This window comes from Halichoerus grypus, chromosome 8, assembly GCF_964656455.1.
Source record: "Halichoerus grypus chromosome 8, mHalGry1.hap1.1, whole genome shotgun sequence".
NCBI classification, from domain to species: domain Eukaryota; kingdom Metazoa; phylum Chordata; class Mammalia; order Carnivora; family Phocidae; genus Halichoerus; species Halichoerus grypus.
In genome coordinates, this window is record NC_135719.1 from 21,038,722 (window position 1) to 21,182,900 (window position 144,179).

The window sequence follows — 144,179 nt, forward strand, 5'->3', positions numbered from 1 at the left end:
AAATTCACTTTCTTTCACTTTCCTAGCTTTCTGCTAGGCATCCTGGATTTGCTTAATGCCTTTTACTGTTCCATGATGGTTTTCCTTTCCAAATAGTAGTTATATGGCACACTCTGGCAACTGGTAAGAAACTGGGATAAGGAAAAGCAATAAACATTGCCTTTAGCTTGTAATTTGAATGCATCTCTTATCTTACGTGAGACCTCTTCAAAGTACATGAGAAATATTACGTAAATCTTAGAAGACATTGAAAATTGTACAGTTGTCCCCACTAACCCTCACAATGAAAAATGTCGCTGAGTGACATCCAGTTGCACTGAACCATGAGAAGAGGCGAGTGGCATCCCCTAAGGAGAGCACAGAAATCCTCTGATCTCAGGTTTTGACATCCTTGTTCCAGGCCATTCACCAGAGTACTACAGGTGCTTTATGGGGAATTTAAGAACATGATCTAGGAGGTCAGGAAGAAAGTCTGTCCAGGCAGGATCATATCACAGTTTTCCATCAGACTCCTTGCCACTTTTAATTATCTCTTGAAAGGGAGATTTCTTAATTCCCTTTAAGGAGAAATCCAAGGCCGGGATCATTAATTCACTGTCTGAAATCCTAAGGAAGAGCCGAAGCACCAACATTAACCTATCGCCTATATGCTGAACTCGAGGAGTAGCAGTAAGTTTACCCGAAGTTCACAGCACTCCAGTGCTATGACCAACTGGTATATTTCCCTACTTGATTATAAAAATCACTCAGTTTGGGTGGGAGGAAGAGGAGGAAGAGAAAAAGAGAGAAGCTTTCCTATATTAAAAACTGGCAATTATCTGTGGACTGCATTGGATTTTTGAAACTTTTACTGTGATGTCAAACAGCAATATGTGTGATTTGCATTGCTTTTGCATATAAGATCAATATCCAAGAGACTCTGGGGCCAGCCCCATGTTACCAGCTAGAATATAATATGCTCTAGAGAGCCAAATCACATCTTGGGGATTCTTCTTTGCCAGGGATACATTGAAATTCTTGAGGAAGTCAGGGGAGTAAAAGAAGAGTAAGGTGTTGCACAAACAAGAATCATGCATTCAGTGACCCTCCCAGTATAGACTATGACAGTTCTTAATAACAGAGTAACTGTGGCTATAGTTGGATGAAAACTAAGCAGATTGTTTTATAGGACATACAGATGTAGAGTAATACCAAAAGAATACTAAACCTAATGTACAACTAACTTATCGACATCCCTTGGCCATTACTTATGGGAATCGCAACTGTTTAAAAAAGAAAAAAAAAGCAGTTTCTTTTGGTGCTGTTGGAAATTATTTGCATGCTACAATTTAATCAAGTCCTGCCCTGGTCCTTTGTGGCCAGGCAATCAATGGGTTAAGTTAGATCACTAACGTGTGTTCCCTGACCCTGGAATGCTTCATCAAATGTACTCATTACTGATTGAGCAAGAGAATGAATAGTTGTGAGTTTCAGCTTAAGCGCTGATGGGATTGTGTGTAAGCCCTAATGTGGTCGAGGTATTTAAATTTTGATTTTTGTAATGGGCTCTGACATGTTTCATTTCCTCCGAGGGAACACTCGAGACCTCTGAAAGTAAATGTTGCTAAAAAGTCATCAAGGCAGAATATTAAAATGCCATCAAATGAAAATTTCACTAATGCAATCCGGCTAGAGCTCCAGGTACTGGAGCGAGAAGGGGAGTGTCAAAGGTCCCGGTTCTTTTAGCGAAACATGATTTGTTCCTCTTCACTGACTGTTTCTCCAAATAAATTATTTAAAGTCTTATTTCTTCTTTCTCCTGGGCCTCTTAAAGTTCAGCTGTACTGAGAGGTGGCAGAAGAAGCAGTAGAAGGAGTCGGCACAGACAGAAATCCAGGAAATGGTTGCATGGTGAGCATCTTCACCTGTGCACCCAGTTCCCTCCATTCCAGGTGTGTGGTCAGACGAGAGGGTAAGAATCCTCAATGATCGCCTTAGGGCTGAAACTGCCCTTATAAAACATACTCAAAATTTTAATAGCAAGGTGTTCGGCGTATATGAGATCATCAAAGAATGTTCATTTAGTGATGTGTGGAGAACATTAGTTTGGGAGAAGACACTAATTGTTTCCTCAATAGTTTTATGCAAACATCTCTGCCATTTTTTTGGTAATACCTGAGTTTCAGGTAAATTTTATATTTATGGATTTGTGGCAGAGGGAAATCTAAATTAAACTCTCTGAATCTCTTCTACCCAAATGGCGTTTAGTAAGAAATGACTGGCCTTAGGAGATCATTCATTCTTCTAGATTTAATTGGCAGTTCTTTTCTTTTTTTTTTTTTAATGGTGAAAATATTTCTATTTAGATTTAGCCAGCTGAACTCAGTTTAGATGATGCCAATTTTGTTGGCAACATCCAAAGCATCATAGTCAGAAGCCAGTCAAACATATGCCTTCTTCTCTCCAACAGGCCTGATCAAGGTGTTAACCTTGGCCACATCAATGTCGTAGAGCCTCTTCACAGCCTGTTTCGTCTGGTGCTTGTTGGCCTTGACATCCACAATGAACACAAGTGTGTTTTTGTCTTCTATTTTCTTCATGGCTGATGCAGTAGTCGGTGGGGGAACTTGATGATGGCAGAGTGGTCAAGCTTATTTCTCCTGGGGGCGCTCTTTCGACAATATTTGGGCTGCCTTTGGAGACGCAGTGTCTTAGATTGTCAGAATGTAGGTGACATGCAGATCTTCTTTTGTTTTTTGTGACTGTGGACACTGCTTTCTTGGCCTTCAAAACTTTGCTTTGGTTTTGGCTTTGGGAGGGGCGGGGGCTTCCTTCTTAGCCTTCAGCACCATCTTCGTGAAAGGGGTAATTGGCAGTATTTTCTTAATGAGGATTGTGTTAAACAATATATATTTTTCCTTGATTGTTTATTTTCTGATATATATTTTTTCATTCTGAGGTAACTACTTGTATTGGATATTTCCAATTTCATTTCCAATTCTGGAAATGAAAAAACATGGATTTCCCTAAACTTTATTTATGACAGAGATTTCCCCAAGTCTAAGAGATTCTATTCACTTTTTCTGGGGCTAATGTTCCCATGGAACCTGTAATTTCCCCATTTCTCCTGCTGGCTGGTGGGATTTGTGCGAACCAAAATCTGGTCTTCTATTAACTCAGCTTGACACCTTCAGTTCTGTCCGTCTAACCCATAAGGACAAATAAATTACTTTATTGAACCTGTTGTGTGAAATAACAGGTTGCCTTTGAGAATCAAATTTCTACTGTGTATTGGTGAAACAGTATAATTTAAGTCTCCAGAATCAGAACTTCGGCATCCCCTAAGGTTAGAATCTTGAATTGGGTTTTCCAGTCTTGTTGGAAAATGGGGCTTTAAACAATTTGTGTTATACACCAAAAGGTGGTATATTTTCATGGTTAAGAATATGATCTCTGGTCTCAGATTGTCTGGGTTTATTTCTCAGTTCATCTGTTTGTAACTGTGGGGCCCTGAGCATGCTGGAGCATCTCTAAATGTCATGTCCTATAAAACAGTAACAGTGGCATTTACCTCATTGGCTTGTAGTGAGAATTAAATGAGATACATATAGAATGCTTAGCACAGTAGTAGATAGATAGAAAACCAGTTAATAAATGTTAACTCCTTTAGAGTTCATTTTATAATATCTGAAGACAAAATGCCATAAATACAATTCCACATTTCTGAAAAGTTCTTTTTTTAAAATTCCAAGTAAAGGGGCACCTGGGTGGCTCAGTCGGTTAAGTGGCTGCCTTTGGCTCAGATCATGATCCCAGGGTCCTGGGTTTGAGCCCTACATTGGGCTCCCTGCTCAGCAGAGAGCCTCCTTCTCTCTCTCCCTCTGCCTGCCGCTCTACCTACTTGTGCTCTCTTTCTCTCTGTCAAATAAATAAATAAAATCTTAAAAAAAAATTAAAAAAAATTCCAAGTAAAGACCTCAACTAAGTTTTTTGTAATCCTAGTGCAATAGCTTTCACTGGAGAAAAGAAAGTGTTTACTGGGGAGATCTCCAGACATAAGTAGTCCATTTATAGTCACTTCAGATGCACCTGGAAAAGGCAGAAGAATTGACAAGGCATCGGGGTTAATATTTTTGAGATGTCACATTGCCAACGAGCTTCTGTACCTAAGGCAGAGCTCTTCTGATATGCGCCCCTCACTGTGTTTTTAGATAAGAGAAATTTATCTCTGAGATAATTGCTCAAGCAACTAAGGCATACAAATGACCTGTCATGGAATAGCCAGGCTATAGAATTTTCCACCTAACTTTTGAGAAAACTTCAATTCAGAGTAATTAACCAAATATGATATGATTTTTTTTAAAATATGTTTTATTTATTTATTTGACAGAGAGAGACACAGTGAGAGAGGGAATAGAAGCAGGGGGAGAGGGAGAAGCAGGCTTCCTGCCTAGCAGGGAGCCCGATGTGGGGCTCGATCCCAGGACCCTGGGATCACGACCTGAGCCGAAGGCAGACGCCTAACGACTGAGCCACCCAGGTGCCCCCAAATATGATATGATTTTAAGAATCTTTGAGAAATTCTAAGATAGTATCACGGTACGGAATCTACATATTTGCTACTTTAAAAATGGCTTTAACATAAAGCTGCCTACTTGCCCATTATTTTTAAAGACAAACATTTATTTAATTATATGTGGCCAAATAATTGTGTTAACTAGAAATCATTTCAATGAACACTTATCAAACACCTACCATGTTCAAACAACATTGCGTCATCAAAGCTCAGGAAGATTTCTACTTTGTGTCTTATCGTATATGCCTGGGAATAATTTGTGGAACTTCCCTTCAAATGACCTCACATGTCCACTCCTCAATTATTCTGACTGGTCTTTGCCCCCTAATGAGGATTTGTTACCTGTATAGACCAGTTTAGCACATGAGAGATAAATTTATTGCTAACAACATCTTGATTATCAGAAAGCATGAAAACCCACATAGCTTTTTTTTCCTGTATGGCATCGAGGGAGCATTTTCATTTTTTAAGTAAGATTCAAAATGGAAGGGAAACAAGAGAATTGAAGCAGTGGATATGAATTTTCCAGAACCTTCTGATATATAGAAACAGAACATAAAATAGTATATGCTATCTCACTAGTCAGCTACTCAAAGTTCTTGAGGGCTCATTAAATGAGGTGCCCTGTAAGAAAAGGAATTGAGGACTGGTATCTCTAAATTAGTTACTTTCAAAAAACCAGATGTTTTTCAGGTAGGATGGGATCCTGAGTCTTGGTATTAACACACCTAAAGAAAATCTGTCATTGAGGATGTTGGTAGCCTCAAAAGTCAAGAGAAAAAGTAAGTTAGAGAAGCAATCTTTGGGTTCTGCAATCTCAGCAGGGTAGAAGAGAGGGTACCCAGGTTCTTGAAACTAAGTGTCAATAGAGAGGCATGAGAATATCAAATTGTGTGACACCAGCCATTACAATCAAATAGCTAACTCCTCTAGTTTTAATCCCATGATCTCCAGGCAATAACCCTCCGATTAAAGCTTCGTATGTAAATCTGTTCACTGAGAGAGAATATTCTAATTCTATTTGATAGTTACAAGTCTTTATGGGAATTAACAAATTGACTTTCTGATTTTATCCATTAGTCTATTATGCATTTGTTTACCATAACTCAGTACCCTGGAGTCCAGTCACTCCTCAGCCTACTAAGAAATTTGAATTGTCACTCTATAAAGCTGATAAGTAAAGTTGAAGTGGGTAGCCACATTAAAATACTGTAACTGATTCTAACCCAACCACTGTCTCTCTGAACCAAGCAATGAAGTGATTTCTATGCTACACTTCATTTGTAGTATACAGTATCAGCATTGCCAATTAGACAACATCTAATAGCAATGCCCACTAATTATTAATTCCAATTAGTATATAAATAGATAAAGAATAAACTTTGGCCTTATTAGTTATATCATCATTATTATTTTTATTGAGCATGGAGTTGTGGGTAGTTAAATTTTACATATATATATATATATAGAGAGAGAGAGAGAGAGAGATTTGAAGCAATGAATCAAATAACCTAAGAATTCATTTTAGTGTCCTGATACTCTGGCTCTTACTAAGAACTAAAGGGAACTCTTTGCAGAACAGTATTTTCCAAAAACGCATCTCAGATGGATATAAAACAAGTTAGAATTTTTCTCTAGGATGGTAGTTTTTCTTGTTGGGTTTAGCAGATTATTTTTCTTCCAATTTTATGATAACTGACTCCTCACCTCTAAGATAAAACTTTCAGGAAAAGATGGAATAAATGAAACCAAACCTTTAGCTTGTGAGAAATCATATATCCTGTGACATGGAAATTTTGCTGTGCTGATTGTCTATAACTATTTAGGATCTCATCACATTTCTCAGGGCAAAAGAAAGTATACTGAATAAAATGCATTTGTTTGATTAAATATCAAAATGTATAGGCATCTAATACACTTTTCTGGGTAGCAAGAAGTATAGTCCTGAGTCAGCAGTGGTTGGCTAAATGAAATTGCCAAGGAGAAAAATCTTTCTGATTAGCAGGAAATAGAAACTGTGTAGTAGCAGGTGATCCTCAGTGGCTCACACGTTTGGTTTAGATAATCCCTCCCAAGTTCAAAATCTTATCTGAATTGCTTCAGTTAGGGGTCTGGTGTGGGGAATTTTGTATGGTTTTCTATATTTCCTTATTCTGAGAAAAAAATACTAGAGCAGCACTTCTTGTTATATTCTAGTATTTCCAATCTATTAGAACCCAGGCATGCAGAATTTAGTGTATCAGCTACACTTAATATTTGTTTCAGATTCTTATTCACATTGAGCTTAACTGGGGATTCAGATTATGTCAGACAAAATCTTTCCCCCAAACCAACTAATTTTTTCATAAATTCATGTCTTCCTTTTTTCCCTAATAGACAACCAATCTTTTAACCTCTTATCAAATATTTTAATGGATTTGATAAATTTCATAGCATGTTTATCTATTTTTAATAAGTTACTTATATATTTTAATTTTTTTTTGGAAACTTGCTTATTGCAATATATTTTTCAAAGCTTATATGTTGTATTTCCATTAATGGTAGAGTTAAGTTGTGAACTTGAAGCAAAAGATCTATGCAAAAATTATGTCAGCCATTAATCTGATATTTGTTAAATGTACTTCAATGATACTAAGTATAGAAACATTAATGATTAGTGATATTGACATTTTTCTACATTTCAGGAGCCTATCAATCTACTACTGCTTTCTTTTCCACCATTTTATTACTGTTTTCCCCCACTTTTTTAATCTCACAGGGGTGCTCTCCCAAACACACATGTATGGTCCACAAGTACTACTTACTTCCTAGATTCTCAATTCACGGATAATCTAATTATTTGTAGGTATTTTTCAACATTAGGGACAGTTTTGTTAGTTTTCATCTGATTCTTTTGAAAATTTTCTAAAGACAGGTTTGATGGAGTATAACCTACATATAGCTAAATTCCTGCTCTCCAGGTGTACAGCTCAATGAACTTTGAAAAACAATACAGTCATGTAAGCACTAAAACAATCAAAATAGAGACCCCATCCATCATTCCAAAAAGTACTCTTACAGCTCATTGTAGCCAATGCCTTCCTTCTACCCCGAGTTCCTGGCAACCACTAATCTGATTTCTGATCCTAGAGACTTTCCTTTAATGGAATGCCATGTAGATGGAATATCACAGTCATGTAGCCTTAGTAGAATGCTCTGGAGACATCCATATTTTTGTATTCCTTTTAATTGTTGAGTTCATCATGTAGATGTGTCCCAATTTATTAAACTATTTCTAAGCTTATGGATATTTGGGATGTTTACAGTTAGAGGTATTATGAATAAGCTGTCATGAACATCCACGTGCAAATCTTTGCATGGACATGTATTTTCATTGCTCTGGTAACTACTGAAAAGTGAGATTGTTGGGTCTCTGATAGGTGCACATTTAACTTTATGCCAAACTGCCAAACTATTTTTCAAAGTGAATATATCACATTGCATCCCACCTAGTCATAGATGAGAATTCCAGATTTTCTGCATCCTTGTTGGCACTTGTTATTGTCAGTTTTTTTTTAAGTTATTTTCTTAAGTATGTAGAAGTATCATAAATGATTTTGATTTATATTTTCCTAATGACTAATGATATTGAGAATCTGTCCATGTGTTTATTTGCCACTCACTTGGTGGAGTTTGAACTAATCTTTTTCCACTTAAAATTTTTTCTTATTATTGAGTTGTGAAACTTTCTATCTCTATCTCTATCTATCTCTATCTATCTATAATCTATCTAACCTATCTACCTATCTAATCTATCAATCTATCATCTATGTCTGTCTATCATCTATTTCCTTTATCTGCTTTACCTTCAGGGACACCAACATATTTTTTTCAAGGTTAAGACTGAAGAAAGATAGCCTGATAGCCCTGGTATGGAGAAGTGGGGGTCATGATTATGAAATACACAAAGAACCTCCAGGGAAAGACTATGCCAAAGCCTTATCTCAGCTGGGGAAAGGAGTTCCTTCCATGCCAGTCCCCTCTTCATTATACAGATTAAGAAATTGAGGATCAGAGAACATAACACAGTTTGGAAGTTCATACTTATAATTCAAAAATGCATATAAATCTATAGTTAAGATAGTGGTTATTATTACTGCTGTATTTTTAATAACTACAAAGCTGTTTAGTGGCTATATTCTATGTGTCCCTGCAGTAGTCAGAAGATCATACAGTTGTCCACATTACCACATTACCACTAGGAATATGTAATTTAGTTAATTTCACAAAACCCAACATGGAGAAAAGCAATTATTGATCAAACAAAACATAATCATTTTGATTCAGCTCAATTCAATAAGGGTGGGAATTAATATCCCTTTTTTGGAGTTAGTTACTTCTGGTTTTCGCAAAAGAATAGTAAATATTTCTCTCTCCTGGCTAACAGAAATATTACCAGTATTTTGTTCTGCTCTATGATTTTTCACTGGTTCATACCCATTCGTGTGAATCTGGACAAAGCTACATTGTTTTATATATTTTACCAAATTAATCTTTCCCAAAGATAAAATAAATAAAAATAAAAGAAAGCTTAATTCCTATTGCAATCTAAAAACCAAAGTTTCAGATAAATCTTATTTTTATAATCAAGTAGATACAATATTGGGATTGATCCACATTGTCTACCTCAATTGAGATTAATTTCTTTTGACTTTGAGATATACAGATTCTCTTGCCAATGTTCGTTCATTTAGTATTGTAATTTTCCATTTCATCACTTCAAAATAGGTATCATGATTACTTAGAATGCAGGCGTTATTATTATTATTATTATTATTATTATTTGGTGATGGTTTGAACTCTAATTCTGAGGTCCATGATGTTTAGGTAATGCTCTGAAACCAATGGGGATAGAAGTCACCATATTTACAAGCTTTATGCTGTCAGAGAAAGAGGGGAAGGGAATGGGAAAATTTTATAATATTTTATCACAGGATTAGAAAAAAAAGAAATCTAATATTAAATATTTAAAGATAATTAAGTTGTACAATGAAAAGAGTTTGGCCATTCAATGATTTATGCTTATTATTGGTTCATTTTTTTTATTGTGAAAAACTTCACTGATACACAATAACTTGTATAAGAATATAAAAACTATAATGAATAAAAGAAAAATTTGTGTATTTCCCAGCCAACTCAAGAAATGGACCATTTTCAAGATCTTTGATGATCTTTTATTTTTCCTATGCCCTCCTCTAATTATTCTCCTCCCTCTTTCTGTCCCTCTCTCTTCATCTTTGTCTCTCTCTTTCCTCCCCGCATTGCCTTATATTCTCAATCCCCTGCCAAGGAGGTTTTATAAATACCATGTTTATCATTCCTTTGCTTTTTAAAAATTTCTATTTTATTTTTATAATAGTTACATTTATTTATAAATGATATATAATGAACTGTACATATTTAAAATATACAATTTGATAAGTTTTGACATATACATGGATATATATGTCTGTGTAACTATACACACACACAAAAACCTATCACCACAGTCAATAAAATAAACATATCCATCGCACTTCAAATTTCCTCTGTACCTTTGCAATACTTCCCTCTTTCTTCTACCCTCACTCCCACAAAACAACTGATCTGCTTTTTGTTGTTTTAGACTTGGTTGCATTTTCTAGAATTTTATATAAATGGAATGATTTGGTATGTACTCTTATTTTTGTTTTGTTTTGTTTTGTTTTGTCTCTTTCAACACAATAATTATTTTGAGATTCATCTGTGTTTTGTGTACCTGACTTTTTATTTCTAAGTAGCATTGCATTGTATGGATAGGACACATTTTGTTTATCTTTGATGAACTATGTATTGTTTCTCATTTTTTATTTATAAATATTATAAATAAAAATGCTATGAATATTTGGGTACAAGACTTGGAAATTTTTAAAAAAAATTTATTTTTATTTATTTCGGAAAGAGTGTGTGCACAGGAGTGGGGGGAGGGGCAGATGGAAAGGGAGAGGCAGAGAATCTCAAGCAGTCTCCTCACAGAGTGCTGAGTGCAGAGCACTAGGAGGGGCTCTATCTCACAACCTTGGGATCATAACCTGAGTCGAAACCCAGAGTCGGATGCTTAACCAACTGAGCAACCCAGGTGCCCCAAGTCTTGGAATACTTTTATGGTATGTTTGATTTCACTGGGGCAAATATCTAGGAATAGAATTGGTAGGTAATATGATAAGAAACTGCTAATCATTTGAGAGGTGATTGCACTTGTATACATCCCCATCATTAGTGTATGAGAGTTGCAATTATTCCAAAGGCTAAACATACCTTGAAATGGTATGTTTTTACATTTTAGGTGTTCTAAATAGGTGTGTAGAGATATTTCATTGGGACTTCAATTTGTATTTTCTAAAGACTAATGATTTGAGAATCTGTTAATGTGCTTATTTGCTATCCATCTATCTTCATTGGTGAAGTGTCTATTTTGTCTATTATTTATTACACTTTTTTAAATTGAATTTTGAAGACTTAAAAAATATATTCTGGATACAAGTAATTTTTCAGATATTATAAATATTTTCTCCCAGTTTGTGATTCTTTTAGCACTGCCTTTCAAAGATCAGACATTCTTAATTTTTATAAACTCTACCCTATCAATTTTGGTTTTTATGGATTATACTTTCTGTGTTGTATCTAAGAAATCTTTGCATAACCTAAGATTACAACAAATCCCTCTCTATTTTCTTCTATCAGTTTTATAGTTTTAGAATTTAGATTTGGATCAATGAGCAATTTTAACTTAAGTTTTGATCAGCTTTTTTCTTCATATGAATATCCAATTTTTATTTATTTATTTATTTTTAAATTTATCTTTAATTTTTTTTTAAGATTTTATTTAAATTTTTGACAGAGAGAGTGAGAGAGCACAAGCAGGAGGAGCAGTAGAAGGAGAGGGAGAAGCAGGCTCCACGCGGAGCAGAAAGCCTGATGTGAGGCTTGATCCCAGCACCCTGGGATCATGACCTGAGCCAAAGGCAGATGCTTAACATCTGAGCCTCCCAGGTGCCTCCAATCTTTAAACAATTAAAAAAAAAAAAAACAAACCCAATTATTCTTTTACCACTGAATTTTCTTACACTTTTATCAAAAATCAATTGACCATAAATGTGTGGGCAAATTTCTAGATCCTCTTTCTTGTTCCACTTATTTAAACGTCTATATTTGTGCTAGTACCACACTATCTTGATCGACATAAAAAAATAAATCTTAAAGTCAAGAAGCGTAGCTCCTCCAACTTTGTTCTTTTTCAAAGTTTTGTCTATTTTCGATCCATTTTATTTTCATATGAATTTACAATTAATTTATCAGTGACTATGAAAAAAAAAAGACTTCTAAGATTTTAATTGGGTTTGGGTTGAATCTATAGATCACTTTGTGAAGAATTTGTATCTTGAGTCTTCCAATTCATGAATGTGGTATATCTCTCCAGTTATTTAAATCTTAAATTTCTCTCAACAATGTCTTTGGCTTTCATTGTTTGAGTTTTATCCATCTTTTGTTAGATGTATTCTTGAGTATTTAATTTTTTATGTTAGTGTAAAAAAACTGTTGTTTTAATTCCAATTTTGGATTGTTTGTTACTAACATACAGAAATGCATTAGACTTTTGTATTTCCATCTTCTATCTACCAACTTGATAATCTAACTTATTAGTTCTAGTTGCTTTTCTGAAGCTGCAGTGGATTTTCTAAGTAGGCTATCATGCCATCTACAAATAAAACTAATTGTGCTTTTTTTCTTTACATTCTTATAGTTTTATTTCTTTTTCTGTTTGACATTCTGACTAGATTTTCCAGTACGATGTAGAATAGAAATGATGAGAGCAAATATACATATAATGTGGGAAATATTCTGTTGTTTAACATTTAATATGAGATATTAACTGTAGATTTTTCGTAAGTATCTTTCACCAGCTTAAAAAAGATCCTTTCTTTCCAAGTTTGTTGACAGTTTTCTTAATTGGACTGGAAAGAGAATTACCTCTTTTACTGTTTTCTCTTGAAGAATCATCCATTGGTTTCCTTGATATTCTCTATTTTTTTTTTCTGTTTTCTCTTTCTTTGATTTCCACTCGAAACTCTATTATTTCCTTTCTTAGGCTTATGTTCATTTAAATTTACTCTTCATTTTCCAGTCTCTTAAGGTAGATAAAGAAGCCATTCATTTTGAGAACTTTCTTCTTTTTTAATGTATGTATTTAGTTCTATAAAAATCCTTTGAGTACTGCTGTTGATACATCTTACAAATGATTTGTTATGTTCATGTTTTTATACAGCTTAAATTCTTATTTCCCTTTTGATTTCTTCCTTGAGTGATTTGCTTTTTATAAATGTGCTATTTAGTTTAATAATACTTGGATATAATAGTCTGTTTATCAGTTCTCTTTATGAGCATTTAGATTGTTCCCAGTATATTGCTATGAAGTAACGTTATTAAAACTGTTCTTACATACAGTTCATGGTGTATACATTTAAGACCTCCTGGGATATGTTGGTTCTTAAAAAATATATGTGTATAATTATATATATATATACCCAAACAATGTCTATTGTTCTACATTCTTATCAACATATTCCAAGTATAACAATCTTTTTGGCATAAAAATGGTTTAAATTTTATTTCTTTCTCTGATAATTAACACAATTGAACAGCTATTTACATGTTTATTCTCCTTCCATATATTATTTACTTTTACTGTTCGCTAAAAAACATAGATTGCCTCTTTCCTTTTCTTCTTCTTCTACCTCTTCTACCTCTTCCTCTTTCTTTCTCTTCTACCTCTTCTTACTCTTCCTCCTTCTTTTTATAAGTCTTATGCTACTTTATATTCTTTTAGGGCACTAAGGCTATGTCATTTATACGTGTTGCAAATATTGTCTCTTAGTTTGTGGCTTGTTCTCCTCTCGGTTTCTTTTAGTTTAACCTTTGTTTTAGTTAGTCCTTTAAAAAATTAATGTTTAACATTCTTATATAATGAAATGTATCAATAATTTTTTATCATTAGTGCTTTTTGTGTGTTGTTTAAAAATTCTTTTTTGGGAGTGTGTGACTGGCTCAGTTGATCAAGTGTCTGACTCTGGATTTTGGCTCAGGGTCATTAGATTGAGTGACACGTGGGATGTGTAACCTGCTTAAGATTCTCTCTCTCCCTCTCCCTCTGCCCTTCCCCCATCTGCTTGCACATGTGCATGCTCTCTCTCTCTCTCTCAAAAAAAAAAATTATTTTCTTTCCCCAAAGTCATAAAGATATTTTCTTATATTGTCTTCTAGATTTAGGGTTAATAGTCAACAAAGTCCTCTTGGAGAAAACATTCAATCAGAGACCTGGATAAAGTAAAGTAAGAGTCATGTGAAAATGATTTTTTTAAATATGAAACAGCAAGTGTAAAGGCTTAGAGATCCTATGGAGGGGAGAAGTTGGGATGTCCCAGGGACAGATATAAACCCAGTGTGGCTGGAGCCCAGGGAAAAGGGTGAACATGATAGCAAATGAGGATCTTGTTGACCATAGCACACAGCTTGACTCTTGTTTTGATTATAGCAGGAGTTTTGCACAAATCAATGACATTATGTGAATTTTCTCTCATAAAAAGTACCATTCCAGCTGTTGAATTGTGATTAGTGGGGGACCAATTAGGTGGCTTTTGCAATAATTCAGTCAAGAGATAATAATGGCTTGGACCAGGACAGAGTAGTGGAGGTAGGGACTATAACTGGATTGGAGATGAATCTTGAAACTAGAGCTTCCAGAATTTGTTTATTAGTTAGATATGGGTGTGAAGGAAAGAAATGACTCAGTGATGACTTCTGAGTTTTTGGCCTGAGTTATGGCAGGACATTTCCTGAAGGCATAGAGCAGTTTTAGGGTGGTAAAGAGCATGACTTTTGTAGCAGTGGAATACCTGAGTTAGAAAGAGAGTGCATTCAGTAGATTTACAGTGTGTCCAGTGGTGCTGCTGTGTCCACTGGATATTTAGGAATACTCAACTCAGTAATGAAAATAAAAGTATCTGGAGATCCACAAATAATAATACAACCAGCAGTCTTAGAATTGTAAACGGTACTTGACTTTTTTACCTACTAAATTTAATAGAGTTAAAAAGTACATTCAGTTGAGGTTAAGAAATTTAAAATATATTCAACAACAACATGTGGGAGTATAGCTTTCTGAAATTGCTTTAGTTGTCACATATCCAAAGCCTTAAAAACATACATGCCTAAAAACATGCTTATTTTATATACAGACAGTTATCCTAAGAAAATAATTATGGAGAAGCGCAAATACTTACTTGCAGGATAAATGTGAAGAACACTTTCATAGCAAAACAAAAGGAGATATATATATATATATATATATATATATATATATATATATATATATAAATATATATATAATGGAATACTATATGATAATGAAAAATGATACCATAGATTTAGTATTTCCAGTTCTTAAACTCCAGGCACATGGAAGGATTATATTACCTGATTTTTTTACTAATTGGATAGGCCTGTGTAATCAGTTCTGTCTAGTGAATGCTGAGGGGCAGTGATGTATTTCATTTCTGGAATAGAAATTTAATTGTAAATGTAAGTCCCTATAGTGCTCTATTTTCCATCTGGTACAACAATTGAATGGCTACAATGAGCTTTCTCTCTCAGAATAATCATGTAGCATGAGCCAGAAGTGAAGCTTTGTTGTTGCATGTTCTTATTTTGATTCTTGTTGCTGCTACACATAATCCAGCTTAATTTGGTAGGTACATGTATCTATTGATATGGAAAAGTGTTCATGGTATATTTCTCCATTGAAGAACATTTTAGAAAAAAAAGGCACAGTATGATCTTATTTCTGCACGCCTGTATATGTGTGTGTGCGTGCATGCGTGTGTGTGTGTGTGTATAAGAGTTTGGAAGTATTAAAAGTAGCTGGAATGGACGAAATTGTGCTTTATTTCTATCTTTTTATGCTTATATGTATTGTTTTATGATTTTTTTTATAATGAACTTGCTTTTATAATAAGAAAACATACATTTCTGAACGAATACACCAAATATATCCATCAGACAAGTTTTTGCACAGCAAACCACAGCAAAAGCAGCCTATATTGGTCATTCGTTGATATCTCTGACTCATATTGTTTCTTTTCATTACAACCCCCTGAAAATGTTTTTGGCAAAAGGAGTGGTATAAATAATCACTGATCCTGGTAATATTTGTGACACAATTTTTGTTGTTGTTGTTTTCTCCCTGAGTAAATATCAGTCACAGACACCTTTTCTTTTTTTTTTTTTTTTAATAATCAAATACAAGTTCCTTTCATCAATCAGCTTCAGCTGACTTGCCCACTTCTTCCACTAGGGCCAGCTTATAAATAAATACCCATAGAGTGACCATGAACTTTTATAGTAGAAAGACCTGTCCCCAGGCAAAAAGGCTAATCTTGGTGGAGTTGTTAACACCCTGTGTGACCCTGAGAGAATCATTTGACCTTTGGGGTGTGTGTGTATGTTCATCAATCCTCTTAAAAAAATAGGATGCATAACCAATGGTTGGCTCAGTTACTAAGCTTGAGCAAGAAAAGTAGTTTATGTTACCATTAGGAAATACAAATGAATAAACTCAAGAAACAGAAAAAATGTGTTTTACCTTAGGAGAAGAATTATTTACAAATGAAATGTTAGTAATTTTGAACATTAACTTTTCCTAGAAATTTTAGAGGTTTTCAGAAAATATAAATGTGACATGAAATAGTTATTTTAAATATAGTCTATTTTTGGGAAATTTGTTCTATTCATATTCAAATACAGAATAAAAACCAAGAGAATCTTTTGATTGTTTTAATTAAATTATTCTCAAAAGACATTTGGTGTTGGACACTGAGGTTTTTGTTCAATTTTTTAATCTGTTTCTAATATTGAGATACCAATGAGAGAGAAATTTATTGCTTAACATTTACAGTGTGTCTGTCTGGCATTTTAGTCTATAAGTATCTTTGCCACAAGCATTTTTGTTGCAATTTTGCCATATAAATAATTAATTATAAAACAATTTTGCTGTAAAAAAATTACATCACATAACAGACTTTCATTAAAAAGGACATAATGAAACAGAAAAAATTAACAACAAAATTTAAAAAGCTTTATTGTGAAATACAAAATATTTGAATACATTCAAAATGTGTGTGGATTCATTGCAGTACCGGGGACAAATAACTGATTTTATTTTGTGTATTGCTCGTATGTACTTGTCTTCAGAGTCTTCTGTTCATAGTGTCATACATTTATTTTTGTTTGTTGATTCATCTCCTCATTTGGCATTACCCTTTTTCTTTTCTCACTAAAATGTTTTCCTTCAGGGGCACCAGGTGGTGCAGTCAGTTAAGTGTCTGACTCTTAGTTTCAGCTCAGGTCCTGATCTCAGGGCCATGAGATGGAGCCCCGTGTTGGGCTCCATGCTCAACATGGAGTCTGCTTAAGACTCTCTCTCCCTCTTCCCTTCTTCCCTGCTCATGTGCACTCTCTCTCTCAAATAAATACAGCTATAAAAAAAATGTCTTCCATTATTTAAGAGCGGTATCACTTTTCAAATACAAAGATTCATATTTGTAACTGAGCTTTTATTGTGTTGTGAAAGCCTTGTACACTGTTGTTTTTTCTTGGCATATTGTTACATGTCCATTGATAAATGTCCCAAGGTTCTATGGGAAATGTGGATTCAACACTCTGTACCACTGTATAGACCATTATAAGGGCTAATATAATATAATATAACGTGATATAAAAATGGGAGTACTGTGCCAATAAGGAAATGGAACCAAAGTGTCAACCAGTTGATGAAACCATCAAACTGTCAAAATAAGCTGTTGTTAGATTGTTGTGGTTGGTTTTTTTTTTAATTTTATATGTCAAAATTGCCTTAAGCCCAATTAGTTATACAGTAAAAATGCTTGCTGCAAAGATGCTCACAGTGAAACTTAGATGGAATCTATAGAGTGATCACTATGTGTCATGGACTGTGCTAGATCCATTCATTTAATAACCTAGCAAATAGTTGCTAGGTTACAGCTACATGTCATCTACTATGCTTTTGCGGGGTTATCCCTGTTCTGAAAACCAATCTGTGTTGTGAAATGGTGATGGTCTTTGCATTGAAGGGATTCCCAATCTAAGTAAGGGGAGGGGACCTGAGAAAAGAAGCCATTAAAATTCAGGGCTAAGGTTGAAGTTTCCTTAGCATGTTGTAAGGAACAGAAGAGGACATCTAAAGGAGTGATAGGCCAGGGATGGCATCAAATTCATTTTCAAGGAAGAAAGATTCCTGATGGGGAATGGAAGAAACACAATGCACACTCAGACAACAGTGGGTTGTTGAAAGTAGGGTGTGTATCCTGGAGGGTGTCAGGTGATCAGACAAGAAAAGGAATCAGACAGATTATGAGGCTCTCTGTTCCTATAAGGCTGAAATATTTGAAAGTCACCCTAGAAGTGGTGAATAGACTTTTGGAAGAATGATTTGAACATGATTCAAATGAATTGATGTGTTTAGAGCATTTTCTCCAGGAAAGGAAAACATGTAAAAGAGAGTAAGATGAGAAACAGGGCTTCACTCTTGCTGTGAGGCAAGTGACCTGTGAGGAGGGTGTGGAGCACAGCCATGATAGACCAGGATTCGGAAGAGGGGGCAAATTCACATCACTTTTAGATTTTGGAACTCTTTAGAGCTGGTGAACAAAGGGAATTTGAGGGAGAGGGAGGAACAGAGTTTCTGTCCTCGATATTCTTGATTCAGGCAGATTATGAATGAAAATGTCAGAAAGTTGAGGAGATGAAAAAACTAATTTGGGTTACTTTAAGTTTGAGACGCATATCATATACTCAAAGAGGCAATGTCTATGAATCTGAGTATGGGATTCTGGGGGTTTTTACTAGATAAACATGTAATTGAGTATGAATACATGCTGGAAATTTCTATAATTTATTTTCCATATTTGGCTGTGCATGATTGTTTGTTTAGGAATGCAGAGGCAAAGCAGAGAGTTATAGGCGACATTCTGCTGCCAATTCTTAATGTTTTGACACTCTGTTTAGGTAGGATAAGCAACAGGTTTGGAGGAGCAAGGTTAAATTCAAATGAACCTTCACCTAAGAGTTGAGTGACCTTGAGGAAATATATTTCTCAGGGATTCAGATTCTGTGTTGATGAAATGCACTCCAATATCATTTCTATAGCTCATCTTTCTTATTTAGAATGAAATCTAAATCAAGAATTTGCTTTAATTCATAACCTACCAATGGTCTTGGATTTCGGGTTAGCAGTTTTGTAATCTGCATATGTAATTCAAAGTTAAAGGGAGAATCAACATTATTATTTCTTCTTTTTTAATTATCATTTTTTTGTTATGTTATGTTAATCCCCATACATTACATCATTAGTTTTGGATGTAGTGTTCCATGATTCATTGTTTGCGTATAACACCCAGTGCTCCATGCAGAAGGTGCCCTCTTTAATACCCATCACCAGACTAACCCATCCCCCCACCCCCCTCCCCTCTAGAACTCTCAGTTTGTTTCTCAGAGTCCATAGTCTCTCATGGTTCGTCTGCCCTCTGATTTCCCCCCCTTCATTTTTCCCTTCCTGCTATCTTCTTCTTTTTTTCTTTTTTTAACATATAATATATTATTTGTTTCAGAGGTACAGGTCTGTGATTCAACAGTCTTACACAATTCACAGCGCTCACCATAGCACATACCCTCCCCGATGTCTATCACCCAGCACCCCATCCCTCCCATCTTCCACCACTCCAGCAACCCTCAGTTTGTTTCCTGAGATTAAGAATTCCTCATATCAGTGAGGTCATATGATACATGTCTTTCTCTGATTGACTTATTTCGCTCAGCATAATACCCTCCAGTTCCATCCATGTTGTTGCAAATGGCAAGATTTTATTCCTTTTGATGGCTGCATAATATTCCATTGTATATATATACCACTTCTTCTTTATCCATTCATCTGTTGATGGACATCTTGGCTCTTTCCATAGTTTGGCTATTGTGGACATTGCTGCTATAAACATCGGGGTGCACGTACCCTTTCGGATCCCTACATTTGTATCTTTGGGGTAAATACCCAGTAGTGCAATTGCTGGGTCGTACGGTAGCTCTACATTCAACTTTTTGAGGAACCTCCATACTGTTTTCCAGAGTGGTTGCACAGCTTGCATTCCCACCAACAGTGTAGGAGGGTTCCCCTTTCTCCGCATCCCTGCCAACATCTGTCGTTTCCTGACTTGTTAATTTTAGCCATTTTGACTGGTGTGAGGTGGTATCTCATTGAGGTTTTGATTTGGACTTCCCTGATGCCTAGCAATGTTGAGCACTTTTTCATGTGTCTGTTGGCCATTTGGATGTCTTCTTTGGAAAAATGTCTGTTCATGTCTTCTGCCCATTTCTTGATTGGATTCTTTGTTCTTTGGGTATTGAGTTTGATAAGTTCTTTATAGATTTTGGATACTAGCCCTTTATCTGATATGTCATTTGCAAATATCTTCTCCCATTCTGTCGGTTGTCTTTTGGTTTTGTTGACTGTTTCTTTGCTGTGCAAAAGCTTCTTATCTTGATGAAGTCCCCATAGTTCATTTTTGCCCTTGCTTCCCTTGCCTTTGGTGATGTTTCTAGGAAGAAGTTGCTGTGGCTGAGGTCGAAGAGGTTGCTGCCTGTGTTCTCCTTTAGGATTTTGATGGACTCCTGTCTCACATTTAGGTCTTTCAACCAGTTTGAGTCTATTTTTGTGTGTGGTGTAAGGAAATGGTCCAGTTTCATTCTTCTGCATGTGGCTGTCCAATTTTCCCAACACCATTTGTTGAAGAGACTGTCTTTTTTAAAAATTCTTTTATTGTTATGTTAATCACCATACATTACATCATTAGTTTTTGAGGTAGTGTTCCATGATTCATTGTTTGTGCATAACAACCAGTGCTCCATGCAGAACATGCCCTCTTTAATACCCATCACGAGGCTAACCCATCCTCCCACCCCCCTCCCCTCTAGAACCCTCAGTTTGTTTTTCAGAGTCCAATGGAAGAGACTGTCTTTTTTCCATTGGACATTCTTTCCTGCTTTGTCGAAGATTAGTTGGCCATAGAGTTGAGGGTCCATTTCTGGGCTCTCTATTCTGTTCCATTGATCTATGTGACTGTTTTTGTGCCAGTACCATACTGTCTTGATGATGACAGCTTTGTAATAGAGCTGGAAGTCTGGAATTGTGATGCCGCCGGCTTTGCTTTTCTTTTTCAACATTCCTCTGGCTATGCGGGGTCTTTTCTGGTTCCATACAAATTTTAGGATTATTTGTTCCATTTCTTTGAAAAAAGTGGATGGTATTTTGATAGGGATTGCATTGAATGTGTAGATTGCTCTAGGTAGCATTGACATCCTCACAATATTTGTTCTTCCAATCCATGAGCATGGAATGTTTTTCCATTTCTTTGTGTCTTCCTCAATTTCTTTCATGAGTATTTTATAGTTTCCTGAGTACAGATTCTTTGCCTCTTTGGTTAGATTTATTCCTAGGTATCTTATGGTTTTGGGTGCAATTGTAAATGGGATCGACTCCTTAATTTCTCTTTCTTCTGTCTCGTTGTTGGTGTATAGGAATGCCACTGATTTCTGTGCATTGATTTTATATCCTGCCACTTGACTGAATTCCTGTATGAGTTCTAGCAGTTTGGGGGTGGAGTCTTTTGGGTTTTCCACATAAAGTATCATAGTTTGACTTCTTTGCCGATTTGGATGCCTTTGATTTCTTTTTGTTGTCTGATTGCTGTGGCTAGGACTTCTAATACTATGTTGAATAGCAGTGGTGATAGTGGACATCCCTGCCGCGTTCCTGACCTTAGAGGGAAAGCTCTCAGTTTCTCCCCATTGAGAATGATATTTGCTGTGGGTTTTTCATAGATGGCTTTTATGATATTGAGGTATGTACGTTTTATCCCTATACTCTGAAGAGTTTTGATCAAGAAAGGATGCTGTCCTTTGTCAAATGCTTTTTCTGCATCTATTGAGAGGATCATATGGTTCTTGTTCTTTCTTTTATTAATGTATTGTATCACATTGGTTGATTTGTAGTTGTTGAACCAACCCTGCAGCCCAGGGATAAATCCCACTTGGTCGTAGTGAATAATCCTTTTAATGTACTGTTGGATCCTATTGGCTAGTATTTTGGTGAGGATTTTTGCATCCATGTTCATTAAGGATATTTGTCTGTAATTCTCTTTTTTGATGGGGTCTTTGTCTGGATTTGGGATCAAGGTGATGGTGGCCTCATAAAACGAGTTTGGAAGTTTTCCTTCCATTTCTGTTTTTTTGGAACAGTTTCAGAAGAATAGGTATTAATCCTTCTTTAAATGTTTGGTAGATTCCCCTGGGAAGCCATTTGGCCCCGGGCTTTTGTTTGTTTGGAGATTTTTGATGAGTGCTTCAATTTCCTTAGTGGTTATAGGTCTGTTCAGGTTTTCTCTTTCTTCCTGGTTCAGTTTTGGTAGTTGATACATCTCTAGGAATGCATCCATTTCTTCCAGGTTATCTAATTTGCTGGCATAGAGTTGCTCATAATATGTTCTTATAATTGTTTGTATTTCTTTGGTGTTGGTTGTGATCTCTCCTCTTTCATTCATGATTTTGTTGATTTGGGTCATTTCTCTTTTCTTTTTGTTAAGTCTGGCCAGGGGTTTATCAATCTTGTTAATTCTTTCAAAGAACCAGCTCCTAGTTTCGTTGATCTGTTCTACTGTTCTTTTGGTTTCTATTTCATTGATTTCTGCTCTGATCTTTATGATTTCTCTTCTCCTGCAGGGTTTAGGCTTTATTTGCTATTCTTTCTCCAGCTCCCCTAGGTGTAGGGTTAGGTTGTGTATTTGAGACCTTTCTTGTTTCTTGAGAAAGGCTTGTATTGCTATATACTTTCCTCTTAGGACGGCCTTTGCTGCATCTCAAAGATTTTGAACACTTGTGTTTTCATTTTCATTTGTTTCCATGATTTTTTAAAATTCTTCTTTAATTTCCTGGTTGACCCATTCATTCTTTAGTAGGATGCTCTTTAGCTTCCATGTATTTGAGTTCTTTCCAACTTTCCTCTTGTGATTGAGTTTTAGTTTCAAAGCATTGTGATCTGAAAATAGGCAGAGAATGATCCCAATCTTTTGGTACTGGTTGAGACCTGATTTGTGACTTAGGATGTAATCTTTCTGGAGAATGTCCCATGGGCACTAGAGAAAAATGTGTATTCTGTTGCTTTGAGATGGAATGTTCTGAATAGATCTGTGAAGTCGATTTAGTCCAGTGTGTCATTTAAAGTCTTTATTTCCTTGTTGATCTTTTGCTTAGATGATCTGTCCATTTCAGTGAGGGGGGTGTTAAAGTCCCCCACTATTATTGTATCGTTGTCAATGTGTTTCTTTGCTTTTGTTATTAATTGGCTTATATAATTGGCTGCTCCCATGGTCGGGGCATAGGTATTTACAATTGTTAGATCTTGTTGGATAGACCCTTTAAGTAGGATATAGTGTCCTTCCTCATCTCTTATTATAGTCTTTGGTTTGAAATCTAATTTGTCTGATATAAGGATTGCCACCCCAGCTTTCTTTTGGTGTCCATTAGCATGGTAAATGGTTTTCCACCCCCTCACTTTCAATCTGGGGGTGTCTTTGGGTCTAAAATGAGTCTCTTGCAGACAGCATATTGATGGGTCTTGTTTTTTTATCCAATCTGATAGCCTGTGTCTTTTGATTGGGGCATTTAGCCCATTTACATTCAGGGTAATTATTGAAAGATAGGAATTTAGTGCCATTGTATTGCCTGTAAGGTGACTGTTACTGTATATTGTCTGTGTTCCTTTCTGGTCTGTGTTGCTTTTAGGCTCTCTGTTTGCTTAGAGGACCCCTTTTGATATTTCTTGTTGGGCTCGTTTTGTGTTTGCAAATTCCTTTAGTTTTTGTTTGTCTTGGAAGCTTTTTATCTCTCCTTCTATTTTCAATGACAGCCTAGCTGGATATAGTATTCTTGGCTGCATATTTTTCTTATTTAGTGCTCTGAATATATCATGCCAGTCCTTCCTGGCCTGCCAGGTCTCTGTGGATAAATCTTTTGCCAATCTAATGTTTCTACCATTGTAGGTCACAGTTCTCTTGTCCCAAGCTGCTTTCAGGATTTTCTTTTTGTCTCTGAGGCTCATAAGTTTTACTATTAGATGTCGGGGTGTTGACCTATTTTTATTGATTTTGAGAGGGTTTCTCTGTGCCTCCTGGATTTTGATGCCCTTTTCCTTCCCCAAATTAGGGAAGTTCTCTGCTATAATTTGCTCCAATATACCTTCTGCCCCCTCTCTCTTTCTCTTTTTTCTGGGATCCCAATTATTCTAATATTGTTTCGTCTTATGATATCACTTATCTCTTGAATTCTGCCCTCGTGATCCAGTAGTTGTTTATCTCTCTTTTTCTCAGCTTCTTTATTTTCCATCATTTGGTCTTCTATCTCACTGATTCCCTCTTCTGCCTCATTTATCGTAGCAGTTAGGGCCTCCATTTTTGAATGTTCTTCATTAATAGTCTTTTTGATTTTTACTTGGTTAGATTTTAGTTCTTTTATTTCTCCAGAAGGTGTTTCTCTAATATCTTCCATGTTTTTTTCAAGCCCAGCTAGTATCTGTAAAATCATGATTCTGAACTCTAGTTCTGACATCTTACTAATGTCTGTATTGATTAGGTCCCTGGCAGTTGGTACTGCCTCTTGTTCTTTTTTTTTGAGGTGATTTTTTCTGTCTTGTCATTTTGTCCAGAGGAGAATAGATGAATGAGAGAACAAAATGCTAACAGGGTAACAACGACCCCAGAAAAATATACACTAAACAAATCAGGAGAGACCTGAAACCAGGGGAAAAGAAAGGGAAAGAAAGAAAAAAGAAAAAAAAAAGAAAAAAAAGATAAAAACAAACAAACAAACAAACAAGCAAAAAACAGAATATGATCAAATATGATCAGGCTGGTGCATAGATCAGTGCCACACACTAGATTTTGGGCATATTTCGGTCTGTTAGAAGAAAGTGCATCTCAAAATTTCAAAGAAAGAAGAACTTATATATGTACAAAAATAAGGGTAAATACGATGAAGGGATGGACTATGACTGTAAAGGTGAAAATTATAAAAGATTTTATAAAAGGAATTGATAAGAAATTGTTTGAAAAAAGAAAGAAGAGGATTTAAAAATAGAAAAAAATAAAAGGGAGAGAATGTTATCAGGCAAGAGACTAGAACAAAGCCATACACTAGAGATTTAGGGTATTTTTGGTCTGTTAGAAGAAACTGTATCCCAAAATTTTAAAGAGAGAACAACTTATGTATATATACCAAAAATAAGGTTAACTACTATGAAGGGATAGAATATAACTCTAAAAATGAAAAATAAAAAAGATTTTTAAAAAAGGGATTCATAAAATGTTGGTTGAAAAAGGGAAAAAGAAAAATTCCAAAAAAAAAAAAAAAGAAAAAGTAAGTTAAAAAAAAAAAATTAACTTTGAAAGAGTAAAGAATCAGGGGAAAAAAGCCATGAATTCTATGTGCTGCTCCCCAGAGGAGCCGAGAACTCGGGGCCCCCCTCCTCAGTGAGCCCCCAGAGAAAAGCAAGCAGTCACTCCCATCTCCCTGGTCTCCGGCTGCACTCCATGCTCACCGGGCCAGTGACCAAGCATTTCTGTCTCTGGCACACGACCTTGTTTGGAGTCTCCAAACCCAGCAGATTCCTCCGGTGCGCTCCCGCACTGCTCCTCCCAGGGGAGGAAGGGGAGTCTCCCCGGATCTGCCGCTTGTTGGGTCCCTGCTGGAGGAGCAGTGGCCCGACTGTGCCGCGGATCATGGTTTATGGCAACCCCGAGCTGAGAAACCTCGCCTTGGCTCCGTCTCTGCAGCCGGCTTCCCTGCTCCGATACCTGGGAGCTCTGCCACACTCAGGCGCCCCCGGCCTTTCTGTGACCCTGAGGGTCCTGAGACCACACTGTCCCACGAGGGTTCCACCCCCAGCTTAGCCACCGGAGTGACTTCCCTCAGTGGAGCAGACTTCTAAAAGTCCCAATTTTGTGTTCTGTGGCTCTATCACTTGCCAGAAGCGGCTGACGGAGGCCCCTCCTCCGCCGTCTATCCTCCCGAATATCGTCTTGGATTCACTTCTCTGCACATCCTACCTTCCAGAAAGTGGTCACTTTTCTGTTCAGAGAGTTGCTGCTATTCTTTTCTTCGATCTCCTGTTGAGTTCGTAGGTGTTCAGAATGGTTTGATCCCTATCTCACTGAATTCCCGGGACCAGACGAAATTTAGGTCTCCTACTCCTCCGCTATCTTGCTCCTCCCTCCCACCATTATTATTTCTATAGTGAAATCCACTTTATACATTTCACTGTTGAGCCCAGTTGTCTTGTGATTCCAAGTGTCTAGAGTTTATTTACTCAATCTGAATTTGTCTTAATTTTTTTGAATGTCACAAAGATACCCTTGGTGTATTCCATTGTGTAAAACTGAAAAGGCAATCATTCAAGGGAACAAGATCTAGAACCACATCCTGGAGCAGGTGTAGTCCCACAGAATTCCCTTCAATTTAGAGGTCAAAGGGGAACCCTGAATTCACCAGTTAAAGTCATTTATATCAAGTACTGGAACAGTGATCTCCAGGGTCCTTTTTTTATTTATTAAAATATCTTAATATCTTCTTGTTCTTAACCTTTTCTCCTGATTTTTTTCCTTTCTGATCCTACCTATTTGCAAAGTAATGGGAAAATATCACTTTCTCCCCATTCTAACACTTTTTAATTCATCCAGTATTTTATTAAGCTTATACTAGCAGTAAAGCTATCATCTCTGTATATATTCTCATTAACCTATTTATTCAACAAGTATTTATTGAGCACCTTTTAAGTACCAACACACTGTGGTGGCACTGAAGATTTAATGATGATAGAGAATGACATAGCTCAACCCTCCTAAAAAGTCCAAAAGTGTGATTTAAATTGTAATTAACATAGCTGAATGATCAATACTCAGGACAAGGAAGAAAAGCTACAGGTACCATCTGTTCCAAAAACTTCAGGGGAATTTTAGAGAAATCAAATGTAATCTCACATTATATTTGGGATAAGATTTAGAGAATGTTAATTTAAGGTCATAATATACTTTGCAGGCATTTCTTCACTGTCATGATATGACTTCGTTAAAATATTTGTAACAGAATGATAGACAACATGAAGAATTGGCCTTATAAGCTAAGAAATTAAGTAGAAAAAGCATGTAAAGTGGTATGGTATTTCTAGGTATAGAATTTCTGATAGTTTTCATTTTATGAGGATACATCAAATAAAGGGTTTAAGAGTAAGGTTTTAATCCAAATACTGACATAATATTCCAGATGTTTTGAGCAAATACTGAAATCTAGTAAATATTAATAAAATGACAAATGTCTAAATTAAAAAGATTTAGAATCATTCTTATTCAGTCTAATACAATGAAATACAGGCCAATAATATCTTAATAATATATTTTTAACCATTAAAAAAATAGCACTTTGCCATATCTCTAATTTCTGGAGCCAGGGTGGTATTATTTTCATGGGAAGTTAGATAAAAATAAAATCTTTAAGACAAATTAAAGTGGTTAGGTCTGTTAACAGTGAACCATTAGGCAACTTGATTGGTGAAGTAAGAATTTTCTGAATGAGCAAATGACAATGTGCAAACAATCAATTCTAGAACTGGCAAGGCAAGGGAGCTGTACCTCATGGGCTGCTTGGTTCACATTTATTATGGAACGTTCTGAGGAAGCTTGCAGATGTGGTCTTTATTAATTCCAATATTTTATTTTATACCTGAATTTATAATTGGGTCTTAAAATAAAATAAGATACCCTTGTATCACATCTGTTGTTTCAAAAATAAGAAGCACACCCGGATGGTGTCAATGGCCATTTTCAGAAGATGAATCCCTGTAGCATTCAAAAGCTGTTCTGCAGAATTCACAGATTATTTTGCATTTTAATAAAAAGAAATATTAAGAATGTATGTGGAAAACTTCCCAATAACCTGTATTTATTGCTCATAATAAATAAATGAGAAAATATGTTTTATTTCCTAACGTTCTTCTCAATGCCCCATTGAGATGCCCATGTAGATTGAGTTTTTAGAAGGGAGAAGGCAGGGGCACCTGGGTGGCTCAGTTGGTTAAGCATCTGCTTTCAGCTCAGGTCATGATCCCAGGGTCCTGGGATCGAGCCCCGCATTGGGCTCCCAGCTCCTCGGGGAGCCTGCTTCTCCCTCTTCCCCTGCTTGTGTGCTCTCTCTGTGTCAAATAAATAAATGGAATCTTTTAAAAAAAGAGAGAGAAAGAAAGAAGGGAGAAGGCATACAGTCTTCAACAATCAGGCCTGGCCTAGGAGGGGGCATGATGGCAGAGAGGTGACCATTTTGTTCCTAGAGGTGCCCTTTTTAGGTGCTAGTGGTAACAAAGGTAGCAGGAAGTTTCTTAATGAGAATTTCACATCAGATGGACACTGTGTGATTCGTGAGATGTCTAGCAAAATTTAGACAGTATCTTTTTCCAGATGTGCCAATGTGACATTTCATTAAAGCATGAGAAGACAGAGACAAGGATGTTTTCAAGGATATGTTTGATTTTCTTAACGTAAAACAAACAATTTTATAATAATCTTTTTAGGGTCCTCTGAATAGTATTCCAATATTTCTGAGTTGTATATTGAATCGTACACACTTGTGTGCATATAAGTATTTTTGTGCTTATGGCTTATAAACAGTTAATCATGTATATCCATACTATATGTGTGTATTACACATATGCATGTACATACAATCATGCATACATACATGCAATCTATTCAATATCATGGGCGTAAGAATCCCAAATAAAAACACATTCTTGGATTGTGATGTGTCATTTTTTATTTATTTGCAATAACTCAAGTTTGAACCCAAGTTTTTAAAATCAAAAGGCTCAGTACACAAACCCAGTGGATCATGTGCAGGGTACAGGTGGGGGATGTTCTGATCATCCTGACCTGGGAGGATGATTTGTCAGAGACCTCAATTTCAATGGAGCTGAAATCCACCTCAAGCTAGTCCGTAGCCTTCGAAACCCAAAGCCTGTTCCTAAATCACATGTTCCTAAATCACAACTTGAAATTCCCAGGAAAGGATCCCTGTGGATGGATTTGTGCTTTAACGGAGGCAGTTTCTGCCTCTCCCAAGAAATTTAAGGGCTAACAATTTCTTCTTGTTTTTCTTCTTTCACCCACCATAATCCCAGGATAGGCCATTCTAAGGCTGAATGTCTGAACAAACACAGAGGAAGAACATTTGAAGAAATAAAAAATAAGGGTACTAATTCCTGCAGTTTTTCACAGAATTTTAATGTATGTCTGTGAAAAAGTAATAAACGGGCTATAGTCCATTAGGCAAGAACAAATTTCCCCCCATAATTTTATCTTTGTTTAATTGAATATTTAATTAGTATAAATATGAAACTAATTTTTTAATGTGTTCAGTACATTTAGCAGGAAGTGCTGGTGCCGGGCTCCGTCTTGAGAAGCACTTCTACAGATGGGGACAGCCACCGCGCCCTCCTTGTCCTCCTCAGTGTGCTGATAGAAGTGAGTGGGTCATTTGGCATTAGCAAAGGAGTAAGTTAGCATTTGCACTGAGCTGGATCTTGCCAGGCTGTGCATATTGGAAGCTGCAGACAGAGGCTCCTTTCACGTTGATGAATGGGTTTTTTCAAGCGTTCTGCTCCCTAGTTATGAGAAGGGTGACCCGGTCAGGAGACGACTTTATGAAGCTATAAAAAATGTATGTCACTTCGGACTCTCTAATGTCACAGGGAAGGGAAAAAAAAAAAAATCCTGTGCAAAAATGGCACAGTAATAAGGCTGTTTTGTATGCTCGAAATAGCTTTCTGTCTACAGTCATAGGTAGATCTGAAACTGGGGCAGCAGACAGTGTCCACCAAGTACTAGAACTGGGCAAATCAGAAAAAAAAATTTTTTTTGGCTTTGTTTGGCTTTGCTGGCCCTCACAGAAATACTTATGGTGACGACAAGAAGACATTTCTGAATGCAAATCTGGTAGCTCTGTGTCAGAACTGGGGAAGGTGCAAATGTCTTTTTAAAAGGCAGCAAGGTACTCAAGGTGATGAAGACTTTTAAGTATGCAGAAGAGCCAGAAAAGGAGTCACTACAAAGCAAACACATTTTGAAAGGGGTCTTTTCATCTAATATTTTATAAAGTCCTTCTTCTGTATCACAAAGAATTAAAAAAAAAAAAAGAAGAAGGTTTGCCAGGTACATTGGCCCCTCTGCTTTCTGGTGAATACTCTGGAGTTTACAGATAGTGACATGTAGATTTTAACAAAGGCCGTCCCCTGTAGACCCATAATTTAGCATTCACTGAATTCTCTCAATTCTCTCATCAATATGCATATTTCACAGCATCAGGTGCTTTCCTTTTTGATATGTCACACATTTCATAATTCATGTTCAAATATTAATTTACACAAGGTAGGGAACCTCGAAGACCAAGGTCAGAGGTTTTGCCTTTATTAGGGCTTCAATTAGTCACAGGTGAACTTTGGAGCGTCTCCACTGGATTCCTACACTGGCTTTGTCATGGTTGAGTTGTACAACCCTGGAGCATTCCATTTTAAACCCAAGTACCCTTTGTCATTTCTTTTCTGGGGCCTGTAAACCTCTTCCATCAACACACCTGGAATGGGATAAAACATTATGTAAAAAGCTATGAGTGCAATACTCCAGGTATAATGAATATCAAATTCATCCATTGTTTTGAAGAAGGAGGCAGAGAACTGAGGTTTTCACCCATAGAACACTGGTTTGGCATTTCTTTTTCTTTTCTTTTCTTTTTTTTAATATTCTATTTATTTATTTGAGAGAAAGAGTGAGAGAGAGGGAGATTGAGAGAACAAGTGGGCAGAGGAGCAATATGGGACTTGATCCCGGGACCCTGGGATTATGACTTGAGGTGAAGGCAGATGTTTAACCGACTGAGCCCTCCAGGCACCCATGGTTTAGCATTTCTCACCTTTTTTTCATGAAGATGTCTACGCAAATCAGGCTGACTTCCTAGGTCCATTCTGAAGAAAGTTGGCCATGGTTGATTCTCTGTGTACTGGTCACTAGACTTTGTATCATGCAGTCTTTCCAACCTGGCCACAACCGACCAAAAGCCCATGGAAGGTCTTGACCTAAGTTTCCTCTCCAGTACATAGCCTATTTTGTAGAGCCACCAAACCACTCAATCAAGTGTAGACTTTTGAAGGAGTTTGGATGTTAGACACACAGAAAGAGGTGGCAGTAACAAAAACAGACAAGGTGAGGGAGAGACAGGAAGATCAGAACCACAGGAAGGACAGACTACTGACGTGGTTGCTGTGACCTGAAAAGCTGTGCCCTCAGACATGTTCAGGACTCCCCTGAGACCTGACCAGTTGACTTGTCCCAGTTATAAAACCCCATCACCTGGAAAGTCTTGAGCTGATTTCTCTTTGTAGCCTGAAGGAGCCAGCCTAACACAACAGCATCCATTCATTTCAAAAAGAAGCCTCCTCTTACTAAGGAGTATTTTTAAACTTTACATAAAAAGCACCTGAGGAATAAAAGAGAAATAAGTGATTGCCTTTAAAGCATTAGAAAGAACAGGGTGAATACATGCTCACTGGAGGCTTCCAATTGGTTACTTACTTTTATAACCTGGAAAACAAAAATAATTTCACTGAGTTAATTTTTTTACCTAAGTGGTTTGGTTTGTGTGTTTCTTTTCCTTCAGGAAGAACAGAATCGCTTGTCTATTTGGATGAGTCAGTTTGGTGTAAGTAGTCCTTCCTGTTAATATGTGAGGTCAATGATGTGAAATAAAATAGAGGCAGATTCATGAAAAGTGTAATGAGCACAGGACGTAAGAGAGAGAATCAGGGCTGCTCTTAGTCCTGATCTCTGGGTAGTTCTTCACGTTCCCATCATGGAATCTCTACGAAGGACAAGAGGGCAGGGAACATGCTCTGCCCCTGGAATAGGCAAAAAGGGGTGTGCAGACTGTAAAAAATTTTAAAACAATAATAAAACTGACAAAAAGTAGATCTGTTTTTCATTATCACCACCATTTTCTCCTCACCCCCAACCCTTAAAACTCCAGTGCTATCTTGTATACTTGTATAGGTCTTCACAATACAAAATTAAAAAGTTATTGAGTAGAAAACATAAGCCACTTTCCAACATCAAGGGATCAGAAGGCCTGATTTGTCATGACGGCTGGGCACTGAAGACAACTCCAAAGACAGATATTTAATCCTAAGTTTTCATTATTTCTGAGTACCCATGCTCTCCAAGTATTGGAGCCCAGTAGCATAAAACTCATATTTTTTCAAGAAAAATTCCACATCACTTAAGAATTTATTAACAATTTACATAATTGCTTAAGTAATCTGCATAATTGACAGAAAGTTTAATTTGACCCTAGTTCAACTGTAACACTTACGGTTTTAAATTGAAATTGATATAATTCATTTATGAGAGTAATTAAACTATGGTGTCTAACAAATACAACGTATGCTGCCTGAGGCTTCCAAGGCCAGAACATGCTATTAGAATGTTTTATTTAAATGTGTCAAATCTGTTCATCTCTACAGTCACCCATGTTAGACTAGAGCAAATGGCTTATTTGACCTTGAGCGCTGTGCTTCTGAGAGCGGGTGTTCGAAGCACACAGTTCAACTATGTTTCACAAGCTCAAGTGTTTAAAGAAAACCTAAACTTTGCCTAGTTTTTACTTTGAGAATATGAGTATATCTGAGTATGTGACAATCACAAAAGTCAGATTTTCAGAATAACAGGACTGAAAAAAATACCCCCAGAATAATGGATCGTTAGCTTATGACAAGATGGCTAATATTCATGAGTGAGGAAAGTGGGGAATCTGTCCACCCTCCTTGAAATGCATGCTGTTTATATTTAAATACAGAGTTTATTCAACTATCTGAAGGGTAGTCATCCCAAACAGAACATAACTGTGCTGCAAAGAGATACTGCATATATCTAAGGAAGGGCAGAGATTAACTTGGCCAGGAGCTTGTGTCATGCCACATCTCCTCACTTAGACAATTTCAGATCTCATGGCTTTACTTTTTCACTGTCACCTGTGCAGCCTTGGGGACCCACAGGATATGATGAGGGTCAGATACAAGCGACGTGGTTACGTAGACAAAGTCTCTCTTGGGCACAGTCAGGATCCATCCTTTTGCAACCCTCCCATGAGTAATTCCAAAGAAAATCCTGTAATGCATCAACATGCATGACACCAGACTCCAGCTCCCCAGGCACCTCCGTTCTCCCCCTTGGTCAGCTCTTAGGATTTTTTTTTTTTTTCTATTCATTTTTCTCATTGATCTTTGTCTCTCTTGAACAATTTCCCTATTGGTCTCAACTGTCATTTTCTCTCACATTATTTGCTTTCTTCTGAATCCAGAGTCTCTACCTTACCGTTGAGTTTTGCACCACTGAGTTGATAGTAATAGTTATTGTTCAAGTACACTGCAGTGCTGAACACCAGGCCAGGTTATGACACATTTTATCTCATTTCATCGTTATTGTCGTCTTGAGAGTTGTTTTCATTATGCAGATGGCAATATGGTGACTTTAGAGGAGTTAAATGGCATGCCCAAGGTCCCCAAACAGCTTGGTTTGCACCCATGACCCTGTGACCATGTACATACACACCTGGAGAGTTCCACTCTGCTAAATAACCTTTGGGATTATGATATTACCTCCTTTTTAGTTGTTTAATAATAAGAGCAACAACAACACAAAGGAGAGGGAAAACCACATCAAACAAACGTATAGCTTAATAACTTATTATAGGATCTACAGCATTATAATCACCAGCCTAGTCAAGACATAGAACTTTGTCAGCCATACTTGAACCCATTGTGTATATCCACCCTCCATCACAGTTCTCCTCCCACCACTGCATCATCCTGCTAACCGATAATCATCATTTCCTGGCATTTCTTTACAGTTTTATCATCCAAGAGGGCGTATCCCAAGGCTATTGTTTAATCCATTTTAAATTTGATTTATTTTAGTTGATAGGTTCTCTCTGTCCCTTTCCTATTTTTATGGTAAAACTATTAAAGGCTTAGAAAATGTCCCACAGTCTGGATTTTGCAGTTGCATACTTACAGTGCAAGTTTTCTGTTTTTTTGGTTTTGGGTGTTTGGTTTTTTGTTTGTTTGTTTTTTATTTTGTTTTGTGTTTTTACATTCACAAATCCTCTATGTTTCCTGAAATTTGGCAATTGGAAACAGAGGCTTGATGAGACTCAGGTTGATTCCTCTGGCAAGAGTAAAATTGAAACTCTTCTTTCAACAAAAGTGCATAGAGCTTGCTACTCTTTTCGTGAAGTTACCAATCATTGATGCTTCATGCTTAGATTCATTGATTCATTGGAGGGTCAAAAATATGGGAGCTATTCTAATTCTTTTATTTCTTTTTCATGTATTATCTGGAATACATTTATAAAGAGATATTTTTCCTCTTTGGTCATGTAATAGAACTTTTAATATAGAAAGGCATGATGAATACTTGATTCTTTCTCTTTAGTTATGATAATGAATATGGTCCTACCATTCTCTGAAGGTGACCAATTATTTAGTTTTTAATATCAATATGAACTAATTGATTGATTGATTTTTTTTTTAAAGATTTTTTATTTATTTATTTGAGAGAGAGCAAGCACATGAGAGGGGGGAGGGTCAGAGGGAGAAGCAGACTCCCTGCCGAGCAGGGAGCCCGATGCGGGACTCGATCCAGGGACTCCAGGATCATGACCTGAGCCGAAGGCAGTCGCTTAACCAACTGAGCCACCCAGGCGCCCTGAACTAATTGATTTTTTTAAAAGACTTATTTATTTTAGAGAGAGAGAGCATGTGCACACCTGTGAGTGGGGGGAGGAGCAGAGGGAAAGAACCTTAAGCAGACTTCCTGCTGAGTGTGGAGCCCAAAGCTAGGCTTAATTTCATGATCCATGAGGTCATGACTTAAGCTGAAACCAAGATTTGGATGCTTAACTGACTGAGTCACCCAGATGCCCATGAACGAATTTCTTTCTTTTTTTTTTTTTTTTAAGATTTTATTTATTTATTTGAGACAGAGAGAATGAGAGAGAGAGAGCACATGAGAGGAGGGAGGGTCAGAGGGAGAAGCAGGCTCCCCGCCGAGCAGGGAGCCCGATGCGGGACTCGATCCAGGGACTCCAGGATCATGACCTGAGCCGAAGGCAGTTGCTTAACCAACTGAGCCACCCAGGCGCCCCGAATTTATTTCTTAACAAATATTTGATGGGTTTCAAATCATTGTAGTTATTACCCTTACTGATGTTCATATTGTTACATCTTTGGCAATGGAAGGCTTTACAAGTTGACTTCTGAATCCCTTTGACTCAATTCTAATTCTTTGTAATTCTAGTAATTCCAGTGACACAATTCTAGTAATCTTTGCTAGCTTCCTTGCCATTTAGTATAGCAAAATCATTAAGGCATATCTTCTATATTCCCTGCCTTAAATCTAGAATCAGCCATCTCTCCTTTAGTGGGTTTTATGCGCTGAATTGTGTCTTTCCAAAATTTATATGTGGAAGCCCTAAACCCTCAATGTGTCTATATTTGGAAGCATGGCTTTTGGGAATGGAATTAAGGTTAAATGAGATCATAAAGGCAAGGCTCTAATCTGGTAAGACTAGTGCCCTTACCAGAAGAGGTAGAAACACCAGGGACCCCCTGTTCTCTCTTTGTGCATAGAGGAAAATCCATTATGTGGGCACATATGAGGATGGCTATCAGCAAGACAAGAAGAGAGTGCTTACCAGGAACTGAATCTGCTGGCACATTGATCTGGGACTTACAGCTTTGAGAACTATGAGAAAATAAATTTCTGTTGTTTAAACCACCCAGTCTGTAGTATTTTTTTTTGGTGTGTGTGTGTGTGGAAGCCCTAGCTGACTAATATAGTAAGAAAAGGCATTTCAAATTTGATCCTTGCATTAGAGATGATTATTGTTACTGAGATGATCACTGTTTCTATACCTTTTCAGTGGACAGAATTAGGTTGATGATAGATAGATAGATAGATGATAGATAGATAGATTAAAAAAACCTCATTCATTCATATTGATTAATTCCAACTAGAAGTCTGTAGTATAAGATTTTTACTTAACCTAACATCTCTATTGTATGTGTCATCTTTCTTCCACACCAACCTTCCACATCTTCTTCCACATCTAGCTTTCAAGGACACAGGGAATTACAGAATTGGAGTTTCTCATATTTACCCATTTTTCCCACATTATGCACATATTTCTCTCAGAATAATATTACAAACATTACCAACATTCATATGACTTTACATATTAACAAAAGTTAATATTTTTGCATGTGCTCTCCTTATTTCCCTCCAGCTTTTATTTTTTATTGTACTACATCTTTAATATTAAAGCATATACTCATGAAATGGTATACTTTCCATCTTTTGACTCTCATTTAGTCTTGGCTATCAAATATCTATACAATTAATCCACAACCCTGACCCTCTGTCAGTGTCTCTGTGGACATTCTGGATGTTTCAAGCTCATTTGCTTTCTTTCTTCCTTCCTTTCTTCCTTTTTCTTTCTTTCTTTCTTTCTTTCTTTCTTTCTTTCTTTCTTTCTTTCTTTCTTTCTTTCTTTCTTTCTTTCTTTCTTTCAAGATTTATTTATTTATTTGGGAGAGAGAAAGAGCATGAGTGGTGGGGGTGGCGGGCAGAGGGGGAGAGAGAGAGAATAAGCAGGCTCCATGCCCAGCACAGAGCCCTATGTGGGGCTCGATCCCATGACCCTGAGATCATGACCTGACCCAAAATCAGGAGTCATATGCTTAACTGACTGAACCAACCAGGCCCCACTCAAGCTCATTTTCTAGTAAATACATCAGGGAAGTCTCATGGTAACAATATTTCTTGAGCCCTTGCATATGGACAACACTTTACCCATACTCTAATATGTAAAAGTTAATTTTGCTGGAAAAATATTGTGTGGCTCACCTTTTGTTTTCATGTTTTGAGTGTTTAACTCCATTTCCTTATGGAATAAGCATTGCTATAGAAAAAACTGATAGCAATCTAACTTTATTTCCAATGTAAGTGTCTTGCTTTTTCATTCAGATGCTAAAATTTTTTTAAATTCTTTTTTTAAGTCTAATAATTTTACCAAAATATATTGGTGTTGGCCATTCAAGATAAATATCCTCAAGTATATGAAATACTCTTTGAATATCTAGTTTCAATTTTTTTTTTCTCTTCCTTATGTATAATTTTACTTGAATTATAAGTTATGGTATTTGTTCTACCCTATTGCCTTTCTTTCCTTTTTCAGAGCTTCCTATTGCCCATGTGTTTTATCTTCTTTGCCTCTCTCTCAAACCCTTTAATCTCTTTTCATTTTCTTTTTAAACATTTTTTTCTGAGTCATATGACATTCCTATGACAACATTTTTTTTATTTGCTTTTGTGTTTCTTCTAGTTTATGCCTAGTTGAGTTTTCAAATCTAAAATATTTTTTTCATTTATACCTAATATTTTTCTGAATTCTGTCACAGCAATTTTTTAGTTTTTTTTTAACTGATTCCTATTTTTTTTCCATATCTAAGATCATTGAAAATATTTTTGTTTTCCTTTGAGATAGTTGGCTATAAATGGAATCTCTCTTGTGAGCATGTCTTTCTGCTGTGCTTTCATGGTCTCTAGGAATATTATTCTGTTTCTTATTACTCTTTTCCTTGGAACCCTGTGTGGTATTTGAACTACATACTTTTGTGTTATTTATTTTTATGTGAAATTTGTTTTTCTGAGATTCAAAAGGAGACACGGAACCATACTTCTGTTAAGAATGGTTTGGAAAATATATTCCTTACAACTCAACAAAAAAAAACAAACAACCCAATTTAAAAATGAACAAAGGAATTGAAGGGACATTTTTTTTCCCAAAGAAGATATACAAGTGGCCAGCAAGCACATGGGAAGATGTTCAACATCATTAGTCATTAGCAAAATGCAAATCAAACTACAATTCGATACCTCTTCATACTCACTGGGATTGCTAAAAATAGAGAAAAAGTGGTGGCCAGGATGTTAGGAGGTTCCTCAAAAATTTTCTGGTAAAGGTTCTTCATAAGTTTTGCTTTTGCTATCTAGTTGTTCTATATGTTCTATTTGGTATCTAGTTATTCTAGTTGTTCTATTCCTTTTATGAAGGAGTTTGGGGATTTTAAAAACCATGTGTCCTAAGAATAAGTTAAACTCTTTATTCCTAGGATTTAGTAGCATCTTTTCTTCCTAAAGTTTTTCTTACTTCAAGCATTTTCACTGACTGCTGTTTTTCTCCTATTTCAAATATTGGTGTTCACCAACACACATTAAGCATTTGGAAATGTTTAACGTCTGTATCATTCCTTTCTCTCTGTAGATTCTCACATCCACCTGCCTAGTCTCCCTTTTGCTTTCTCACATCCACCTTCTTGTCATACTTGTAATTTTCTGACTGTAACATGTTCTTTAATTACACATGAAAGCATTGAGCCACGACCTTCAGTTTAATACTTTAGTCCTCAAAACGTTTTGAAAAAGAAGTAAAAGTTGGTAGCAAATTGAAATATTGACTTTAAAAAAAAAAAAAGAAAAGAAAGATTGACTTTTGCCTCTAATTCAAAGTTCTGATACTTCTTTCTGGTAACCTTGGGTTCACCACTTAAACTTCGTCTCTAATCTGCAAAATGAAAGGAATTTCCTGTAAGCAAAATCTATATAAATACTTGATGTGATAGAACAGAATTTCCTCTCATTTTCACCTGACTTTAAATTTTAAATCGTTGTTGCTTTAAAACCAGCTGTGCCAGATTTTCTATTGGCAATTTTACACCACTCTTTACCTTCTATACTCTCCCGTGTATTACTGGGGCTGAAAACATGAGAACTACATTTCCCAGAATCTCTGAAAGCAGTTCTGCTTTTAGATTTTGTCATATATATGTCTATATATCTATCTATATCTATATCTATCTATATCTATATCTTTTCAAAGATTTGGAATGAATAAGTGAAACAAATCTAAACAGAAGTCTTTTTTTTTTTTTTTTAAAGATTTTATTTATTTATTTGAGAGAGAGAATGAGATAGAGAGAGCATGAGAGGTGGGAGGGTCAAAGGGAGAAGCAGACTTCCTGCCGAGCAGGGAGCCCGATGCGGGACTCGATCCCGGGACTCCAGGATCATGACCTGAGCCAAAGGCAGTCGCTTAACCAACTGAGCCACCCAGGCGCCCTCTAAGCAGAAGTCTTATGGACTTCTTCCACAGCAGCTGGTAGGTAAGGAAGCAGCAAATGTTAGGAATTGTTGGTGGTTTCTAGAAATTCTCCTACTAATCACCCACTTTAATGCAGCAGGGAGCTAAAATCAGTGGTGACTGTCTCCTATAATTCCCACTAACTAGTAGTCTTAAAATCCAGCAGTTTTCCTTGAAATTTGTTGCCTCAGACTTTCTAATGGGTTTGTAAGTAACTACTTCCATCTATTTAATCCCTTCCTGCTCAGAATACATAGGGCACTTTGTGTTTCCGACAAAACTCTGACTGATTCACTGGGCATGTTGTTTTCCTTCTGCTAGTACATTTCTATGAGCCTGTGTTTTACCAAACAGAACAAGTTCATGAACACTGGAAAATCCACTGAAGCATGCATCCCCCTGCTTGTGTGAATCCCACGGTTGTTATCAGGAATGCCTTAATAGCTACAGTTTCCCCAGTTGGCACTTTTATCAAAGCACTTTCCTATTTAAAAGGGCTTTGAACCTGTAAAACTTTCACTGTGTTAATCTTTACCTTCTCAAATAAATTCTAAGCTTTCTCTAAAATTATCATCAGACCAGCAGACATCCAGTGTTTGAGACAATATTCTCTTCCCACACTTTGAAGATTTTCTTTTTCCATTTTAACAATCCATTATTTATTTATCTTTATTGTCATCAGTTGCACAAATAACACTTTTTATGTGTTTTATGGATGGCTTTGTGTCTGTCAGGATTTCTTTCACTATTTTTCAGTTTCAAATTATGTCCTGAAAGATTTCCACTTAAGAGAAGATGGAATAGATGTACCTTTTTCCTAGTTCTCCCACTAAGTACAGCTAAAAGCCCTGGATATTATGGATGAAACAAAAGTAAGAAGACCCTGAAAAATGAAAGAAAAAGATAGGCTAGAAACCTTAAGACTTAAGGAACAGGACAATGACAAGTCTCCTGAGTTTGCTTTTTGCCTTGCAGTTAAAGAATCCAGCAACCCAGAAATACCAAAAGTCCAGAAAAAAAAAAAAAAAAAAAAAACTCCCCATAAAAGCCTTATCTCTCTCTAGCCAAAGAACCAAAAAAGGGGGCAGCCTAGAAAGATAGAAGAATCATGTAGACAACAACCATTTTACTTTATTTAGCCAAATACCAAAACAATTCTATGACTTCATATTCACCCATGTTAGCAAAGGCCAACTGGGTACTCCTAAGACTCCAACGAGGTGGTCAATGCTCTTGCAGATGGGATGCCGGAGTAGAAGGCGGAATATGGAGCTAGGACTTTCATCCCCATCAATTGGTAATAATGCCTCTTCCCACAGTTTTAGTGAGAATACTTAGGGATCCTGGCACTCTATCCCCATTCAGCAGCAGTGAGGCACCTTTGCCCCTCCCTCCTGTGGTGGTGTTGGAGGAGAGTCAGGATTTTCATAATTATCCAGAGATAACAAGGCTGTCATTACTTTGTGTCAATGGAGACCATGTGGAGAGCCAGACCTCCCAACCCTGCTCAACAGTAACAAAGAATTCTGCCTTAGAATATCAATGGAAGCTGAGAGGTGAATCTAGAATTCTACCTCTGGCTGGCAAGAATAAGATAGTACCTCTGTTTCCCTTGCTGGAACGGTGCCAGAGACAGCCACCTAAAGCAGATGTTTAAGAAAGATCCACTCTCTTATAATGTAATAGAGATGTCAAATTTTTGTGCTATGATGTTAAGGATGACCCTTGCCCCGAGAAAGTTTTGGCTTTTGCCTCTGGCTCCTGGGAGATAGCCTCTAAGCCCTTGGACTGTCCTGCTTTATTAAAGCGTCTTTATTTACATGGAAGCTTTGGATGGTGCAGGATAGTCTACAATAACAATGTGATTTATAATGGGGCCTGGGGCTATGTGGTATCATCTTAATCTCTAAAAGTGATGAAGACTGAGGTCAACCATGTGGGCAGTCAGCATATCTATGTGATCAATACCCAGTGAAAACCTGGACTCTGGAAAGTTTTACAATACTCCATGCATTGTCACTCATGATTGCTTGGAGAAATAAGGACTGTATACACAACTCCACTGGGAAAAGACAATTAGAAGCCTCATGACTTGGGGCGCCTGGGTGGCTCAGTCGATTAAGCATCTGCCTTCAGCTCAGGTCATGATCCCAGGGTCCTGGGATCAAGCCCCACGTCGGGCTCCATGCTCAGCGGAGAGCCTGCTTCTCCCTCTCCCTCTGCCTGCCACTCTGCCTACTTGTGCTCTCTCTATCTCTCTGTCAAATAAATAAATAAAATATTAAAAAAAAAAAAAAAGAAGCCTCATGACTTGTCTCTCCTGGACCCTGCCCCATACACAGTTTCCTGTTAGTGAGTTTAATCTATATCCTTTCTCTATAATAAATATTAACTGTGAGTTGTTGTGAGACCATGAAAATGGTCATTGCTCAGTTCTGTGAATCTCTCTGGTGAACTGTTGAACCTGGGGGTGGTTTGAAGGACCTCCTGAATTTACATATTTGATAATCTCTCATTCTATAAACGAGAAGGTCTCAAACTGAATTAAAAAGAAAAAAAAAAACAAACTGATAGATGCCAACAATGAAATCACAGAGATCCTTGAACTGTCTAACACAGATTTTCAAGTAGTCATAATAAAAATGTTTCAATGAGCAAGTGCACAAACATGCTTGAAACAAATGAAAAAAATTAAAGACCTTCGCAAAGAAATAAGAAGTTCTAATGGACACATAGAAGATATAAAAAAGAACCAAGTCTTGGAAACTTTAGATTTTAAAATTTTAGAACTGAAAAATATAATAACCAACATAAAAAGTTTAGTGGGTAGGCTCAACTGCAGAATATACAGGACAGAGGAAAGAAAGTGAATTAAAAGACAGAACAATAGAAATTACCCTATATGAACAAAAGAAGGAAAATACCAATTTTTAAAAAGATTTATTTATTTATTTTAGAGAGAAAGAGCACGAGCGTGAGTGGGGGAGGGGCAGAGAGAGAATCACAAGCAGACTCCATGCTGAGCATGGAGCCCAACACAAGCCTTGATTTCCAGGCCCTGAGATCATGATCTGAGCCAAAATCAACAGTCAGACCCTTAACCAACTATACCACCCAGGCGCCCCAGAAATGATGAATTAAAAAAAAAAGAAAGAAACAAAATGTCAGGGACCTCTATGTCCATAATAAAATATCAAACATTTGTGTCACTGGCATTTCAGAAGAGGAGGAAAAACAAAGCAAAGCTGAAAAAAAAAAATTGTCAAAGAAATATTGGTTAAAAACTTTCCAGATTTGGCAATATATAAACCTACAGATTCAAGAAATTGAGGGATTAACAAACAGGAGAATGCCAAAAAAAAAAAAAAAAAAAAAAAAAATTCCATGCTAAGACTGATCATAATTAAATTTCTGAAACAAAAGAAAAAATAATCTTGTAGGTAGCAAGAAAAAAAATACCTTATTTATAGGGGAAAAAATTGAGTAATAGTGGATTTCTCATCAGAAATGATAGAAGCCGGAGGAAGAGATGCAGTATTTTTTTAAGCACTGAAAGAAAACAAGAGCAACTTAGAATCATATACCTAAGAAAATTATCCTTTGGTAATGAAGAGGAAATTAAGACATTCTCAGAAAAAAGAAAACTAAGAGAATTTGTTGCCAGCAGAACTATTATTAAAAGAATAGCTACAAACATAAAGGAAACAATAAAAAAGGAACCTTAAAATATTAGGAAGGAAGAAGGAACATAAGAAAGAATATGGGTAAGTTCAATAGGCTTTTATTTTCTATTTGAATTTTCTAAATTATTATTATTATTTTTAAGTAAGTTCTATGCCCAAAGTGAGGCTTGAACTCACCACCCCAAGATCAAGAGCCACATGTTCTACCAACTGAGCCAAGGAGGTGCCCCAGTTTTTTAAATTATTTTCAGCTCCCTAATGTGGTTCTAAGTATATGTGGAGAAGTATTCAAGATAATTATATTATAAATGGGGGAGGATAAAAAAGTCAAGGTAGGTAAGATTTCTTTTTCTAATATATTTTTTAAGATTTATCACTTATTTGGGAGAGAGAGAGAGCACGCACACAAGCATGAGTGGGGAGAGAGACAAAGGGAGAAGACGAAGGAGGAAGAAGGAGAGAAGCAGACACCCTGCTGAGTGTGGAGCCCTGAGACTGTGACCCTAGCCGAAATCAAGAGTTGGTCACTTAACTGACTGAGCTGCCAAGGCACCCTAAGGTAGGGAAGATTTCTATACTTCACTCAAACTGGTAAAATGACTACACAGTACATTTTGATAAGTTATGTACATATAGTATAATACCTAGAGAAAATAGTAAAATCATTGTAAAAGAGACACACTCAAAACACTAAATCAAAATGGAATTATAAATATGTTCAAGTCACCCACCAGAATATAGGAAAAACAAAACAGAAAAAAACAAAGAATGGAAAACAAAAAATAAAATGTCAGAGCTAACCCTAAGATATCAATAATTACATTAGATGTAAGTGGTGCAGTTAAAAGAGATTGGCAAAAAGGATAAAAAAATATGACTCAACTAGATGCTGTCTATAGGAGACTCACATTATATATAACAGTATTGACAGGTTGAAAGGAAAAGGGAGGAAAAAGATATATTAATTACAGTGAAGCAATAGTGGTTATATTAATATAATATAGATTTCAGAACAAAGAAATTTACCAGATACAGAGAAAGACATTATATCATGATAAAAGGATCAATAAAATAAAGAAGATATAACAATCCTAAATGGAAAAGCTATGAAATATATGAAGCAAAAAATGATAGAATTAAAAAGACAAATAGATAAATTCACAGTGATAGTTACAAAATTCAACACCTCTATGTTAACAACTGATGGACTACCTAGACATGAAATCTGTAGTGATACAGAAGTCAGTAACACCATAAACCAAGAGAATCCAAGTAACATTTATCAATCACTCCATGAAACAGCATAGCAGACATACTTTTCAAGTGCCCGCAGAGTATGTAACAAGATAAACCATATCCTTTGCTGTAAACAAGCCTCAACAAATTTAAAAGTACTGAAATCATTTAAGTGTGATGTCATCACACCACAGTGAAATCAAACTAGAAATCAATAAAAGAAAGATAATAGGAAAATCTTCAAATACTTGAAAGCTACTTCTAAATAATGCGTGAATCAAAGAAGTCTCGAATTAAAACTACAATGAACTTGAATGAAAATGAAAACGCCACATATCAAAATCAGTGGGATGCAAATAATGCAGCACCGAGAGGAAAATTATAGCTCTTAATGCATATATTAGAAAACAAGAAAAATCTCAAAGTAATACTCTCATTTCCCACCTAAAGAACTTTAAAAAAGCAGAGCAAAAAAACCCCAAAGGAAACAGAAAGACGAAAGTAATAAATGCATAAGAGCAGAAATCAATGAAACTGAAAACAGAAAAATAACTAAGAAAATCAATGTAATGAAGAACAAGTTTTTTGGGATATGCAATAAAATTGACAAACCTCTAACATGACTGATAATGATGAGAGAAGATGCAAATTTGTGATATTATTAATATCACAAATGAAACAGAGATATCACTACAGATCCTGCAAACAGGAATATTAAGAGATAAAAATAATAAGAATAATAAAAGGGGTGCCTGTGTGGGTCAGTCGGTTAGGTGGTAGCTCTTGATTCCGGCTCAGGTCATGATCTCAGGGTCCTGACATAGAGCCTCACCTCTGGATCCATGCCTACACTCAACGGAGAGTCTGCTTGAGGATTTCTCTCTCTCTCTCCCTCTTCCCCTCCCCCTGCTCATGTGCATTCTAAGTAAGTAAGTAAGCAAATAAATAAATAAATAAATACTATTTAAAAAAAAAAGTAAAATGTAAGCCTATAAAACTTAAAAAAAAAGAAAATATTTGGAATCTAGGTCTTCAGAGAGTTCTTAGACAACATCAAAAGCATGATCCATAAAAGAAAAAAAAATGATAAATTGGATTTAACCAAAATTAAAATCTTTTGTTTTGCAAAACACCCTGTCAAGAGAATGAAAAGATAAGCTTCAGACTAGGAGAAAATATTTACCAACCAACAAATGCTTTGTATCTACAATATATAAAGTATTCTCAAAACTCAAAAGATTAATAATAGCAATCATCATCATCATCATTGTTTAGAAAATGGGAAAAAAAATGTGAAGAGACATTTCACCAAAGAGGTTATATAGAAAACAAATAAGCACATGAAAAAAATATTATTAGTCTTTAAGGAAGTTCAAATGTAAATCATAATGGAATACACTGTATATATGTATACTATACACTATATATACATATGTATATATATGCATATTATATATATATGTCTACATATATCTATATATCTATCTCAGAATGGCTAGATTAACAAAAAGGACAACATTAAATACTGGCAATGATGCAGAGAAATTGGATTACTTATACATTCCTGGTGACCACGTAGAATGCTACAAATGCTTTGGAATACAGTTTGACAGTTTCTTAAACAAATCAAACACGCAATTAATATACAACCCGACAGTTGTAATCCTAAGTATTTATACCAGACATATGAAGACTTACATTCATGATAAACCTGTACACAAATGTTTGTGGCAGCTTTATTTGCAATAGCCAAAAACTGGAAACAACCCAGATTGTTTTTCAATGACTGAATGGTTTAACTGTGGTATATCCATACAGTGGAATATCACAGCAAACACATACAAAGAAGCAAATTATTGATACGTTCAAGAACCTGGATGAATCTCCAGACAATTACACTGAGTAAAAAAATTCCAATCCCCAAAATTTACATAGTATATGATTCCATTCATAAAACATTCTTGAAAGGACAAAATTATAGAAAAGGAGAGCAGATTAGTGGTTGCCAGAAGTTAAGAAGTGAGGAGGAGGCAACTAAGTGTGGCTATAAAAGGAAACATTGGAGATCTTGTGTTGATGGTGATGGAATGTTCTGTATCTTGACTGCATCGATGTTGATACTTTGGTTGTGATATTTTGCAACATGTTACCATTAAAGGAGACTAGGTAAAGGAACCTCCCTGTATTATTTCTTACAACAGCATGTGAATCCACATTTATCTCAAAATAAAAAGCTTAATTAAAAAATTAGAAAGTCCTATTTTTGCTTCCATCATAATAGTATGGTTTTTCTTACCCTCAGGGATATTGCACTTATCACACATGATAAGCTTAGCAATGCTGATAAAATGTTTCAGATCTAAGCACAAATACAATATACATGCTATAAACCAGAGGACACAATGGCTCCAAATAAAATTGTTGATGTTACATGCGAATGGCAGCCAGAGATGGCAAGCCATTGTTTTGCAGTAGAGTTTGATTTATATAACACTTCTGTTTCAGTTTTTAAGGGCCTCTTGGCCTCTTTGGCCCTCTGGTAGAGCAATTTCTTGTTTCCTTGGCAGATCTTTCAAGTCTTAGGTCAGTGTCTTTTTCAATTCTCTTTTCTTTGTTGAACTTTGTTTCTCTGTGGTGTTGTGTTCCCTTTCTTAATTTGTTCTGCTTAGAACATCACCCAACACTCCTAACCACCACTACAACCACCACACACACACACACACACACACACACACACACACTCCAAACTACCAATCCTCCTGTAAGTGACTAACTCTCACTTGTATTTCAGGGCTGAGTATCTACCTTCAGAACATGTCCCCCTTCTCTACCAGAGCAATGTTCCTGATATTGTTTTAACTATTAGTTTAATTGTGTGTCTCTTCTGTTGGATTATAAGCTCTTAGAGGGTAGATTCAATGGTTTTCTCCTCCACTGCTATGTCCCAAATTCCTAAGTCAATGCCTGTCCCTGAAAAGGTAGTCAATGAGAGAGTACCAAGTGGCTTATCAAACTGGAGTACAGACAATAAGGATTGTGTGATGCAATGGTGCTAGAGGTTGAGAGGTGGTCCATGGACAATTTGAAGTTCTCAAGGGAAAAAACAAACAAAATAATTTTGTTCATGTATGTTTTATATTTGAAATGTACACTTTACTGTGATTTTTATAGAAATCATGTTGCCTTATTGATACTGTTCAGTTGCTCCAAGATGATCCATATTATACAAGGACTGAGCTGAGCAGATGATTTTTAGTAATGTTAACTTCACAGGGTATAAGTAATCCCCTCCTGACATTTTTCAGATCATCTGGGGTTTTATTGATTTATTTTTACATTTGGTAGTTCTTAACTTTTGCCATCACTATTATGTGACCTCATACCTTCAACTCACCAAAACAGAGAGGTGGCTAGCACCCCAAGATGTAAAAGCTGTGAGCTGCTACAACCTCAAATGTAAATGTAAATGAAAGCGATGCCCAGGGATCCAGTGTGAGCACAAACTGTGAATCTGTAAGTGCTGTGAGAAGTGAATTTGGTCTGGTGGCCAAAAAGGAGAAGTATAATTAGAGTTATGACAACAAATATCTGAAATTGGATTTTATTGCACAAACTAACCTTTATTAGTCCTTACTGTGTTGGCTAGCATGATATGTAGTCAAAGCATGACAAGAAACAGAGAAACTTAGGGTGGCTCAGTTGGGTAAGCAGCCTGCTCTTGATTTTGGCTCAGGTCATGATCCCAGGGTCCTGAGATCAAGCCCCGTGTCAGGTTCCCCCTGAGCAGGGAGTCAGCTTCAGGATTTTCTCTCTCTCTCTCTCTCTGCTCCTCCCCCTGCTCACACTCACTCACATTCTCTTTCTCTCTCTCTAAAATAAATAAATCTTTTTTTAAAAAAAGAAACATAGGAATTTGTGTGCTCTTGTAAAAAAGAATGTAGTCTTCTTTTTGATAATCCAATTTAGATGTGTATGTTTTCCTTCCCCAAATAAGCACAAAAATAATGCTTTCCAATAAAATTGGAGCAAACTGGGACTGTTGATTGCACAACTTTTACCTTCAACAGCTACTGGTCACACAAAAGATTTGTGGAAATAATCTCAAGTAAAAGAATATTATTGGAGAAAAAGTGTAATATTACCAATTGACTGAATTCTATCAAATCATAGTGTTGTGTGTTAGGTAACGTCAGTTACAATGGGAGAGTGGCAGTTCTAACCCATGAGTGTGCTTGTGGGTCTGACATGAACATCTAACTTACAGGGGACTGATAAGAAAATACTTTATTCTCTTACACTCTCCCCCAATCCCTCATCACCCATCCAAACCCATTCCGTTAGGCATGCTACAACTGACTTTATGAATTGAAAACTATATGGAGTCCTATGATTCTCTGACTTAAAAAAATCTTTGAATCTTTAATATTCAAATAATCTTTGTTGAGGAATTAATACGGCTAATCTAGCTAGTAAAACCACATTTCAGATGTAAGCTTCTCTGTGCCTCAGTTCAAGATAGCTTTGGTAGTCTGAGATAGTCTGAGACTTTTCTAGTGACAGGTACCGGTGTCATTTGGTTTTGTTTTTCTTTTGCCACAGTGGATATTTTGAGCTAACTCTCCCTGGTCTTTGAGAGTGGACAAAGCTGACTCTTGTTTTGGAGACTAGTTTGGATTCCAATATTACCTCCCACTAGACATTAGACTCTACTTCATGATGGAAACAATTCATTTTCACTTAAATAGTCACTTAGGTGTCTGTTAGCTAACCTGAGTTTCAGCCTATGTTGGTTCACTACTTCCTCCAGGTACCTCTGGGAATATTAAAATGCCTCCAGGCTTGCTCTCTGTCCAACCTGGTGCCTCTCTAGTCTATGAGAAATCCTCCTTCATCCTTGTCCTCTCATGAGTGTAAAAGTAGTCAACTCCTAACTTGGACCATTCTTCTCTGCCCAGTAACCACATCCTTTCCCCTTCAGATTGTCTGCTTGATTAATACTCTACATAGGCTTATACTTTTATATCTAATGCACTGTGTCCTGTCTCTTCCCCTAAACTCGGAGAATTACACATCAAACTCTCCAAAGTGATTTCTTTGAAAGCCATCTCACCAGGCTTCAGATAAGGGATAAGCACACCCCAACCTCCTGTCCTTTAGGAAAAGGGGTGAGCAAAAGGCTATAGTATTTTAAGAATTTCTCTAAAGACATTCTCCAATTTTCAACACATTTTGAACACATTTCAACAATTTAGCTGATTTCCTAGACTTGGTTTTATAATCTGGAAGTGGGTGATGGGGGAGGATTGCAAAATCATTTTTTATACATATCTTTTGTAAATTCTAAAAAATTAGACTGACGTCTTTTTTTTTGTTGTTTTGAATGTAGGTTTGGTGGATGCGTTTATGGTAGGGGAGGAGGGGCTCAGCAAAAGCAGTGACACAAACAACCTCATTTTAATACCCTGTTACTGATAGTATATGCATGAAGGAGGGGTGTTTGATAAAATTGTGTTTATCATTGAAAACCTGTGCTCCAGAAGATGTGAGTATTTAATTAATTATTGATCATTTTGCAAGAAGTGAAGATTAGAAAAGTCACATTGGAACTAAAATCACACACCATCTTCTAAGTGTGTAGCAGTAAAGATCCTTTCTATGAGATTAATGCAGTTTGTGTGACAATAGAGAAAAGTTGGTCAACAACAATTTTACTCCAATCTGCATTCAGTGGTAAAACTGCTACAAAAAAAATTCTACTATGATAATATGGAGACTACTACAGGCCTCTTCAACATCTTGAAGGAAGATGTTTCCAATGAGACAAAGAATCTGATTTTCCAAAGAAGAAAATATTATATCTGTAAAAATGAAAAATTTTCGCTTGGTTTTATTAATTGAGAAATTGAAAAATTATGTAAAAAATACTTTTTCATGACATTGATAAAGCCAGAAAAGACTCTTTATATGATATCAAGTAATATGTTCAAGTGAAACATCTTAGTTATTCATTATTTTGAATCCCCCGAACCTAATTATAAGATATTAGTAACATGATTATTAATTTTAAGAAATATATTTTGTTTAACCTAAGATTCGCAGATTATAGTCATCTCAACATATAATCAGTATAAAATAATTACTATCGTTTTTATTGAGGTATGGTTGACACATAGCATACTAGTTTCATGGGTACAGCATAATGAATCAATATTTGTATATATTGCAAATGATCACCATAATAAATCTAGTTAATGTCCGTCAACATACATAGTTACAAAATTTTGTGACTATGATCACTAATTTTGCAAATAAAAATAAAATATAAGAATTACTTCAAGGAACTTGATATCCTTCACTTTGAGAAAAATGAACTGAAGATATATTATGGGGATATTAAAAGATATCCTTCACTTTGAGAAAAATGAACTGAAGATATATTATGGGGATATTAAAGGAAAATATCTTCAAATTCTACAAGATATATGAAGACATATTTTCCAGAGCTGAGTGCAGCCTATTCCAGCTAATGAATATCTCCTATTCCAGCTTTTGAATGTCAGGCAAGATTGAATATGGCATCTGATGGCAAGTTGAAAGGAAGTTAGTGAGAAATATCTTCATAATTTGGGACACATATTAGATCTAAGTATCCAGAATTATCTGATAGAAGCTACCAAACATTTGCTGCCCCTACTGAAAACCTATAACTATGACATAATATTTTCTAATTCAGTAGAAAGAAAGAGAAAGGAAAACAAAATTATTAGCAAACAAGTGATAGTTGAGGCAGCTCTATAGTTTTTCAAGAAAAATCTTTTCCAGAGCTATGAGATGACTCCTCTCTTCCCCTTTCTTTGTTAAATATAAGAATACTATTTTTTTAAAATTGTTCTTGCTAATTAGATCATCATACCATTTATTTTATACAATTGCCTAACATTTGTGATTAGTACCAGATATCTATTATATGACATGAACACCTGTTATACCAATGGTGCTTTTCCAAGTCTTTGTACATCTGCCACTTAGCACTTTGTGTAACATGGAATTGTTACAAAAAGTGTGTCAAATCAATGAGAAGCAGAATGAAAAACTGGTAGGTGCTATGGACTAAATTGTGTCTCCCTCCAATTCATATGACGAAGCCTTAACCCCCAGTGTTACTGTAGTTGGAAATAGGGCTTTTAGGAGGTAATTAAGTTAAATGAAGTAATAAGGGTAGGCCCAAACCCATTCTCTCTCTTTCTTTCTCTCTCCCTCTTTTTCCCTACTCTCCATGTGAAGACACAGAGAGAAGGTAACCATTTACAAGCTGGAAAGAGAGTTCTCAGCAGAAACGAGATGGGCTAGCACATTTATCTTGGACTTCCCAGCCTTCAGAACTGTGAGAAAATAAATTTCTATTGTTTAAACCACCTAATCAATGGTATTTGTTAGAGCAGCCCAAGCTGACAAATGCAGTGGGAATATAAAATGGTGCAGCCACTATGAAGAAACAGTAGGGGAATTCCTCAAAGAATTAAAAATAGAATTACCAGATGATCCAGTAATTCCACTTTTGTGTATATACCACAAAGAATTGGATATAGGGTCCCAAAGAGATATTCATACATCCGTGCTCATAGCAGCATTATTCACAATAGTCAAGAGGTGAAAGTCACCCATCAATGAATAAATGGGTAAAGAAACAAATACTCTATCTAGAGTAGTTGAATTCATAGAAATGGAAAGTAGAATGATGGCTGCCAGAGGCGGAGGGGAAGGGGGATGGGGAGTTGTTTAATAGGTATAGAGTTTCAGTTCTTCAAGATGAAAAAGTTCTGGAGACTGCACAACAGTGTGAACATACCACTTTTTGAACTGTACACTTAAAAATGGTGAAAATGGAAATTTTATGTTATAGGTATTTTACCAAAATCTAAAAAAAAATCTTAAAAAAGATTTTTTGACAAGATTTACTATGCGAATCTGCCATGAGCTTGGTCCTTGACTACACCGAGTTATTTTTCTAATAGTCAGAAACATCAATTGTTGACCACAGTTCCCCATTATTACAAAGGTCCTGTGAGTTTATACATTTATCTACATTGCGATTCCAAATAGTCTAGAATAATGGCTTTGGCTCTCTATATTTTGCTTGTCTAGGAAAATTGTGTTTATTCTTTACCTTGACAGAACTGGGAGTTTGAGAAAGAAAATAATGGAAAGCCTTTCCTCCAGGAAATTAAATGCTGCCTTGTGCATTATTTGTGGGTCTGAGATATTTAGGTTTATAGCGTGGCCATATGTTTTCAATATGTGTACATCAGCAGACACTTTGCTCTTTGTATCCTGTTGTGCCGAAGATTTCAAAGCACTTTATGAATAACAATTTCCTGAGATATAAGCTTCTGGAAGTCACAGTCAGTTTTTCTGAGAAGAGAGCATAAGCTTCATCTTGAAAGGTGCAGGGGAATGTGGAAAACGGACCTTACTCACGTGCAAGGGCAGGATTGGAGAGCATGGTGTGAGGCATCAGGAGGAGAAGAACGCCTCTGTTTGGCCTCTTAAAGTTTATAAAAACAATATAATAATAATGATAATGTTATTTATAACGGCATTTAAAAATGATGAATAAGTATTACCTTCTTTAAATAGATAAATGAGTCGAAGAATGGACAAAGGGCTAAGCACTGAACACTTAGAAGGTGTTGCAGATGATGAAGAAAACGTGGGCACAGAAATGACAAAAACTTAGATCCTGACATTGAAGAAAATCTCATGTGTGTTAGTTTTCTATGGCTGTGTAAAAAAAGAAAAAAAAAATACCATAAAGGTAACAGCTTTTACTGCTACAGTTGATAAACTCAGGTGGAGGTCGACAGAGTCTTCTGCTCAGGGTCTCACAAAGCCACCATCAGCAGTGTCTGCTGGAGCTGCCATTCATATCCAGTCCTGGGGGCCTTGTCCCAGCTCACTGGCTACTGGCAGAATTCATCTCCTGGGGCTGTGGGGCTGAGGTCTTGTGTTTTACTGACTGTTGACCAGGGACAGCTCCCAGCTTCTTGAAGTCACTCTCAAGTCCTTGCTTTGAGAATGTCTCCATTTTCAAAGCCAGGAATGGAATAGAATCTCCATTCCTCCTGTTAAATCGCTGTCACTTCCAGAAAGGCTCCTTTTAAGGTTCAAGTGATTAGGTCAAGCTCAGCAGATGATCTCCTTATTGACTCACTCACAGCAAACTCATTAGTGACCTTGATTATATTCACTAAATCTCTCCTGTTATGTAAGATAACATAATCACAGAAGTGATAGTCTGTCCTCTTCAACCCACACTCAAGGGGAGGCAATAATACAAGGAGTGTACATGATGGGGAAGGAATATTGGGTGTGGTCTTAGATTTATACCAAACATGCACATGTATTCACGGAGAGAGGTACATAATTAAATTATGCATCATTTTAAAATGGTAAGTGATAGGAACTATCTACTTAGGATGCCATAAAGCTCAGAGGAGGGGCTCTTGGCCAAGTCTGAGAATATGAGAAATACTGGAGACTATGAACTGCCTAGAGTCTTGGAAGATATTTACGACTAAGGTGGGCAAAAGAGTTTGAATTGGGCATGGATGAGCTCAGAATAGGTTTCAGAGAGAGAAAGCAGCCGTGGAGCAAGGTGAGAACTGTGGGAAAACACTGCTTCAAAGGGGCAAGCAGGGAAGGAAAATTAGAAGAGCCATCAGAGAGGCACATGGAGAATAAAGAGTAACACAGAAGCCAGAGAGGTAAAAGATCTTAAGAAGGAGTGAGTGATTACATTAGTTTCCTAAGGCTGCTGCAACAAAGTACCACAAACTGGTTGGCTTAAAACAACAAAAATGGAGGTACCTGGGTGGCTCAGTTGTTAAGCGTCTGTCTTCAGCTCAGGTCATGATCCCAGGGTCCTGGGATCGAGCCCTGCATCGGGCTCTCTGCTCAGCAGGAAGCCTGCTTCTCCCTCTCCCACTCCCCCTGCTTGTGTTCCCTCTCTCGCTGTGTCTCTCTCTGTCAAATAAATAAATAAAATCTTTAAAAAAATGTATTCTTTTATAGTTCTGGAGGCTGGAACTCTGAACTTAAGGTGTTAACATGGCCATACTCTCTGTGAAGCTTCTGGAGGGGGAAATCTTAATCTGTCCTTGCTTCTTCTTAGCTTCTGGTAGTTGCTCTAATCCTTGGCATTCCTTGGCTTGTAGATGCATCACTCCATTCTCTACCTTTGCCTTCACATAGTCTTCTCCCTGTGTGTCTATGTCCAAATACCCCTCTTCCAGGAAGGTCATCAGTCATTGGATCAGGACCCACCAAAATCCAGTAAGACCTCATCTTAACTTGATTACATCTGCAAAATATTAGGTCTAACTGACGTCACATTCACAGGTTCTGGGAAGGACTTTAACTTATTGGTGGCAGGGAGCACAGTTCAATCAATAATGTGCAAAGAAGAATAGAGAGTGCAGGAAAGGTAAAAATTGAAAGGTGACCCTTGGCTTTTCCAGGGGAACCTAGGGTGAGCTCTGCTTGAGGGTGAGACTTAAAAGCCAGATTGTAGTGGTTGGTTGGAGGGATGGGTGGTATAAAGATACAGATATGGAAGACAAGGAGAGAGAGAAGGAAATCTATAGGAACCAACCTATGTCTGGGGTCAACTGAGGGGTTGGGAATTTTTAGATAAAAGGGAAGTAAAGTAGAAAGACTACCGTTGGGAACTCTCTGGTAACTGCAATAACCCAATGTTCATGGCTTCAATATTCTTCGTGAATAAGAATTCAAGGCTGAAAAAGAGACAGTTGGTGAGGGTTTGGGCTCTTGAAGAGGGTGGTATTATTTTTAAATATTTGCTCAGAACAACAAGAATGAGCCAACAAATGAGGTTGAAGAGTAGCTGAAGTTGGAAACTACAATGTGTGATGTGTTGCCTATAGACATCAGCAGCCAAGAAGTGCTTGGTGCAAAGATTGTAAATTAAACCAATACTGGCCTTCTGCTGGAAGGCTGGGGCCAGGGTGGGCTACCTAATTTGCAAGACATGGTGCAGAATGAAAATACAGAACCCCATGTTCAGATATCAGGAAAAATGTTTCCCTTTCTTCCACAGTCTCTCTCCTTTCCTGTCATAGTACTTTTCATCGGCTATTTAATGTCATGGTGGTCCCTCTGGCTTCAGGATACCTGTGGGATGAGAGCAGACATTCACGGGCCCTCAGGGCCCCACACCAGGACTTGGGGTGCAGTGAGCATGTGCCAATCTCCAGCCTTCCCCATCTACTATCCAGGACCCACTGGGGAGAAGGGCAGCAGTGGTTGCTGGGCAGCGGTTGGGAAACAGGCAGGTAGGATATACCAGGGAAGTGAAGAGGTAGCTATAGGTGGGGCGCCTGGGTGGCTCAGTTGGTTGAACGACTGCCTTCGGCTCAGGTCATGATCCTGGAGTCCCAGGATCGAGTCCCGCATCGGGCTCCCTGCTCAGCAGGGAGTCCGCTCCTCCCTCTCATGCTCTCTGTCTCTCATTCTCTCTCTCGCAAATAAATACAATCTTAAAAAAAAAAAAAAAAAAAAAAAAAATTAAAAAAAAAAAAAAAGAGGTAGCTATAGGTGGGTCTACACAGGAGCAGAGCCTCCAAACACCTGACACATGCTTTATTGTCCCATTGGACTTCACCCACAAAACACAAATGCAAAGGTTGACTATTGGATTTTCAAGATGGCAAGCTGTAAACCCAAGGGAGATGCCACTTTCTGAGCATGTAGTCTTGTATAGCTGCCCTGGTCCCACATCCAGGAAACTGGCAACAGCTGTGTCAGAAGGCAGAGAGCGTGCAGCAGTGGATAACGTTGGGTCAATGATATTCTGAGGAAGAATATCCGTAGAATTCTAGGTTGAGTGCAGAAAGAAGAGATATGGGAATGTTCTGATGAATGGAGTGAGTGCAGGAATAAGGTATTAGAAGTCTCGGTAAAGATGAAAAATAGCTGGGTGTCTAGAGTAATAAAGAGCTGAAAAGATAGGAAACTGTGATCTAAGATTGAGAAGTGAGAGTCTGACATTTTTGAGGCCATGGTAGAGGAGGATGAAATGTAACAAAAAGCAAAGCATTCTGTTTGTGGCAGTGAAGGTGCCATGAGGACAGTGTTAATATGGAGGCCTGTCTTCTTCCTCCTTCCTTGTTCTCCTCCCAGATCCATCCTTCTCTCACTTCCCGAGATCTCTAGAAAATCAGAGGGAAAATTGAGTCACAGTGTTCTAACTTAATAGCATTACTATTTCTAACGATTTCATAAGGCTCCCAAAATGTACATACACAAATCATCAATTTGTGTGAGTGGAACACGTGAAAACCTCCCCTGGAGCTAAAATATCACAGAACTGCTTTATTTTCTTCTAAAAAGAAACCACAAGTGTGATATCCAAGACACATAAATGCAACAATTTGTTATTTGTGTGACCTTTTTTTGTATCTCTAAAGGCAAAATGGAAATTTAAACATGCATAGTCAATGTAGCCTGTGTATTTAAGAAAACAGAAAAAATGCTTTAAAATATTTACACTGTGTAGTGGAATATCATGTATTCCTATAAACACCTTTTGTCTTGAAAGGGAGATGAGAGCATAAGGCAGTGCTGTTTTCTCCCGTTATGTTTTGTATTACATTTATTTTAGGCATATTTGATTGATATCACATAACAAATGACTCTAACTAGGGATGAGGCCACTGAGAAAAAGTTGTTTCTAAAACGATCCTTTAAGAATGTTTTCTTATTGTCAAGGTTCATAAAATCAGCAAAGTGCTGGAAAGAAGTATCTGAGAAAGAATATGAAATGCAGGGCATATTATTACACAACTATAAGAAAGACATGAATATTAAGGAACTAGAATTTCCTTATAGTTTTTCATTTAAAAAAAATAGTGCCCACTAACAATCCCCAATTGAAATCTACATTTTACAGCACATCTTCACCTGTAGATGAAAATATTTTACATAAAGAAAAGCCAGGAGACCAACTGGAAATCCCAATATATAGAAGCTAAAGGTTGAAGCGAATTTGTTAAAAGAAGTCCTGAGATTTTACTTTTTTCTCAGCAGGTGTAGACTAAAACTGCCATATTGGAAGACCAAGTAACTGATATGGAAGAACACAGAAAAGGTCTGTGAGAATGTTACTTTTCATTGCCATAAACATGTGAGTTGCACCTGGCTGGACTCTCTCCCTTCAACTTCCTGTGAAATACAGTTAGATATTTCAAGTGGACATTTTGATGATAGGAAGAAGAAAGAGGAGAGTAGCAAATGATGACAGAGTTCCTGGGCCATTTGAATGCCATCTGGATTCCTAAGTGTGACCTTGTGCATATGCTTCTCTGATGATTGTAAGAAACCAGTAGAGACCCACCAGCAATCTCTGGTCTAGAAGAGGATCAATTTCACAGCCTCTCCTAATGCCCCGGCTGAATTCTTGGTAAATTTTAATTATCAAATTGTCCTTGGTATTTCAAAATAGATGGAGTCATGCACAACTCAGATTTAGAGAGAGAGAGAGAAAAAAAAGGACCCTGTTTCATGGAGGATTCTCAATGCCAAAGTTTTCTGGATCTCTGTTCTGCTGAATGATAAGGTTCCTGTACAGGAAAAGAAAATCCCATTCAAATTTTATTTTTTTTTAAGATTTATTTATTTATTTGAGAGAGAGAGAAAGAAAGAAAGTGACAAAGGGAGGGAGAGAAAGGGGCAGAGGGAGAGAGAGAATCTCAAGCTGACCCCGAGCTGAGCGGAGCCCGATGCAGGGCTCGATCCCACAACACTGAGATCATGACCTGAGCCAAACCAAGAGTCAGTCACTTAACCGACTAAGCCACCCAGGCGCCCCTCAAATTTTAAATCAAAATGCAATTCATTGTATTTGGGTGATATAAAACTTTCACTCAGGGAAAATGTGCATTTATGTATTTGTATAATTAAGACAGATTTTATTTATTTATTTATTTATTTATTTATTTATTTATTTATTTTTAAGATTTTATTTATTTATTTGACAGAGAGAGACACAGCAAAAGAGGGAACACAAGCAGGGAGAGTGGGAGAGGGAGAAGCAGGCTTCCCGCAGAGCAGGGAGCCCGATGTGGGGCTCGATCCCAGGACCCTGGGATCATAACCTGAGCCTGAGGCAGGCGCTTAACGACTGAGCCACCCAGGCCCCCATAAAACAGATTTTAGAAACAGGTTTAAAAAGGATGTGTCCCAAAGAGCTGGTATCTTCTTAAAAGAAGCACGGGCTTCTGTATCATTTCTGTATCCTTTCAGCTCGCAGCAATATGCTTGCTTCTCACCTAACAGGAGAGGGAAAGATCCATCAAATCGTTGGACATCAGGGATATAAGTGCAAGTGAATTCCTTTCAGCTCATTCTGGTGGCTCCAACCGGGTATTGAATTTGCATCTCGGCACCATTAGATGGCCTGGAGTTCTTAATTACCAAACAAATGGAAACTTGCTGCCCAATGCTGTCAGCTCCTTTGTGTATCATTCTTCACAGGACATGAATGATTAATGGAATTTTCCCAACACAGTCAAAGTTGTTTGCTGATGGAATTAAAGCTGAAATTGGCAAGGTCCTAGTGGGAAGACTTTTGCTATAGTGTCACGAACCTGCCAAGCTCTCCAGATGAAAAATAGGGACAATTAGTGATGGCTCTGAACAGTTCTGGATATTCTTAGGGTTTGATCCTACATGAAAGTCATCTTTATTTGAATGTAGTATTGGGGGAAGATACTGACATCCAGTGTTTTCTGTGGATTATAAACTTCAGTGACAAGGTCTGTGTCCTGAAGTAAGTACTGTGCCCAGGTAAGTAGTAAGGGGGCATCTTTCCAAAGCCTGAGCCAGAGAGCATGGACAAGGTCCAGTTCTGTTCATTTCAGCCCCATCATGCCCCAAGTCCTCACACATTTCTGCTTAAGCTCAAGGCAGGTGGGCAGGGCATCAGGGGATGATGTTATCCTGGAAAGGGATGATTGTTAATGCCTCGCTTTATAAAGAGTTGTGGCTCTGGAGACAGAATCTTCTTAATGATTTAGATCAGGAAACCAAAGGGTTAACTGAAAGCAGTTTAACTAACCAGGCATAATTAACCATCTATTCCAAGGCTTTTCTCTCAAACTCTGCTTTGCCATACAGAGTTACATACTTTTAATTCTGCATCTTGTAATTCCTTGCCAAAATTCTGCAAAACCAGCACTCGGTCTGACCTAACTCTGTTACCCCCCTCGTTCAAGTTATCCATTCCACCCTCCCTACAAAGATCACCGCAGCTCGCTTTTTCTCTGCCAAGAGTAGCTTGCAAACAATCCTCCCTGTTTAATTATTTCCAAAATTGACAGTGACCTCTGTAGCTTGGTGATAAATAGGGAATCAAGAGTCCAACATTCCAGGCACTTGGCTGTGACGATGCAGATGGCATTGATGCCTGAGCATTAGGGCCAGGAATTCGCTTTCTTCATTATCAGAAAGTGGCTTGTGAACTTATGGACATTATTTCTGTGATACTGATCACACCAAATACACCCACAGCCAACATACTTGCACGCTCTTTTGGTGATTAATCAATGCTGTCTTGTTATAATGAAGGCAAGATAGGTTTGGCAAAGGGTGTAACTTCTTAATCCCCACAGAGATGAAAATTTCAGATGTCCCTGTTTTGGGGTTCTACTGAGCATTATTGGCCCTCTGACTTGTAATTTTTAGCTTCCCTCAGCCAAATCAATGTGTAGTGTTATGTTTGGAATCTACAGGTTGGAATTAAATCTGTGTTTATTCTCCTCAACGATGCACAGTTGAAATTGTACCCTTGAAGGTGACTTTTCTCACTAGCTTCTGGAGTGGTTTCTGAATACTGGTTTCTGGTTTCTGAAACTTACGTATGAGCCGTCATGTAAAACGCTGAATCAGTATGGATTCGAGTCTCTGGAGGTAGTCAACTTGCTTAGATTTTCCAAAGAAGAGTTTCTGAGAAAGCAACTGTTGCACATCAGCATGTTTGTAGCACTTAAGCTTGGAAGATAGGACAAGATCATTTGCAAACATAAATAATATATTGGTATCCACATACTAAGGGATTTGGCTTTGCAGTGTTGAGTCTTGGAAAGAAAGTGAAAAAACTCTCAGAAGGTAATAGTTTCTTTGTATGTGGTGACACCAACCAAGCGCCAGGTAAGATTCATCCTTGGTAAATGTTACTGATGCCGGTGTTGGTGTGAACAACAGGATATCAAAGAGCGTTTCGTTAATTTCAATTGGCAATAAGCCCCGCCAAGTATGCCTTCTGTGTTGTTTTCCGTTTGCCTCTTGAAATCAGCTCCAAGTGCATAAAGTAAAGGACACATTTTGATCTTTTGAAGAGCTCACAGTGGAAGTCCTATCGTCTGTGCTTTGCAGGTCTTTCTACCTCTGAGTGAGATGGTGGATTTTCACAGCTTCACCGATTCCACCAAAAGCTCGGGAAGCCATGCAAACAGGCAAATGCAAGATGATTAGCTAAAAAGCCGTGTAGATTAACCTCTTCTCTTAGCATGTGGTTCCAGTTTGGACAAGGATGTGTGATTTCTCTCAGTTTGTTTCCAACACCAGCAGAGATGTATACTCATCTCCCTGGGAGAGCAGAAGGAACAACAGATCGCCAGTGTCTTTAATCACCAGGGGAGTAGTTGTTTTATAATACTCACATCCTTCCTTTGCGTTATTTTGCTATTGGTTTATAACAAACGACTTGAGCAAAACAGGGAGTGAAGCCCACAATGTTTCAGAGAGAAAACACTCTACATTCTTTCGTAACTTAAAATTCAACTGGGTTTTAGTACAGCCTTTAAAAGCTAGCTCCTAGGCATGCCTGGGTGGCTCAGTCGGTTAAGCGTCTGCCTTCAGCTCAGGTCATGATCCTGGGGTCCTGGGATGGAGTCCCACGTTGGGCTTGTTGCTCAGAGGGATCCTGCTTCTCCCTCTGCCCGCTGTTCCCCCTGCTTGTATGCTCTCTTTCTCTGACAAATACATAAAGTCTTTAAAAAAGAAAAATAAAAAAATAAAATAAAATAAAACCTGGCTCCTGACTGAAATGAGGTGAATATACACAACCAGACAGAAATTGGGTAAACAGGAGAAGGCGGTTTCTTTCCTTGGATTTGTAGATTCTAGTGAGTAATAATTTTTAAAGATAAAGGTAAGAATCAGAGAATATCTAACAGAGCACAAAGTGAGGTCCTCAGATAACATGCCTATCCTCCCTTTAAGGTACACGTGATATCAAGGTAAACTAATGTCTAAAGACCTTGATATGGCACATACCAGTCTGGTGACCACCAGAACTGAACAAAGTTCTGTCACTTATTAGCTGTGTGACTTGAGTAAGTTCATTTACCACTTTGGGCTTTGATTTCCTCATTAATGAAATGCAATCAAAATATTTGATATACAACCATGGTAGTAACTCAAAGAGGTAAGCTAAGTAAATGGAAAGCACTGTGCCTGAAACGTAGTAAGCACTCAATCAGTTGGCAATATTATTGCTATTTGGATTGCTGTATCGATCATTATCATTATTATGGGATGAAAATTCTGGTTCTTCAATAATTATTCAATACTGAATGGCCTGAAGGTTTTTGGTGCACAAATAGCTGAGTTGACTTAATACTACAATCGGAAGGTGTGTGTGTGGGTGTGTGAATGAGTGTACGTGCCAAATCTGAGACCAGAGTTCAGCACTCTCCATGGTTCAGTTAACTTGATGATAGAGAGTTGAGGCCTCTAGAATAAAAAGCCAATGGGTTATTGCGCCCAGTGATTCCATAAAACTTAAGAGTCAGAAAGAGAGGGGAATGATCCATTCTTTAAACTTGCCCTCCCTGAGATAATTGCTTACAATTAACTCCTGTTTTACTTTTCTCTTCCTGCCACGACCAAGTTTTTAATAAGATATTCTGTAACTGTGAGTCTTTTGTTTGTTTGCTTGCTTGTTTATTAGCAAACTTAAAAAAATTCATGAGAATATTTACAATAAGAAATCAAGGCTACAGGGGCACCTGGGTGGCTCAGTTGGTTAAATGTCTTATTTTGGCTCAGATCATGATCCCAGGGTCCTGGGATCGAACCTTGCAATGGGTTCCCTGCTCAGCAGGGAGTCTGCTTCTCCCTCTCCCACTCCCCCTGCTTGTGTTCCCTCTCTCACTGTGTCTCTCTCTGTCAAATAAATACATAAAATCTTAAAAAAAAAGAAAAAAGAAAAACAAACATTACTAGGTAAATGAACTTGCTCAAGTGGCAGAGGGAGAAGCAGACTCCCTGCTGAACAGGAAGCCTGATGTGGGGCTCGATCCCAGGACCCCGAGATCATGACCTGAGCCGAAGGCAGATGCTGAACGACTGAGCCACCCAGGCGCCCCAGAGTGAATCGATATATATACCAGAAATATAAACCATAATTTAACTGACTTTGTTTTTATCAAAATGTTTCAATGTTCTAAATTTGGCAAACATTCCACAAATTCTCTTTAGAATCCTGAGAATATTGTGTCTCCTCTCTGAGCTAATTTTACTCATCTTTGAAGCTCTCCAGGCCTCTTGAAATTCTACAGGTGTATGATTGTAACAACATTTACTACCATACAGAATTTATTTGCTGGTATTATGTTCTAAGAAGTAATTGGTTATGACGCTTGTTCACTAGGGCCTATGATGGCAATAATCTTTACTATCATACAAAGGCACTCATGCTTTATTTGTTTCTATTATTATGTTCTATGAAGGGATTGGTCATGACTTCCATTCAGTTAGTGAGCATGAGATTCACCTTTTTGACTCTTCACTTCATCAGAACTTGGGCTGGTGGTTTCCCAAACCCAAATGACATGGACATTTTTCTTTTATTCTTTACAATGAAACTAATCAACAAAAAGTTAATCAGTTCATCAATCAAGGAATTGAGGCTAGTCTCATCTTTCTTTGGCTCCTGTTTCTTGGAGAATTTCATCATGGACCTGAAGAGCTGCTTCTCAGGTTAATTTATCATAGTCAAATTCTGATAAAAAGCACCCAAAACTCCATCTACATGGATATCAGAAAAGAGCCAGGTAGAACATTGGAGGCCTTTGATTTGAACCACCAGTCATTAGGGGACTCCCTTTGGTTAAAGGTTGGGGGCAGGGGGTTGCCTGAGTGGCTCAGTTGGTTAAGCTTCTGCTCCGGCTCAGGTCACGATCCCAGGGTCCTGGGATTGAGTCCTGCATTGGGCTCCCTGCTCAGCGGGGAGTCTGCTTCTCCCTCTCCCACTCCCCTTGCTTGTGTTTCCTCTCTTGCTGTGTCTTTCTCTGTTAAATAAATAAATGCAATCTTTAAAAAAAAAAAGTCAGGGGAAGGATCAAAAGGTGGGGAAAGAAGGAACAGAGGCAGAGAGTACCTTCAATATTACTATTTTGAGATTGTTCTGTGGTTCATCAAAATATCTTTTCAATCTGAGAGCTTTACAATAGCCTTGTGATCCCACTTCCAGAACATTGCCACCTGTGTTAAACATTTAGAAAGTGCATCAGAGATACAACCATGAAAATAAACCAACAGCACATTCAACTAACACCCGCTGTGAACCTGAACATCTCATTCTTTTTGTTGTTGTTGTTTGGTTTCTTTTAGATGAAAAATTGAGAGAAAAGGGAGACAATTGGTTATAAGAAAAACACAAAGAAAGAAAACCCCATCAAAACCAGACTTTCCACCAGGGCAGGTAAGCCTTCCAAAGAAGAATCACCTGCCTGGTGAATAATGCAGAACTGAGCCAATGGTTTCATTCCACCATAACTCTTGACCTGATATTCATTTCCAACTCCCAGTGTTAGGAGTAAAGCACACGCACAACAGCTGTCAAATTCTTGATTCTATTCTCCTAGGAACTGCTTTTTTACCACTCTGGAGATGTAAGACCCCATATCAGTGAGCCACGTGTGTGACTTCTCTGTTAACACTCACTCCTGGGACACAGGGGAGTGAGGCTGAGTGGTTGGAAACTTCCTCTTAGGTACTTAAAAGAGAGACCTACTAATGCACCTCCAGGCAACATAATGCACACATTCTTCAGCAGTGCAAAAATGTGTTTCTTTCCAAATTATGGCAGGCTAGCCCCTGAGAGCCAAGCTCTTGGGAGTGTATCCTAGCTTGGCTCTATTTCTGAAATGTAGCTGCTAAGCCTTCAGGTTGGTTCTGTGCTTTCTAACAACTCATTGTACTGAAGTTCTTTGCAGGCGATGAGTAGATATTCTGTCAGAGGATTTCTCTGCACTCTTTGGAAAGTAGTCAAATGTTTGCTGCTGAAATAATGGGACGAAGACTGTGATAATATTTGGGATGATTAGATTCACTGCTCAAAGGCTTAACACAAAATGCATTGGTACCTAGTTTTCTTGAGCTCTGTATTATTGTGGACTTTAGCTATCTGTGCCTGCCCATGTTTGACCAATCAAAACTTGTATTATAGTAAAAACCAACTTTAGATTAGTACTTAAGAGACCAAAGCTAATAGTGTTTGGCACTAACTATTTGACAATGGGTTAGTCTTCTTCATCTCTGTGTTCAACTGTCTCATCCCATGAGAAGGAAATATTGGGCTGAGTTATTTCAAAGTTCCCTTATAACTCTGAAAATCAATGGTTATCACTGTAATATATGTGCTAATAAAATAAAATAAGTGGACCACATTCACGAACTTCTAATAATAATTAGGCATCTCAGACTCAATTTTTTAAAGATGTATTTATTTTATTTTGAGAGGGGAGGAGGAGCAAAGAGAGAATCTTCAAGCAGACTCCCGGCTGAGCATGGAGTCCCACGCGGGGCTTGATCCCACAACCCATGAGATCATGACCTAAGCTGAAACCAAGAGTTAGTCGCTTAACTGACTGAGCCACCCAGGTACCCCCAGACTGAATTTTTTTAAATTCAAGAACAACACACACACACACACACACACACACACACACACACACACACACACAAAGGAAGGAAGGGAAGGAAGAAAAGAAAGGAAGAAATCTTAGCAGCAGCATCACAGGGGAAGATAAAAGATAAAAGGATGTATACCTATTCCAAATGCTTATAGAGTGGGGCTAAAAGATTAGATTCAGAAAGCAGAGTGCTTAGGTCCACATCTGACCTCAACTACCTACATACTGAGTGTCTTTCATCAAACTGCATGTTTTCCTATGTGCTTCAGTTTTCTCATTTACAAAATGCTAACATGTAGCTACCTCATGGGGATTAGATCATCTGTGTATGTTCAAGACAAAATAATCCACTCTGCAATTTCAAAAAATTATTTTATTTTATTTTAAAGATTTTATTTATTTATTTGTCAGAGAGAGAGAGAGAGAGCACAAGCAGGAAGAGTGGCAGGCAGAGGGAGAAGCAGGCTCCCTGTTGATCAAAGAGTCCAATATGGGACTCAATCCCAGGACCCTGGGATCATGACCTGAGCCAAAAGGCAGATGCTTAACTGACTGAGCCACCCAGGCGTCCCTCAGGAAATATTTTTAGATGAAAAAACAACAAAAAAAAGTATACTCTTTTTTTTCCAAAAGATATTTATTTATTTATTTATTTATTTATTTATTTACTTATTTATTTAAGAGAAAGCACCTGCGAGCAGGGGAAGGGCAAGAGGGAGAGGCAGAGTGAGAGAATCTTGGGCAGACTCCATACTGAGATGGAGCCTGATGCGGGGCTCAATCCCAAGACCCTGAGATTATGACCTAAGCCGAAATCAAGAGTCAGACACTTAACCGACTGAGCCACCCAGATGCCCCCAAAGTATACTCTTAATGCAAGAAATAACAAGAGACATATGTGTTTACTTATTTTTCCAAAGCGAAACATTTGAAGGATAATCAGAAATGAATTAGGAAGGTTCTCAGGAGACAGTGTGTGGGGAGTAGGGTGGAGACAAGATGAATGAGAGAGTTGAGCAATTACATCTTTTTAGGCTTGACTTCCAGTGATGCAAATATTTACATATATAAAGAATGACACCAAGTCAAAGGGAAAAAAATTCTAATATTAGAAAAAATTCTAATAAAGTTTATAATAGAACATGGAGAAAATAATTATTTCAACGAACTTTTGAACACTACTCTGATATACCTTTTGTGCATGTGTGAAATGTCTTCTGGGAGTAGAAAAAACTGCAAACAAATCTTACATTTATACAGAAGGAATATTGCTGCTAGTATTCTTTATTGTAATTTTGAATCTCTTTGTTTTCTATATTGTTGGAGTGAGTGTCAAGAATTTCACTGTAAGGAAAATGTTAGATTTTTTTTTAAATTTAACTAAAAGTCTATAGTGTTAAGTTTGTCTTGGAAATATCAAACCAAACTCACAATTTATATATGATTGTGTTTTTATTTTTATCTATGTATGTATCCATGTGTGTATCTATCTGTCTATCATTGTATCCTAGGAACAAGATATTCCAGTAGCAGGGAAGACATCTAACACTTAGATCTTGGTTTTTAAGTACTACTGCTATCTTTGAATAAAGCGATGAGGGAGAATCCTCTTAGAGAAGTAGCTATTTTCAGATTTTGTTCAGAAAAAGTAAAGGTGAGACTGTATGTAGCACATGGTTATGAAAGAAAATAAGGAAATACGTTAAAAAGACATAAAATCCAGAGTTAAGGAACTCCCACTGTCCAAATTTGGTACATCAAAAAGAAAAATGATGATGATTTTTATACTTTATTATAATATATTAAAAACCTGAGCCCATAGGGGCATTAAAAATGAATAGCAAATATATAAAGGAGAAAGTGTACAGCTCTTCTTTAGATGCTAGCTAATAATGGTAAAAAGAATAATATAACTAGAAGATCACCAATTTGCATCCCCCAATGTTTGCATCCCCCAGTTACTGATATCCCCAAGGATTATCAATGGAGGTTAAAACCATAAAGTGAAAGACTGTTTGAGAATAAGTTATTTACACAATACCAAAGTATTACTGTTGTAGAAGAATAATGGCTTTTCCAAAGATGTCCATGTCCTAATCCCTGCAGTGTGTGAATATGTTAGGTTATATGGCAAAAGGGAATAATGGTTGCAGGTAGAATTAAAGTTGCTATTCCTCTGACTTTACAGTATCGGAATTATGTTGGATTATCTGAATAGTATGAGTTTTATCGTAGGGTCCCTAAAAATAGAACAGGGAGATAGAGAGAAGGTAAGAGAAATGTGATTTGAGAAAGACTTGACCAGCTCTTGCTGGCTATGAAGATGGGGGAGAGGGTGATGAGCCAGGAAATGCAGGTGGCTTCTAGATGATGGAAGATTCAAAAGGAAACAGGTTCTCCCTGGAAACCTCCAGAAAGGAAGCCCTATCCACACACTGATTTTTGTCCAGTGAGATCCGTGTTGGACTTCTAACTACAGAACTGTAAATAATGATTTGTGTTGTTTTCTGGTACTAAGTTTGTGATAAGTTGTTACAGGCACCATAGAAACAAATACAATTATCCTAGGAGTACTTATCAATTATAAAAGGAAAAACATACTGCCTCAATGGATACTTAGCAGTTACTACATTAATAACATTAACAAATGAAACAGCTTCCCCAATAAAAGGACCATTTGACATTATGTGGTTCCTATCTGATGTATAAAGAAATACCCATTACCTATGGAGTGATCTTGCAAAAATGCTTAGCATAAACCTAATCAGTCCTCTGTATCTCATTCCTAACTTAAAAAAAATACAGGGGATAGGAGAAAAAGATAAACAATACCTTGTGAAAGCAATAAAACAAATCTAAAACGAAGCACAATCTATAATCAGCTGGCCTAGAGTCTTTTATAAAGTCAATTTTATTTTTTTTAAGATTTTATTTATTTATTTATTTATTTGGTAACGAGAGAGAGAGAGAGAGAGAGCACAAGCAGGGGGAGCAGCAGAGGGAGAGGGAGAAGCAGGCTCCCCGCTGAGCAGGGAGCCCGATGTGGGGCTGGATCTCAGGACCCTGGGATCATGACCTGAGCGGAAGGCAGATGTTTAGCCGACTGAGCCACCCAAGCACCCGTATAAAGTCAATTTTATTAAAAAAAAGAAATTAAAGAGAAAAAGATCAAAGACAACCTGTGAACTTGAGTGGATCTTCGTTCAAAAAACTACTTATAAAAGACATTTTGGGGGCAATCGGGGAATTCATATATGGATTATATATTAGATGCTAGATAATATAATGAAATTTTATTTATTTATTTTTAAAGATTTTATTTATTTATTTTTGTGAAAGAGAGAGCACAAGCAGGTGGGAGTGGCAGGCAGAGGGAGAAGCAGACTCCCCACTGAGCAGGGAGCCCAATGCAGGACTTGATCCCAAGACCCCAGGATCATGACCTGAGCAGAAAGCAGATGCTTAACCTACTGAGCCACCCAGGCACCCTATAATGAAACTTTAATATTCTTAGATGTCATGATGGCACTGTGGCTATGTATGTTCTTCTTCCTAGAAGGTGCATAGAGAAGTATTTTATAGTAAAGTGTCATTCTATCTGAAATTTACCTTTAAATGATTCATCAAATCACACACATGCAAAAATGAAATATATCAAAATGTTTACAACTGTTTAATTAAGTGATTACTATTTGTATGTTTACTGTGCTATTTCATTAACTTATATTTGACACTATTCAAAACAAATGTGGGGAGAAAATAAGTAAACCATTTCAAGTTATAGAACGTTTTAAATAGACAATTGAACTAGAAGTATCAGAAGGGTCTGAGGAACAAAGATATGATTGTCTAGAGTTTAGGTCGTGTTGCCAGTTAAAGAAATCAGATATTTAAAGTGCTTAGAAGATTTTCAGGTACTCGTGAGTCTTAATAAATCTTAGCTTGTGCTTCCATACCTCACCTGTGGGCCTGTGCTTTGTCAGACTAGCAAGGTTTTCCAAGACATGTGGACAAACAGCACCCAACTAATAGCAGTCAAAATAGTAAAGCAAAGCAATTATGCAAGAAGGTAACAATCAACAAAAGTAAAATATTAATACAAACTTAATAGCAATTAAAACCCAAGGACAACTCAGTAAGACACTAATGATGCACTGATAACAAAGCTTACTTCCTGGAAACTCTGGGAATTCTAACCATCTGCTTGCATACTTAAATGGTAGGGGCTTCACAGCGTTGCGAAGCTTTTTGTAGCAGCCAGACTTCCTGGCACCATACTGGATTAAAGTCTAAGAGGAAACTCCCTTAGCATGCTAATTTTAGTTTATCAATATCACATAGTAGTGGCTCTCCATAACTCATTTAATGGCTACTCACATCCAGTGGGATTTCATGTCATTTGCTTATAAACAGCACACAATAAATTCCAAAATTTTTGGTGAGTTCTTGGACCTTCCAGAAGACTCTAGACTTTATAGCCCCAGCAGCGGACCAAAAACTTCATTTTGAGAACTACTTCTTTAGAGCCCAAACATTGCATCAAAATTCAGGTGACTCTGTGCATCTAAAACATAGAGGAACCTGGATTTGAGTGAGTTATATATGCCACTTAAGGGTCCTCACTCCTCTTTTCTGAAAGGTTCGTTGGGTGAGGCGTTCTTCTTCACTTTTGCTAATTTTCTCTTTTACTCTTTCACATGAATTCTGACACTGAACAGATTGAATGTCATCCAATCAGTGCTAACATGGAAAGCATCAATATCGAGGAATTCATCTGCTTAGAAACAAAGGCCCACCTTTATTTTAACCTTACCTCATGTAGAAGCCAACTGGACGTAACTGGTTATCAACTCCTTTGAGTTGTTTTAATAAATATGTGTAGTTGTGGTAAGGATCTTAACAAGCCCTCTAAAGGCCTTGCCTCTTTGACCAACCCCCCACAAGCTTTCCAAGGTTGGAAGTTCTGTCCTGAAGAAAAGAACCTCCCAACAAGAGACGACCACATCCTTTGCCTTTTAAAGTGTAGCATTACCACACTTGAGGGATTATAACAGACTCAACGCTTCTGAAAGTAATGGGATTGCTCTGGCATCACAGTTCACTGGCTAGCCTCATTTTGGAAAATTCATCTCTCTTAATGTTGTTACAGTAGGGTGAGGCAGGCCTAACCTACGAGAAGTGAGTTCTGATATTCTGCAAGAGAGGCTTAGGGTAGCCCAAGAAAACATGCGCGAATGAGCTTGGAGAGGCAGCTGAGTAAAACAATCTGAGATTTCCCGGTAGGCCCAGAAGAGTCAGATTTTTCAGTTATGTGTCATCGTCACTGAAAACAAGTAAGAAACTGTGATGTTGAGAGTCTGGTGACAGTGTGCATTGTGGGAGTTGCAGACTTTCACACCTGCTCACCTCTGGGCCTGATCAATAGGGAGATGGGGACATTCTTTACCTCGGAACTGGCTGATTCAGCAACCATTCATTTTGCATCTGCTCTGTAGCAATTGCTGCAGTGAATCAAGAAATGCATTGTAGACTACAATGGTTTGTTGACTGCTAGGAAAGGAAATTCAAGGAAGTGTCCAGAAATTGTAACTAAGTGTAGTGTCATGGCAGATTTGTACAGAGCAAGGGTTTGGGGAGGAGAAAGGGAAAGAGACATATAATCTTCTAGGGTAGGGGGAGATACCAGGTAAACTTTTCTGTGAAGATGTGATGCTTAAGTGGAGTTTTGAAGGATCAGTATCCTTCAAAACTCCACTTAAGCATCACATCTTCACAGAAAAGTGAAGGGAACAGGCTGAGCAGGTGTGGGGCTGTCTGGAAATGCTATGGGATTTGGTATAACCTGGGGAAGTGGGTGGTGGGAGCTGATGTTAAGTTCATGGAGAGCTGTTTAGGAGGTGGCACCATGCTGCCAAGGGCAGGTCGGCATTTTAGACACATCTCCGGGGCAGCAGTGTGGTAGCAAATGGGAAGAGGGATGGTATTGGAGGCCAGGGATATTAATTCGTTGGCTATTATGGTAATCCAAGAGAAGCCTCAAGAAGGACTGAATTAAGACAGGGGTTGTGCTAAAGACATGGAGATGCTGGTACAAGTAGAAACAAGAAAGTTAAACCACATACTCAAGAGTCTTTTGTCCTGGACTAGATGGAAGGAGTCAGGGATGGGGCTGTGCACATTCACTGTGCTGGTATTTAACAGCCACAACTAAGGGGGTGCCATTCACACTGTAGATGTCTCAAATTTGTACGTTTATTAAGACAATATTCCATTAAGGTATCGTCTTTCAAACACCAGTGTGTATACAATTTTTTGATAGAAAAAATTGACTCACAGAGGGGTGCCTTTTTGAATTTGTATAAGGATCATATGAGTTGGGGGATTTTAGGTAACTAGTAAACTCCTGAACTGTTAGGTAACTGCTGTTGAGGGGCCATATGAGATCCATGCCCATCTTAAAGATGGTGCTGTGATATTTGAGGATATGATTTGATTCAGTGCATCCAAACATATACTAGGCAAGGCCAGGTCACAGCTTGGTTGTACTAAATAACTGCAAATAAAATTGTGTCTCTATAACATAGATATGCTTTCGGTTCCCACTGAAGGTCAAGAGCGATGCCCATGGCACTTGTCCAAGAAAGGATGATAAATATCGTTAGGGTCCTGGTTCTATGATCAAGACCACAAACACGATACAGGAGGGAGAAAGGGGAAGGGCCAATTTGGGCATTAAAAAAAGCCTAGCTTGTAGGACCATTTTCCACAGAAAATGTACACATAGATTCATAGATATCTGAACAATGCTGTTCATTTCATCATTGATAAGGTAGTGAAAAATTGAAAGCAGGCTAAATACAAAATCAAGACAAAAAATGTTTAAATAAAGCATGGTACATCTGTGCTGTGGAATATTATGCAGCTGTTTAAAGAATGTCCTAAATCCACAAGACCTTCTGAAACGAATGACGTACTGTATGTTGGCTAATTGAATTAAATAAAAAAAATGTTCAGTACAAAAAAAAAAAAAAAATCTGCAATACCTGTAATGGAAAGATGTCTGAGAGATATTTTTCAAGAAAAGGACAAGCTACTAATTAGAATGTAGAGCATGATAAAATAGGGTATTTTTGTAAATGCACAGGAAAACATCTTAAGAATCTACACCAAACCTTAACTGATGCTTTCAATGGGGAATGGCATTGAGATCTGCAGGCTGGAGGTAAAAGGGGATTTTCATTATAGACCAATGCTGTCTAAAAGAACCATCCATGATGATGAACACTTGAAATGTGGCCAGTACGGTGAAGGAGCTGAATATTTTTTACTTTATGGAGTGTTGATTAATTTAAAGACTAATATGCATTTCTTTTATAATTATAAAAAAAAATCGGGGCACCTGGGTGGCTCAGTCGTTAAGCGTCTGCCTTCAGCTCAGGTCATGGTCCCAGGGTCCTGGGATCGAGTCCCACATCGGGCTCCCTGCTCAGCGGGAAGCCTGCTTCTCCCTCTCCCACTCCCCCTGCTTGCGTTCCCTCTCTCGCTGTGTCTCTCTCTGTCAAATAAATAAATTAAAAAAAAAAAAAAATCACAGCAATAAAATAAGGGGGCAAGGTAGGAAGACACAATGTGATTTTTTTGTTTTGTTTTGTTTTTTATTTTTCTACATTTTTTTATTATGTTAAGTTAGCCACCATACAGTACATCGTTAGTTTTTGATGTAGTGCTCAATGATTCATCAGTTGCATATAACACCCAGTGCTCATAACAACACGTGCCCTTCTCAATACCCATCACCTGGCTACCCCATCCCTCCACCCTCCTCCCCTCTGAAACCCTCAGTTTGTTTCCCAAAGTCCATAGAAAGGGAGGCAAACCATGGGAGACTATGGACTCTGATTTTTAAATTTCTGAGTTCAAATTCCTTTATTTTCGCTTATAGAAACATAGGTCATATTGCTTGGAAAATGCATGAATAGGTTAAGATGTTGCAAATACATATAAATGAGTCAGAGAAACATGCAAATGCCCCTATGGAGAAAGAAAAGAAACGATGAAAATTCTGGAGTTTATTTTCCTAACTACTGTCCCTGAACCATAGTGTTTTTCTGGGGTCACAGCATCACATCCCGGACTTCTACCTAACTAGCTAATGAGGTCGACTGATGGATGGAGCCGGGACTGGAGCCATCTAAAGTTGGACTAGGAGGACAGAATTTCTCTGGTGACAAATAAGGCTACTTTAACCTCCAGGTCCTAGAAAGCTTTCTCAGGTGGGAATTTCAGACAGAAGTTGAATGTAGGAGAGCCAGGGAGTGGCATTCTGAAGGTCCACTGTTTCTGAACATCATGTTGAGCTCAATAGCATCAATATTCATCTGCAGCTCATTGATGGTGGCAAGCTATTTCTCTTCTGATATAGTTTCCAAAAGTGAGCAGCTCACCACTGCTTTCTTAGTGATCAGTGGACTGATAGAAAGGAAAAGGGAAGGAATCATCAGGATGCCCTTAACAGGTGCTTGCTATAAGGGGGACCACAATTCAGACTGTGCCAAGTGGGTGCCCGTGAAGCCCTGAGTCAGCAAACTGGACCGTCTGACTATTGAAACACGACATAGTTTAAAAGTTCATCAGTTGAAATGAAAAACCAAGTTGTGTTTTCATCTGGAAAGGGCTGCAGAGAGTTGATCCCTGCCAGTGTTTACAGAAGCGGGATGTGCCCACATTACTTATAAACTCAAAGGAGACACAACCCTGATTTTATAGCATAACCGCTGCACTCCAAGGTATCCTTACTTCTAAGTAAAACAATTCAGCAGAAAACAATTAGTCTTTTAAGGAGCTAGTCATAGTCTACATTTTCAGAACCAAATGATGTCACCTAAGTAAATCTACTTGTGGTAACAAAATTTAAATTTATTTGGCATATTGCGCTGCGCTATTTGAAATTGCTAATACTCCTCTAAAGCTGCTTTATACAGGAAAACAAATTAAATCTGCCAATTGTAAAGAAATTGCATTGGGGCGCCTGGGTGGCTCAGTCGTTAAGCATCTACCTTCGGCTCAGGTCATGATCCCAGGGTCCTGGGATCGAGCCCTGCGTCGGGCTCCCTGCGTGGCGGGAAGCCTGCTTCTCCCTCTCCCACTCCCCCTGCTTGTGTTCCCTCTCTCACTGTGTCTCTCTCTGTCAGATAAATAAAATCTTTAAAAAAAAAAAAGAAATTGCATCAATATATGAGATGTTAAAACATACGATGTTTCTTTTTAAGTACTTTCTTAAGGCAGGCCTTAAGGAATAGATGATAAAGAATGTGAAGTTTGTTGCTTATTTTAGCCTTCTCAAAGCCATTTATATTTACAAATGCCATCCTGAGTGGGCTCTGGAGTAGAAGTGGCATCTTCATCGTGTGTTTAAACACCAGCCTGCATCGATGGATCAGAACAGAGCATAATGCTGAGAGTTTCTGATCTAACATAGTAGTTTCTGGGGAAAATAAACCTTTTTCCATATTAGGCCTCAGAGAACATACCCATTAAAATTTCCATTCGAGGGAAGTCACCATTTGTATAATTGATCAATTTAGCCCGTTTGAAAGGTTTGTCATATTAAAAGGGAAAATCCTTATAAACCTGGAATTGCAAATGTTTTCGAAAAATTCCCATGTTTCATCAGTCATTGAAATGATGCATTGAATTTGAATCTCCTTTAACAGGCATGACATCATGGCCCACGGGAGAGAGCTGAAATTAATCAAGGTAATTCTGTTGGATGACCTACTTTGGCATTTTCATCTGATGGAGCCAGGAAATGGGCTGGCTAATAGTCCATTTTGGAGTATTCTAAGATCTTAGCAATTCCATATTTAAGGAGGTTAATAGGATACTAATTGGGGCCTAGGTGAAAAGTTCACAAGAAAAATGAACTCACCTGGATATGAGGACTCTGCGCAGCCCAGTGGCCTCCCCTTTACAAGGACTCTTCCTAACGGCTTCACCTTGGAGCTCAGAGGGGAAGAAATCTCACACCTTGGGAGATTTGCACAGCCAGCATTCTGTCTCCTGGCCCCTGGGGAACAATGTCTGGCCAAGTGCCAGGGTCACAGGCCACTAGCAAGATCAGCATTCTGCTCCTTATGAAACGGAAGTAAAGGAAAAATTCCAAAGGAGGAAAATTCATATTGAAAATAAGGCCTATCTCAGGGCTACTATGAACTTTTAGGAAAAGCACATGTTTAAGACTTAAGAAGCCCCAATTAAAAAAAAAAATCATCAACTTCTATTCATCACCTATGTAGAAGTAAAATTAAACATTTGTTTTAAACACAAAAATCCTAAGCTTGGGTCATTATTATTGTCTAGCTAGTGGCTCTATTCATCAAGGCCAATATGGAAGGCGTGATAATATTCTTTCTCCATTTTCTCCCCTGTAAATATTTGCAATAACTCCCGGGTGACTTGGGAAATTTGTCAATGGAAAAGGCAGGTCTCTGAAATATGTCAGCCTCTCCCTATGGCCTCATGGCTGTTCGTCAGTCCCAACGCTACTTCAAAAATGTTATCACTTCTCACTTTGTTTTCATTATAGTTTATCCTCAGTAACATGTGGCGCTTTCCTTAATATTTCCTTAGCTTTTGATGTACCGAAAGAGTTAATAATTTTTCTACCGTAAAGGCTTATGGCATGTCTTTCAGCCTCCCTCTCAATGTGCAATTCATCTTCCAAGTTTCCAGAAGCGCTTGAGATTTTTAAAAAAACAGCTGTAATCTGCGGTCATTGATGGTGGAGTCGATTGTTTGCCAAACTATTACCATAACTGTCAACCGAAATCAGAAAAATAATCTCATTGTGCTGGACAGATGCGTTTCCTGCATTATTGATATAGTCACTCCAGAGTAATAGAGAAATATAAAGCATTGTTCTATTTACAAAAGGAGATTGGCCGAGTCCTTGAAAGTGAGCATGAGGGACAGGCACTTACAGGAAGTGAGATATAGTCAACTCGGTAAAAGTTATGTGTCAGGGCCACGTGAGCTCCAGAGTCAGCAGTAGGATCCCAGAGCTTCCCCTCCACTTGCTTTCAGGCCGGTTTTGTGATTTGCTCTCAGAATTGTTAGGTAGAGCCATGTGGAATTTGTTGGGCGTTATTTACCCCAACAGTTTCCCTGAATGTGCACACTGTTCTAATGTGTTCACGATACATCTCTGGTCATTGAATGAGTCACTCCAGAACACTACATTACAGAGTAATCGGATTTGTTTATTTCAAGCAACGATCCCAACATTCCACGGGAGCAATGAGTTAAATATACCTTAGGCCTGCTGGCTCTTCCAAGAGGGTCAGTCTTCTTAGATGCTCAGCAACTGCTCCACCATCATCTGAGCTGTGAATAATGCTGAGTGATTCTATTTGTTGAGCACACAAACCGTGAAGTACCAGGCACTTCACATATATTATCTCTAATCCACAGAACACGCTGATCAAGGTAGGGATATCTTTTTCAATCTCCATTTTACTGTGTGAGAAATCGATGAGCAAAGAGGTTCCAGAGATTGCCCGAGGTCACATAGCTCTTAAATAATTGATCTGGAATTTGAACCCAGGCCTACTTTTAGAACACAGTTCCATGAGATCATGCTCCTTTCCATTTTATTGAGATACATGCAAAAAATATATTATGCTTTGGAGTATGTGTTTCTGTCCAATGCACCCTCCTCAAATATTTATAAGCACACACACACACACACAGAGCCATTTTCCTTACAGGAGAAAAAAAAAAAGTGCCAACATTCCCCTGTTACGCACTAACAGGCATTTGACAAGATGGGTGAAGACCACAGCACAGTTCATAATAAACAGGGCCAGCACAAGCACCTAGACTCTCCTGAGTAAGATGTTTCCAGATATTTCTGGGCAGAAGTTTGTGAATGCTGACAGTTCCATCCTGAGTCCAAGGCAGGCAGCCCAGAAGTCTAAATTCTAACCTGGTCTACTCAAAGTCTCTATGGCTTAGTTTCCTCTTTTTTTATGAAAAGGTATAAACTTGGCATACCTTTTAGAAACAATATGAGAATTTATTTATTAACAACCCCGCACTGTGTTGTAAAGAGAAATTCCTATGAAAATGTTGTATTGTGTCCTTTGTAGAAACTTAAATTAATATTAAAATTAAAGGCCATGTGATAAATTAATTCACACCCTTCCCCCAAAGTTCATTATTATTGCTGTGTTTCCTTTTGTTAATTATTATTTCCAGGGAAATGTGTCAGTGTTTTGAGATTCTGAGAAAAAAGTGGGCATGGATATTGAAGTGAGTTGGAAAGGTCTGTTATATGGCTATCTCAAATTATTTATTTTAGCTTCAACCAGGGTGTAATGGCTTAATCCAACCACACTCTTGCCTTATTTGAACCTTTGTCTTGCCATGGGAAGATGTTGGGGAGTAGAGCACACGGACTGGCCCTCTGACCTGCAGTCTCAATCCTGTGGCCAGAAGCAGCTGAGTGAATTAGCCACTGCAATGGAGTGGGGACTCTGGCATCATTTGGGAATGAATCATCCACAGAAACAAGAGCACAGGCTATAGGTCTCTGGGAAACTGCAGCAGGTTAAACTCTGTCTGATCTGGCTGCTTTCTTCACTCATCCAGGGTCCCTCAAGTTGAGAATTGGTTAACCTGAGGTAAGACAGGAAAGCAGATCCCACAAGTTTGAAAGGCAAAGAATGATGACAGACAGGCCATAAGTAGGGAAGGAAATGAAATGGAGGAAAAAAAAATCTTGTTTAAAAAAAAAATCAGGGGCGTCTGGGTGTCTCAGTCGTTAAGCGCCTGCCTTTGGCTCAGGTCATGATCCCAGGGGCCTGGGATCGAGCTCCGCTTTGGGCTCCCTGCTCAGCGGGAAGCCTGCTTCTCCCTCTCCCACTCCCCCTGCTTATGTTCCCTCTCTCACTGTCTCTCTCTCCGTCAAAAAAATAAAATCTTAAAAAAAAATCAAACAAAGATATGCCACACACATATACATACCACACATACAGACACTTTCTTCACGTTCACATGAAGATATCTTGCCCTCCTCAAACCATCTTCTTAAAACCTATACAAGAAGGACCTATTATTTGACATAGCCCATTTCCAAAAGGTAATGTTTCGGGCGCCTGGGTGGCTCAGTTGGTTAAGCGACTGCCTTTGGCTCAGGTCATGATCCTGGAGTCCTGGGATGGAGTCCCACATCGGGCTCCCTGCTCAGCAGGGAGTCTGCTTCTCCCTCTGACCCTCCCCCCTCTCATGCTCTCTCTCTCTCTCAAATAAATAAATAAAATCTTTTTAAAAAAGGTAATTTTTCTCCTTGGATACACAAGAAAAATGAAAATATTATACAAGTAGGCAATGAGATGATGGTCTGCCATTTTTTCCCCTATCTGTTGTATCAGTTATGTGGAGTGTGTTTAACAATTATGTTAAAACCTCCAAATATTTGTTTATTTTTCCTTTTGGGTATGTTAATTTGTCTTTCATGTATTTTGAAGCTGTTATTCAGTGGATATACATTTAGGACTGTTAGGGTTCCTTGGTTATTTCACCTCTGTAAAATATCTGTATCTCTAGTAATGCTCTCTGTCTTAAAGTCCATTTTGTCTGATACTGATATAGTTTCATTAATTTTCTTAAGCTTATTGACTGAATGGTATATGTTATTTGTTCTCTTTTTTTTCCATCTGCATGTGTTTTTATATTTAAAGTGCTTCCTGTAAACAACATATAAATGGGTCTTGCCTTTTTTTTTATCCAGTTTATGATCTCTGCCTTTAATTGAAATGGTTAGTTTATTTGCATTTAATATAATAATTGATATGTTTTTTTGTTTTGAGTCACCCGTCTTTGTATTTGTTCCTTTATCCCACATGGTCTTGGTCTTTTGTCTTTTCCTGACTTCTTTGGGTAGGTCCCACATTTCTTAATATTTCATTTATTTTGTTGGCATTTAGCTATTCTAGTGTTTGCTCTAGAGATTACAGGATTAGCTATAAGTCATTATGGTCTGCATTCAAATCGCATTACTCTCTCTTATGTACAGTGTATATTACCAGAGTATCATTTAACCTAGATTTTTCTCTTTTTTTTAACATTTTTCTTGGGTTGCAGGTACAAATCATATAGATTAGCAGTTCTCAGCCTTCATTTTGGATCATGAAAACCTTTGGAAAAGCAGAGGAAAGCTCTGGATGTCCTCCCATATACGTGTACACACATCATTTTGCAGGCAACTGAAGGAGATTTACAGTCACATGGAAGCCCAGGTCACAAACTGCTTTCTGGATGACTTTTACCTTTCAGCCAGCCTTTGTCTGGAATCTGAAGTAGAAGTTCCTTGATGGTAGTTGAGAAACAAACCAGAAAGAATGGGAATATCATCAGAGGATGAGGGTTAACAAAGGATGGATGTCAGGAGGAATGAGAAGGAAAAATCTAAATTCAGAACCATTCCAGAATTTGTTTATTTGTATTTTTTTTAACTCCCAATTATCATGCTCCTACCATGGATCATAGAGGGTGTCAATGTCTTAACAGGGTTCTTTATAAAAAGTTATCTTGAAATCTCCTAACTATCCATGAAATTTTGAATTTATAAACTTCTATGAATTACACATTTTGGGAAATTAAAAGATGAACAAACTGGCTTCCAGGTAGTTGAACTAACCTGCCTACAATTACTCTCACAAATGCAGATCCAGAATCTATAGTGCCGTCTTCCCGATCCCAAACTATCCGTCCTTCCTATACTCCTGATGGTCTGATGAATTTTCTATCATCCTGTTGCCTAAAAACACTTAGTTTAGTTCAGAGCAAATAGACTACAGTGGTGCAAATATAATTCAAAACACCTCTGGGATGGTATGAGTGATGAAGTGATTTCTCCTAAAGCAAGACTGGGAGGTGTGTTTTCAATTAAAAATGCTCAATTAAATAAGCTGGTCTCCAAAACTTTTCTCCTATCCTGAGCACTTGGTGCCCTGAGAGCAGTCAGGTAATGTTAGTAGAGTGATTGCTGAATGGAATTAACACAGATTGACTCATCCTCTAGGTGAGGAGGGAGTTAATTGCTCTGCTTATGGGCACCATAAATTATTACTTAGTACATTTTCTGGTAAGTAATGGCCAAGAAAAGGATATCCATCTCACTGACAAAATTTGGCTTGTTCACCCAGAAACGTGGTCTCCTGCTGCTATGCGTATATAACGTTACATGAGGTTTGGGTGTTTTCTATTGACTTACTGGATGAACTTGAGAAAAAGGAAACTGTGCATGTCAAAATGACTTCTTCACGTAACTGGAAATAATATCTTCTCAAAAGATAGCCAATATCTACAAAATAGCTAAAAAGTCTCCTTAAAAGAATTGTGATAGGAAAGACCTATTTGTCCTTAGACAACTATTTTTGAAACACGTACCAGACTCAAGGAAGTTACCGAAACAATTAAGAATTGATGCAATTAACCTTTGTATTTTAGTTTTGATCCAGACTTTATAACTGCCTCTTAAACTCTGGAATACCCTGAGTCCTGGGTGTAGGCATGTTTGTTTGTACACACACACACACACACACACACACACATACTCTTGCACAGATATACCAACGGCAATAGCATTTTTAATTGAAAAGCATAAATTTGGACTGCTAAATCTATTAACGATTTGTTTTAATTAGGAACCCAGCTGCTTCCTGAGATTTTGCAGTCTGGGTTTCAGAACTTTTGCCATACTGAAAATGAGTCTCCAGTGGGTTGCTTCAGTCTTTCAGATCAGCATTTTTAAAGACTTGTTGGAAGAGGGAACTGCAAATGCTTCTCTCTGTAAGATTACAGCTGCCTTTGTCCTTGGGTGAGGATGGGGCTGCTTTGTTAGTGTAGCCAGCGCCCTGCCCCTGACCTCTTGCTTGGGCATGTTAAGTCTAGCAGGCTGCCTGATCCCTGGATCACCTTGCTTTTAGACCTTGCCAACTTGGCTCACAGAGATGCAGCATCATGGTTGATTTTGAGGTCCCTACTTATCCCACTATCGGTAGGGGGAGCTGTTACTTAATTGAAATCTAAAGCATCAAAAATACCTTTAAAAAAAAAAACTTTATTAGCTAAAAAGATGCTCCTATGCAAGTCAGTTCAGTGAAGTAGGGTTTGAGGAGCAACAGCAGTTTTTTTTTTTTTTTTATCTCTTTTCTGATGTTCAGCTAATGCCAGGGACATAACTTGTTATTTGGGTAACGTTAAATGGAGTATAACACATTCTGTTCATCAGTGAGTATGGAAGGCATTCATTAGTCTATTCATGCATTTGCTCATTTACTCATTTATTCATTTAATCCATATTGATTGCCTAGTATGTAAAAATGCACAGGGCTAGGAATATGAAGATTACTAAAACACTGCTTCTGCCTTTTAGGAGTTTATAGTCTAACGAATGGAACACAGAAGCAGAAAAGGATATTGTAGAGTGTGACAAATGGTAATGGAGGTGCATTCAACATGCACTGGAACATAGGGCAAGAATTAGCATGATTGGGACGGAGGGAAGGGGGTCAGGTCAGGAGGGGCTTTGTGTTTGTGGTACAGGAAGGTGACTATGAAATATTTGTTGCATTCATACTGATATAATGATGAATGAATGAATAAAAGAATGAATGAATGGATAGAGAGAAAAATGAGTTGGTTGGAAAGTGGGGTGGAGAAGATCAGATAGTCTAGGGAAAGTGGTGTGAAGAAAAGCTTAATAAAAGGACCTGGTGCAATTGGAAACTAGAGAAGCTTGATTGAAGCTTGCAAGAGAAAAAGAAAACTTAATGGAAGGCTCTCTGTGCCAAGGGAAGGAGCTTCAACTGGGTTATCAAGAAGCTGCTAGATCAGAGGAGAGATGAAGTCAGATCTATATTATGAAAAGGTCTTTGGGGCAATGATTTATTTACATGATGGTGTAGAAATGTAAGAGTAGAGGCAGAACAGAAAAGCACAATTGAAGACATGTGCAATAATACAACAATTATGTAGAGGTCTGAACTAAAGATTGTGACAGATTGGAAAGATATTTAGAAACAAATCAACAAGACCTAGCAGCTCCCCAAACGTGAGTCATGAGCAATGTTTAAGGGAAAAATAACCCATTCCTTATATTCCTTGGTAAGTACAGATCCACTCCTCCGTGGAGAAGCATTTTCCAAAACACTGATGGATATCCATCAATTGCAATGGCTTGCTTGCTAGCTATTTGAAAAAATCACATGGAGAAGTCATGCAGCAATTAAAAACAAACAAAGAAAAAACAAAACAAAAAGCAATTGGAGTATAAAGCATGGGCTAGCTGGTGTCAGTATATATATAAATTTAATTCTTATGGGATATTTAGAAATAATGTATATGAATATAAAGAGACAGTTGTCAATGTATCCAAGTATATTTATTTATCATTTATCAAGAAATTAGTCTATCATTGATAAAATAGGGGATAACTATAGAATAGGAGTTGAAAAATGACAACCTGTGGAACGTATCCTGTGCCCACCCTTTCCCACCTGCTTTTGTAAATAAAGTTTATTGAGTAAAGTTTTATTGGAACACAGCTAAGCTCCTTAACATATTGTCTCTCTCTGCTTTTAAGCTACGATGGCAGATTTGAGTAGTTGCGACAGAGACCGTATGGCCCAAAAGAACTAAAGTATTTACTATCTGGCCTTTTAATAGTAAGAGTTTGCCAATTCCTGAAATCGAATTACAGATAACTCTTACTCTGGAGAGAGTTGAAAGCAAGAAAATCAAAGGGAAGAATGCATCACTTACTTGGAAAACTAATGTGTTATTGTCCCATTACTTCTGGGCTCTTGGGTGAAATAGGAGACAAAACGCTCAGAAGTCCTTGGTAGAATGTTGATTCATTCAGTTGACTTGTGGTTGTGAGATGGGAAATATTTCATGCATGTGACACCAAGAGCAACAAGGAGGAATGTGGAGGTGACCTAGTTAAAGGGTCACTGAATCCTGTAGGCATAAACCAAGATCTGGGCACCCCAAGGAGCAGCCACAGGAGGGCAGCAAAGTCACATGACATTAAAAATATCTACTTGAGAGCAATAGTCATCATTAGTGAGTACATTAGTGTGATGGGCACCAAGCTCCAGTGGAAATTTCCTTAGCATAAATATGTATGACCAATATTCTCTGGTGGATACAAATTAAGAAATATTCAGCAATAAGGCCAAATACGTAAAAGTAAGAACTTTGGTTAGGATATGTCAGTATAAGAGATTGAGAATGCTTACTTCACTGAACAGCATTGATACATTTCCATTCCAATAATCAGTAAGCACATTTTGACTCTCACAGAAAACTAAGATGAACTCATTGTAGCACCTAGCCTTTCCACGGAAAAATATAGGTTTATTTTTGTTTTTTTCATAATGAGCATTGAGGAATAGCATTACATTCTCTTTCTCTTTTTTTTTTCTTTCCAACATTTATTTTTTCAGTAGTATATTTATGTCAAACATTGTGCTAGAGAAAGGGGATATAACATAAGAATAAAAAGAGAGTGGTGTAGTTATTTTATGATTTTAAAAGTATACCCACACAAAGAATAATAAATATCCCTGAAAAAAAAAGCATGATTTAAAATTTTAATTTAATTCTTCCTTCCCTTTGTTTGCCCTAATTTTGACCAAATATGAAATCATTTCTCAATTTCAAAGTGTAGACAAATGTCTTCAAAATCTTTGTTTGGTGAACAGAATTTCTTAATTTTAATGGAGACAAATGTGCTTATTTCTTCTGTTCTGGTTTGTAGCTCTTGTTTAAGAATTCTTTTTAAAAAATTGTTTTTAAAATAAATTTGTATTAAATGTTTGATTAAACTTTGAAGTCATTAGAATACTAACATCTATATTACAGCTTAATGAGTCCTTTCTTGATGGGGACCTGGCCACTGCTGACCTTTTTCTAATTAACTCTTGTCACTGGTAGGTGTTTCTTGTCTGTGTGTGATACATCTATAATAAATGTTCACTGAAATGACTGTTTTTTAATCCCTGATATTTTGAGAGAAAAGTTAATAATTATTTGCCCCTCCTTGATCAGGGTCAATTTTAACCAGATCTTCCCAACTGAAGAGAAATGATTGCTTGACAATTATAACATTTATAAATGTGAACACTTTTTTCTTTGATTATTCCAATAGTTAAAACCTTAGATTTGGGGAACCAGCAGGAATTTGAATAAAAATAATTAACTTAGTAAAATAATGGATGTGTGTGTATGTGTGTGTGTGTGTGTGAGAAAGAGAGAGAGAGAGGTGGTGGTTGGGTGGGAATCTCAGCTTTGGAGTAGTCATAAAAAGATGTAGGCATGTATTTATATCTATATCTCTTGTTTGTTGACCATAAGTCATGTAATCTCTGGGAAAAAAAAGTTTGTGAGAAAATAGGAATTTGAATGCTAAACGCAACTCCTTCTTACCCTGTTTCACTTTAACTAATTTCTCCAGTGTAGCATGTCTTTCACATTGCAAACCCTCCGAGATCTGCTTACAGGATGTTCTGTCAGCCTGACAGGGAGAAGGATGCCCAATTTAAGCATGATCTCCTACCAACCCACAGTGTGTAGATTATAAACACCATTTGGCATTTAGTGAGGTTAAAATGGAATATATGCATTTCTCTCAACCAAGTCATGAGTAGAAGAATCCTTAAACATGAACAAGCAGATAACCTCAGTAAACAAGTAGAAGATACAGAATTTTAGCTAAGCATCCCCAGGTTTCAAAAAGACATGTTCATAGCAGAGAACACACTACTGAGTGATCCCTACAAAAGTCAGTTTATCAACATGCAGGACAATATATGTAATTTTCCTAATTCGTTGAAATCACAGTTTTTCCAAATTCATTCCTCTGTGAAAGACACATAGTAGAATTATAGTCATATTTTTTCTCATTAAAAACTGAAACAAAAATCAGGGGCATCTGGGTGGCTCAGTCAGTTGAGTGTCTGACTCTTGATTTCAGCTCAGGTCATGATCTTGGGGTCATGAGATCAAGCCCCATGTGGGGCTCTGCACTGGGCATGGAGCCTGCTTAAGATTCTCTCTCCCTCTCCTCCTGCACCTCTCCACCCTGTGTTCTCTCTCTCTCTCCCCCTCCCTCTCTAAAATAAATAAATAAATAAATAAATAAACAAACAAACAAATAAATAAATAAATACAGAAACAAATATTAGATGAAGAAATGAAAAAAGAAAAGTAAAGCGAGAAGGAATGTATTTTCCAGGAATACTTGCAAGCTTTAGCTCACCATCTAAATGTTTCTTGAACCCCTTCAAATGGGAATGTGTTTTAGAATAAAACCAAAGGCTCTTGCTTTTGAGAGGCTTACACTTTAAGTAAAAACTATATAGGGTCATTTCATTGCATGGTGATATGTGGCGTTTGGACTTAAAAAATACCTTGGAGCTTTAAATTAAGAAAAAAGATACAGTTATTAGGAAAAAGGAGAGGATTCTATTTTTTTAGCAACTGGTCAGCATATAATATTTGTATTTTCATTGCAGATAAAGATACAATCTCTATGTCTCTATATAACTGGAAGAAAAAAGCCACACCACTAAAAACTGGGACACAAACGGACCTTATTTAAGAAATTAATTAGGCCCTTAATTCAATAGCTTTAGCCAGTTATTTATGTTGCTAAGGAAACAATTAATAAGAGGCATACAGCTTTTAAAAATGAATTTTAGTTGCATTAGGTTAAATTGAAAAGGAAACTTCTTTTGGTATTTTGATTAGGATTAAATTACAATTTTATAGTATATGGAGATTTGACAAATTTACAATGTTGTCTGCCCAGTTGAAGACAAACTATTCTCATTTATTTATGTCTTCTTTTGTGGTCCTTAGAAGTGTAAAGCTTTCTTAAAAAGCTTTTATATATATGTATGTGTATATATATATATATATATATATATACGTGTATATATATACACACACATACATATAACACATATATACATATAACATATATACATGTATATATATTACATATATACAACATATATACATGTATATATATTACATAAATAAAATAAATATAATATATAATATGTATAATATAATATACATGTAATAATATATAATATATTGCATTTATTTTATGTATATAATAGATAATTTATAATATGTCACACATCTGACATACCTTTCAGTTCCATAGGTGTTAACATTATCTATGGTTTAGCATAATCACCATCATAATCAGGATGCATAACAGTTGACATATAAAACAATTCCATCATTCCAGAATTGAATTGTTTATTCCCAATTAGATTGTTTTTATTATTGTTGTTTTTTGCTTCTTTTTTTTTTTAAAGATTTTATTTATTTATTCATGAGAGACAGAGAGAGAGAGAGGCAGAGGGAGAAGCAGGCTCCCAAGGAGCAGGGAGCCCGATGCGGGACTCGATCCCAGGACCCTGGGATCATGACCTGGGCCGAAGGCTGACGCTTAACCATCTGAGCCACCCAGGCGCCCTGTTTTTTGCTTCTTCCATTGTATTTTGTATCTGGTTATTTTTATAAAGTTCATAAAAAACATTTGAAAATTATTGAGATATTTTTGAAAAGAGAATAGCATGAGGCCTGACAAATTAAAGATATAATAAAGTATTTTACACCTGTACAATAAGTAAAGCAACTTGGCAGTGGGGCCAAAGAAGACACAGTTTAAAACATAGAATGGAGAGTCCAGAAATGTATCTAATTACATCTGGGAATTTAGTAGTTCATAAAACTAACATTTTAAATTAGTGTGTGTGAGAAAATATATTTATCTTCAAAACAAGTCTTTTCTAAGCATGACACATGATCCAAAAAGGACACACATAAAATTTAAGAATTTTTGATGTTGAATATCACAAATAAGGTAAAAATACAAATAGAAAACTGAAAAAAATATGATATATGGAAAAATAATTTCATCAATATAAAGAGCTTCTACACACCAGTGTAAAAGGCAAAAAAAAATATATATATATATATAAAACTGGACAAAAGATTCAAAAAGGCAATTCTCAGCAAAATAAAAACAAATGGCTAAACAAGGAAAAATGCCAACCTTGTTTATTTTGAACAAATACTAAATACAACAAAATTATATAGCATTTTTTCCTCCATAAGATTGTCAATCTTAAACAGTATTTATTATACTCATGTTAATGGAGGTATGGAGGGATTAGGCACTTTACTCTTGTAAGAGTACAAACTGCAGTAAAATATGGACAATTTGGGAATATCTATTAAAATTATAAATTCACATACCCTTGATACAGAAATTCAAATTACCTTACAGACACATTAACACAAGTACTGAATGAGTTACACATAAACATATTTATTGCAATACTGTTTGAAACATCTAGTAAAAGAAGGTTGTTTTGTACATGGATATGAGGCCACCTAAACAAATGATAATAGAAAACTATGCCCTCATTGAAGCATTAAATAAGTGTATACATGCATTGATTTAGAATGCTATCCAGGATATACTGATAAGGGAAAAAAGCAAGTGGCAGAGTAGTAGGTGTATTATGATTCTATTTGTATTTGATATACATATCTGTGTAGTTGCCAAGGTCTAGTATGAGATGGAGAGTGTGATTACGAAGGGATCGCATGAATGAGTTTTCTGGAGTGATGAAATTATTTTGTATGTCAACTGTTATGTATCCTGATTAGGGTGGTGATTGCATAAATCTATAGATATGCTAAAATCCATAGAATTGAAAATTATGTCAGAAAAGTGGCAAAGAAACTGTAAGCTCTTTTTCCTCCATAAACACACTAACTAAACAACTAGAAATGAACTAACTTTATAGAAACAGGTGGAAATTATTAAAGATCTACAGCAACCAAGCAAGCACGCAATGGAAAAAAAAAAAAAAAAAAGCCCCAAAGTGGTAGGAAATTTCATGGTGTTTTTACTTTCTCTTGCCCCTTCCCCAACCTGGCATGGTATGGCATAGTTTGGAAGGAGCAGCAGCCTATTCCCGAGTTACTTCTGCAAATCAGAAAGAGAAGAGTGGACTAAATTTGCTATTTTCTAAATTATCTGTTGGCTGCCTGAGGATTCGATCTCTATATCATCTAAGTAGAAGCCCAGATGATTGAAAGTGCTTTGGATCTCAGGCTAGAAAAGGATGCTAGAAACAGCAGGCATGACTCATAAAAACTGTAAGGAGATTACAGACCTACAAATGCCTGGAAGTCAGAGATCATGAGCAGAATTCAACAGAACAACTAAGGCTCTAAGAAGAGTGAGACTCTGAGGAAAATTGAAATACTTAAAAATAGTCATGTATACTGGGCAATTAGGAAGGGAAAGCACTACACACAAGGCCAGGGAAGACACATACCCAAAAAAGGCCTTAGAATAACTTAAGATTTTAATAGGGCTGATTAGTTAACTCTTCCCCTGCACAGAAGCAGCCTGTAAAGACTGAAAGTGGTGGCTGTTTCCAAATGCCCATTTTTAAAAATTTATTTTTAATTTTTAAAATTTTTTAAAAGACTTTATTTATGAGAGAGAAAGAGAGAGAGAGAGCACAAGAAGGGGGAGGGGCAGAGGGAGAGGAAGTAGCAGACTCTTTGTTGAGCAGGGAGCCCAATGTGGGGCTTGATCCCAGGACCTTAAGATCATGACCTGAGCCAAAGGCAGACATTTAACTGACTGAGCCACTCAGGCACCCCTCCAAATGCCCATTTTTAAAGAAAAGATCATGAGGCATAAAAAGAAACAGGAAAACATGACCCATTCAAAGGATCAAAATAAATCTCCAAAAACTGTCCCTGAAGAAACACAGCTGTCAGACTTATTAGACAAAGACTTTAAAACAACTATCTTAAATATTCTTAAAAAGCTAGAAAAAACAGTAGCATGGACAAAGAACTAAAGGAAATCAGAAAAACAATATGTGAACAAAATGAAGATATCACAAAAAAGAAACTATTTAAAAAAAAGAATTAAATCTTGGAGATGAAAAATATAATTAAATTGAAAATTTCACAAAAGGGTTCAAAATACTCAAACAGGCAGGAAAAAATCAGAAAACTTAAAGAAATGTGTGATTATTAAGTCTAAGAAGCAAAAAAATAAGAGTGAAGAACAGTGAAGAGAACCAAGGGACTTACGCGATATCATCAAGAAGACCAATATATGAATTATGGGAGTCCCAGAAGGAGAAGAGAAAGAGAAAAAGGGACAGGGAGCTTATCTGAAGAAATAATGGCCAAAAACTTTCCATATTTGATGAATGGCATGGAGATGTACAAATATAATAAGCTCAACTAACTTCAAGTAGAAAAAATCCAAAGAGGCCTACACTGAGACACATTAAAATCAAACTGTCAGAAGACAAAGACAATGGGAGAATCTACAAAGCAGCAAGAGAAAAGCAACTTGTCATGTACAAGAGATCATCAATAAGATTTTCAGCAGATTTCTCAATCAGCCAGAGAACAATGGAATAATGTGTTTAAAGAGCTAAAATAAAAAACAATAAACTGCCAACTAAGATTCTGCATTGGAAAAATTGTCCTTCAAAAATGAAGGAGAAATTAAAACACTGCCAGATAAACAAAAACTGAGAGAGTTTATTACCACTAGAATGATCCCTCAAGACATGCTACAGGGAATCCTTCAACTTGAAATGAAAGGATGCTTAATAGTAACTCAAAACCATATGAAAATATAGTTCTCCAGTAAAAACAAATACATAGACAAATATAAAAATCCATATTATAATATTGGTTTAAACTCCACTTTTTACTCTTTTATAGGATTTAAAAGACAAAAGCATAAAGCTATTTGTGTCTATGTTAATGGATACAAAATATATAAAGATGAAACTTGTGACATCAATAACACAAATAACATAAAGTTGGATGGAGTGAGGCTATACCACAGTAGAATTTTTGTATGTGATTGAAGTTAAGTTGTTAGTTTAAAATAGACTTAAAAATTAAGATGATATATATATATATCATCTTAATATACATATATACACACATACATATTAAATTAAATATATAAATAAATTAAATAGAATATAGAAATACATATATATAAATAAATTATATATTATATATATAATATATATAATCTTTATGGTAACCACAGAAAAAAAACCTATAGAATTTACACAAAAGGAAATGAGAAGAGAATTATTATGTGTAATTTAAAAAAGTCAACTAAACACATTGGGAGCCAGCAAGGGAGAAAATAAGGCACAAATTAAGCCATAAGACATTACAGAAAACCAATAACAAAATGGCAATAGCAAGTCCTTCCCCATCAATCATTACTTTAAATATGAATGGATCAAACTCCCCAATCAAAAGACACAGATTGGTAGCATAAAGAAGAGGATCCAACAACAGGCTATCTGCAGGAGATTCACTTGAGATCTAAGGATATGCATAAGTTGAAAGTGAAAGTACGAAAAAAGAAATTCCATGCAAATAGTAGCCAAAAGGGAACAAGAGTGGCCATACTAATTTGAGACAAAATAGACTTTATGTCAAAGACTGTTACAAGACTCAAAGAAGGAGGTTATATGATGACAAAAGGATCAATTCACCAAGAAGATATAGCAATTATAAGCATCAAACATCAGAGTTTCTAAATATATGAAGCAAAGAGTTACGGAATCGAAGGGAGAAATAGACAGCTCTACAATAGTGGCAGGAGATGTCAGTACCGCACTTTCAATAATGGATGGTTCAACTAGACAGAAGATCAATAAGGAAATGATGACTTGAACAACACTATAGACCAATTGGACCTAACATGTATATAAAGAGTGCTTCATGCAACAACAGCAAAATATACATTCTTCACAAGTGCACAGGGCAAGGATATGGAGAGACTGAAAGTCATGTGCACTGTTGGTAGGAAGTAAAATGGTGTAGCTTCTATGGAAAGCAGTATGGTATTTTCTCAAACATTAAATATAGAATTACCATATCATTGAACAATTCCACTTTAGGGTATATACCCAGAAGAACGGAAATGAAAGACTCAAAAATATATTTGTACATCCATGTTTATAGCAACATTATTCACAATAGTCAAAAGGTGGAAGCAACCCAAGTGTCCAACAGCAGATGGAGGGATAAACAATTTATGGTATACACCTACAATGGAATATTATGCAGCTCTAAATAGAAAGGAAATTTTGATACATGTTTCAACATGGATGAACCTTGAAGACATTATGCTAAGTAAAATTTGGCAGTCACAAACGGGCAGATATTGTATGATTTCCCTTATATGAGGTATATGGAAGAGTCAAAAGCATGGTGGTTACCAGGGACTGGGGTGGGAGGGAATGGGGAGTTAATATTTAATGGATGTGGAGTTTTAGTTTAGGAAGATGAAAAATGTTCTCAAAATGGATGGTGGTGATGGTTGTACAACCTTGTGAATGTACTTAATGCCATAGATCTATACACTTACAAATGGTTAAAATGATAAATTTCAGGTTATATATTTTACCACAGTAAATAAAGCAAAAAAGCATCATAGATTTAGATAGCAAAAAGGTCAATTTTACTGTATGATCATTAAAAATAAAAAAGCATTTTTATATACAAACTCAAAAATTACCCCAAAGACACAGATGTAGTGAAATGGGCCATATACACCCCAATGTTCATAGCAGCAATATCCACAATAGCCAAACTGTGGAAAGAGCCGAGATGCCCTTCAACAGATGAATGGATAAAGAAGATGTGGTCCATATATACAATGGAATATTACTCAGCCATCAGAAAGGATGAATACTCAACTTTCGCATCAACATGGATGGGACTGGAGGAGATTATGCTAAGTGAATAAGTCAAGCAGAGAAAGTCAATTACATGGTTTCACTTATTTGTGGAACATAAGGAATAGCATGGAGGACATTAGGAGAAGGAAGGGAAAAAAAAATGAAGGGGGGGATATCAGAGGGGGAGACGAACCATGAGAGACTATGGACTCTGAGAAACAAACAGGGTTTTAGAGGGGAGAGGGTGAGGGGATGGGTTAGCCCGGTGATGGGTATTAAAGAGGGCACGTATTGCATGGAGCAACTGGGTGTTATATGCAAACAATGAATTGTGGAACATTACATCACAAACTAATGATGTACTATATAGTGACTAACATAACATAATAAAATAAAATTTAAAAAAATGAACACAAAAAATTCAAAAAAAAAAAAGAAACTGTCATTAGTGGTTATATCTTTGGAATAGAAAAATGTACTTGGAGAGGGCTTGCATATTGCCAGTGTTTATTATTGTCTTGTTTTTTTTTTATTTTTAAAATCATTAACATATTTTATTTCAGAATAAAAAATACTAAAATGTCCCTTCTTCACTTAAAAAAATGTGGTCTATATCTTAGCAATGTGTCTTATTCTTATTTGTGTTGGGCTCAAAAGGAGCTCAATTTGAACTTTACTATTTACAATTTGAACTGTACTATGTACTACCTTACAAATGATTCTTCTTTTACACTTGGAAAAATATTTCTTTACTTTCTTATGAGTTTAGAGTAGAATTATGTTTGCCTTGGCAGATGTAGGAGATGTGTGGGATTGATGTGTGTGTGTCCGTGCATGTGTGTGTGTGGGTGCATGCACACTTATATGCATCTATGGAAGCCAACAGTTACTGACTAGAAATTAGAATATTAAAGGGGTATATCTGCCACTGACTTTAGAACACTTCAGAGAGAGCAGGACATAGATTGCCAACTCTAGTCTCTTCTGCAGAACTTAAAATAAATCCCAAGCATTCCTTGAAGGGGGGGGAATTGGAGGGGGAGATGAACCATGAGAGACGATGGACTCTGAAAAACAAACTGAGGATTCTAGAGGGGAGGGGGGTGGGAGGATGGGTTAGCCTGGTGATGGGTATTGAGGAGGGCACGTTCTGCATGGAGCACTGGGTGTTATGCACAAACAATGAATCATGGAACACTACATCAAAAACTAATGATGTAATGCATGGTGATTAACATAACAATAAAAATTAAAAAAAAAGAAAAAGAAATCCCAAGCATTCTTAACTTTTTTCCTTGCTTTTGAGTTCTAACCACAATGTGTTCTGTCACAGCCTTCAAGGTAGTGTTCTTGACTAAAGAACAGACTTGAGCAGAAGTATAGATGGGAAAAAGGTAATAGACCTTGGGGTGATGCTAGCTGCTGGATGGGATTTCACGAAAGCCAAATTGAGATTTGCTTTGCAGAATATATAATAGAAGCTGCCAAGACAATCTGTTCAGGCATGCATTTGTAATGCACCTTGATAATAGTGTAGTAGTTTGAATTTAGGTGTATACTGTACATTGGAGATGTAAGTAAGAAGCATTTGCCTTTTAGCAATATCATTTGAAAGTATTGGTGATTTTTTTTTTGTGCATGGGTGGATCAGCTGTTGACAGGTTGTTCAGGTTCAATAAGAAACAAAGCTGTATCCAGTTAAAAAAAGGACCTCATGATAGTTTGGGATAACAGGACATCCCTTTTCTGGTATGCTTTTTCTATTAGCACCTGCTGGACTGCAGAATCCCTGTCCCCTACAGCCCCATCAAAGGAGGCAGAGCTAGTTCCTTGGGGAAATACAGACTATCTGGAGAAACCTGCTGCCGTGGCATCCACCACCCATGAGCCACACACTCTGGCCACAGTGGTGAGAGCCGTAACTCCTTATTCTTCTCTAAGTTTGTATTCCTGTCTCCTTTTCCTCCTTACTGGGTTTAAAAGTAGCTAAGATGTGTCACGAAAGCTTTCCTTTGTTTTACTCATACTATGTGAGTCTTTTTCTCTGCAATTAGGAGTTGGGGATACTTCTCTCAATTCTACCTTTGGAATAAGAAAATTAACCTTTAACCAATATAAAACTCAGAAGTTAAATTTCACCACATTATCACAGAGGCCAAGCTGACAATGTTCAGAACCGGGATATGGTATACATCTCCGTTTTCTGTTTTTTTGTTTTTTGTTTTTTTTTTCCACTTTTGAGGATTTCCTTTCCCCTGACTGCTAACCACCATACTCCACACCCACTTTTATACCAGGAGTCGATGCATGGCCCAGCCTGAACAATCATACAAACCAATACTTTGAATACAGTATCATGATTATATGCAGTCATTTTTTAAAACAAACATAAAAAGCACTTAATATGTGCCTGGTACTGTTGTAAGCATTTTATAAATATGAACTAATTTTATATTAAAAATAACAGAGAATGAAATCTGACCCAGGTAGTACAAGATACTCTGCTGAATGACCTGCTTACTGACTGTGGACAGGACTGAAAGGACAAACAAGGGATTAGAGGTGCCCAGAGATCAGCAAGAGCTGGTAGCGTTGGAGAAGCAAGAAAGGAAATAAGGCTAGCCCAGCACAGTGACGCCTGGGGCTATGAAGACAGACCCTTCTTTGGAAACTGTTTCTGGAGAGACACAGCCACTGTGGGAGATGTAGCTGGCAGCATAAAGGATGTAAGGAAGAAATATCACAATCTCTGTTTCCTCTTGCTTGCCATTGGGTAAGCCCAACCGGAAGCCAGTTGCTAAGTAGCCCGGGTGATGCCATCCATAGGAGTCAGCTTCCTTCGACACAAAAGTAGGCAGGAAATGGATCTGGGATGAATAGCAAATGGAAAATTACCATCACACACCTCAAATCATCTTAGGAATTAAGCAGAGAACAAATTATCAAAACAATAAAGTGAATATTAATGTTTTTATTTTCTTCCTGACTTCACAAATCCACTTCCTCCATGGGTTTGAACAGTTGAAATCCTAAACTGCCTATAAATATGAGGGTACTAGCTGCAAGGATTCAACAGAGCACTCCAAACCCAAGCTGCCAGCTGATTGGGCAAAGCTTTTACATTTGCCACTTCTCTTTGCCAGATAATTCTAGGGTTAATCTCCCACCCTCGTTCACACAAATCCAGCTTGTGATATTGACACTTAAGAAACACAGCATTGTTTATATTATGGTGGAGAGCTCATACTATCAGTTTGCACATTAGTGAGACCAGTCATTGCTCTCTTCTATCAGGATCTATTGAGTGGCAGCTGGAGAGATATCTGCTGCTAAAAAGGAAGAAGGAAGGAAGGAAGGAAGGAAAGAAAGAAAGAAAGAAAGGAGGGAGGGGGAGGGAAGGAAGAAAGGAAGAAAGGAAGAAAGAAAGAAAGAAGGAAGGAAGGAAAGAAGGAAGAAAGAAAGAGAAAGAAAGAAGGGAGGAAAGGAGGAAGGGTGGAAGGAAGGAGGGAAGGAAGGAAGGAAGAAGGAGGAAGAAGGAAGGAAGGGAAGGAAGGAAGGAAGAAAGAAAGAAAGAAAGAAAGGAGGGAGGGAAGGAGGAAGGGAGGAAGGAAGGAGGGAAGGAAGGAAGGAAGAAGAAGGAGGAAGAAGGAAGGAAGGAAGGAAGGAAGGAAGAAAGAAAGAAAGAAAGAAAGAAAGAAAGAAAGAAAGAAAGAAGGGAGGGAGGAAAGGAGGAAGGGAGGAAGGAAAGAGGGAAGGAAGGAAGAAGAAGGAGGAAGAAGGAAGGAAGGAAGGGAAGGAAGGAAGGAAGGAAGAAGAAAGAAAGAAAGAAAGAAAGAAAGAAAGAAAGAAAGAAAGAAAGAAAGAAAGAGAAAGAAAAAGACTTAGCTGTCTGATGAAATGTTTTAAATGCATAGGGTTCACCTTGGAGTTGACCGCTGTTCAGATTTTATCCATTAATAACACACAGGGCTGCTTCTGTACCGGCCAGGGTTGAGAGGAAAAATAGTACTACTTATAGGTCCTTGCTTTGCCTGAGGGAGGGTATTCTGAATGCAGGTTGTTAGTTCTTGTACACACATGTATATGTATGTATGCACACGGAGTTCGTATGCATACAGTGGTACTTTCTGGAAAAAAAAAATGTTTTTAATTAAAAGACACAGAAGAGGATTTTTCCTTTACAGAATATTTTCTTCCAATAGAACGAATTTTCAGAAAGAAGTTGGTGCCTGTGTCAATGTTTGCCTAAGCCCGTGCTTTACCCTCACACTCAGCAGTATTAGCATCTTCACTCATTTCAAGTTATTTGGTAGGATGTTTAGAAATGGTTGGAGAAGGGAAATACTGAAACTGTGATTTTTTTTTCAGTTTCTGCCCCACTAAACCTTAAGCTGATATTTGACTCTCAAAGAGAAAAATTAGAAGTTCTACCAGAAGTCAATATAAATACATCGCCTTGAGCCCTTGGCTAGCATTTATGTTCTTAACAAACTGCCCTAATTATTCCTTCTCACTCTTTTGGGGGACAATTAAAGAAAGATTATTTTTTTTAAAAAAACCCTTAACTGATTAGGATTCTGTTAAAGGTCAGTCTTCAGATGCAGTCTATGAAGAATTTGGAATCACTTTGCTAAGGAAGGATTCTATGAACAATTCCCTGAACCCTGATGATGGAGTTATCTGAATTGTGTTGTATTATTTTCTCTCTTGCAGTGTACATTGAACAGCCATTTGCTGTGGAGAAGAGTTATTTAAATGTTATTTCAGATGATGAGTCTTTAACGTATGAAAGCCTGTAAAGGATGGGGAATACTTATATGAAGGAGAGCGATGATCAGTGAATTATTTCCTGAAGAGTTTTGCTAAGCAATTACATTTAACGCAAGAAAGGAATGACTTTAGCACTTAGCAAGTGAGACGTTGACTTGCGAATTTTTCTTCATCTCCAAGATTCAACTGTTTCAAGTTGATAAAAAACTGTTCAATCAAGTCATTCTATGCTGAATATTTATCTAAACCAATCGATTGGCTCTGATGATGTCTGAGGTTCAAGTCAAGGAAAGAGTTGCCCTTACACCATCCCTGGAAATAGAATTGATCATCTCAGAGAAGTGATACCAGATACTAAAGCAAATTGTCACGCTTGGATTATCTGTGTTGGATTAAGCATTTTATTTTATAATTACCTACTCTAAAAGGTTAGTCTCAAGCTGAATTGCCCCATTTTTTTTTTTTTTTTTTTTTTTTACCTAGGATTGTTCGCTGAATTAGCACAGGCTACAAAAAGTTGAGTCTGCAGCCGAAACTGCTATTGAGTCAAGGCTTAATACTACTTATTCACTAATTAACTAAACCCTGTAAATATACTAAAAGACCATGATGGCTTAGAAATGTTTCTACACATATGGCATGTTTATTTTTAGATGTTTGTTGTATTTTTTCCTTATAATTTGCCATAGAAGTGACATTGAATTCTTGGCTTTGACACTAACTGCATGACCTTGGGCAAAACACTTCGCCTTTTTAGGTATCAGGTTTTTAAATCTGTATAGTGGAGATAGTAAACACTTTACAGTGCTTATGTGAGGATTGAGAGAGCTAAAATATATTTATTCTTTTTTAAAAGCTTTTGGTAAAATGTCATAGAAGAATATGTTTATGGTGTGAAAGAAAATGATCACACTGAGAAGGAAATAGACTGAGGGCAAAATTTTATTTCTCTAGACAGTCTTCTTTCTATTTAATTATTAATTTCCACCATTCAAAAGGTCACCAAAGGCATAACTGCAACAAAAATATCATTAAAACCATGATATAAGGACAGAGGCCAAGTGGAGAAATGATGAAAATTCAACTTAAATCAAAGAAAGTCAGAGTTATGGGTACTGGAAGACGATGTCCACAGCCCAGCGACAGCGTCCTTATTATAGCACAAAACAAGACGGCGGGAAGAAAAATAGGCTCTAGTTGGAAATTACACGCTCAGCATAACTTGAAGAAAGATGATGCCTAACCTTCAAAATCACTCTGATTAACTAAAAGGAAAGAAAAAAAAGAAAAAGAAAAAAATCAATAAATCCCAGCTGAAGATCTCTCACCCTCCCAGTACAGCCCATCCCAGTGTAAGACCCTGAAGAGAAGGCCCCATGGAATTTTCAGGGTATCCCCCGAAAAGGTGGAGAAATACAGAAGGTGAAATCTAGTGAAGAAGACCAAGTTTGTTCTTAAACTACCGTGGAAAAAGCAAGTCTATCCGAAATCTATAAAAGTATCCAAGTGGATCTCAGCATGAAGCATAGGGAAAAGTTTTCTTTTCTTTTTTTTTTTTTTAAAGATTTTATTTTTATTTATTGGACAGAGAGAGACATAGTGAGAGCAGGAACACAAGCGGGGGGAGTGGTAGAGGGAGAAGCAGGCTTCCCGCGGAGCAGGGAGCCCGATGTGGGACTCAATCCCAGGACCCTGGGACCATGACCTGAGCCAAAGGCAGATGCTTAACAACTGAGCCACCCAGGTGCCCCAGGGACAGGTTCTCAATGCATGTGTAATTTAAAGTGGCAGGCCCAATTTAACAGGGCAGGCATAATTTACAAGGACAGGTGTGATGAAAAGGGGCCATCTTTGAAATACATAGATCATAGGAGAAAAAAGACAAAAATAAGAGAGAAGCACCCTTTGGCAAGTAAAGAGAAAAAGTATATAGGTGCATGAGGGGTGGTTAATTCAGGGTCCTGAAGGTCAAAAGAGAACTTTAAATGAGAAGCTTACACTCCCCTCCAGCTCCAAAACAGATTTGCAAACAAACAACAAGACTGGCCAACATATCTGGACTTTGCTATGTTGATAGATGAGAATTCTATTAAACTAGGAATCATACAGAACACCTCAATACCAGAAAATTAAACAAATGGAAAGTCAAACCCACACAGAGCTATGATTACAGAAAATCAGGAAACAAAATCTCATACGTATTAAATAATGAGCAGTCCCCCTGGAAACAAACCATCCATGAAACAGAAGACATCTATAAGTTAATATTTCCAACAGAATGAAATAGACCCAAACAAGCAACAAATATCCAAAAAGCCAACTTGAGTCAGGAACTTTAAAATTAAAAAAAAAAAAAAATCGACCCCCCCAAACTGGAAGAAATGAAAAGAAAGTTGATTTAATGCAGGAATAAAAAATGGAAGAGAAAGAATTGTCTCTCAAATGAATAAAACATCGCAAGATGCCTGAAGAATAGACACAAATGGTAAGTTAATAAAGGTCATTAAAGAAAGTCAGGAAAACAGGTAAAAGAATGGAAATTGAAGGGCCAGAGAAAAAACAAAATTTGAGAGAAGCACAAAAGGAATAGTATTTATTAAATCAGAGTCTCTGAAGAAGAAAAATAAAACAATGGAATGGAGCTAATATTTAATTCAAGAAAACTTTCCAGAAGCAGAAAAAAGACTTAAAAATTATTACAAGAATTCAATTGATATATAAAAAAAAATCTAAATTTTCTGAATTCAACCAAGAAAAATCATTTTTATAACTTTGACATTTGAAGGACCAATTTATTATACATAAAATCCTTCATTCACTTTTTTTTAACTGCGTTTTTTTTTTAAAACTGAAAGGTTTTGTGTGTGTGTGTGTGTGTGTGTGTGTGTATGTGTGTGTGTGTGTGTTTTAATGATTGTTGTTGATTTAATGTTGTTCTATGATTGTCTTACTTTGTGTGTTCATACAGAAAAGTCTAATGACTGTCTCATTTTCTTGCCTGCATTAGTTATTTGATCTTTTTTGCCTGGAATCCTTGGAGATGTTTTATTTGCCCTTAAAATTTAATAGTTCTAGAAGGATGTTCTTGGAATTGATTATTTTGGGATTTGATAATCTTACTAATCGCATGTGAAAATATATATATATTAACTGAGTTTATGCAACTAAAAATAATGGCATATTTCTAAAAAATAAATATACTACATTTCAGAATCCATAGACTTAAGGCAGTAATCAGAGGAAAATTTATGATACTAATTAGCATCTCTATTAGAAAAATGAGGGGGTGAAAATAAATGTTTTAAATTCTCAGCTCAAAAGCTAGAACAACAAAATAAATTTTCAAAAAAAGACAGGAAATAAAAATAAAGCAGAAATGGATGAGATAAAGAGTAGAAAAATGATAGATATAATCGACAAATTTAAATTTGGGTTTTAGAAAAATTAACAAAATAGACAAACCAGAGCTAAATTTATCACCAGAAGAGGGACCTCCAAAATAAGAAATAATAAGGGGTAAAGAACCACAAGAACAGAATAAAATTTAAAAGTCCTAAGAGAGTACCTTCTAGATTTCTATGCAAGTTCTATAAAAACCTAGGTAACAATCATTTCTTGAGGAAATACATTTGACTGAAATTGGCCACATCGCAAACAGAAAGCTCAAAAAGACCAATTTCCATTGAAGGAATAGAAAATTCTATTAAGGAAATGTGCTGCCAAAAGCACCCGGCCCGGAGAGCTTCACAGGGATACTATGATAATTTCAGAGACCAGAGATAGTTCTCTAAGTTACTTCAGAGCACAGAAAAAGAAGGAAAACTTCCTAATTTCTTTTATAAAGCGACAGAAAACCAAGATCAATATTTCCTCTGTGTATCAAAGCAAAAATATTAAATAAAATATTGGCACACAGAATACAGTGCCAAATGCAGAAAATATCACACCATGACCAAATGAGATCTGTTCTAGAGACGTGGTCAGTGTCCCTCCCCGCGCCCTCGCCGACTCGTGATCCCCTCCCTCCTCCTGGCTGGGGCTCCCAGCTACCTACACTTGCTTACCACAGTTTTCAGGCACTTTGGTCAAGAGTCCCTGACTTTATTGGTCACATGACTTTGTAAGGTCACCAAAGGGAAAAAAAAAATGGAAGTTCAGAACACTTTGAGTGAGGGCAAGGCTCAGGAGGACTCAACTTGGTTTTTAAAATGCAGTCCCAAATCACATTTGGAATGGTTCACTCTGCAAAGCTGCAAAATCTTGAGTGTTCTGAAATGATTGGTTAATAAGATAATTTTGCTGTGTCTATGCAGACTTGAGAATCTGATGTGGAGATTAAAAATGCTGCAGACAACACTCTGGAAACATTCTTAGAGTAGTCATTTGTCTCATTCCCCTGTGGAAACCTTCACCCCTCTCCTAGCTATGGTTTCTCAGAAACATTTTTTGATGCTGTATGTATCTTAGGTCATTTAAATGTAAAATGACTTGTCACCGATGAATAGTGAGTCCTTCTCTTATGTCGTTTTCCCCTTAAGCTTGTTTAGTTCAATGGGCTCAATTATTGAGCACCAAATTTGTGCAGCCCATTGAACTAGACTCTAGACCACTTCCATTTTCCCCTTGATTAAATCATTTACAAAGCTCTATTTCCTTTCTTTGCCTTTTTGTTTAAGTTTCAAAATGGTATTACATTTTGTAATAATAATAAAGATGATGATGACTATATAATATATATAATAAATAATATAATATTATTATATAATGTGTATTATATAATATATAATCATAATTATTTATATAAATAATATGTAATCATAATTATCTTTAAACAAAAAAATCTCTATTTAATTTCATAATTCTTCTTTAGGTTTTCTCTTCCTCCACTGGAAGTATAACATTTGATTAAAAGGCCCAGATTTTGTGATGGGATGATTTTTGCTCCTCTTTATTTATAGCAGGTCTGAAGTGAGAAATTTCTTTGAGAATTTCTTGCCAGGAAAATCTTTGTTTCCCTAAGGATTCCAGTGTGCTTTTTTTCATTCTGATGGTGAGAGCTATGTAAATTACTGTGTCACACATTTTTCCCTCACTCCTGAGAAAAAATCAGACTCTTATTTGGTATTTATTTACAACAGAAATACTAATCCGCATGGTGGGAATGTGTCTTAGCTTTTTATTTTTCGTCTTGTTTTATTGGTATTATTCTACTGGGCATGGGTTTTCATATAAGCTGCCTTATGTCCTTTGGAAAGCCATACTGAAAAAGTTAATAAATTATATTTAAAATTAAGATATTTCACATGTGAATGTCACTTAGAATTTGCAAAGGGTAGGAATACACTTTGTGGTCCTACTCATCTATTCTTCTTTTATGTCTTGTGCACTTTTATAGACCTCAACTCCTGTGCTTTATACTTAGTAAGATCTGGAAAAGCAGTATCTTCCTCAGTCAGGATCTTGCACTTAGGAGTAGCAGGAAGACAAGGAGATGACACTCAAGAGCGGATGGGAGGCCACGAACACAGAAGACGTGGCACCGATGGAATAATTTCCACTTTCTCTTTAAAAACCCCAACAAGGGGTTGGCAATAACAAATGTGCAGACCCCAGGGTCTTCTTAGACCCAGGATCTTTCTTTATTGTTGAAGTAGAGTCGTTTTATTTTGTTTTTCATTTATTATTTGTTGCAGTGTGGTTAAAGTACAAAGGAGTCTCTGGGGCTCCTGAAGCAGGGAGCTGTGATGACATTGGGTGTGGCTGTGTTGCCTAGAGAGGGAAGAAACGCAGTCAGCATTGCAAGGGCTCTGGTTAATTTCCCAGACGGTGATGGATGGAGAGAACCGGGGTGCCAGCACATGGATTCTTTCCCTCACATATCAGAGTTTGGAGAATGAGGCAAGTTCTCTTGTTTTGAAATATTAAAGAGAATATCCAGAAATCTTTGTAGCATTTCCTGGGTCTGGAAGGTATAAAAATTGGGGGGGGGAGGGATGTGAATGGTATTTACTGCTATCACTAAAATCTTTGTTTCATCCTATTCTTTTTTTTTTTTTAATTAAGATTTTACCTATTTATTAGAGAGAAAGAGAGAGAGAACACTAGCAGGGGGAGGGGCAGAGGGAGAGGGAGAAAGCAGACTCCGTGCTGAACAGGGAGCCCGAGCAGGGCTCGATCCCAGAACGCTGGGATCATGACCCCAGCGGAGGCAACCACTTAACCTACAGGTGCCCCCGTCTCATCCTATTCTTGAGCAGTACATACCTGCCCTACTGAATGGGAAGAGGCAGAGATAAAAGAAAACATGGAAGAAAGATATCACAGGTTAATATTTTAAAACTCATCACGAAGCTATTTGGGCAGAAGATACCACTAGGCATTTTTCTGAAGACCAATGTGTTCTTATAAAACCAGACCTAAAAGATATTAGTGATGACAGTCAAGACTGTTTTGGGGGAACCTGGGTGGCTCAGTCAGTTAAGGATCTGCCTTTGGCTCAGGTCATGATCCCAGGGTCCTGGGATTTAGCCCTGGGTTGGGCTCCCTGCTCAGTGGGAAGGCTGCTTCTCCCTCTCTCTTGCTACCTCTCTCTCAAGTGAATAAATAAAATCTTAAAGAAAAAAAAAAAAGACTGTTTCACATGTTTGTTTGCCTGCTAATTTACTTATTTAGCACCTACTATATCCCAGGCATTGTACTAGGTGCTGGAATACATAAATACCAAATACAGTGTTTTCACTTTCAGGAAGCTTCCTCCTATGGGGGAGTCAGCTACTCTACAAAATGATTGTACCTGTATGTGAAAACTATTAAAAGGAAGCATTTTTTCTATTGTAATGAATGTTTTCTTTTAAATGAATCTAATACTACTAGAGTCATTGTCGAATGACATCTTAATTCTAAATATTGAACCTGTTAAAATCAAATAGAAACATTTTTATTTGATGTCACTGTACTATTTGTATATCAGAAATCATAAAGATATCATGGTTCCTATTACCCATCATTCAAAACCTACAAGTTCAATGATATAAGAAACAAATATCATTCTACAAGTATAATATCACTTTCCCCATAAAAATTCATACACAGACACACTCACACAAACATAGGCATCACTTTATTGTCCTAAATAGCAAACATCCTAGCCTAATCTGTTGATCCTAATCTGTTTACCTGGGAATTCTAACCCACTAGGGTGAGCTATCAGAGAGTTATCTTCCTTAGTGTCTTCCATGGGCTCCCCAGAAGAGTGGCTTAGAGACAGATTAAAACAGGCAACTGGGCCCTGGCACCAAGATTTCAAACCAGGCATCCAACTCTGAAGGCCTGGTGGAGGCCTGTGCTTGCAGGTGTGCTCACCGTGAAGGTACCTGACTCCAGCATGGTATCCTGTGTGATGGGCAGACAGGCACTACTGAGTGGATCCTTGAGAGGTTCTTCAAGTGTCTTCTTACTTGGCTTCTGGTCTAGGTTCCCCTAAAGTGGTGATGAAGCACAGGGCCCAAAGACCGCCAGGAACACAAACATTAATTTTATTAATTTGTTGCAGTTCAGGAGAATGCACCAGAGGACAATATGATGTTGCCCAGAAAAATAGAATTGGGAAAGATTGATGATAGGACTTGGGCTTGTATAGGAGACTTGGGGGAAAATTTAAGAAAGCAGGGATCTGTTCTGAATGGGGCATTGTCAGGAAGCAGGGGCAATTTGGTCTGGCATATGATTTTTATCTAGGAGGAGTAAAGCGAGGTGTTGCTATTGCTAAAGGAGCAGCAGGGAGGGGAACGTTTGGTCATTGTTGTGGTGGCATAGTGGCCTTTTTATGTCTGTGTTGACACTTGATTACAGAGTGGTCTTGAATGTGTGCTGTTCCATCAAGGTCAAGAGGGGATGTGTCTGATCGCTCTCTTCTGGGAGATTGTGTTCAGTGGGGAACACCAGTCTGGCTCCATGAGGGCTCAATGGGCAACTCAGAGAGAGGGACCCGACTTCAAAGCACTGTTCCATTAAAGGGAATGAGCAAGGCCACTGTTTGTCAGTCTTGAGTTCTGGAAAGCGCTAGTGGGATGCCGGCCCTCGATTACTCTAGTGGACGTACAATTAATAGCAGTGTTGGCTGGGCATTGCCAGTACTTCATTCATTCATTCTCATTCATTCATTCACGCAATCATTTAAATATTTGTTGCCAACCTATCAGATGGGGATTTACGAACATGAGTATTGATTGCAAACAGAAACTGTGAAGTCAGAGACTAGAGATATGGTATAAAAGCAGCCAGAGAGAATGTGGCAGCCATCCAGAACCATGGACCTGAGCTACCTAGGACTCTCTTGGGTGGGAGCTGGGAGCCCAGTATGGTCTTGTTACCGTAATGGTTACACACTTGGTGTTCCCAGTTGGGAAGGTCCCTGGTTGACCGATCGAAAAAGACTCATGGTGGTGGGAATAGAGATCTTCAGAGAAACTCGAATAGACTGAAAGGAAAGAACATGAATGACAGGGCATGGCCCTTCTCAGTGAACAAGCCAGATAAAGAGAGAAAACCAACCATTGAACAGCATGACAAAGACGACAAGAAGCACAGACCCTCTCTCTTCTGATCCTCACTCACATTTGCTGACTCTACATATTCACTAAAAATGCTAGCTAGTTTAATAACTGTTTTAGTAAGAAAAAAAATAACATTTTATGGGACAAGAGAATCCTGAATCAGCCCATAATACCAATGTGAAAACTTGAGCAAAGCAAGTATCGACAAATTCAGAATGGCCATAACCACGTCTTCATTAGCTCCGCATGGTGTTTAGAATGTCTATGAAGTGTTCTTTTTTAAAAAAATTAGAAAGCTGAATTTCTTTGGCAGGAAAGTAGTTGTGAAGTTTTTAAGTAAATGAAACGGGCTCTCTTTGCACTGAAATGTAGAGCTCCCATTTCCTCTCTTTAAATGTTTAAAGGATTTTTTGTCAGTTTCAGCATGAAGAAACATTAAAATTCATCTCAGCCGAAACTCATAGTGGATTTAAAAAAAAAAAAAAAGACGTTAAATATCAGCAAATGGATCTGATAATCTGCAGAGTATTTCTGCTGTCAAAGAAGGACCGTGGGATAAAAAACACATGTTCTGGATTTGACATCCCTTGGCATCTTGTAAATAGCCTACACGAATCCATACCTTAAAACTGCCAACACCAGCAAAATTGTGCCCAAGTTTCTAGTAAGTTAAGCAAGCAAAGCAGAGAGAGGAAATGTGGCTAGATTGCATATAAAAACCCAAGGACCCCGAAAACTGACCTCAAACTCATTTTACCAAAAGATATTCTCTGCTCTTTTGAAGAATTGTCTTTTTATTTATAAATCAAAGAGCATTTTGTGGTATGTATGTATGTATGAGTAAATAAGAATAGAGAGAATAAACATGTTAGGCAGGGTGAAGGGTAGTTAGGGTAGGTGGGAAGAACTTTCCATGTGAAGTCATACCTGCTGAATAATACAAAATAGACTTTTTCCATTATTAAAGGTTTCTGCCTCAAGAAATATTGAAGTGATCTTTTGGCCTGGATTTCTGATATTTTAACTCCACCTTCCTCAATAGAAAAAAATATACATTTATCAGTGTGTGTTTTCAGATTCAAAACTCAGAAAGCTGAGGTCCCATAATGTGTCCTGTTGAGCGAAACTTTTGGTGACTATCACCACACATCTAATTGATGGTTTCCCCCAAAACTCAACGTTTTGAAAAGTTTGTTGCATCAACCATTTTTATTATTAGTTCACTTCTTTTCTTAAATTATTAATCAAGGAAATTGGCAATTATAGCATATTTGCTAATGTCTTATTAGCATATTATATGCTGCCATTGCTTACAATGAGTTGTTATTCCTATCAAAACAAAACAAAACAAAACAAAAAACCCTCACCTTTTTTTTTTTAAAGGTTTTTTATTTATCTGATAGACACAGCGAGAGAGGGAACATAAGCAGGGTGGGAGTGAGAGAGAGAGAAGTAGGCTTCCCACTGAGCAGGGAGCCCGATGCGGGGCTCGATCCCAGGACCCTGGGATCAGGACCCGAGCCGAAGGCAGACGCTTAATGACTGAGCCACTCAGGCGCCCCTTTTTTTCTTTTTTTTCTGTCTGAAATTTTATAAGGGTAAATGTGCATCTCAATACATGAAAAATGGTGAGGGCATTTTTTTGAGAATACATTGTACAAGAGATGATTTATAAACATTATTTTATACTAATTCTTATAAGTCTGCAAACTAAGAATTGGAGAAGGTTGAGGTCTGTAAAGGTATACAAATCTCCTATGGCCAAGGAAGTGCAAAGCTGAATTTTGAACACTGATCTGCAAGATGCTAAAATTTCTGTTTTGTTTTGTTTTGTTTTTGTTGTTGTTTTTTTTTTGTTTGTTTGTTTGTTTGTTTTTTCTCCCCACCACTCCCTGATGCCTTTTTGATAAATAGCTTAGCCGCCCATAGTTTATGGACGACAAAGCTTCTGGGGACTTCAGCTAGGACACATCTGCTTCTCTGACCCTTCTCTCACCCTTCCATACTCTGACAAAAACATGGGTAGATATATCCACTACCACTTCCAGCAATACAAAGAAACACACAATGTTCAAAAATAAAATTACAATAAAGCCACTTTGCAACTTGTGTTTTCTGTTCATCCATAAAGCTCACCTTTTTTGATGGCTGTTTATTATGACACTGAACCATGATTTATTAATATTTCCCTATGGACTGACATTTAGATTCGTTTCTATTTTTTTCATTATTAGAAATGATTCTGCAATAAATAAAACACTTGTTTTTGGGGATTTGCACAAATATTGCTGACCCCTAGCATCCAGAATTTTGGGCATGTGAATCTGCATATCTTAAAATTTGAAAGTCATTGCTAAATGGCCCTTCAAAAAGTCACATCGATTTTTTTTGAAGATTTTATTTATTTATTTGAGAGAGTGAGAAAGCGAATGTGCATGAGCAGGAGGAGGGGCAGAAGGAGAGGGAGATGCAGAGAATCTCAAGTAGATTCCATACTGAACGCAGAACCCAACGTGGGGCTCCATCTCAGGACCCCGAGATCATGACCTGAGCTGAAATCAAGAGTTGAGTGCTTAACTGACTGAGCCACCCAGACGCCTTGAGTCACATTGATTGTTATGAGGACTTACACTGTTGAGGACAGTCTGTTTCCTAGTTCACTTGGAAACCTTGGTATTATCAAACTTTTTACAAACATTGTAGGGAAAAATGCAATTATGTTTTTGTACTGTTTCTATTTTTTTTTTTTTACATTTAGTGCTATTTCACAGATTTTTTGCCTACTTATTTTTTTTCTTTAGCATTGTCTGTGTACATCCTTTCTTTATTTTGCTTTTTTATTTGTAGAAACCAATGATGTGATATGGATACTAATGCTTTGTTAACCTGTCTTTGTCTCTAAACTCCATTTAAATGCCTTTTGCTACATAATTAAACAAAAATATGTATAGTCAAATTAGAGGTGGGGCGCCTGGGTGGCTCAGTCAGTTAAGCGTCTGTCTTTGGCTCAGGTCATAATCTCAGGGTCCTGGGATCGAGCCCCACTTCGGGCTCCCTGCTCAGTGGGGAATCTGCTTCTCCTTCTCCCCCTGCCCCTTCTCCAGCTCATGCTCTCTCTCAAATAAATAAATAAAATCTTCAAAAAAAAAAAAATAAGAGGTGATGCTCTTCTAAGTACTAGGTCTATGACATATGTTCTATTATTTTCGATGTCGTGTGGTTGACCAAACTGAAGCACCCATAGACCTCCCACTTAGCAAGTTTTCAGGATAGGAACTGGAGTAATCTGACTCTAGGGCCATTAGAGCATGTAGTCCTTCTGTGGATTTTCCCCCATTAATGACTTCTGAGTCGAAGACATTTCAGAGATGGGTTAGTAGAATTATTAAATTCCAAGCTTCCCACAACAAGAGAGAAGGCTTCGGAATGCTTCTCATTTCCCACAAGAGGTTTACGGCAAATGGGTGTGGAGTTTGTTGGCCTTGACTGTAGCTCTGATTTGGCCTTCCTATGACAAAGTCCAAATAGCCAAAGCAGTCATGGGCGAGTGAGTCAGAGTATGTCTTGAGAGCATACACTTGCAATGAGCAATATATTTAAAAGATCCACATACACAAACATGCTCCCCCTCCACACACAGTTACACACTCCCCTGTGACAAGTTGGCAAAGGTGAACATGGCCAGGTGGACATGCAAAGCAACCAGAAACTTCCCAAGCAGAAACCTTGGGCTGCTGGAGAAAATGAGAGGAGGCTGCTCTCAGTTGAAAGGGGATTTGGCTACCATGCTGCAGGCTGCAGAGTTGAGAGGCATGTTTAAGCAGCTTTGCCTACCCTGGGAGCACTTGCTCAGGAGCCTGGGAATGAACTCCCTGACTTGGACTCTGGTTGTTCCTCGAGCTGCCTGACCCCACCCATCCTTGGCATCTTCCTCGGATCTCTGAGGGCCAATGAACTCTCTGCTTAGGTGGCGTCCTCCTGTGTCCCCCATCTTTGCTCCTTCAATTCAAGGTTCATCTCATTTTGCCCAGTCACTCTGCCAGATCCCCTTCCCCCCCCGTTTTGACAATGTCTCCAACCAGAGCTCAGAGGGTCCTGCCAGCATGAACCCCCAGACTGTGCCCCAGCTAGTGCTCCTATCTGGTTAGTCATAGGACTCTGACTCCTTCTTCCCTTCCAAATCCCTCTTTGGAGATGTCCCCCAGAGCCCCAGGGCCACCTGTGTCCTTGTCTTGCTCTCTAATTGCGCAGAAGTTTCTGCTCAGCAGCAAACAGCGACTTTCTCCAATGACACCTGGTTTCCCAAATATTCCCCAATTCTGTGTGATTTCATTCAAGCATATCTATCTGCTGCACCTAATCACAATGTGAAAATTGGAGACAATGGCTTAATGCTGTTCTGTCCTCCAAAGGGACAGATAAGGATTCAACAGGACCCTTCATCAGGTAATGCCTTAACCCCCCAAATGACCAAAATGATGGGAACGGAAACTTTCACTGCAGGTGGGCCCCTCAACGTTCGTAAAGTTATCCTGGATAGGTGGGCCACCCCCTCTGACTCTGTGCGGGGCTAGGTCTAAACCTAATATTTATGTAGGTCAAAGGATTTTTTTTTAAATCCCTTTCTCATTTCACAAATTCGAATTGCTCTTCTTTTTTGTGTTTAAGGTGTCTACGCCAGAAAAATGTCCATAATTCTCTGCTCTGCAGAGCTTGTTACACAACTCCCAACACAAAATTTGATATGTGAAAATTGGTTCTTTTTAAATTTTTATTTGTATTTTTTTGGCAGGCTTTTTGAAAGGCCTGTTTCCTGGCACTAAAAGTAGCCAGTCTTGGCGTGAACAGCCCCTGACAATTTCCAGCATATGGTAAGAGAAGACGCTTCTGCCTACCCATCAGGTAAGTGCCATCTTTCTGACTGGAGCAATGATAGATGTCGTGCTTGGAGAGCAATGACTGCTGGGAAAGGTGCCAAGCAGCCAACTGGCCGATACCACTGAGCAGGTCAGAATGTACCAGGCCTCTGGGTGAGGCAGACCTGCTCATTCTCAACCATACTGAGGCCATGCACTGGAAAAAAATGTACACAGAGAAGCTCTGATTGGACTGCAGAGCTGATATTATTATTTGTTTTGCTAATGTAGCTGTAGAGTTTATGGTGGGAATGGTAGTATTTCAGGTGAAATATCCATGCAGAGAGCGTCGCTTCAAGCTTTTAGGCAAGAACCGTGTAAGTGGTCCCTCTCATGTATGAAGTGGACTTAGCCATCTTGAAGAAGTGGGACCTAACAACCAAAATTTCTACTACCCAGTTTATCAAAGCATTTACTTTCAGCATTGACTGTCAGTGTCAGTCATGTGGTCATTTTGATTTTTCTGGAAACGACTTTGTTGTTGCATCATATATATATATATATATATATATATATATATATATATTCAATGTAGAAAAGTGAAATGATCTAAAACTATGAACTACATAAAGAACATTCCAAATACCACTATCTAGAAATAATCATAGGTAATGCTTTAAAAATTGTCTTACAGAATTCTATTCACATACACAGTATTTTATGAATGAGCTCACGCCATGCATGCTCACTCATAACCTGCATTTTTCAATGAGATATCATGAATATTATTTTTTAAATGTGGCCTCAGAGACCATTGCATATGTGCACAAATATTTACTTAAGCAGTCCTCTAGGGATGACATTTAAGTTGTTTCTAATTTTCTACTATAGCAATGCTGCTGGGAATGTCTTGTTGCACTTATGCAATTATTACGTTAGGAAAAATTCCTAGAAACTGGGTTGTCGAGTCAATGGTAGAAACATTTTGCCCTTTGATGTAAATTGCTAAGGTTTCCAAAATAAGTCATAATTTGTATATTCAGCATGTGTATACAACATTGAATTTTATAAAATGCAGTAATATTTATGAATTAATTTTTATTTGCAATCTGGCAAAAGATAGCAGCTGACAGCTTTCAGGTAACTGGAATAAAAGTGCATGCTAAGGAGATGGATTAGGGGCCCCTTGGATGATGTTGGTGGGGCCCTTCATAAGAAGCTGGCAGAAGTCTTTGCTGAGATTTTTAGGAAGTAAAACTATGAAATCATCAGGATCAGCAACCTCAGCCAGGGCTAATAAGACACAACCCCACTGTTTTGTCTTGTTAGCGTGCTCTCCCACTCTCCCTAAGACCCGTCTCATATTCTCTCTCCTCAGACTTTCCGTTCTTGTCTTTCTTTCTTCCATTTCTTCTGTGGATGAATTATCTTAAAACTTTACCAAGATAAAATAGAAGCGATCAGAAAAAGACTTTTTTATTTGTTTGCCAACACATTTATGCACAGAAATAGTGATGGATTTGTACATTTTACATGACTTTTTCCTTTTCTATTGCATTGACTAGGACATCTACAGCAATGGTATATCATGTCAGTCAGAATGCATGGACATTAATGGGGATAGTTTTAATATTCCACCTAAGTGTAATACTTGCTTGAGGATTCTGGTGAGCACCTTAGTCCTGTAATTCTTGCCGGAGGCAATATTGCCAACCCCACCCAGGAGATATTTGGCAAAAGATCTGGGAAGGACTGCCACCAGAATCTAGTTGGTACAGGGCTGTAACACTGCTAAATATTTTATAGTTCACAGTACAAACCCTCCAAAACAATTATCTGGACCAAAATATCAACAATCCCAAGGTTGAAAAACCCTGTCCTAGTCCACAGTATGGTTCCGTCTTTAAGGGTGCAGACTTGGGAGACAGACCGCCTGAGTTTGAATCCTGGGTCTGCAACTTACAAGTAGAGGGGTTCAGATTTCAATAAAGCCTGAATTGTGTGTATACGACCTGTCATGGCTTTTGAAGATCCCACCACATGCTACTGACAGTGTAAGTAGAAAATAGCATCTGTTGGGGCGCCTGGTTGGCTCAGTTGGTGAGCATCTGACTCTCGATATCAGCTCAGGTCATGATCTCAGGTTCATGAATTCGAGCCCCGCATCAGGCTCCCCACTCAGTGGGGAGTCTGCTTGGGATTCTCTCTCCCTCTCCCTCTGCCCCCCAACCCTGCTCTCACACATGCACTCGCCCTCTCTCTCTCTCTAATAAATAAATTAATTAAAAAAAAGAAAATAACATATGTAAAATAAGTAATAATTAAGTCAGAGCCATTTGTTGTCTGTCTTGCTGCATTTTGGGAAACACTTTTGTAAGGAGTGTGAAATAGATTTGTTCTACGGGCCAAAAACAAAGTCAGGAGGAAATAATTTGAGTCAGGCAAGAAATGGTCAAATCAAACCCGAGTGGAGAATTTCCAGGTGCATACCGCCTGTACTTTTTCTCCTTTTGACTTTAGTCACATCCAAGGTAAATAAGTAATCCTGTGGTTCCATATGCTTCTTGTCGGTCTTCTATGCATTAGCAGCTCTGCCTGGAGGGTACTTTGAAATGACAAAAAGGAGAAGCTCATTTTCTTATAGGCCAAGTTGAGTTGGTGTGGGATAAGAGCAGCTATACCAGATCACTGCATAGCATACTCTCCCTACACTTAATATTTAAAGAGAGATTGAGAGAGTGTGAGTTGGGGAGGGGGAGGGGCAGAGGGAGAGGGATAGAGAGAATCTTAAGCAATCTCTCTGCTGAGCAGGGAGCCAGACATGGGGCTCGATCTCATGACCCTGAGATCATCACGACCCTGAGATCATGACCTGAGCCAAAACCAAGAGTCTGGCTCATACTCTTAACCAACTGAGCCACCCAGGCACTCCTCTCCCTACACTTAATATAACCTGGAAGGGTTAGAATGATTTCTCCAAGAAGTGAGGTGGTGGGAAGAAGAGTGCCATAGCATCTCTCATATTGTTTCCTTTTCTCTCATATCCCTCATCCTTTGAGCTATGTTCTGGAAGAGTTCCTTTGGTTTTTTGCCCACTGAAAATTGCTCTTCAGCTATGTGCAGTCTGTTTATGCCATCCATTAAACTTCTCATTGATTAGACTTAATTTCTTTATTTTGACAATCGTTATTTTTCCTGTTATCTTTTTTATCCAGTTCTGTTGCGAAATAATTGTCATACATCACTGTATCCATTTAAGGTGTAAAGCATGGTGGTTTGATTTGCATACGTATTGTGAAATGCTTGCCACAATATGTCCAGCTAACATCCATCTTCTCATTTACATACAATAAAGACAAGAAAGAAAAAGAGAAAAAGTAAAAGAAATGTTTTCATGTGATGATAGCTCATACAATTCACTCTCATCAACTTTTCTATATATCATACAACAGTGTTAGTTACAGTCATTCAGTTGTACATTACACCCTTAGTACTAATTTATCTTATGACCTAGAAGTTTGTACCTTTTGACCACCTTCATCCAATTCCCTCTTCCCTCACCTCTGCATCTGGTAACCATGAGTCTGATCATCTTTTCTATGAATTTGGTTTTTTTTTTATTCCAAATATAAGTAAGATTTTATAGTATTTTTCTTTCTATGTCTGACTTATGTCACTTAGCATATTGCCTTCAGGGTCCATCCCTGTTGTCACAAATGGTAGGATTTCCTCATTTTTTTATGGCTGAATAATATCTCATTGTATATATAATATATATGTATATATATATTTTTTTAAAAATCTATTTATTTATTTATTTATTTATTTATTTATTTATCCATTCATCCATCAATGGGTACTTAGGTAGTTTCATTATTGTAAATAATGCTGGAATAAACATGGGGATGCAGATATCTTTCTGAGTTAGCATTTTTGTTTCCTTTAGGTATAGTCCCAGAAGTGGATTTGCTGGATTATATGGTAGTTGTATTTTTAATTTCTTGAGTATCCTATATATTGTTTTCCATAGTGGCTGTAGCAATTTACAATCCCACCAACAGTGCATAAGGGCTCCCTTCCCTCCACCTCCATGCCAGCATTTGTTTTCTCTGGTCTTTTTAATGAGGGCCATTCTAACAGGTGTGAGGTGATATCTCATTGTGGTTTTAATTTGCATTTCCCTAATGACTAGTGATGCTGAGCATCTTTTCATGTACCTATTACCCTTTTGTAGATCTTCTTTGGAGAAATGTCTATTCAAGTATTATTAGTTTGAGGTAGCCCCACTTGTTTATTTTATTTTTAATTTTTTCCCACTTGTTTATTTTTAATTTTGTTGCTTATGCTTTAGGCGTCATTTTCAAACAATCATTGCCAAGACCCATGTCAAGGACCTTTATTCCTATGTTTTGTTTGTTTTTTCTTCCCCAGGAGTTTCATGACTTCAGGTGTTCCATTTAAGTCTTTCATCCATTTTTGTGAGTGGTGTAAGATATGGGTCCAAATTCCTTCTTTTACATATGAATATCTGATATTCCCAGCACCACTTATTGAAGAGTGGGCTACTTTTCATTGAGTATTCTTGGCTTCCTTGTCAAATATTAGTTGACTGTATATGTTTAGCTTTATTTGTGGGCTCCTGATTCTGTTATATTGGTCTATTCATCTGTTTTTATACCTGTATTATACTGTTCTGATGACTACAGTGTTACGGTAGAGCTCAAAATCAGGAAGTGTGATGCCTCCTGCTTTGTTTTTCTTTCTCAGGATTTATTTGGCTATTTGGGGTCTTTTGTGGTTCCATATAAATTCTAGGAGTGTTTTCTTCTACATCTATAAAAAATGCCATTGGATTTTCAAAAGGTCTTGCAATGAATTTATAAATGGCTTTTGATTATATTGACATTTTAACAATATTAACTCTTCTAATCCATGAACATGGGATACCTTTGTACTAATTTATGTCTTTGATTTCTTTCATCAATGTCTTGCAGTTTTCTGAGTAGATAGTTTTCAGCTCAGTTTGTGTTTCTGGGTATATCTGCTGGTAGTGTCCCTGGGCAAGTGGAACCTGCTATTATGGCCTATTTTGGGGTGAGGCTACTGTTTGAGTCCTGAGGACAGGGATGAAGGGGTATGCTACTTGCTAAGAACTGTTAGAAGACTGCTGGCTTAGTTTCCTACACAAGTGAGGCTGTAAGATGGGCTCTGTGTTTGCCTGGGTTTTCTAGTCTGGCTTACTAGCTGGGACCAGGTACTATATTCAGTGATAGATGGGGTTATGAATTAGCTTCCCTATGTGGCAGGGCAGAAGAACCAGGACCAGGGCCTATACAACTTGTTGCTTGGGGACACAAATCAGTACAGAATGTAAACTGAATTCCCTGGTCAGGTGAGACCACCAGTTTTGCTCTGCAGATAAGGGAAGCCATGGGCTGTTTCATTGTTTAAGTGCCACTGTAAGTAAGGCTGTTGAGTGGGCTATGTAACTTATCTTGTGCTCTGGTTAGGTTCCCTAGTTTGACAGGCTGAAAGCTGTATTCAGTGATGAGCAGGTCTATGAATTGGAATTCCTATCTAGGTGCAGCAGGAGAGAGTGCAGCAGCTGGTAAAGCTCTTTGTTTGTTGTTTTAATGCAAGCTAACCTGCACCTCAAGTTCCCTGATTAAGCAGGGCCACTGGCTTTGTTCTGCAAATTGTAGGCTATGCCCATTTGCCTCCTGGCTCAAGTTTCCCTGAGGCACAGCTGGCCTGCTGGTCAGATGGGGCCAAAAGACACTCTCCACAGTGGATGGAGCTATGTTTCAGACTCCTTGCTGAGGTAGAAAGAGAAGGGTCTGCTTTAGGCTGCTCTCAATTTCCCAAACAGGCTCTCTGGATAGGAGTGGATGAGAGCTACCCTTAGCCTTGACTATGAATTAATCCTCCAGCCTGTCCATAGCAGAGAAATGTTTTACACCTGGCATTGGCTTTGCCCTGGGGACTATCAGCTCTGCCTCAGACCAGCACTCCCACCAGGTTTTGCCCTACTCTGGACACCCCAGCCACAATGGCTTTTCCTCAGCTTTTCAGATTCACTGAGCTCTTTTTTGCTGTGAGGACTTTAAATATTCTGTTCCCTGGGGCGCCTGGGTGGCTGAGTTGGTTAAGTGTCTGTGCCCGACTCTTGGTTTCCACTCAGGTCATGATCTCATGGGTCCTGAGACTGAGCCCTGCATTGGGCTCCGTGCTCAGTGGGGAGTGTGCTGGAGATTCTCTCCCTCTGCCCTTCCTCCCCCTGACTATCTCTCTTTCTCTAAAAATAAATAAATAAAATTTTTTAGGAATAAATAAATAAATAAAATAAAATATTCTGTTCCCTTTTTCTCCCCTTCCCAGGCTGGCTATCTCTTATTTCTTCTTCATGTCTAAGGTTTTAATGTCTTTTCCTCTGATGAAACTTCCTGAATTCTTTGCTTGAAGTCATTCTCTCATTACTATATTATTAGCACCCTTTGTTTTCCTGCTTATAATTTACAATAAGGTGAAAAAATCGTACATAGTGAGTGATGTCTCTCTTGTCCTTGCAGGTAGCACTATTAGGGTGCGACTGAGCTTCATCTTAAATTATAGGCTATGCCCATTTGCCTGCTGGCTCAAGTTTCACTGAGGCACAGCTGGCCTGCTGGTCAGATGGGGCCAAAAAACACTCTCCACAGTGGATGGAGCTATGTTTCAGACTCCTTGCTGAGGTAGAAAGAGAAGGGTCCTTGCTCAGGTCTGACCCCATTTCATTCAATCCTTTCATTCAATCTCCCTAGAAATGCATTCCTGGCTGTTTTTCCTCTCCAGATCTTGCAGAACGGTGTTTTTCTATTGTGTAGAGTACTTCCGCTTGCATTTGGCTACCAAACCCAACCAAATTAACAAGGAAGAGTTTCCTTTTGCTCTCTGCCATCTTCAGGAAAGGGATCATTTAGGAAACACTTTTAGGACAGCACACTACACTGTACCTTTTGTCTGGAGGAGGCAGCATGCTCGGGGAACTGGAACCAAGCCGTCCCCAGGTCCTAGCACTTACTGCCACCTTGGGGGCATGCAGCTAGCAGGAGAAAGGAATCTGTTTTTGAAGGCCCCTTCCCTGATTGGCCTTTCTGCAGATCTCATCAGCAGACACATCAATTAGTGCCCATTAGAAGGGTGTTTGGGGTTTTTCATTTATTTCATTTTCCTGATGTGGATACCAGGCTTGGAAAGAGTGGACTTAAAAAGCAAATGTGTTTCAGGAAAAGACACATGGCGGGGGACACAGCTGCTTTCCAGATGCCACAGAGCGAGACTACCGCGGGCCTTAATGAGGACTCTACCGAGGAGACCCTCTCCACAAAGGAAGGGCTGTGAGGTGGAGCTGCAAACTGCCATTGAACCCAGAAGTCTCTGGGCACGCTGGCTATGCAGGTCACCCTGCCAGAGATGCCTGTCACTTCTTAGGGACTCCAAGTTCCTCCATAGCCTATTTTAAGAAGCAGTAGATACATTATAAAGCTGGGGTGGTTGGGCGCCTGGGTGGCTCAGTTGGTTAAGCGACTGCCTTCAGCTCAGGTCATGATCCTGGAGTCCCTGGATCGAGTCCCGCATCGGGCTCCCTGCTCGGCAGGGAGTCTGCTTCGTCCTCTGACCCTATCCCCTCTCATGTGTTCTCTCTCTCTCATTCTCTCTCTCTCAAATAAATAAATAAAATCTTGAAAAAAAAAAAAAAGAAAAAAAAAAAAAGCTGGGGTGGTTACAAATTGTTAAACTACTTACCGTTTTTGGATATGGTGAGATAGGCTGATCTGAGTGAGTTTCCTGAATGGGGTTCCATCTGCCTTATGGGTCTTGTGGGAAAGTAGGTGAGAACAATGGGTACTTTTACGTTTTTTAATGCATACCTGCTCCCCTGCTTCTTCATCTGTAGTCTTTTAAGGACAACTCGTCCTTTGTCTTAAATAATTTCTATGTTGTCTGAAATAGCACTATGGGGATGTAGACTAAAAATCAAGGATCTCCATGGTTTGGAGTCAGAAGATTGGGTTCCAGTCCCAACCATCTCAATTCCTAGCTAGGTGACCTTGGGCTAATCACTAACCAATGTGAGCCTCAGATTCTCTTAACAGTGGACCAGAGATGATTATGCCTGTCCTGCTTATACCATACAGCCGTGTCTACTAGCCGTGTCTATGCACTGAACATCTGCGCGCCTCCCCCACATTTCATGTGTTGTAATCCTAACCCTCAACGTGATGGTATTAAGAGGTGGGGTCTTTGGAGGTGCTTAGGTCATGAATGACAATGGTGCCCTTATGAAAGTGACCTCAGATGTCCCTTGCCCTTTCTGTCACATAAGCACACAGCCAAAGATGGTGCTGTATAAACCAGGAAGCTCTCCCAAATACTGAATCTGCTGGTGCCTTGATCTTAGACTTGCCAGCCTCCAGAAGTGTGAGAAATAAGTTTCTGTTGTTTTCAAGACATCCAGGCTATGGTATTTTTCTTATAGCAACACAAACAGACTAAGAAACTGGATATTATATGTGAAAATTCTCTATAAATCTAAAAAAATTATGGATATAAGGCTTCTTAAAGTAAAGTAACTGACTACCAAAAGCTCTATTTAAAGCAGTTCAAATAAAAAGAGAGAGAGAGAAATACAAACAAATATCCTTCATGAATATAGATGCAAAAATTCTTAATGAAATGTTAGTAAATATATATACCCTCGAGAGGCATAATAACTGAGTTACACTGAATTGTAAAAAACTGATGATGATGGGCGCCTGGGTGGCTCAGTTCGTTAAGCGACTGCCTTCAGCTCAGGTCATGACCCCAGGGTCCTGGGATCGAGTCCCACATTGGGGTCCCTGCTCAGCAGGGAGCCTGCTTCTCCCTCTCCCTCTGCCTGCCACTCCCCCTGCTTGTGCTCTCTCTCTGTCAAATAAAGAAATAAAATCTTAAAAAAAAAAAAAAACTGATGGTGAATTATGACTATTGGTGTCATGCACTCAGAAGAGAGGCCCACAGGTGCAGCTGGTAAGAGGGAGTGAGGTACCAGGAAGTGGAATATAGCCCTGGAAAAGAAAATGTAGCTACAGGACATGGATCGCCTAGTGGGCGGTTTTGCCTCTGAAGGGTCCTGATGTTAAGTTTTAACACTCAGTTTGGAATTATTACCTACATTTGAATTACTGCTTTGCTTTATTCACTTATTCACTCATTCCCCAGCAAGTTTTATTAAATTGGTTTTATATTGGTACTAATGTGGTCGGTGATCTAGGAGATCTAGAAATGTGCAAACCAACCTTCTGACTTTGAGGAGTTTATGATCTAACAGGGAAGAAAAGCAAAGTTAGAAAAATGGGTGTAATTCACCAAGGTGGTGAGATGGAGAGGAACATTCTTTACATTGTAGATTTCAGGGACGTAGCTTTCAAAATCTACCTTGAAGGTAGGTCTGGTTTTGGGAAATGAGGATGGACTGTTAAGGGTTTTCCAGGCAGAGGGAATAGCATGCGTATGACCTTAATGATCCGGCTTGCAATCAGGCCTCCGATTGGGCATTTACCCTCCCTGTTCATCAGGTCTTCGGAGCTCATCTGAGAAAACCCACCTTCCTGCTGCCTCAGAGGATCTTCTCCTTCTCCAGGAGCAGCCAGGACTGCAACCAAGGTCAGCTCCTCTGGCCTGTGCTCCTGAGAGTGAGATTGTCTCCCCACCCTCCCACCCCCAACTTCTCTCTTTTCACTAGTAAGGGGTAACCTAAACCCAGGTGTTTTCACTTCAGAGACTCCAATAGCCACCATACGCTCAGCACTTGGAAGGTAACAAATTTGCTATGTCACAATTGATAATCAACTCTAGTAAAAGAATGTCCAAATCAATTGAGATTTAGCAAGGGCAAACCGGCTGGACGCAGGCAGGCTCCCAGCTAGAGCTGGCTGGGCTTGATAAATTTGCCCTTATTATGGCTATTGATGTTTAAATTTCTTCAGGGATGTTGGTACATGGGTGCCTGGTGGTGACAGAGGTACGGTGACCTCCTTCGATCCTTAATCTACACCTGTTAGTTGGCTCCCTGGTTGCCTCTGAGTATACTCAGGCTTAAAGGTTAACAAAAGAAAAACAGGCCAAGTTTACGTGATGGCAGCAGTGGATCAATGCAAGTAAATAACCTTCTCTGTCTTATTTCCCCAAGCATTATTGATCCAAGTTCTTTGTTCTTTGTCATGTTTCTGTCTTCTTTTCCCAGGGGACATTCAACGATCAGCTCGTATTGGACATGTTAACTGGCGCATTATGACAGCTACCATTTTGTCACTCAATGTGGTGAGATATATATAATATAATATAATATAATATAATATAATATAATATAATATAAAATTATTTTCCTTTGGTGTTTTCTAAGCTGTAGACTGGTAAGCAAGCGAATCTCCAACATACATTTTCTTTGCTCCAATTTCTTTTCCTTCTATAGCAAGCAGGTAAATTCTGTGAGCCTCTATCATATGAATAGGTGCATTAATTTGTTTCAAATACCAGTTGAAATGCAGAATGATCTGAACCTTTAAAACTGAAGGCACTAATCTGCTGAAGCTTGCAGTGTATTCCAGGTGAGTAGTGCATGTTGAGATCTGATCTGACCCCCAGCACTTATGTTTCTTTAGAAACTGGGTTCTTTTCTTTCATTTCCCTGGTAGTTTATAAAGGCTATTTTTCATCTTTCCTTTCTTATCTCTGTGGAACGCTAAGGGATGTTAGAGTGATAGCCCTGGCCATCCTGAACTCTGTCTTTTCTTCAGTAGGATTCTGCTGGTACCCAAATAAGATTTGTGCTAATGTGGTGAGTGCTAATTTGAACACATATAACTTTCCTACTAAATTCCTTGGTTTTTTATTTATATGTATATGATGGATGGGTATCAATTGCAAAATAGAATTTTCCACCTAATTAAAAGAAAAAGTTCTACAGAAGCAGAAGAGCTCTTTGCTAAAACCCATTATACTTTAAGACACATTTGTCTAATTAAAAAAAAGCTTTCATTTTCAGTTATCAAATAAATAAAGCTAGGTGAATGATAAAATCATGAGTCAGTGAGTGTTGTGCTCCTTTCTGTGGGTCCCCTCAGTGGTAACATATGGCTTAATTCTGAAAAAAATACTTGAAAGAACTTAAGACATTTTCATGCTTGGCATCCTGGGAGGTAAGCCCACTACTTCTAAGTTAAGATGAACCATGAGAGACTATGGACTCTGAAAAACAAACTGAGGGTTCTAGAGGGGAGGGGTGGGAGGATGGGTTAGCCTGGTGATGGGTATTAAAGAGGGCATGTTCTGCATGGAGCACTGGGTGTTATACGCAAACAATGAATCATGGAACACTACATCAAAAACCAATGATGTAATGTATGGTGATTAACATAACATAATTAAAAAAATGGAAAAAAAACTAATTTGAATGGAACAAAAAATAGAACCCCATATTTGTAATTGTTGCCCTTGAACTGAACATTTATCATGTCAAACAGAACAAAACCAATGCTAGTTATTTTCAAAGAAAAAGTGCTTTGTTAATAACTAGATATTGCCAATATTTCCTCTATAGGTAACTTAAAAAATTAAGTCCATATGATTATCCAAAGTCTCTAGGGTCAAATGGCGTAAAATCTTGTTCCTTAAATTATTTGACCATACTTCACTCAGAGATGTATGTAAATTGTATGCTTCTCTCTTGCATTTGCCAATCATTAAAATGCACCATGTATATAATTAATACCATTGTAAACTCCCTTGTCTCCCAGTTTCCAATTTGGTATTCTGTTTAATCCACTAAAGAGTCACCTTTTAAGTGATGTGTTAATGCAATATGAAAGCTCATTTCTCTCATTTCTCTACATGCAGAAATCACTGCAGGCATTGCTGGAGAATGTGAAATTGGTTATCATTAACGTTTAGAGCTTTTCATCCTTGGTGTGCTTTGCAAACACTAATTAATGAATCCTTCTAGGAGACTCACACCAAATGGAGTTGTTAATGTTCTAGTCAACAGATAAGAACCCTTGGCTTTTGGCCACTTATTTAACCTACCTCACTATTCCAGAGATAGCTAGCAGGACAGGTAATAAACCCAGGACCCTAGGCTCTCGCTTTTATGTATGGTGTACTGAGATGCTCTCTGAAATGGCAAATGTGTATTTCTCTTGGATGCTCTCATCTTAGAGCATCCCCTCTTGTCTTTTTTATCGTTAAGTACGCCATCTTTCTGTTTCACGTAACCGTGGCACCAATGCACCATTATGAGCGTTTTGTTTGCATATGTTATTCAGAAGATTACACCATATATTCTAGAGATAATTTTGAAATTAGCCCTTATTTTTTATTTTTTAGTTTTTTCCAACCCCTGGCCCTCCTACAAATGTCAATGTGGTTTTAAGAAAACGTGGCCCAACTTTGAAAGAAATAAAAATGCATTCAACTGAAAGTATTTCAACCTTTGGATTTCTGCCAAATAACCTCTTATTTTCTATCCCCCAAGCTGTTGTTGGAAGTTAAAGGAGAAAAAAGGACTATTTTCGTAGCTTTAAAGTATTTGGTTTTATAGGAAAAGTCTGTTTGGGAATTGTTTCTCCCCCAAAATGAGAATTTTGTCAGTTCATGCCATACTCTGAAAGAGCCAAAACTTTTCCAAAAATGGCATTGAAAGACACCTTTACTGTAAAGAATGAAAACATAACCATTTACCATTTTTATAATTTATTACAAATTTACATTTTGCTACAAGACTTCTAATTTATTTGTTTTCTATCCTTTTCAAGATTACCTTTCGGGCGCCTGGGTGGCTCAGTTGGTTAAGCGACTGCCTTCAGCTCAGGTCATGATCCTGGAGTCCCGGGATCGAGTCCCGCATCGGACTCCCTGCTCAGCGGGAAGTCTGCTTCTCCCTCTGATCCTCCCCCCTCTCCTGCTCTCTCTCTCTCTGTCTCATTCTCTCTCTCAAATAAATAAATAAAATCTTAAAAAAAAAAAAAAGATTACCTTTCTTTTTTTTTTTTTCCTTGGGAATTCATTTTATTTTATTTATTTTTTATTTTTTTAAATTCAATTAGCCAACATATAGAACATCATCAGTTTCAGATGTAGAGTTCAGTAAGTCATCAGTTGTATGTAACATCCAGTGCTCATCACATCACGTGTCCTCCTTAATGCCTGTCACCCAATTACCCCATACCCCCACCAACCTCCCCTCTAGTAACCCTCAGTTTCTTTCCCCTAGTTAAGCATCTCTCATGGTTTGTCTCCCTCTCTGATTTCTTCCCATTCCATTTTCCCTCCCGTCCCCTATGATCCTCTGTGCTGTTTCTTATATGCCTCAACGAGTGAAACCATATGATACATGTCTTTCTCTGATTGACTTATTTCACTCAGCATAATACCCTCCAGTTCCATCCACATTGATGTAAATTGTAAGATTTCATCCTTTCTGATGGCTGAGTAATATTCCATTGTAGATATTTACCACATCTTCTTTATCAATTCATCTGTTGATGGACATCTCAGCTCTTTCCATAGTTTGGCTATTGTGGACATTTCTGCTGTAAATGCTGGGGAGCAGGTGCCCCTTTGGATCACTACATTTGTATCTTTGAGATAAATACCCCAAACTAGGTAAATACCTACTAGTTCAATTGCTGGGTCGTAGGGTAGCTTCTTGAGATATACCTTTCTTATAAGAGTTTCAATGTTAAAATAAGATTTGTGCTAATGTAAATCTTAATGTAATGTATCATAAAATTGTTAGATATTCCCAGGGTTTACCCCAGTCAAGAAACAGATCCACAGGGCGCCTGGGTGGCTCAGTTGGTTAAGCAACTGCCTTCGGCTCAGGTCATGATCCTGGAGTCCTGGGATCGAGTCCCACGTCGGGCTCCCCACTCAGCTCTGACCCTCCCCTCTCTCATTCTCTCTCTGTCTCTCAAATAAATAAATAAATAAAATCTTTAAAAAAAAAAAGAAAGAAAGAAAAGAAACAGATCCACAGAAGCTTTGCTTGGGGATCATAATAGTGTCAGAAATTATAGACACTTAAATAACATCACTTACCCAGAGAAATTGGAATATTTATAATACACAAAATGTTTAATTTCCCCAAGATATTGCAGTACATTTGTTATGTACTTACATATGCCACAATAGGGTATGCATGCTAAATAACTATTTCTAATACATGCAACATTGGTCAGAACCTCTGGGTTCTCTCTACCAGTTTTCTAATGGAAGGCCAGGCCAGGGAATCTTATAATGATAAGATGTTCTGCTTTATGCAAGTTAGAGCACATACAACTATTATAACTGTACTCCCATAGAAAGAGAATCTACAAAAACCAGAGGTGTCATTGATTAGAACCACATAAGCATGATACCATAATTCATAGGATGCATGTTAGATGATAACTATCATGAACATTCACACCTTATTATCAGTGTACATCATTTAGTGCCCTTCTTTTCCGCACATTAAAGACCACTGTGAGCCCATTTACTATTTGTTTATATCAAGCGTGTCTCTGAAATGATTGTGAACTGCATGACAACAGACGCTGTGTCTTGATCAGTTTTATATTTCCTATGCCTAGCCCTATCTGCACATAGAAAATGTTTCATAAAAGTGTGTATGAAGACTGATACTCACAGCCGCCAGTATTAAATAATTATACTGCTTTATCACTTATTGACAGTCACTACTAATGGTATCTGGAATACCAGGAATATACTAGGCCACTGGGCCACATTAGAAAGGGCCTGGAATCATAATACTTGAGCATTTGTGGCAACTCCAGGCATAAGTGAAGCACTGGCCAGATTTGCATGTCGCTGCTAAAATTTGCCTCGGTCCTTGGAGAGATTTCAGATTCGGCTTGCCCAGGACTGAAAACCAATGCTCAATTTTGCCTTATTTTATTTTGCATTTTGTTATGTAGCTGGGGAATGGATATGATTAAGTAAAATCGAAGGCGTTTGGTTTTACCTTAAGACTCATTCTTTGTTTCTGGATGGTGGTCATGTAGGTTAATTTAACTGTTGTCAGCTGCAGACTTAAACAGCAAACATGACCAGTAAGAACAGGTTAGCTAGGGTTATCATAACAAATGCCCCTGAAATACCCATGGTTTAAAGGATAACAGTGTTTAATATCTCACTTTCATGCTACCTGCCCAATTTAGGTCAGGATGGCAAGGTGACTGGATTCTGCTTATCACAGTCATGAAGGGCCCCTAGCTGCTGGGGAGTCACCATCTTGACTATTGTTGTCATCCCAAAGTGAAAGACAGAACTCGGGAGGATCTTGCATTGGCCGTTAGATATTACAGCACACTTATTTCTTCACACAGCTCATTGGTCTGAACTAGACAGATGGCCCCACCTCACCCACACAATGGGCAAGAACTATAACCTCACCATGTTCCTGGAAGAGAAATAACTAGAAATAGTTGACAAACAGTTCAAATGACCACCAGACTTACTTTAGCAGACACACATCTGTATGCTTGCCCATATTCCCTGAGCTGTCTCCACCAGTGGACTAACCACTCACTCATTCTGGAAGTAGCAGGCCCTCCTCCCCAATCTCGACACCACAACAGGCAAAGAGCCAGAAGTTGGGGCACCCATATGCTCCTGCCATGGTCAGACTGCATGCAGAGTGGGGAGTCTGGCATCCCTAGAAGCCACAGAAGGGAAATGATGTTGCTGATCAGAAATGTGCTAGGGGGTTAACTCCCACCATGGAGTCAATTTAGGTCAATGACAGAGAGAAAATTTCCCTTTCCTATCTTGCAAAAACTACTCTGAGATTTTACCTTGGAGTGTTACAAGCCCGCTGAGTCAAGTGCTGTACTTCACAGTGGCTCGTCACCAAGCATCAGCTGGCATCAGACGGTCTCACTTTGAATCACCTCACATTGGCTCTTGCCTTATGTTTCTTTTCCTCATCTTCATCAACTTGGGCTTGCACTTCCTAAGTAAAGTATTAACACTTTAAGCTTTGCATTAGGCTCTGTTTTTCTCAAAAACTTGGGTTGGGCTATCTAATAAATTCGCTTCAGGTTCTGTTTGTATACAGTATCATAATCAAAGCCTGATCCAGTTAACATGGTTTCAACATGGAATCTGACCAGGTCATATTTATTTAGTAGGTGACCTCTAGTGGACCTCAGAAGTGCCAACCTAATATTTTTGGTCATTTTCATATTTGACAGCTTAAGGAGTAGATGTATTTAATTATATCAATAATTGATGCAATCATGAGTAAAATTTTAAAAATTGCCTTGGTACTAGTGACATTTTGGGGTGGATGATTCTTTGTTGTGGGAGACTGCTGTGTACATCATCATAAAATCTTTAGCTGCATCCCTGGGCTCTACCCACTAAATACCAATAGCAGCTCCAGTTGTGATAATGAATGTCTCTAGACCTTGTCAAATATTCCCTGAAGGGCAAAATCAGTCCTAGTTGAGAACCATGAATAGAAACCATTTGGTAGCTGAAACTTTCAACAGTAATTACTTTTTAAGCCACAGTGTAAAGATACTGAGTTGATCTTTCATATTATTACACTTAATATGAGAATACTATTTATATAAATATGGATTGTCTAACAACTTCTATAGCATATTTTCCCCAACAACTTAAATACTAGTAATATGAAAACAAAGAGCAATATCATTCTAAATTAGTGAAGATGTGAACTCTAAGAGTTACATAGAGGGGTAGAAAGATGATAGATAGATGATAGATAGATAGATAGATAGATAGATAATAGATGGATGATAGATGGAAAGAAAGAAAGAAAAAAAAGAAAGAAAGAAAGAAAGAAAAAAAGAAAGAAAGAAAGAAAGAAAGAAAGAAAGAAAGAAAGAAAGAAAAAGAAAGAAAGAAAAAGAAAGAAAGAAAGAAAAGAAAAAGACTTATAATACACTAAGATTATTTCTAGACAGATACTATATTAAATATACTTTAAGAGCAGATGATATCCCTTCAGTGCATAGTCACTATATTTTTATGCACATAAATAATGCTAAATTTTTGAAAATTATTTGTTCTATTCAATACCTTATAATGTAGCCCTGAGATCTTGTTGGGGTAATGTTTTTTTTTCCCTGTTGGGAACTTTTTCTCCTAGGTAATGAAGAACAGCATACCTTGTTCAAATTGTCATGAAATTCAAATGAAGAAGTCTAAATTAATGAGGTTTTCCTATGCTTGAACATATGCCAGAGACTGATATCAGATCATCTGCAGACGCTGAACCAATGGCAATTATACTTGTATCTTCAGTGGTGTCAACCTGAATTAAAAATTCGCTAGCTTTATTAAGAATGCCCCTAACAGACTTCTTAATTAATTTAGAGATACAATCAAATAATGTAGTTCACTGCAGCTTCTAAAATGATAATGTAGAAACACCATTCTACCTTTTCTTAATTTATTATAAATTCAAGCTTCCCTAATGTAGAATATAATAATTGCTCAATATAAGTTAGATTCAGGGGGAAAAACTCATGTTATTGTTTCTTTGTTTAATGTATTGCTAATTCCTATATCCCATAATAATCATTTCTTTACTGTTAAATTTAATTACACTAATCAGTTGCATAATCTATGTGTTCTACCTTGTCTTCTTCCATAGTCAGACGATGTTATGGGTTTCATTAAATTGATTCACTTGCTTGAGTCACTTTTTCCATGCACATGATCCCTAGCTAAAAATAGCTTTAGCTAAAGATATGTAAGTGCATAATAATGTAGATGTATATAAGATCGAAAAATGTGTGTAAGATGTCTGAAAGTATGTTTTCTCCATAATTAATAGTGTCTCTGAGTGGTGGGATTCAAAATTTTTTTTAATTATTCTTTTTACTTTATTGCTTGAATTATTTATAATAACTATCTACTATTTTCCACCAAACTTTGTAAAATATTCTTCAAAGCATTGCTTAGTGATTATCAGAACATTTTCAGTAAATAATTTTTCAAAAATGCTATTTATTTTTATTTTATTATGTTATGTTAATCACCATACATTACATCATTAGTTTTGATGTAGTTTTCCATGATTCATTGTTTGCGTATAACACCCAGTGCTCCATTCAATAGGTGCCCTCTTTAATACCCATCACCAGGCTAACCTATGCCCCCACCACCCTCCCCTCTAGAACTCTCAGTTTGTTTCTCAGAGTCCATAGTCTCTCATGGTTCATCTCCCCCTCCGATTTCCCCCCCCCCTTCATTTTTCCCTTCCTACTATCTTCTTTTATCAGATAAAGGGCTAGTATCCAAAATCTATAAAGAACTTATCAAACTCAACACCCAAAGAACAAAGAATCCAATCAAGAAATGGACAGAAGACATGAACAGACATTATTCCAAAGAAGACATCCAAATGGCCAACAGACACATGAAAAAGTGCTCAACATCGTTCGGCATCAGGGAAATCCAAATCAAAACCTCAATGAGATACCACCTCACACCAGTCAGAATGGCTAAAATTAATAAGTCAGGAAACGACAGATGTTGGCGGGGATGCGGAGAAAGGGGAACCCTCCTACACTGTTGGTGGGAATGCAAGCTGGTGCAGCCACTCTGGAAAGCAGTATGGAGGTTCCTCAAAAAGTTGAAAATAGAGCTACCGTATGACCCAGCAATTGCACTACTGGGTATTTACCCCAAAGATACAAATGCAGGGATCCGAAGGGGTATGTGCACCCCGATGTTTATAGCAGCAATGTCCACAATAGCCAAACTATGGAAAGAGCCAAGATGTCCATGGACAGATGAATGGATAAAGAAGATGTACACACACACACACACACACACACACACAATGGAATATTATGCAGCCATCAAAAAACCCCCACAAAATCTTGCCATTTGCAACTACATGGATGGAACTAAAGGGTATATACATTTAATTTTTTCAAAATATCCTTTCAGAAGTGAAAGATGGTGCTTTATATTTGAAATTATACAGGGTGGCTGGGTGGTGCAGTTGGTTAAGTATCTGGACCCTTGGTTTCAGCTTGGGTCATGATCTCAAGGTTGGGAGATCGAGCCCTTCATCAGGTTCTGCGCACTCAGTGTGGATTCTGCTTTTAAACTCATGTCTCCCATTAAACTAAGATTTCTCAACATGGGACACATTCTGCAGACCCATGTTCTGGGATCTATAAGATCCCTCTTTCTCTGCCCCTCCGCCCCATTCTCTCTCTCTCTGTCTCTCTCTTTCTCTATCTCAAATAAGTAAATAAATATTTTTTAAAAAAGGAAAGTACTATGCATGAGTAATTTTTTCTCATGCTTTTATTTAAATTTGAAATTTTGCTAGTTAAACCAAAAAAAATCTAGGACTTAAAAAAATGTAGTGCTGCTATTTTCCAATAGTTTTAATGTGACATTTTGATCTTCATATTTTTATTTTGTTGCAAGCGTATTACTTCATTTCAACGAGATTAATTTGTTATATATATATACATATACAAACACATTTTGTGAATAGCAGCAATGATGTCATGAATTCTTTATGGATATTTTGTAATTATATAGCTATAATTCGTTTTAAAATAAACATTGTATATATTAATTACATAATATATGATTACAACATAAAATATATACTATATATAAAATATAAATATACATAAATAAAATACACATATGTACTGTATCTAATTATATATAATATATATAATATATATAATATATAAAATAATCCTTTCTTTAAGTAATTATTCTCTCTTTATATATATATACATACACAGATGAGAATACATTAAGGAAGTCAATCCTCAAAGGACATAGTATCGATTTAAATCATCTTTTTTTTTATAATATTACTTAGATACATACAAATATAAAACTAAGTACAAAATCATTATCCTTGTAATTGCTTTATAACTAAAAATTCTAAGCAATTCTAAGTGCATTAAATGAATGGAAAACCACAAGGCCAGTAAAATTCAATACGGTATTATTTATAATATGGTGGATGATTTTATTTTGCTAAAACCAAAGAGTTGAGGTATGTAGTAGAAATACGTAGTCTCAGGTATGGTTATACATTAAATTCGTGTCTGTATGTCAATTTCAGTGTTATCATTACCGATTTTGTATGTCATATAATGATATATGTACTGTATATAAAACAATTGCTCTAAGACTGTTTGCTACTCTGGGATTATTGAAACTCAAACTTTATCAAAACGTTACACATAAGCAATGCCCATTTTAATGAATCATTTGCTATATATGTAAGACTTTCTTGTTCATTTAATGTTGGTGGTACCGCCTTATTGATAACTGCATTAAATAGGCATCTAATTCAATTGTTGCTGCAACTGAGAATAGAAAAATTCTGCACTGTCTTTTTAGCATCACACCTACTGCTAAGGAAATGGAGCATGCTGTTTCCCATAAAACTATGATCCACTCAATACGTCTGTCTCCAACGTAAATGTGGCATTCATCCTTAACACACTTTTGTTTAAACAATAAAGTCAGATGCAATTTAGCTTTTATTTCAATTTAATACATCAAAAACAAAAAATGCAAATTACAGCACTGAATTTGAGTGACAGAACTTAGTTTACAGACGGTCCAGAATATGTTCATGTTGCTTTGTTTCTAGAACCATTAAAAAATTAAAAAGTTAATGTAGAGGATTATAGATCCCAGAACATGGGTCTGCAGAATGTGTCCCATGTTGAGAAATCTTAGTTTAATGGGAGACATGAGTTTAAAACTCAACTTTCCATTGATTACTTCAAAATTTTTACTGAGTGCCTCTTAGGTCCTAAGAAAGCGTTAGGTGCTGGTTGAGTGGAACAAACTTGTTCCAAGCCTTCTTGGAACGTGAAACTTAATAGGAATTAATGTAACAGGAGGAAAGTTAGACTCTTTCACTTACCCTGTGACTTGAACAAGCTATTATGTAAACTCTCAGAGCCTCAGCTTGGTTGGCCAAACAATGAGTGTAGTACCTACTCTCAGCATCAGATGATAGTCCTTTAAAGTTTAAGGTACTGGACAAAAGGAAAACATTATCAGTCACGCTTACTTAGGCCAAGTTAAATCATATTCAAGATAACTACTGGTAAAGCCATTTGCAAACTAGTTCAACCTCCACCACAGTACAACCATTACAGTTAGCACTATTAATAATTTGAAAGTTTTTGTTCCCATTGAAACTAGCCTGTTTGAACTCTCACTCCCAAATAATGATTGCAATGACATTGGCATGCTCGTTATTGAAATCAGTCCTGTCTGGAGTATGACATGGCAATGGGCTAGCAGCTGTCTGAGGCACTACAAAAGGATGGGGATGATAACAGAAGAGCAAATGCTTTAGCTGAAATTTCAAGAAACTTTTCAAGAGAGGTAGCATGTGGTTTCCTAGCTTGGAGCGCCACCAGGATTATTAGAATTGCCAACCCTCCTGCACTGGTGGAATAGAGCCTGGGTGCTGTAATGATCATCTTGACTTCCATCTGAAAGACATCACGTCTCACAAGCCAAGGGTCGAATGCTTGCATCAGAACACATGAGGAATTAGCGAGGTAGTAAATCATTGCAACACTTTCTGCAAGACAGGGTTTGCTCTGGTTTGCTTTTGGTGTAGAAAAGAAAGCATTTGAAGAGCTTGAACTGCTAATGCCCTGAGCTTACCTTTACTCCAAAGCCACTTTCCCTACCATTAGTAGACTTGTGCTTAGAGAGTGATAACTACTTTTAATATTAGTTTAAGAAAAACATAATTACAAAGGTAAATCTGCTGATGGGACAATCAAATTATATCTTCCGTGTGTACGTGTGTGTGTGTTTAACCAGATACTCCAAATGATGACCACTGTTCTAGCACAATGTTCAGCACATAGTAGGTTCACAATAAATATTTGATGACTGTGTGAAATAAACTCTTCTAATATCCAAAAAAATCAAAAGATGAATTTTAAGACTACCCATGTCTCAAATTGCCTGCAATCAGTTTTTGGATCAATGTAATGTTTACATAAATAATTTTAAATAATATCTATTTTTAATTTTTAAATCAATTATGTTACTTTCTGAGTTTGAAAGTAAAATAAGCTTTCACTGGAAAAAATTTAAAAATACACAAAATCATAACTGGATTAGTAACAGTAGTTGGCTTATCCATTAATAACACTATAGGATTAACACTTGGATGCATTTCCTAATTTTAATGCATGTATATAATTTAAATTGCACATATGTTTGCAGCAGTATTACAATGTTGTCATTGATTGCATTAGGCTATTTTGCTATTGTTGCGTCCTGATGTTACCAAAATTGCAATCTACTCTTACTGAGAAATAAGGGAAATATTGTCCACAATAAGTCCAGATATAGCATCAAGCAAATATATTAAATTAAATTAAATGTTTAATATAAAAGCACATTAGCATGTTATGTCTTTAAGAAAAGTCTACTAAGCCAATTTAGTTTTGGGTCAACACAATTCATCAAGAAAGGGCATACAGGACTAAAAATGCTATAAAATGGTTTCTCCCCCCCCCCCTTAGTATAAGATATTGCTCATTTATGTCCTTTTTATTCATTCTCATTCTTCTGGCTCTGCAGCATAAAGCAGAGATGCCTGGAAACCTTATTTAAAATTTTGGGAAAAGAAGTGCAGGAAAGTGTAAAGATATTAATGTGTTTCATTAATTGTAGAGAGTATAACCTCATTTACTCAACTGCCCTGGGGACATTGTTGCTGCTTTAAATGGAGAGCAACTGGTAAATTGGGAACCAAGAGTCTTAATGCTTAAAACAGAGCTTCTAGTTCAGAGACAGAAAGTCATGTTCCAAAGAAATCAGAGTCTCTGCTTTGCCCATTTAAAGCTGAACAAAATGCGGTGCAGCTGAAAAATGCAAGGGAACAAGAAACAGCTGTGAAATCCTGGAAAAAAAAGAATCTGAGTAAAAGTGGAATTTTCGATAACTGCATCAGCATTATCTTTCCCAGTGGTGATTGCCAAAACTGTGTTTGTTTATAGTTACTTGAAGATAAAGAACTAACTTTGAGCTGAGGGAGAAATATTATATTTCCCTGAGAAATAAAAGTGTTTGAGATTCTCTTGCAAAGTCTGGAAATTGTGCCAGACGGGCCTGCCTGTGGGGTATTTCCTGCCTCATTTCGCAGTCTTGAGGGCTCATGATAGGCTCCAGAAAAACAGCAATATTAAATTGTGCTATTAATTTGGGAAAAGTTCAGGGGTGGGGATGATATCCTCAAATGCAGTTTGCCGAAGTAGACTTGAGCCTGAAAAGTAGACTATCTTTCTCAGGCTGAGATTCTTCAGAGCAGCGTTGTGGTTTGGGGGAAATATTGATGACCCATGGTCTGTGAGCCTGTAATTCATTCCCTCGTGAGTCGTGAAGTTCCCACCAGGTTCTGTGAAATTATTTTATAGAGCTGTAAATAAAGACAAAGTCAAACTCTTTCATACTGTGTACAAGATCCTCCATGCTCCGGCATTGGCTCTGAAAACCTTCTTTGCCTTCCTCAGCATCTTTCCCATGAGCCAGTAATTCTGACGGGGTGGTTTACTTCTGAACCATGCTATCTGAATGTGCAGATGGTCTAGAGCTTGGGGATTCCTGCCCCTAGCACAGAGCTCTGCATTCGGCGGGCACCGATGCATGTTTATCCCTTGAACATCCAGGCCACCACACGCAACTGTGAAATGCTCCTTGTCAACACATATACAGCCCCTGTGGATAAAAACGGTCTCTTGCCCCCTTTTGGAAATGTTTCATAGTACCTAATTTGCTTTCATACAGCTTATGTGTACTAAGAATTTTTCCTTCCCCATAATATTCAAAGGAGACAGTCTAACAATATGGAAGAAAAAAAAAAAAAAAAAACACCTAGGGTGTGCAATCAAGCTTCAGATGAAAGAGATTCAAGCACTTCTTGGGATCTCCTATTAAAAGCCCTGTACAGTGTTTGATAACAATGAGTAGGAAATAATTCCTTCCTTTAAGGAGCTGACAAGAGATGGCAAGACATAGACATGCCTACTACAGTTGATTTTTATCAGATAGATTGTGGTAGTTATGTGGAACCCTGAGGAAGAGTGATGGGTTCTGACACAAAGATGTGGCCATGAATTGTGACCTTCAAGAACAGGTGGATTTGATAGGTGGCGTCAAAGGACAGGGAGTATCAGGAGGAAGAGAGGAAGTAGGCAAAGATCCAGAAGTGCTAGAGGGTATTTGTAGCTAAACACAAGGAGAGTTGGGGAGATAAAGAATGTCAGGAAAAAATGCTGAAGGAGTGGACAATGAGCCTTCATTTTTCCGGGAGAGTTTTTGGGATATCGCAAGGATGCGGTAGCTCCTACTGATCCTGAGGAGGCAAAACTGGCAGAACCCGCCTTTTTGTGATGCTGTCTGGGCCAGAAGTGGCAGGGTTGTGGCTGCTACTGAACAAGAACCCAGGACCACAGAGCTCTGTGGGACTGCTGGGCAGTCAGCCTGGACCTGGTGTCCACCCTCACCTGGGAAAAACAGAGCGGCTGCCCTGTGATCATACATAACTTACCACAAGTCTATGGACAGTTGATTCATCTAGAGAACGATTGAATGTCACAGGGAGAGGAAAACAAGATACACAAGAAATGTGCAAATTAATAAGCTTACATTCTAGATGGGGGAGATGTAACATCAAAATAAAGAACAGTTTGTTTGTTTCATGGGCACAGAGCTAATGAACATTTACTGAGCACAGGTATGGAGCCAGGAAGTAGAAACTCAAAGTTCAATATAGCACTTGCCTTTAAGGATCTCCAGGTCCACTGGGGAAAGATGTGTATAAAAACAAATTGCAAGGGGCACCTGGGTGACTCAGTCGATTAAGTGTCTGCCTTCAGCTCAGGTCATGATCCCAGGGTCCTGGGATCAAGTCCCTCGTCAGGCTTCCCGCTCAGCGGGGAGTTTGCTTCTCCCTCTCTTTCTGTTCCCCCCCAACCCCCACTTGTGCGCATGCTCTCTCTCTCTCTCTCTCAAATAAATAAAATATATATATTTTAAAAAGAAACAAATTGCAATTTAATAGGACAGGGATTTTCAAAGACTTTTGTTTCAGGACCCCTTTACACCCTTAAAAATTATTGAGGATCCTCAAAGATGTTTTGTTTATATGGATTATATCTGTCAATATTTCTAATATTAGGAATTAAAAGGAAAAAAATTAAAATATTCATTTATGAAATTTATTTTTAAATGACAGTACTCATCATATGTTACATCAGAGTGATGATATCATCCCATCTCATGTAGCCTCTGGAAAACTCCACTGTACAGTTGTGAGGAAATTAGAGTGAAAAAGGTGAATCCCATTTTAGTATTTTTATGAAAATACTACTGACTTCACAGATCCCCAAAAAGATGTGGGGAACTCCTGACAGCTTCTTGGACCACAGTTTGAAAATCATTATAATAGGACAAGAGCTCTAATAGGAAAAAATAATTGGTATACTGTCCCTGGACCCCAAATTATGGAACTGTTTATACAGTTTGAAATACATGAATTAATAAGAAATGTTACAGGTTCCAGCCCCATATCATCTCATTTAGCATTCAAACAACCATATCAGGTGTAATTTAATACCTGCATTTTACAGATGGGAAGCTTCTGGAGGTTTATAAATACATTGGTCAGAGATAAACAGCAAGTTAGTGGCAGATCTGGAAACCAAACCAGGCCCGTCTTACCCCAGATCCACAACCACGATCCTATCCAGCAGATCAGTGTATAATTAAATAGCAACATCCAATTCTTGATTAGTCCTTATTATTTACAAGTCCCTGGGCTAAGCATTTTATGTCCACTATTTGTTCCATTTAATTCTTACAACTTTAGAATGTAGTGCTATTGTTATCCCCATTTTATATATGGGTGGTTCTGGGGTAGAGGTCAAGTAACAGGTCTGAAGTTATAAAATTAGAGAGTAGTAGAGCTAACATAAGTATCCAGATCTTTCTGATGACAAAACTAAATTCTTGCACTAAAACTCTGCCTCCTAGAAGAGTAACTATCCTTTTTTTTTTTTTTTTAAGATTTTATTTCTTTATTTTGAGGGAGAGAGAGAGCGTGTGAGCTGGGGGAGGAGCAGAGGAGGGTGAAGAAGGGAAAAGAATAACAAGCAGACTCCCAGCCCAGCCCGGAGCCCAATGTGGGGCTCGATCCCACGACCCTGAGATCATGACCTGAGCCAAAACCAAGAGTCAGATGCTTAACCGACTGAGCCACCCAGGCGCCCCAAGAAGAGTAACTATCCTAATAAAATAATAGCTAAGATGCATCAAGTGCAAAGCCCTTTCTATGTTAAAAAAACTATTTAATTCAACTGAGGGTTGCTGGACTGGTGGGGGGTGGGAGGGATGGGGTGGCTGTGTGATAGACATTGGGGAGGGTATGTGCTATGGTGAACACTGTGAATTGTGCAAGACTGTTGACTCACAGATCTGTACCTCTGAAACAAATAATACATTATATGTTAAAAAAAGAAGAAGAAGAAGATAGCAGGAGGGGAAGAATGAAGGGGGGGAAATTGGAGGGGGAGACGAACCATGAGAGACTATGGACTCTGAAAAACAAACTAAGGGTTCTAGAGGGGAGGGGGGTGGGAGGATGGGTTAGCCTGGTGATGGGTATTAAAGAGGGCATGTTCTGCATGGAGCACTGGGTGTTATATGCAAACAGTGAATCATGGAACACTACATCAAAAACTAATGATGTAATGTATGGTGATTAACATAACATAATAACAAAAAAAAAAAAAGAAAAAAAACTATTTAATCCTCAGAAGAACACACCAGTTTTCTATGTTTATTCCTATTTTGTAGATGTGTCCTTGTTGAAGATTCAAAATGCCAGAGAATCAAAGTAGTAAGAGATCTGGATGGCATATAAGAATGAAAAAGAAAAGGAATAAAATGACAGAGAAGCCATGGGTCAGGAAGAGACCATACATAGGCCAGGTATCAGGTAAAGGTTGGGCTGGAAATGGGATCCACAGGACTGATCTCTGTACTGGAGGAAACAGCTCGGGGTTTGAAAAGAACTATGACCCTAATATTTAAAAAATCAATATTCTTTGTGTCATTCAAACACTGGTCCAATTTCTTCCCGGCCCTATTCTTTCCTTTCTTCTGCACTCAATTTGACTACAAAGTTGATTTCTCTGCCCATAGCTCTAACCAAGGAGGATGCCTCAGTTTCTGCTCCCAGTGGCGAAATGTCACCATGGTCGGCTATCTGCAATGCAAATCGCCAGGCTTTGGCATCCAAGATTGATGTCCCCATAAGAATGTACTTAGTTGCTGAGCTGGAGCTGAGTGGAAGCGACACAGCTCTCTTCCCAGCCTCGAGTGCTTGTCAGGGGTAACAAAGCAGGGCTGAGGGAGATATGAGCCATGTACCCTTTTGGCACCATTCATTAACAGCACATGGTATTAATGCATCTAAATCTGGTTGGGGCCACCAAGTCTGGGCTGAGGGCAGATGGCATACCCGAGCTGGGACAGAGGGCAAGGGGACTTTCCACAAACTATTCTGGAGACTGGTGAGAAGGTGCAGAGCCCCGTGAGGCAGAGCACCTGTCTGGGTCAGACTCTGATTTACATTCCCAGCATTTCTGGGCAGCTCAGGGTGGTGTCTGGTGGTCTCCGGGCAAGGACCAGAGTTCCCCTGGAAGCCAATCCTGACTGCTGAGATCCAGCCAGCGCAGGGAAGGCAGGGACTTTGAAATTGGGCCAGGCCCTTTAGGTGCAAGAGATTCACAAGAAAGCCTGGAAATGATCTGGGGGAAAAAAAAAAAATTAAAAATCCATCTGAAACTCATCTTTTCCTTTATATGGTAGTTGTTGCAGTTTGGGGAAAAAACAATGCTTTCATTTAATCCATTGCTGTCTGTGGAGAGTTTGATTTGCTGGCAGTGTTGTGGGAGGAGGAAACTTCTTCCAGGGCCCTGGAGATCACAGTTGTGCAACCATGTCTTGGCTCATTTTCTAGTGAGTGTTTCCTTAGAGGAATGTTTCTAAGTACCGCAGGAGAAAGAAAACATACACCGGTGTGAAATAAAATAGAACCACGTATCTCCTTTGGTAATTATAAATTACAGGATTGATATAGAAAACAAGGTATTGGTAGAAAAAAAATAACTTCTTTGGGGAGTTACCAAATATCTAAAGATCTAGAGGTAATGGCTGTTAACATTTTGTGTATGGCTTTCTAAATACATACATACACGCACAGAGCTTATAATATAGCACGGAAATGCTGTAATTGCAAAAAGCAGGATATAACAATTTTCTTTTTTTTTAAGATTTTATTTATTTATTTGAGGGAGACAGAACAAGAGAGAGAGAGAGAGAGATCACGAGAGGGGTGAGGAGTAGAGGGAGAAGCAGACTCCCCGTTGTGCAGGAAGCCCGACGCGGGGCTCGATCCCGGGGTTCTGGGATCATGACCTGAACTGAAGGCAGATGCTTAAGGACTGAGCCACCCAGGGGCCCCTCTAACAATTTTCTATCATCACTTTTATCAGATGCTGAGCATCAGATTGTACATGGGCACCATGATCAAGCTTACTAGGCCCTGCCCCCAGAGCTGTGCACTTAGATTTGTTTTGCTATTAAAAAATACAATAAATATCACTATGCTTTTATCGGTTAAATAAAACCGATAAAACCAGGCATTTCTCTGGTTAAATGTTTCTATTGCAAATAGAAATTTTGGGTGATAATTTTGACTCTTATTTTCTGTTGGTCTTTCTCTTTTGTCCTCCTAGCCCCCAGGTTCCTTAAATAAAATGACTAGGAAGAACTGTTCCTTTTTGGTCAACTTAAAGTTACAATATTTCTACCAACATTCAAATTCAGGCCACCTCGGGAGCATGCAGAAGTAAAAGGATGAGGTCAATAATGAGATCCTGGTGTTGCTTTTTTTTCCTCCCACCATTTGCAAGTTGAGTTTCCATATCCATTAGTGCATGTACTACTGTGTGTGAATATGTTATCTCAGAAACTCATTTATGAATTGGCCACTTGGACTTGGGAAAGTGTTTTTCCATATAAATAATATAAAAATATATGTGTAAGTCTCCCAGGAAAGTGAAACAAAGCTTACAGAACACTGGCAATAATGATATTTAACATTATTGAGCACCTTCTATATGGCAAGCAATTTATATACATCATCACTCATCTGTAAAGCCCCTAAATTAGACAGTATGGAGTTGTTTTTTTTTTTTTTAATTTTATCATCATAAGTATATTTACTTTCTCAATTTCATGATGTATTAGAGGATATAAAATATTTTGAAATTTGCTCTGCTGTTAATTTCCATTCTTTTATACTCCTACAGCACTAAAAATAAAAGGGAGGGAGATTATACGGGAAATAGTCTTTATTTACCAAGAGAGTTAGTATTTGAGGTAGGAAGTGATCCTGTGAAGATTCTAAAGAGGCCCCCTGAAATACTTTCAAGGGCATTACTGAGAGCCAAGGCCAAGGGTAATCCTAATCCTTCACTATGTCGAATTTTCTTTTTACAATTTATGAAACTTTATTCCTTGATTGAACAATTAACATAAGGTCTACTGCTTATTGCCTGCCTGTGATAGTGAGTGCACTTTCAGAGACACATGGATTTAAGGCAGACTCTCTTCTTTCAATCAAGAAAAATACTCTTGGGGCACCTGGGTGGCTCAGTCTATTAAGCCGCTGACTCTTGATTTCAACTCAGATCATGATCTCATGGGTTGTGGAATAGACCCCCTCAATGGACTCTGCTCTCAGCTCAGAGTCTGCTTGAAGATTCTCTCCCCCTGCCCCTCCCCCACTCACACGTGCACTCTCTCTCTCTGTCTCTCGCTCTCTCTCTAAAATAAATAAATAAATAAAATCTTTAAAAAAAGAAAAGAAAAAGATTCTTATGTAATAAAACTATACAGTGGTAGTTAGTTTACAGTCAACTCCCATTAATATTTCATAATTTTTGTGAGTTTATAAACACACATGTATTTAATTAATAATGGCTCTCTCTCCACCCAAAATTGCTTCTCTTGTTCTCTTGATTTCTTTTATTTTTGTTTCTCCTATTCCCTCCCAGTGTTCCACCCCACCTCCTTCTTTGCCTCCTTTCTTTGGTTTCAGGTCTCCGGGTGCCTCCGCCAGGTATTGGCCTCCCTCTCTCATCTGACGTGAACTCTTGGTACAGTAGGAGAGTAGAGGAGAGAGGACAGGAGCATACATCCTGCTGAGGGCCTAAGTCCATGCTCTCGAATGTACCAGGACTTCTAAATGACTTCTAAGCTTTGTAGAAGCCTCTTCTCTGATTATATAGGGTTAGTATTGTTTTTAAGTGATTTAAAAAAAATCGTAAACATATGCATATCTACATTAAACACTTCATTTCATCTTAAACCATGGAAACTACACAATGACTGAAGGACATAAACCACATCTAAATATATTATCAAAGATTTTCAGTTTCATGCTTTTTAAAATGGTGCAATAACATACAGAGCTTGCCAAGCATAAGGGCAGAGTCTTTCTTTGTTTTTGCTATTATTTCCCAATAGTTTCATCACCCATGCTGAGTTCCCAAGAAATAGCTTTGATAATTATTATAAACTGCATGTTTGTTCTCCTCCCCATACATATGTTGAACCCTTAATGGGATGGTATGTGGAGGTGGGGCCTTCGGAAGATGATTAGGTGTAGATGAGGTCATGAGAGTCCAACCTTGGTGATGAGATTAGGGTCCTTATAAGAGGGGGAAAGGCATAGAGCTTGTTCTCTCCTGGCCATGCACAGTCACTATAAGAAGAAAGCCATCTGCAAACCAGGAAGAGGGCTCTCATCTGGAACCCAATTGGTCAGCACCTCGACCTTGGACTTCTCAGCCTCCAGAACTGTGAAGAATAAATATTTGTTGTTTAAGGCTTCCAGTCTGTGGTGCTTTTGCCAGAGCAGCCTGAGATGACTAAGACAATGATTGTCCATCTTTTTTCCAAAACTATCAACTTAGTTTTCATAGTAGCAGCAACTCATACTCATGTTTCATCCATTTATACATTCATTAAAATATGTGCTTGCAATTATGATACACCTAGAATACACAGATTTCAAGCAAACACAACTGAATTTTGGTCAGCGTAATATTCAAGGAAGATATTCTTCCCAATTTTGCTGTTGAGCAGAAGTGTGTTGGCCCACTAAGTAGTCTCCTCTGCCCGGAAACATAGGTGCATAGGGAGAAGTGTCTGATATTCTGCAACTCACTTGGAGTCTGGTTCAAATCATCTCCTCCTTTGATTTTGGAGGTGCCAGAGAAGGGAAGGTTCTGTTCTCAGAGGAAGAACGATTGAGAAAGGGAATTACTAAATCCTTCCATATGAGGTAACATACATCCTCACCCTATTCTCAGTAGAAGAAGGTGTGTATCCAATGGGAGATGAAAAAGGGTAGGGAGGATCCATGAGACTGGGGCATGGAGAGACCAGGAATAAAAGGTGGACTTGTCAATCTCCAATGGCTGTCCAGGTGGAACATAAACCTTTAGTAAATGGGGGTAAGGGGAATCACCAATAGAAGGAGGTATTGACAAGTACCTTGTCACCTCATAAGGAATGGGTTGGGTGGAGCCAGTCCTGCCATGATGGAGGTCTGAGAACTCCTATAATAAAATCTTTATCACAAAGTGAGAGAAGAACTCAAGTGGGCCCAGAAAATGCTCAATGACTAGAGGAGAATGAGGGCAGTGAAGAAAAAGCTGACTTTATAAGACCACATAATGAATGATTGTGATGAGTTAGCTTGAGTATCCTGACTTTGGAGCCCATTAATTTCCTTTAATACTCATTAACAATGTAATAATACTCAAATTGCTATTACTTGCCAGTTAGGATTCTTTAAATCAAGATGCTATTTAATAATTTTAATAATTACCATTCCTGTTATTAATTGATGGATCTGAACCTTGCAGACTTTTAATAACCCAACACAAATAGCCTGAAATACCAACCAAGGTCCCTGACCCCAGACCCCTTGCTAGGAACCACTATTATACTTAGTACTGTCCGTATGAACATGTACATTGAAGGTTCTGGTTTTTGTTTTTAACTCTTAATTTGGATGGTAGGAGGAATAGAGGCATTTGGGGAACAGAAAATTTGAGGGAAGTTCCCCTGGTTGTCCCTTGGTATACAGCCAAAGGCATTCCCCTTTTGCCTGGCAGAGAGAGTGGATTCTAAATTCCTCTCCACTCTCTCTGTGGTCTCTATTAGAGATTCCGACAGTTACTAGATAAAGTTAAAGACTCATGTAGTGATCTTCACACTAATTGGACTGTAATGTATAGCCTTGGTCAAGCACATCTTTCCCAGCACTTCTCTCCGCAGACGGCAATCAAGCCATTTACAGAAGATGCATTGGCTGCCAAGACCCTAGAGCAAACTTAAGCTGCACTGGCCTTTTAGTGGAAAACACAATTAATTTTTATACTGAAGGGCAATTAAGACCGGGGTTAAAATAAAAATCTTTTGGAACATAGAATGTCAAAGATTAGATGGGAAATGTTTTTCCCACCTATATTTCAGAAGCCCATGAGCATACCAACTTCTGGTTACTCCAAGTCAAGTTGCCAAATTTCTGTTTCATTTCAGTAAATGTGAATTGAAATAAATAGCTGTGTTAGCTGTGTTGCTATTCTGAAAGGAGATCACTTACATCAACTCTTTTACCAGCAGTAGCTCTGAAAACCACATGTGTGCCTGGACACCTGTTACATTCATACATTTGTAGAAACAACTACACAGATTTTTTAAACACATGCACACATCCTTGGATAACACACCATGTGTTACAAGTTGCTCCAGCTAATTTCAGCTCAGAGAAAATCTTCCTAGAAAAAAAAAAAAATGTTTTTGTTTAAATAAAAGGACACACCAAAAGCAGGGAGAAGACACTTCTTTTACACATCATTTAGAGAAGCAGAGATTTAGTAATTGCATGATTAATTGGATGGAAAAAATGTAATAGTGGAGAAAGCCTAGGGGTGGATTTGGGGGGATGTGCATTAAAGCTACATCAGGTCACTTACTTACAAGTTTTCTAACTACCAATCATTCAATTAGACTCTCTGACTCTACTGGGTCCTGCGGATTTCCTTTTCAGTGAATTTTCTGTTCACACTTGTTTCCCATTTTTTAAAAAATGGATATATATTTTCTTAACAGCTTATAGAAGGTTTTATAAAATGTATATTCTGGACACTAATTTTTGATTGAGTGCATACATGGTATGTACCTTTTCCCAGGCTGGTTGTCTGATTACATCAATATATGATTAGAATGTGTGTAATTTTGATAGAAATGTACCCTGGTCCCATCCATTTGAGCTGGATATTTCATATGCTATAATGCAGAAATGTTATGAGATACACATGAGGGTGTTCCCTACAGCATTGTTTGTAATAAGAGCTAATTCTTGCCAAGGACTTATTATTTCCCAAGAACACTTTTAAGCTTTTCATTTGTATTATGTAATTTCATCTTCAAAATGACTCTCTGTGGCATGTACTATTGTTATATCCATATAAGTAAACCAAGGCACAGCAGTTAAATGATTTCCCCAAAATAACAGAGGAAATAGAAGTAACCCAATATGGATCAGAGCCCAGGAATTCTGGCTTTAGAGCCCACATTCATAGCCAATATGCCAAACTGTCATCAGTATAGGACTGAATACATAGATTGTAGTTGATTAAATGAAATATCCATTCTGTTAAATGGTGGATTTGCATATATCAGCATAGGTAGATGTCAAAATGATAATACAAAAGAGAAGGAAAACTAGCTTCAGAAAGAAATATATAAAAGTAAAATATCATTAAAAGAGGATATAAACTATTATATAGATATAGATATATGCACATACATATTTTGTTTATGCATTCATATGCAAAAATATGCAAATATGACTAGCATTAACACATGTCAACCACAAAAGAGAGGCAACCTCTTTAGAAGGGGAAAATGAAAGACAATAAA

General features: G+C 37.7%; 1 pseudogene; it reads right to left on the reverse strand.

Annotated features, from left to right (window-relative positions):
* Nucleotides 1-2,272: 2,272 nt before the first annotated feature.
* On the reverse strand, nucleotides 2,273-2,831 carry LOC118541365 (large ribosomal subunit protein uL23 pseudogene; annotated as a pseudogene).
* Between the last annotated feature and the right edge of the window lie 141,348 nt (nucleotides 2,832-144,179).